The 141,680-nt window shown below is 52.0% G+C and overlaps 2 protein-coding genes across 11 annotated transcripts; both read right to left on the reverse strand.

Moving 5' to 3' along the window:
• Window positions 1-213: 213 nt before the first annotated feature.
• On the reverse strand, window positions 214-89,860 carry ABAT (4-aminobutyrate aminotransferase). 3 transcript variants are annotated; one of them, XM_045460608.1, is made up of 17 exons: window positions 89,714-89,811; window positions 47,563-47,663; window positions 44,486-44,599; window positions 33,289-33,386; window positions 30,647-30,676; window positions 28,998-29,115; window positions 25,771-25,820; window positions 14,907-14,987; window positions 14,151-14,243; window positions 13,628-13,690; window positions 10,720-10,783; window positions 10,148-10,296; window positions 7,950-8,087; window positions 7,000-7,167; window positions 5,571-5,717; window positions 1,455-1,566; window positions 214-437 (listed from the first exon to the last, which is right to left on the reverse strand). In XM_045460608.1, the coding sequence occupies exons 3-17, from the start codon at window positions 44,553-44,555 to the stop codon at window positions 316-318; spliced, it is 1,503 nt and encodes a 500-aa protein (XP_045316564.1). In that variant the 5' UTR covers window positions 44,556-44,599; window positions 47,563-47,663; window positions 89,714-89,811; the 3' UTR covers window positions 214-315. The 3 variants fall into 3 exon arrangements, with proteins under 3 accessions (XP_045316564.1, XP_045316563.1, XP_045316565.1); XM_045460607.1 differs by lacking the exon at window positions 47,563-47,663 and having other exon boundaries at window positions 89,714-89,860; XM_045460609.1 differs by lacking the exons at window positions 47,563-47,663; window positions 89,714-89,811 and adding an exon at window positions 60,504-60,880.
• Window positions 89,861-106,616: 16,756 nt separating this feature from the next.
• Window positions 106,617-127,002, reverse strand: METTL22 (methyltransferase 22, Kin17 lysine). Of its 8 annotated transcripts, XM_045460009.1 has the most exons (13): window positions 126,891-127,001; window positions 123,869-124,034; window positions 120,642-120,995; window positions 115,455-115,529; window positions 115,221-115,365; window positions 114,377-114,450; window positions 112,502-112,573; window positions 111,113-111,166; window positions 110,324-110,404; window positions 110,010-110,112; window positions 107,985-108,153; window positions 107,477-107,588; window positions 106,617-106,729 (listed from the first exon to the last, which is right to left on the reverse strand). In XM_045460009.1, the coding sequence occupies exons 2-13, from the start codon at window positions 123,972-123,974 to the stop codon at window positions 106,641-106,643; spliced, it is 1,434 nt and encodes a 477-aa protein (XP_045315965.1). In that variant the 5' UTR covers window positions 123,975-124,034; window positions 126,891-127,001; the 3' UTR covers window positions 106,617-106,640. The 8 variants fall into 8 exon arrangements, with proteins under 8 accessions (XP_045315965.1, XP_045315967.1, XP_045315968.1 ...); XM_045460011.1 differs by lacking the exon at window positions 107,477-107,588 and having other exon boundaries at window positions 126,891-127,000; XM_045460006.1 differs by lacking the exon at window positions 106,617-106,729 and having other exon boundaries at window positions 107,471-107,860; window positions 107,901-108,153; window positions 126,891-127,002.
• Between the last annotated feature and the right edge of the window lie 14,678 nt (window positions 127,003-141,680).

Genomic DNA, 141,680 nt, shown 5'->3' on the forward strand with positions numbered 1-141,680 from the left:
GGTTGGGGTCGAGGTGGGCAGACATACGGCCAGAACCCTCATGGCCCTGCCTGAGACTACGTCCAGGGCTCAAGCAGAATTTCTGGGCTTACACCAATGTACATCATTGGCTCTGCAGGGAGGAGAATCAAAGCCAGCCCCTCCCACCCGTCCCCCCACCCCCCAAGCCACCACAGACGTCCCCTCCCTGCAAAGAACCCTATAGGTCACGCATTCGCCTCTGATCCTTTAAGTGAAAACATGAATTAGGCAAACTAATCAATTTGACAACTGTTGAGATCGGGGCTTTCTCAGAGCGCAGGGGAGATGGCTCCTTTACTTGAAGCCTGCTAAGATGTCACTGAAGATGTTGAGGAACAGGTGTGCGTGGTGATCCCTGAAGACCAGAGTGGGGCGGAACCGGATGGATTTGTCCCCGCAGCCTCCCAGCACCACGCCTGAAAGCGGACGAAGGAGGGAGGTCAGCCGCCTGGGCTCAGAGCCGCACGCAGGGCACCTCCCGTCCGTCCATCTGTCCTTGCCTCCCTCCCTCCCTCCCACCTCCAACACCTGCTCTGCTAACCCCTGGGTGGGGCCCACTGAGACCTAAGTCCCGAGGCAAAGCCCCTGCCTTCCAGGAGCTCGTGGAGGAGCCGGGACGGAAAGCGGCAAACAGGTAAACGCAGAAGTGCAGGCAGGCAGCTCGTGCGAGGGGCAGACTGTCACCCGAGAGGGACGGACCCGCTGATCTCAAAGGCGCCCTGGTCAAAGTCTCGGGGCGCCTCTGAAACTCCGTTTCTCACGGGGAACAGGAGGCAAGTTACCCCTGCTCCTCTGGGATCCTGACACGGAGCAGAGTGTCTGCCACACATCCGCCCTCTGACCTTCCTGCCTGGAAGCCCCTCCTCACGCCCCTCCTCACTCTCCTTTCCAGAGGCTTCCGCACCTCTGTGGGCTCCACCCTGCCTCCTGTAATTGCACCCATCCCTTCCTCTGCCCGCATGCCCCTCCCCACCTTCAGCTGGTCAACCCTGCTCATGCGGCTACACTTAAGGTAAAACGCCTCCTCCTCAAGGAAGCCTCCCCTGATTTCCTCCTCCCGACACCTCCCCAGCTATTCCATCCTTAGCCCCTTTTCGTGCTTCCTAGGGTGCACAACTGCAACCGATGGTTTATGAAAACTGTCTTCCATGCCCCCTTCCTGCTAGACCGGGAGCTCCATGAAGGCAAGGCCCCAACGGTCTAGTTCACGACCACGATTCTCTCCCGTGTCACTGCAACTCACCTTCTCAGTGCGTATCTACCGAGTAAGTGCATAAGGAAATCCCGCTGCCCACATTCTCTTTTGAGAAAGAACACTCAGACGCTGTCCAGTCCCCCTGCCGCCCCCTGCCCCACAGCGCCCGCACCAGGTGACGGGGGACGGGGTGGGGAGGACCCTGCTGGAGCTCAGCCTCCGCTCCTGGTGGACTTACCTTTGTTTCTGGCCATTGAAACGAGTTTATTCCGTATGGACTCATCGGGAGTGTCGAAGGAGCAAAACGTACCTCGTCCTCTCACCCTGCTGATGAACTGGGGGTACCGGGCCTGCAGCGGGGAGACAGGCCGGCGTCAGAGCCCGGCACCCATGCAGCAGCTGGGAGCTTCCTCGAATGCCCCCCTGGGTCTGGCCTTCCGGCCTTTGCAGGACCAGCCAGGATGGCTGCGGTGTCACGGGCTCGGGCCCTGGAGACCTCCAGTCCTGGGTTCAAAACGCACTCTGCCTCTTTCTCCTTGGACACCCGTGGGCCAGTCATGTAAGTGGCCCGAGCCTCAGTTTCCTCTTCTGCAAACTGAAGGATGTAAATGCTACTGCCCCCAGTGGGCCACAGTGGGAATTTAGTGAGACAAGATTCCTGCATCAGGCGCTGGGCCTGGTACTCGGCAGGTGCTTGGGAGACACCGGCCATCTTTACTTTCCTTTTCTAGAAAAGTGGTGGTTCTTCTAGAAGCAGCAGCTCAGCCTCACTGCAGGGTCTGAGGCTGGGAGCTGTCCTGGGCTGAACGGTGCCCCCTCCCCAAATTCATGTCGACCTGGACACTGCGAAGGTGACCTTACTTTGAAATCGAGTCTTTGCTGATGCAATTAGGTTAAGAGGACATCATGCTGGACGAGGGTGGGCCCTAACTCCAAGGACAGGTGTCCCTGTAAGAGGGAAATCTGGACAGAGACACAGGCACACAGGGGAACATTGGGGGCAGAGGCCGGAAAGGGGCACCCACAATCCTTTGGATGCCACCAAGGCCTGCGGACCACCAGAAGCTGGGACAGAAGCGTGGCATGGGCCCTCCCCCACCCCTGCCCGGAGCCTCCAGCAAGAGTCAACATGAATGCTGCTCTCTTGATCTCAGACCTGTGGTCTCTAGAACAGTAAGAGAATGGTTTAAACCACCCAGTTTGTGCTCATGTGCTCCAGAGCCTGATGAAGCTAACATAGTCACTTGGTGTGGAAGCTCGTGGTCCTTCTCCGCTCCATCGTTCGCACAAAGGATAACGAACAGGGCTGGATGAGCCCAAATGATCACAGGGCAGTGGGGGCAGAGCCCGGGGGGCCAAGGTCATCTCCCTGCAGACCCGTGGTAGAAAGCGGAGACAAAGCCACATTCTGGTGGCAATAGAGGCCCATATACGTGCCACGCATGGTCTTGAATTCTCATTCCACCAGCGGAGAAGGGAGTATTTGGTGTCTGCGGGGTGGGGTGGATCTGAGGCTCGGAAGTCACGTCAGCACTTCCTCTGCTTGGTCTGGCCTCTGCTGATTGCTGGGAGCCTGCACTTTGAACATACTCCTCCCTTCTTCTTTTTTTTTTTTTTTCAACGTTTTATTTATTTTTGGGACAGAGAGAGACAGAGCATGAACGGGGGAGGGGCAGAGAGAGAGGGAGACACAGAATCGGAAACAGGCTCCAGGCTCTGAGCCATCAGCCCAGAGCCCGACGCGGGGCTCGAACTCGTGGACCGCGAGATCGTGACCTGGCTGAGGTCGGACAGTTAACCGACTGCGCCACCCAGGCGCCCCAATACTCCTCCCTTCTAACCAGAGTGTTGTCTCTGGGGACAAGGTCTCATCTGTTCAGACACCCGGACGCACACGCCCATGCGCGTATCTAGTGACCACTGACGTGATTAAACGGTGCAGGACGTGGAGCTCCCTCCCCACCCCTCCTCGTGGTGGGGCCTTGACTGTTGCCCCCCCCCCACAGGCATCCTTTTCTTTCACCCACTTTCAGGGGATCCTGTAATCTGAACTCCTCCTTGCCTGTAGCTTTGTAAGGCCCTGCTAGGGACCCCTGACCGTTTGCATCCCTCGAGATGAACCAGTCGGGCCTCCCAAGGCACCATGCCAGGCTTGGCAATGGGGTGTTCTCCCAGAACCCTTAGCTGTGGCACCGTCTCGCATCTGGAAGCCGCTCAGGGTAATACTATCCACACCCCTTTTCAAAGCCAGGGGCCTTAGTCCAGGGCCTTTCGAGTTGCCTGGTGCTTCAGGACCTGCTCTCATGACTAAGGATGGCTGGCATTAATTGGGACATTTAAGAGACCTACAAAGAAAACATTTCTGGCGCTCTGTCCGCCCTGGGCCTCGCTTTGCTGGGGTGGCAAGACGTCACTCCCAGGGGCAGACGACCACATCTGCCGTTTATCCCTGGCCTCTGCCCAACCCCCAGTTTAAATGTAAATCCAGACCGAGAGAAGAGAAAGAAAAACTTCCACGCACAGCACACGCACCCACAGCCACTGGGAGGTCTCAGCTGTTCTAACAGCCACACTTGACCCCTGCAGCGTCTTTGCAATCAGGCGGAACTGGGGTTAAAGCCTGGCCTCCTTGCTGCTGCTCACCTCCCCGGGCTTCCCTTTTCTCATCCGGAAAATGAGGATAAACATCATTTCTCAGCCTTTGGGCTAAGATCAAGTACAGAAAATGAGGATAATTATGTTTTCCTAATTTCAAACTGTTCTGAGCTAGGGGTGCCAGAACAAATACAGGACACCCGGTTAAATCTGAATTTCAGATCAACAACTTATAATGTAGTATAAGTATGTCCCAAATGGCACACAGGATATACTTATACTAAAAAAATAAAATCCGTTGCCGTTTTTCAAATTTAACTGAGAGTCCTGTATTGTAATTCATTAAATCTGGCATCCCTATCTTGGGGTGTGCGGGTTGTCCCCAGAGCTCCTGCCACTGCTCTGTGTCTGGAACCATGTCCTGTGCCTGCCCCTCCCCAACCCCTACCTGGCCTCAGACTTAGCAAGTTCTCAATTAATGGAAATAATAATTACTAGGTCATTGATCATATCAGGGAGGTAAATGCTGGCAAAGAACATGGACTCTGAAGTCCACCAGAATCAGGTTCCAACCCGAAGGCCACCACATGGAAGCCGTGTAACTCTGGACAAGCTAGTAACCGCTCCATGCCTCAGACGCCTCATCTGCAAAATTGGGACAACAAGGGTTACACTCGCGGTATCACTACCGGACATAACCCGAGTGTATGACAGCCCCTGGTACAGGCAAGGGCATACAGCAGGCACTCAATAATTAGAAGCTGTTACTATTGCCAACCGCTGTCACCACCCCTTGGCGGTTCTGCTCAGGTCATGGGATCCTCCAGAGCCCCGGCAGAAGGACTCTTTGTAACCATCTGAAGAAGGTCATCTGTCCTCCAACTCCTGGGCTGGATTGGCCAGTCCCGGAAGCACCATGGCTCCCGACAGCTCGCACCCCGTCTAGGAGAGTCAGGCGTGCGTGTGGGTTGGGGTGATTTGTGGGGCGGGGGGAGGTCAGGCAGACAGAATAAAACTACGAAGACACCTGATTATAACTGAGAGCTATGCTGTCCCATGCGGGATCCACACGTGGCCTGAAACGAGGGAATATGGGGGCGCGCGGGTGGCTCCGTGGGTTGAGCGTCTGACCTGACTTCGGCTCAGGTCACGATCTCGCGGTTTGTGAGTCCGAGCCCCGCGTCGGGCTCTGTGCGGACAGCTTAGAGCCTGGAGCCTGCTTCAGATTCTGTGTCTCCCTCTCTCTCTCTGTCCCTCCCCTGCTCATGCTGTGTCTCTGTCTCTGTCTCAAAAGTAAATAAACATTTAAGAAAATTTTTAAAAAGCAGGGAACGTGAAAAACCACATTAATTATTTCCTCTATTGGCGGCAGGCTGAAATCGTAGTACGGGTAGAAGGGGTTAAAGTAAACTACATTATCACTAGCTTGGCCTCCTTTTGTGCTGTCAGTCTGGTTGCTAGAACATTTAAAGTCACTTCGGAGGCCTGCAGAGTCTCCCACTGCACAGCGCTGCTTGCGGGGGGGGGGGGGGAGTACATGGAGGACGGGACCCACAAGGGAAGAGGGACGCATCGGGGACGCTGTGAGTGGGGCGTGTTTGCGAGGGTTCTCAAAGGACAGATGTCGCAACCTGGTGTCAGAGGAGAGCCAGGTGTTCAGGAGCCAGGGATGGGGGTGGTGCGGGGTCCACGGAAACGAGGCTCAGATGTTGCCCTGAGGGTGTGTGGGGAACCATGGGTGGGGGTCCGGGAGGGGTACCTGGAGGTCCAGCAGCCCCGTCAGCAGGACCTTCCCGGCGCGGGCCGCGTTGTTCAGCAGGTCCTCCCGCTTGATGATGTTGATGACCTCGGCCAGCAGCAGGTTCTTGGAAGGGTCCCCCAGCCAGGTGTTAAAGATCCGGTACGGCTGGAAGGAGGCACGTGGCGTCGGCAGGGTCGCACGCAGGCGCACCCTGGAGGGGCCCCGCTTCGCCCAGACACACCCTGTCCGCTGCTTAGGAGGAGAGAAACTAACCCAGGGAGCATCTCCCGAGGCCAGGGAGGATACCACACGGCAGCTCAGTGCATTCCTTCCACAACAGCTACCCCACAGCCCGGCACTGCCATTAGGGAGACCAAGCTGGTCCATGCCCGGGACAGTCCCTCAGTCCTGGGGACACCGAGACAGCTGGCTCTGAACTACTACAATCCTCGTTTTATAGGGAAAGAGCCGAGGGTGCTCGCTTCGGCAGCACATATACTAAAATTGGAGAGAGAGCCGAGGTTCTCAGAGGTTAAGTGATTTGTCCTGGAAAAATACAGCCCGTAGGTAGTGGAGTCAGGAGTGGACTGAGGGCAGGCTGACCCACAATGACCACCCGATATATCCCTCCTTCAATTATTCGGGGTGTCCGTGCAGCCAACTAAAACATACTTCCCAGCTCCCCCTTGCAGATAGGAGTGGCCATCTGACCAGATCTCAGTCAACGTGTTAGAAACAGAAATGTGAAATTTCTGGGAAGGCTGCTTTATAAAGACAAGAAGGGAGCTACTTTGTCCTTCCTTCCTGTTTCCTTCCTACTGCCTAGAATTGATATGTGATGGCCAGAGCTCCAGCAGTGATTGTGGATCATGAGGCAATCTTGACGGGGGAAACTACATGCAGGATTGGTAGAAGAAAGGATCCCAGGGCCCTGGCAACTGTGTGTGTGTGTGTGAGAGAGAGAGAGAGAGAGAGACTCCCTATGTATATCTGGCAGTGCAGTGTAGTGGTTTAGAGCATGGGCTCCAGGTTTGAGCTTTGTCACTGAACAGGCTGTGTGACCTGGGACAACTTACTTAACCTCTCTGTGCCTGAGTCTTCATTACTAAACTAGGAGAGAAAAAATAGCATCTACTTGGTTAGACTGTTGTGAGGGTTACAAGTACACGAGGACTACTTAGAACTGGGCCAGGACATAGCAAATGCTCGGTCCACAGCAGCATCAATGAGCTCTATCATTGTAGGTGCACAGGGAAATCAGGAGACCGACAGTGGGCTGCTAGGAAGCAGCCCTGCAGAGAGCTGGGCGACCACTACCTCTGGCTAGTTACACTGGTAAACAGCGGGCGTCAGGAGACCTCTGGGACCTGTCCGGTGTCCACTCAGCTCCTGGTTTGGAGAAGGGAGCGGTCCTGAGCGAGGAGACGAGGGCAGGGCTGCTACTCACGGCGTTGGGCCTGAACTCCTCCTTGTGGAAGTAGCCTCCTGTCATCATTTTCTTGCTGAATGTCATCACGTCCGCCGGGTCAGCCAAGCCCCAGTGCTCGTGGGCCCAGAATTTGCCAGTGCAGCCCCCTCCTGTCTGGACCTCATCCACCAAGAAGGCGCAGCCGTGCTGACAAAGATGGGAGAGAAGAAGGAAGTCAACACCCACCACCGCCAACCAGCCCGGAACCCCGCACCCAGCCCGCCTCTGTGACCAAGCCCCCGTTCCGGGGCCGTGCAAAGCGAAACCGGGCAGCTCTGAGGTCTGAGCTTCAACTTGTCCTCAGACTGCTGAGCTTGAACAGAACCGTGACGTCAGGTACGAACTGAACCGCAGAGCACAGCGACACTGCATTCGGCTCAGGCTGGAGTCGGCCAGCTGACTTCCTCTGCCGGCCTGCTGTCCTAGCAGAGAGGCTGAGACGTGCCTCCTGGGCCCCGGCTGTCCTGTCTGCCAGTTCTGTCACCCCCCTGAATGCTAGTTCCTGAGCACTTGTGCTGAGAGCAGCTCCCATCTTACTGGCTGCACGTGCCCATTCCGTGTGCACGACAAACTGAAATACACACACGGAAACAACAACGTGTGCTCACTAGGCGTCTGTTGGGTGTGGCTGAGAGATGAGGTGGGCTCTCTAGAGAGAACAGGGAGGAGGCTGAGGTCTTCCCAGGCATCTCTTGAGTGGGAAAGTGCCCAGCTAACACTGCAGGGTGGAGGCTGATTCTGCAGTGAGATTTTAGGGAGAAATTCCCTCCCTTCCTCCTTCCCTACTTTCCGATGCCTCTACCTGTGAGGCCACCAGGCAGCCTCTGACCACCTGCACGTGTACGAGGACCCCGCGGCTAACACTCTGCTCTGGGAAAACCGTTGGAAACAGCCCATGGCCCCATCCAGCCCCGGCCCTGTGCACTGACCTTCCTGGAGATGTCTCTCAGCTTCCGGAAGAAGTCATCGGATGCGTGGTTGTCTCCGCCCTCGGACTGGATGGGCTCCACGATGATCCCGGCCACCGTCTTCTTCTTTTTCCGATATTTTACGATCAGATCCTCTACCTGCATTCCCAAGGGGGAAGTAACCATAGCTGGCGGGAGCCCTAAAGCAGCATCCGCGGATGGGGATGTGGGTTCCACGACCCCCTGACACGATGCTGAGTATGTGTTCGTATGCACTCCGGTGAGGACTGTGGTGTCCACTCGGGGCCGCCCCTGTGGGTGGCAGTGTGCCCTACCTGGGCCTGCTGGTGCACCTGTGGGACAGAAACTAAGGGCTCGGGTCACAGAGCGAATGAATGAAACCATGCAGCATGGGGTCTGGTGTGCAGGACGGCGTAGCTGTGGCCGTTGCTGGTAATGCCATCACTGTATCCTTAGTGTGATATTACTGTTGGCGGGAGAGTCCTTTCCGTGCAGAATCTGAGGCATGTATTTGTTCCAAAGAACTGTTGCAAAAGTCACCTCTGGTGATAGGAATCTAATCGGTCGTGTCACGGAGCGGGGTAGGGGGTGGGGGTCATGGGTTGAACCTTGGATTGACCTGAGGGTATTTTGTGGGGTGATAAGAGGCCTTTGATCAGGGTGGTAGTTCTATGGGTATATTTGCTTGGTAAAGCTTTTTGAACTAGACACTGAAATGAGTGCACTTGGTGGTAGATAAGTGATGTGTTAGTGAATTAAAAATAATTAACTAAACAGTGACAGGGTACTCAGAAAAGCACCTTTAAAAAAAAATGTTTGCTTATTTTAGAGAGAGAGAGAGAGAGAGACAGTGTGAGTGGGGAAGGGGCACAGACAGGGAGAGACACAGGATCGGAAGCTGAATCTGATCAGAATCTGAGCTGTCAGCACAGAGTCTGACACGGGGCTCAAACCCACGAACCCGAGATCATGACCTGAGCCGAGGTCGGATGCTTAACGGACGGAGCCACCCAGGTGCCCCAAGCGTCCGACTCCTGATCACAGCTCAGGTCATGATCTCGCAGTTCATGAGATCAAGGCTCACGTCGGGCTCTGTACTGACAGCACAGAGCCTGCTTGGCATTCTCTCTCTCTGCTCCTCCCCCACTCATACTCTCTCTCTCTCTCTCTCTCTCTCTCTCTCTCTCAAAATAAATAAATAAATGTTAAAAAAATAAAACGTTATTAAAATTAATTTTACCCATTTCCTTCCACCTTTTTTTAAAATTTTTTTAACGTTTATTTATTTTTGAGACAGAGAGAGAAAGAGCATGAACAGGGAGAAGCAGAGAGAGAGGGAGACACAGAATCTGAAACAGGCTCCAGGCTCTGAGCTGTCAGCACAGAGCCCGACGCGGGGCTTGAACCCACGGACCACAAGATCATGACCTGGGCCGAAGTTGGATGCTTAACTAACTGAGCCACCCAGATGCCTCTCCTTTCACTTTTCAAAAATGTGATTACTAGACACACTGCAGTCACACATGGGGTTTACATCTCTGTTCAACAGGTCTGTACTAGACCCCCTGTATGTGTTAACCATGAATTGATTGAAAAGGATGATGATGTGTCTAAGAGGCAAACCAGCCTCAAGCCAGCCTCACTTGAACTCAAATTCCAGACCTGAAGAGTTTCCAATTTCTTTTCCCCACCAACGGAATCCTCCAGTGTCTAACACGGAACCCCAATATTTGGAACAGATCAAAGGAGGGGTGCTAGCTCTGTCTGAGGCATGGCAAGAGGGGGCTCCCTGTCCCCAGTCCCTCCCCTGGCCCCACTTCAGCCCCCAGGGAGCCCCAGGACTTGGGAGAAGGCTGAGAAGCAGTGGACAACAGGGTCCTGTGGATGCACTTTTCCTACGGGCTGCCTCATATTCTCATAAATTCCTTCCTATTCTGGAGTCAGTGAAGCTTGCCCTCAAAGAAACCTAAATACAGACATCAGTACCACAGGTGGGGTGACGGACACCAGGTGGAAAAATCAAGGGGCCCCCTTACTTTTCCTGATGTGCCTCTCTGTCCCTACGACCCTCCCAGGGAGCACCACGCGGGTCCCACATAAACCCTGTGTTCTTCTTCCCCTGAGCTGAGCCTTGTGGCGGTGGTGGGGGGCCGGGGGTAAGGAGACAGGGAGGGGAAATCTGCAGGGTCCGCTGTTACCTCTTCCAGACAGCGGGCCTCTTCTTGCTGGTTCTCTTTCACAAAGTCTTCCAGAGGATATTTTAGCCGTGGGAACGGTGCGATGGGCCAGTCGAAGGAAGGGATGTCAATCTTGTGAATAGCTTTGGAGTGCGTGGTCGCTAAGCACCCTAGGGAAGCAGGAGGAACAGTCTTGGAAAAGGGGATCATGGGCAATTCAGGCCACGTCTCGCAACACCCAGGGAAGCCGCTGCCTGCAGTTCCTGTAACGTCCCGAAGCTGACCCCGTGAACCTGTGTGTGAGCGCGTGCGCCCTTGACTTTCTGATTCATCACACATTAAGCTCGGGCTGTGAAGGCACAGGGTCAGGGTTCGAATCTGGCTCTGCCCCTGGACGGCCTTAGAATGTTCCTTCCTTGCTGGGCCTCCCTTTCCGTGTCTGCAGAGCAGGACTAACAATCCTCCCCCCGCAGAGAATAGTGTGGAGTCCGTGAGAGACGCTAGGTGAAAACTGCCAAGGTGAAGATCGAAGCCGCCTACTGTGGTTGCTCTTATCTAACAGCCACCTCGGGGTCACGCTGCTCCCTCCTTACCCAGGGTCCTCCCGTGGAACGCGCCCATGAAGGAGAGGATGCTGTACTCGGGGCAGCCGGGGGCCTAGGACCAAGAGACAGTGGTCACATCAGTCACCGCTGTGAGGACTGGAGGACCGTGTTGCGGTCCCCACACACCCACAGAAGTCCATCAGAAGAACCTCAGTCCCTTCGCACGGACAAGTTACACACCAGGTCCCGAGACGTCCAGCCCACAGACGTTTTGTTTTGTTAATAAAGTAAAAGTTTTTTTGACTTTTTCTTTTGTTAATTTTAAGTAGCCTCCACACCCAACATGGGGCTTATTGAACTCATGACCCCAAGATCAAAAGGTATATGTTCTACTGACTGAGCCAGCCAGGTGCTCCAGTAAAAATTTTTTTTTAATTTTAATTTAATTTTTTATATGTATATGTTTTTCTTATTTGCAAGAGAGAGAGAGAGAGAGAGAGAGAGAGAGAGACGGAATGTGAGTAGGAGACGGGCAGAGAGAGAGAATCCCAAGCAGGCTGCACTGTCAGCAGAGTTTGACTCAGGGCTTGTTCTCAGGAACAGTGAGATCATGACCTGAGCTGAAATCAAGAGTCAGAGGCTCAACTGACTGAGCCACCTAGGTGCCCCCCAATTTTTTTTTTTTTAATTTTTTTTTTTTCAGCGTTTATTTATTTTTGGGACAGAGAGAGACAGAGCATGAACGGGGGAGGGGCAGAGAGAGAGGGAGACACAGAATCGGAAACAGGCTCCAGGCTCTGAGCCATCAGCCCAGAGCCTGACGCGGGGCTCGAACTCACGGACCGCGAGATCGTGACCTGGCTGAAGTCGGACGCTTAACCGACTGCGCCACCCAGGCGCCCCTTCCCCCCAATTTTTTTAATCAAGAGATTTCACTGAACTCTCCAAACTTCTGCCTTCTCACAAATTCCACATAATTTGGGCCCGTTGTAGTCAAACACAAAGGCTGGGCGAGCTGGGCTGCCCCAGGGCCTGATACCTGCCTTCTGCCCTGATGTCACCTGCCTGGGCTGCTGGGCTGTTGAGTTTTCGGCCCCCATCTCTCGGCCCTGCTGGGGCTGTTGAGTTTTCAGCCTGTCTATGGGCTCTGCAAACTCCTCCTCCTGCAGATTGCCCTGACTTCCCTGCTCCAGGTGGGCCTTGTGCCTCCTGGGACAGGAGGCCGGACCAGCCGTCTCACTGGAAATGCCCCAGGGCTTTGGAAGGGGTCTGTGGGGCTGGGGCCGGAGCGGCTGCCCCTGGGCTCAGGAGGGACGCAGGGACTCCCCAGCGAATGGCACAGCTGCATTATTTCCTGACCCTCCACCTGGCCAGGGAATCAGAAGGGTTTTCAGCTGCTTCAGGCACACTACCAGGGACACCACTGCAGAGACAACCACGGGGCCCAGAGTCGCTGGGAGGCTCACGTAGTGTTTTCTCAGGCTGGCTGATCTCCTCTAGGACCCTGAGATGCCCCCGGGAGAAGCACCAGGACCCCCAGCCCCAGCAAACTCTGGAATACCCCCCCTGTCATTTTCCTTGTTAGTCCCCTGATGCAGCCACTAAACGTGAGGAATGGGGTCTAAAAGTGCTGATGGACTAGGATGTCCGTGGGTATCAGATGAGAAGGAGGGAGGACACCATCCACTGTTTCAAAAGATGGCCAGAAGAAAAAAAAGAAAATACTTAAGTTTACGGAGGTTTGTATGAACAGAGAGAAAGGGCTGGGTAGATCTGCCCACAAGAGATGGATTAGGAACAAAAACATTTAAGGAAGCATGAAAAAAACCAATCTTACCGCCCAGAGGCAAGGCCTGTAAACATGTGAGCGGGATTTCTTCCAGTAATCTGTGCATTTATTTACATGGTTGACAGCACAGCGTCCGTGTAATTTACATTCTCCCGTTTTCACTAAATTACGGCATGCGTGTCTCCAGGCCAAGAAAAACCCTCTGTGACTATTTCTGCACAATACTGTGGATGTATGCAGGGGGGTACTTGAGTTCAGTGGCTCTTGATTCTTTTTTTTTTTTTTTTAAGCAGCAGACGTTTCTGTCTAAAACATAAGCGGGGAGGGGCCCTCGCTGAAAGGGGGAGGACAGGCCTGCTGGCTGGTGAGCTTGGGATGTACCCACCTCGACCCCTCGCCTCTGGCATTGGCCGCCTTGCTGCCTCTCTGAACTGCTAGGGTTCCATTTGGAACCCCTACACTTAAGTCCTCTTTCCCTTTACTGGCTGTAAAGACGGGTTTCCAATCTTTTCTGGTTATCACGACTATAAACAGCAGTGGGGTGAACACCCTGGTACATACCTTTGTGTTGACATTTTGAATTATTCTAGAGAATACACTAAAGGCTCCTTAAACAGTCCAAGTCAGGCCGTTGTCCTGGGAAACTGAGGACTGCTGGTCACGAAGGGCTCCCCTCAGCCTTGACATGAGGGGAATGGACCCCTCTGTATGACAGACTGTGTCCTTTCCAGTTTGAAGCCCTCTCCCTCAGTGTGATGGTGTTTGGAAGAGGGGCCTCTGGGAGGTGACGAGGGTTGGATGAGGTCATAGGGTGGGGCCCCTGTGATGAGATCATTGTCCTTAAAGGAAGAGACCCCAGAGTTCCTGCTCTCTCGCTCTCTCTCCCGCACACGTGAGGACACAGCAAGAAGGCAACGTTTACAAGCCAGGCAGAGAGCGTGCCCCAGGGAACCAAATTGACCTTGACCTTGGACTCCAGCCTCCCGAACCGCGAGGAAATACATGTCTGTCGTGTAAGCCGCCCGGTCTGGGTGCGGAATTTGGTTACTGGCACCGAGCTGCGTAAGACCCCTCCTATTTGAGAAGGCCAGGGTCAGCCAGGGCCAGCTGGAGGGACTGGGGTGACTGACCCCCCGCAGCTGAGACCAAAGGGCCCGCTGCCCTTACCTGGTTGATCATGCACGTCTCTAGCTCCTCTTTGGAGAAACCCGTCTGGCCCCTTTCCTTGTTCTGACAAAACAGGAGAGACAAAATCTGAGTTGCTCCAGGGGACGCGGGGCTTCCACTTTGCACTCAGAACCCCCACAAGTGCTTTCTCAAGGCTGATTGGAGATGCCGCCCGTTCCGCTTAGGTACTAACACATGAGATTGTTCAGCACGCTTGCAGCAAAGTAAGTACACGAATACACAGGTGTGCTATTACTCTGTCCGCAACAACCCAGGGCTGCTAGGATGGGGTCTGTGATGCCGAGGAAAACCCGTGTCGTCGCATCGGGTGACGGCTCCCTGCACCACACCCCAGGGGCCGTCTGGAGAGCCCTGTCCAGGCGGTGGCCCTCTCTGGATTTTGACCGTGGCCAGGCGGGGTGAACAGCTGGACAAGGGGTGAGCGTGTGGCTGGGGGCTGGGCGCGTGTGCGTGTGTGTGTGCGTGCATGTGTGTGTGCACATGCTCATGCCCCAAACCTCACCCGGTACCACATGAAGATGGTCTTAAAGGCATTTTCGTTGGAGCAGGAGCCGCAGGACATGGTGATGAGCTGGGACATTCCTTTGGGAGCCACCTGCAGGGAGGGAAACGGCTGTAGGCTCGCTCCATCTGGACTCCCGCTTGGCCCAAGCCAGAGCTGAGCCTTTGCAGGGGTACAGTCTGGGCTGGGGGAGGCTGGGCAGGGGTGGGGGGGAACCAGGACCGTTCCCCAGAGCAGCGGGACTGGGGAGAGTGGACGGAGGCTCTTCCAGGGGGTGGAGGACAAGCCCAGGAAGGCCCCGGGGCTGGAGGGGACGGAGGAGAACAGCATGAAGAAAAGCCCAGACTGTCCTGCCCGGTGCAACCGCCATCCCCCGAGGTGCCCATGTTTTACAGGTAGGAAGTTGAGATTCAGAAGGATTTGAATCGTCATAACAACTAAAACCGAACCGTCGGGGAGGGCTGAATCACACGCAATGCTCCTATTGTGGAGCAAATATTCATTTCCCCTGGATCCTTTGTTCCTGCGCACAAGGAGTCCCTTCCTTTCCTTTGAAAGGAAAAGTGAAAATCCTCTTCAGGAAAGAAACAGCACAAGAACAAGACCCAAGCAGACACATGGCATCCTCGACCCTTATGGATCTCGGTCCTTTCCTTTCCCCCTGCTGGCATTGCCTCCCCGAGATCGGCTGGCCTTCCCGCAGGGCTGGAGGGCAGGGGGTGAGGGGTGAGGATGGGGTTGCTCCCGGGGACTCACCGAGAGCAAGGACTCCCGGAGCTTCTCCACAAAGTTCTCTGGGGGAAGGATTCCGAGGGCAGGTCTGTTGATGAAAGTGCTCTGCAAAAAGGTAGGACACCGAGGGTGACTTCTCCGGCTACTACAGGTGACTACTCCCTGTTGACCAAAGACCAACCAAGCTTTTCACAGCGGGTGTGTTCACACAGGCTCACGGTGTTTCCTAGGGGTGGGATTGGCCGACCTCCCCGCACTCTCCTGAGAAATCCCCTGGGCTTGCTCTGGGTGTAAAAGATGACTGAGACATTTCTTTCTTTCTTTCTTTCTTTCTTTCTTTCTTTCTTTCTTTCTTTCTTTCTTTCTTTCTTTCTTTCTTTCTTTCTTTAAAATTTTTTTGTTTTTAATGTTTATTTATTTTTGAGAGAGTTAGAGACAGAATGTGAGTGGGTTAGGGGCAGAGAGAGGGGGAGACACAGAATTGGAAGCAGGCTCCAGGCTCTGAACTGTCAGCACAGAGCCTGATGTGGGGCTCGAACTCACGGACCATGAGATCATGACCTGAGCTGAAGTCGACGCTCAACTGACCGAGCCACCCATGTGCCCCAGATGGAGACCTCTCTTGGTTGCGATATCGCATTGCAGTTACAGATACTACCACTAGGGGAAGGGGGGGGGTACACGTCGTACTATTTTTTGCAACTTCCTGTGAATTAGAATTCAGTTAGAATTTTATAATTACAATATTATTTTATCATTGAACTGTAATGATCATTTTAACAGCCCACCCATCATTATGGCTAAAAAACAAAAAGTGGACGACAGGAGGAATGGGTGAGGAAGCAGGGCCGCCAGAACCCTCGGTCACAGCCGGAGGGAACCAAGTTTGGCTCTGGGAGGCAGCTGGCAGGGCTGTTTCTTACAAGGATGAACATACATACACACCCATCACTGGGCAGTTCTCCTCCGAGGTATTTACCCACGCGAAACGGAAGCACACGTCCACACAAAGCCGTGAACGTATGTGCATGTTTACAGTGGATTTTATTTTTATTTGCACCAAATTGGAAACAAACCACATGTCCCTCTGCTGGGGAAAGATAAGTAAACTGGTCCCTGCACACTGCGGAACACCAAGCAGCGACGGAAGCGACCAATCCGCTGACACGCAGTAACGTGGAGGAACACGGGAGTCTCAAGGTCACGATTCTGCGTGAAAGCGCCCAGAATCAGAGTTGCACGCTGGGGACGCCTGGGTGAGTTAAGCGTCCAACTTCGGCTCAGGTCACGATCTCGGGGTTTGTGAGTTCCAGCCCCGTGTGGGGCTCTGGGCTGACAGCTCGGAGCCTGGAGCCTGCTTCGGATTCTGTGTCTCCCTCGCTCTCTGCCCCTCCCCCGCTCACGCTCTGTCTTTCAAAAATAAAAATAAAACATTAAAAAAAGGAAAAGAGTACACACTGTATGGTCCCCTTCATAGGACATTCTGAAAAAGCTAAAACTATAGGGACAGACAACAGCTCCTGGCTGCCAGGGGCTAGGGTGGGACTGAGTACAAATGGGCTTGGGGTAATGTCTGGGTGATGAATTGCTGTTTGGATATTTTTAAAAATTGTGGTTAAAAGAAAAAACAGGTAACATAAAATTTTAACCCACTTAGCCATTTCTTTTTTTTTTAAGTTTATTTATTTTTGAGAGAGAGTGAGAGAGAGAGAGAGTGTGAGCGAGAGAGGCAATGCGCACGTGAAAGCAAGGGAGGGGCAGAGAGAGAGGGAGAGAGAGAATCCCAAGCAGGTTCCGCATGGTCAGAGCAGAGTCTGCTGCGGGGCTCGAACTCCTGAACTGTGAAATCATGACCTGAGCTGTAATCAAGTCGGATGCTCAACTGACTGAGCCCCCAGGCGCCCCACCACCTTAACCATTTCTTTTTTATTTATTTATTTTTTATGTTTATCTTTGAGAGAGAGAGAGAGAGAGAGAGAGGGAGCACTAGCAGGGGAGGGGCAGAGAGAGAGGGAGACACAGAATCTGAAGTAGGCTCCAGGCTCTGAGCTGTCACCACAGAGCCCGACGTGGGGCTTGAAGTCTTGAACAGTGAGATCACGACCTGAGCGGAAGTGGGATGCCCAACTGACTGAGCCCCCCAGGCGCCCACCATCTGAACCATTTCTAAGCGTCCAGTTCAGTAGTGTTAAGGATATGGTTGTGCAACCATCCATCCACCTCCAGAACCTTGTCATCTTGCAAAACTGAGATTCTGTTCCCATTAACCACTAACTCCCCGTTCCCTCCTCCCCCGAGCCCTGGCAAGCACCCTCTACTTCTCTGGCTCTGTGAGTCTGACGACTCCGGATGCCTCATAAAAGTGGAATCACACAGCATTTATCCTTTGGAGGCTGGCTTCTTTCGCTGAGCATCATGTCCTCAGCGTTCATCCATGTTGTACCAGGTGTCAGAACGCCCTTCCTTTCTAGGAGCTCAGTAATATGCCACTGCATGGATAGATCACACTTTGTTAATCTATTTCTCCATCCACTGATGGACACTCTGGTTTCTTCCACCTTCCCAGCGATTGAACGGTGCTGCTGTGAATGCGGGTGTCTGGGTGTGCCTCGATTTTGGCAGCGACTACATGACTGTGTGTTTGGTGAAACCCACAGAGCTATACAGCACAAAGGATGTGTTTTATTGCATGTGAATTATATTTGAAAAAACTGGGGAAAAGGGCATTAAGAGGCAGTGGTGGCTCCGGAATTTCTTTTTTTTTTTAATTTTTTTTTTTTAACGTTTATTTTATTTTTGGGACAGAGAGAGACAAAGCATGAACGGGGGAGGGGCAGAGAGAGAGGGAGACACAGAATCGGAAACAGGCTCCAGGCTCTGAGCCATCAGCCCAGAGCCCGACGCGGGGCTCGAACTCACGGACCGCGAGATCGTGACCTGGCTGAAGTCGGACACTTAACCAACTGCGCCACCCAGGCGCCCCAGCTCCGGAATTTCTACCCAGAGCAGGGCTTAGGAGAGCAGTCTGATCAAGGAGCCGGCTGCAGCCCTTCAGAAGTGGAATGGGTTGAGTATGAGAAAAGCAATGTTAGAAAGATCACCTGACTCCTTACATGTTGATGTTTTATTCTAATTTTGATCGATGTGGGTCCAGAGATGTATCTACCTCGGCAAGGAAATCAACAGTGCACGCCTGATTCTAAATGGACACTTGCTTCTGATAACCCAAAAGGGAGGGGGGCATGGTGGCCACTGAGGTCAACCTGTCTAGCTGGCCAAGGGTCGGTCAGCCCTTACTGTCACTTCAGAGCAGGAACTTGGGCCAAGGGAGCCAGGGCTTCCAAATTTGAAAAGGGAAATGCAGCTTTTAGTGGGAAATCACCTCACTTTAAAATGCTGGCCAAAATTATCTTTTTTTTTCTTTAAAGTTTATTTATTTATTTTGAGAGAGAGAGAGAGAGAGAGAGAGAGCAGGGGAGGGGCACAGAGGGAGGGACAGAGAATCCTAAGCAGTCTCCGAGTGGACAGTGCAGAGTCTGACATGGGACTCGAACTCAAGAACTGTGAGATCATGACCTGAACAAAAATCAAGAGTTGGATGCTTAACTGACTGAGCCACCCAGGCGGCCCTGGCCGAAATTACCTTAAAATAGCCTCTGGCCAAGGGGCAGTCCCACACTCAGGTAGCTGCGTTCTTGGAGAGAACCGGGACCTGCCTGCTGGCTTCAAATCACAGGCTGCCCACACGACAGGGCCCACGCAGAGGCCCACGCAGGATCAAGGGCTCCAAATCTCCCCATGGCTGGTGCACAAATACTTGCTTTAAAGCGAGGCTGAAGGATAGCATTCAATTCTGGAGACGCTGACCTCAGTGGGGTGAGGCTCCCAGCATTTCATACTCTGACCCGGCTAAGCTCATTTCTCCACCTCCTCTAAAGAAACAATTTCCACCATGGACAAAGGTTATGCATCTAATTATTCAGGTAGCCTGAAAAAAGAGAAACACTCAAAATGCCAACATCAGGTTAAGTTAACTGAAGCACGCTAACTCAAGAGATGTTCTGCGGCTAGTCAAATAGTCTTTCTCTTTCTTTCTTTCTTTCTTTCTTTCTTTCTTTCTTTCTTTCTTTCTTTCTTTCAATTTAAATTCAAGTTAGTTAACATATAATGTAGTATTGGTTTCAGGAGTATAAAATGGTGGGTTTCTTTTTTATGTTTATTTTGAGAGAGAAAAAGAGTGCGGGTGCAAGTTGGGGAGAGGTAGAGATAGAGAGAGAGGGAGAGAGAGAATCCCAGGCAGGCTCTGTGCTGTCAGAGCACAGTCCAACATGGGGCTTGGTCCCACGCAACTGTGAGATCATGACCTTACCTGAAGTCAAGAGTCAGACACTTAACCAACTGAGCCACTCAGGTGGCCCTAAAATGGTGTTTTTTAAAAAGGTTACAGCTGTCCATAAGGGTTCACTCTTGGTGTAGTACATCCTATGGGTTTTCACAAATGGATAATGACATGTGTCCATCATTCCAGAAAAGACACAGATGGGAGTGCAGATGGAATAAGACTAGAGCCGTCTTCCCCCTCGAGGTCCAGAGTGCCCTGGGCACGGGTCAGGAAGAGTCTGGGAGGGGTCTGCACAATGGTAAACAAGGAGGATGGCACAAAAACAGACACTCAGATCAATGGAACAGAATAGGGAACCCAGAAATGGACCCACAAACGTATGGTCAACTCATCTTTGACAAAGCGGGAAAGAATATCCAATGGCATAAAGACAGTCTCTTCAGCAAATGGTGCTGGGAAAACTGGACAGCGACATACAGAAGAATGAACCAGGACCACATTCTTACACCAGACACAAAAATAAACTCAAAATGGATGAAAGACCTAAATGTAAGACAGGAAGCCATCAAACTCCTCAAGGAGAAAGCAGGCAAAAACCTCTTTGACCTTGGCCACAGCAACTTCTTACTCAACACATCTCCGGAGGCAAGGGAAACAAAAGCAAAAATGAACTGTTGGGACCTTATCAAAATAAAAAGCTTCTGCACAGAAAAGGAAGCCATTAGCAAAACCAAAAGGCAACCTACGGAATGGGAGAAAATATTTGCAAATGACATATCACATAAAGGGTTAGTATCCAAAATCTATAGGGAACTTATCAAACTCAACACACAAAAAACAAAAAATCCAGTGAAAAAATGGGCAAAAGACATGAATAGACACTTCTCCAAAGAAGACATCCAGATGGCTAACAGACACATGAAAAAATGCTCAACATCACTCATCATCAGGGAAATACAAATCAAAACCACAATGAGATACCACCCTACACCTGTCAGAATGGCTCACATTAAGAACTCAGGCAACAAGAGATGTTGGCAAGGATGTGGAGAAAGAGGATCTCTTTTGCACTGCTGGTGGGAATGTGGTACAGCCACTCTGGGAAACAGTATGGAGGTTCCTCAAAAAGCTAAAAGTAGAACTACCCTGCAACCCAGCAATGGCACTACTAGGCATTTATCCAAGGGATACAGGGATGCTGTTTAGAAGGGGCACATGCACTCCAACATTTATAGCAGCACTATCAACAATAGCCAAAATATGGGAAGAGCCCAAATGTCCACTGATGGATGAATGGCTAAAGAAGATGTGGTGTGTGTATACACACACACACACACACACACACACACACACACAATGGAGTATTACTCGGCAATCAAAAAGAATGAAATCTTGCCATTTGCAACCACGTGGATGGAACTGGAGGGTATTATGCTAAGCGAAATGAGTCAGTCAGAGAAAGCCAAATATCATATGACTTCACTCATATGAGGACTTTAAGACACAGAACAGACGAACATAAGGGAAGGGAAGCAAAAATAATACCAAAACAGGGAGGGGTACAAAACATAATAGACTCTTAAATGTGAATAAACAGAGGGTTGCTGGAGGGGCTGTGGGAGGGGGGATGGGCTGAATAGGTGGGGGGCGTTGGTGGGTCTACTCCTGAAATCATTATTGCACTGCATGCTGGCTAACTTGGATGTAAATTTGGGGGGGGGGAATAAAACAAAATTTAAAAAAATTAAAAAGAAATAAAAATATAATAAAAAGAAAAAATAAACTTTAAAAATTAAAATAAATAAAATACTTAAAAAAACAAAACAAAAAACAAGGAAGATCACCAGCAGGTGGGTTTGGTTATAAGAACGGATTGTGCCAAACGCAATGTGGGACCCTGGACTGGATCCCGGAGCCAGACAATGAGCATTACTGGGGAAAGTGGGGAAATCTGAATGCGGTCTGTACTACAGAACGTGCCCTCGTTAATGTCCTAGTTTTGACAAAGGTGCTGCGGAGAGGGAGGTATGGGCACTGGGTGAACTTGGGGAAAGACAGGTGGGAACTGTCTCTGCACCTGCTGTGTAAATCTGAAACTAGCCCACAGCCGAATCGCCCGTCAAAAGTGGGAGGCACTGACTGGGCCTAGAGACTGCTCGGGTACCTCTCTCCTGGACATAATCAGTGCAGTAAACCCAGTGCAAATCCGAATAGCGGCTTCACTGCGTCAGAAGGCCCCAGAATGCGATCTCCTTGGTGGCTTTGGAACTTGCCTTGGACTGCTAGAAGCTGGGGCAGATTCATGCTGCTTTTTCTGCTTTGTGACCACATGGGTGAGTCTAGGGTAAGTAGTGGGGGACGGTAACCCTCCTCGCTGTAGAACTGGGGAAAGTGAGGAGCAGAGAGGTCAAGCTACCTGCCCCAAGTCACACAGACAAGGAAGGGGCAGAAGCATGGCTCCAAGTGGGCTTGCTGACCTCAGATTCCATCCTCTGCCCGACCTGCAGGCAGCATCCGCCTGTAGATGTTGATGCTGCATCTGGATCCGAGTCTGCTTGGTGCAACCCAGAGACTTGGCTGGCCTGTGGGGGCCTTTGCAGGCACCTCCTTGCGACTCCTGAGAAATCTAACTCACTGTGAGACCAGGGTCGAGGCGAACTGCCAGCACCGGGTCCGGGGGAAGCAGCTCACGGAGGGGACGGCTGGGATGGCGGGCTGGCCGCCTGACTGCCTATCTGGGACCGCGGAAGATGTGGGGGTGGTGTTCCTGTTCAACAAAGTGTGACATTAAGAACAGAAGGTATCTGGGACTTTGGGTAGTGGGATCCAGTAAGGACAGGTCTCTAGAAGCTTTGCTGTCAGGCTCAGCAGTCCTGAAGTGCAGTGTGAAGGGGATGGGCTTTGGTTTAAGCGGCTGTGCAACCTGGAGCAAGTCACTTAGCCTCTCTGGTCTTCACAGTCCTTATCTGCCAAAATGGGGGCTCCTCCCTTGGTGCTTGTAGGCAGCCAGTGAGACGGCAGAGCAGAAGCTGAGGCAGCAACTTAGTCTAGCCGAATGGTCAGGAAGGCGGAAAGGCCTGGGGGTCACGGTGATGGCACGTGTCTTACCTGACCAGGTCCACACTCCCCCATGTCACGGACGTCAGACTGCACCCATCACTCAGTGCAATGACTGTGCACTGACCATCGTACAGATAAATGATCACCGTACAAATTGTGGGCACTGTCACGAGTGACCCTGGTGACGTAAGAAATTGTAACTGGAGCCCAGAAATTGGATCCAGGGGTCATGCCTTCATTTTTGCAGCCACGTGAAATAATTATGTTGGAGTATGAGGGTGGCATGGTTGGGGGACCAATGGGTTGATCGGCCCCTTCACGGGACCTCAACGGCCTGGCAGGACCCTGCCCTCCACTTGCAAATTACCATCATCACCGAGTGAGTGCACCCCTAGCCAAGAATTTGGAAGACGCAACATGTCGGCCAACGGTCCCCCAGCCTGATGCCCTGGGTGCACCCGGCTTCTCTAAGACCGTGCCGGGGGGCTCCTTTCACTTGCCCAAGCCCAGACTTCTGCAGCAGAATGACGTCAGCAGGGACTGTGGTCCCGATCGATCTAGACCGTGACCTCGCCGGCACCCAGAACGGTGCCCGGCACGCAGTAGGTATTCAATCAATAATCGATGACTGAACAAATGTCAAGAAACGAGGCTGAAGCAGCAGGAGCCAGACCGCGAAGGGCTTTGCATCTGAAGCGGGGGAGGTGGGGCGCACTCTGGGGGCCGCGGGTGCAGTTTGGAGGCAGTGAGCGTGGGCCTGATGGGGTGGGGGGGGCCGGTCCACAGGGGCCACTGGGAAGACGCAAGGTCAGGACAGGTCCCGACAGGGTGAGGGTTGAGAGGTGGGTGGGAGGAAGGGAGGATGAAGCGGCTCCCAGGTTCCTGGCACAGACAGGTGGGGGCAGGGCATCCCTGAAATCAGAATCCCCGAAGTCACGTGTTTTCAGGGATGATTCTGCCTCTGCAGGCAGCTGACACTGCAAATGTGTGTGACATGTTTGTTGACACATTTTTCCCAGCACCAACTGCCGAGGCATCTGGGATCCGCACAACGTTTCGAAACAAAGCCAGGCTCTGGATGTAAACACACCCGCGGAGCCTCCCCAGCGGCCTCGCCAGGCACCTTCAGAGGGGGACCTTCAGAGGGGGACGCCCTTTCTGCTCCCGCAGCTCCTGAATTTGTGCGTCCCCAACCCCCTCCCCAGCGGGGCACAGCCGTTTGTGAGAAGGGAAATGTAGCTCTTTCCTATTCTTTTCAACTCTGCCAGTTACAAGGGGCTTTAAGCTCGGGGAGTGGGCTCCCAATGCTCCCTGCCCCCCCTCCCCCCCAATCCCTGCTGTCTTAGATTCCTCTCTTTTTAGGACTCACACTCCCTGTGCCACCCTGGGTAGGACAACCGGTGTGGCTGAGGATGTGCAGCAGCAACGGAACTCACACGCTACTGGGGGCAGGAACGTCCACAAGCAGCTGGGGACGCTGGCAGGCGCCGCTGAAGCCGCTCTCGTGCGCGCACGGCCATGGGCAGCAGGGTGGCTTGGCCTTGAGTCCCGTGGCCGCGCATGCACGTGTTCCCCAGAGCGCACGTGTTCCCTGGAGCACACGTGCTCCGACGTTCTAGAAGGATGCAGCCCAAGGGCCCGTCGGCAGTAGGATGAGGTGGTCCCTGGCAGTGCGTGCACACAATGGAAGGCCGTGAAGCCCTGAGAGTGCACAGTCTGCGGCCACACACAAGGATGGACCCCGCAGATGGACTTCGAGGGAAACAAGCCACCGGGCACGATAAAGACCACGCATGCTGTGGTTCCATGTATGCGGGTAAAGAACGGAGGAAACGCACGTCTGCCGTTAGGGGAAGGGCATCCGGACAGGGGTGCATGGTGGGGAGACCAGGTGCAATTCATGCATTCCCAACTGGGGTGAGAAACCGCTTCCACCCTGTGGTGTGGGGAGCACAACCGTCTACACGGTATGCGTTTACCATATTGCAGAGGGGTGCTCTAGATGGCACAATTTCTGCCCATCCCGGGACCCGGAACTTGTAGATGCGATTAAGGTTCTTGATCAGCTCAGATGGGGACAGTGTTCTGGATTTTCAGGGTGGGCTGAGTGCAACCACATGAGCCCTTGGCTAAGAGCAGAAACAGGAGGAAGGCAGAGAGGACCGGCCACTGCTGGCTGGAGGACGGAGGGACCGCACGGAAACCATGAGAACGAGGTGCCAGAGACCTGCATGAGCACAGGAGCAGATTCTGCCCCAGAGCCTCGGCTAAGAGCTTCTGTGCGCCTTGTGAGACCCTACGCAGAGCCCGCCAGACCCCTGGCCCACAAAATCCGTGCCAAGATACCGGGTGTTGTTGCAAGCCTCTAAGCCGGCGGTAATTTGCGACGGTAGTAACAGGAAATGTGGCGGCATTAAAACTGCGTGACGGCGGGAACAATTAGGAAAATCGTGTCTAAAAGGGCTCCTTACGGAAGTGACAACAAAGCAGAACTGAGACAACTCACTGAGCAGTGCGCTCGGGGCTGGAAGGGATGCGCGCTTCTGCGCGGGTTATATCCAGTGTGACTGATCAGCGACTTCCTGCCCCTCTCCTGCAGGGGTGCTCGCCTCGGGGCCCCTCCACCCCCTCCGCTCCACTAGGGGCACCTGGCAATGTCTGCAGACAGGTTTGCTTCTCAGAGCTGAAGAGGGATGCTGCTGGCACCGAGCAGGTGAGGCCAGCAGGTGCACTGGAGGCCCCCCACCCTCGCAGAGAACCACCTCTGTAACCATCACCAGTGCCGAGGCTGACATCAGCCTGTGTGGTCCCTAAATCTGCACGCTGTCAGGTCCCTCTGGCTTGGCTCTGGCCACGCTGTCCTCTTTTACTCCTCCGCCTCGAAGCTGCTCTCCCACCCTCTCCCCTCTCCCTGCAGGGGCCCTGGAGGCACCTCCTCCTTCAATCTCAGCTGAAAGGTCACTTCCTCGGAATCCTTCCCTACCCCCCCGCCCCCCGCAATCCCCCAAACCCCCAGCTCCTGTGGGTTTAACTCCCAGCACCTCCTCCTGCTGTGTGACCTTGGATAAATACTTAACCTCTCTGTGCCTCAGTGTCCTCATCTGTAGGATGGGGATGACAGCAGAACCTGCCTCGCAGACTTGTCAACATCACAGCTGTGAAGTGGTGCACATATTATGCTCTCAAAAAATGTCCACCGTTGTCACCACCGTGAGTGTTTCGCGCCCACAGAGCACTGTTTGCCTCTCTCTGTAGCACTTAATAGGGATGCAAGTCGCTACTTACCTGTGTGGTTACCTACTGCCTCTGTGGGAGTGGGCACTGTGTGGCTTTGCTCACCAAGGCATTTCAAGTGCCTAGCATATAGTATGTGCTCAATAAACATTTGTGGAATGAATGAATGAATGAGTGAGTGAATGGGGTATTTCCCAAGGCTGCCCAATGACACTCTGGATCTCCATGAACACTGTGTAACCCGGGACTCACCGCGTTTTGAGGCTGTTGGACCAGCTTCAGGAGAGCGGGGTGGCTGTAGCCTGTGGAGAGGGGGCACGGTTAGGGTCTTGGTTAGAGGCCCACACGGCACACAGGGTCCCTGTGCCCCTCCCCCACAGCCTGCCCCTCCCTTCACAAGGGGCCCTGTTATCTCTTGCAGACAACAAGACCCACTCCTCGGGTCCACCCAGACCTCTGGACTTAGAATCACTCAGGCTGCCGCCAGAAACCTTCACCAAATTCTCTCGTCGATCCTGAAACCCGGGTGTGAGCCCTACTGGGCTAGAACCTTAGACAAGGCAGTGAACGCAAGGTTAGGGCACATTCAGGACTGGGGCTGGGAGTGCTTCCCCGGGCCAGTGTGATGAACCGTGGCCCTCACCTTCTTCCCAGGGCCGCTGCTAGAGTCAAATCGCAATACCCGTTTGCTCAGGAACCGAGCACGTCAATGATGCAGTCTGCAACCCCGTGACATGCACGCCTGACCCTTTGTGCGTTTGCTGCTTCCTGGAGCCCCGCTGCCTCGACTGCCCAGCACGAAAGGGCTTAGGATACCCTTTGACTCAGCAACTGCCCTGCTATGAATTTGCCCTCCGCACGTGAATGTACACCAACGCACAAATCTTAACCATGACGCTTCAATATCTCCAGGCCCAAAAGCAACCTAACACGCGCCAGAAGCCCTAAACCAAGAGAAAGCCCGAGATACTCTGTCAGTGGGAGCCTTTATCGGAAAGGAGGGAAACTCACTGGGGCCAGAGCGCCCCAGCCTCAAAGCCTGTGCTTCTAATTTCTGTTCCTCGTTCCCAACGCTGGCTGTGACTCCCGCGGGATGGCCAAGTCTGTGGGGGGCGTGCGGGGGCCACAGAGGTCAGCAGACCAGACTGGAAGACCCTCCAAGGCAGTGGCCAAACGTGCCGCTCAAAGGACACCAGGTGAACGATGAATGACGTGGGGATCTGTGACACGGCGAGAGTCTGGAACCTTCGCAACAGGAGAGACCTATTTTCTTTAAACGAACTCACTTTTTAGTTTAGATACACTTGATCTGAAAGGAGAGAGGCCCGCCCTGGGGCCTGCTCTGGCCTGTGAGAGGAGAGGAGGCTAGCAAGCTCAGAGGAGAGGGGAGGCCCCAGTGTCACCCCGGGCAGACTTTCTCCTCTGCGGCATCGCAGAGTGAAGGGGCTTGAAGAGCCTTGTGGTTTCACTCTGCCTGGTGGGAGGAGGGTGGGCCCTGGGGGGGGGTGGGGGGAGGGGACCTGGTGTCCCAGGGGACAGAGCTGTGAGCAGCCTCTCTGATCTCCCACCCAACTTCCTGGCCTGCTGGGCCCACAGCTGCAGGGTGTCTGTTAGTCAAGGAAGCAGGCTTCTGTGGGTTTTTTCCAACTATACTGTGGCCAGAGGCTTTCAGTTCTGGTTCTTTATTGTGCTGCCTGGGTGTTTACGACTTTCTTGCCTCAGTAGATAAGCCAGTTCAGGGAAATCTTACTAAGTCACAGATGCAGACTGTCTTAGTGGCTTCAGAAGGAGAGATGAGAGCAAAGCCAGTCCATATGGATCAGGAAAATCCACGCCTGAGCTTTCAAAGCCGTGGGACCCCCACACTGCAGGGCAGGGGTGGCCGTCTGCGAGGTGGCTATCACAGGAGTAAACTTAGAAGGCAGACACTGTTTGGTTCAAATCCTTGGGCTCCCCGGACATGCTGGGCAGACCCCATGGCCTCTTGAAACCTGGCCCCCGTGGGCAAGGTGGAGACAATGATGAAAGGCCCGATGTTATGGGGCTGTTGCAGGGGTCCAATGGGATAACGTGTAAGGTGCTTAGCAATGTGCCTGGCATCTGGCACATCCCCAGTAGTGACCAGTTAGAAAAAAATCCCATCAAAAACTAGAGATAGGGGAAGAAAATGGCCACAAGAAAACTTTCCCAGCTCCCAGTATTTTCCCAACTTGTGCCGGCCTGTTCCCCAGGACCCCACACGTTTGGCGGCCGGCTGGGGTTGAAAAGTGAGGGAGGCCCTCAGGGGCTTGGGGGGGGGGGTGCAGGGAGGAGCCAGCTGGGAAGAGAATGGCCTGCAGCCCGTGGCCGATACATGGCAGAACCGGGATCTGACCCTGAGAACCACAGCCTGGCCCTTCCACTCCGACACACAGCACGGACCGGGTTGTGCAAATCACAGAACCCCAAACACCTTCAGAGGCCAAAGCATCTCTGAATGACAGGCTTCCCAAAAAGAACAAGTCACCTTAGTGTCTAATTGCATCTTAACGGGAAATAAACAGGGGCTGGCATCATGCACCAAGGGATAGGCTTCACCAGACGAGACGCTTAGCCCACAGACCACTAAGCACAGCAGCAACCTGTGTGTCTGAGTCAGCCCTATGCGCCCCCGCGTCTGCTGCGCCCTCCTCCGGCAGCGAGCCCGGAGGCGAACCTGGTGAGGCAGACGCGGCCGTGGCCCCCCACCGCTCACCTTGACTAGGCGGCCACCCCTCTCCTGGCTGCCCATGCGGGGGGTGGGAATGGCTCCAGCCACCTCCTTCTCTGGAAATCTGCCCTTGGTGAAAGGAAGCTCCTTTGCCCAAAAGATGAGCCACGTGCTTCCTTCTGGCAGCTAATGGGCAATGACTGACTAGCACTGGGTACAAAAAGGCCAGCCTCTTTGGCACAGTCTGGGACCAACTCTAGGGTGCAATTCATGCTCCAGAGCCACCCCCCACGCCCCACTGTGGGATCAGGCTGTGGCTAGTCTCTGGCTGAAACCTCATCCTTCTTAGCCTTTCCCTGCCTCCCCAGTCTCCTGAGAGTGTGCCCTTAATAAGCGACTTGCACAGAACCCCTGCCTCAGGCTCTTCTTCCAAGAGACCTAAGACAGCTGACGTTGGAGGTTGTGGTCCCGCAGACCTGGGTTCACGTCCTGGCCATGCTTCCCCCGCAAGCTGCATCAATCCCCTCTCCGAGCTTTGCTTATCTATCAACAAAACGGGGGTATTAATACACACTCACCTTGCGGGTTTTCCAGGAAGAATAAATAAGAGAAGACATCTAAAGTCCCTATGATAGACCCTCTACCCATGACTTGTTCTTTTTCTCTGCCCTTGAGGAAAGAGTCTGGCAACACACAGGGATGTGCCTGCTGGAGGGAGCAACTAAAGTCAGGACGGCCACAACTAACGAAGAGAGGACATATATCCAAGGGTGGATTTCCCAGCTCTTACCTATGGGGACAGAGGAAATCTGGGAGTAAAGGTCCAACATCCGGTTGCCATCCACATCGACCAGGTAATTGCCTCGGCTCTCTTCGTAATTGCAGAAAAAATGCACAGCATCTGCATTCTTGGGGAAAGTAGAGACTGGTTCAGGATCGCTACAATCCCCTAGACTCCCCATCTTTTGGGATGAAGCTTGAACTGGTGAGGTAAGCCATGTTTTGTCCATTCTATGGTCACACAGAGGGTATATTTGGTTGCTTACATGAATGGTTTGCTTTATAATGGTTTATTAAGCTGTGAGTTAGTATTTTATGAATTTTTCTGTATGTGTTTTATATATCACAGCAACAGAAGGTTCAGAAATAAATCTGAAGAAGATTCTGATGTTAAGGTGTACATGGTAAGCATTAGAGCAACCACGAAGAAAACTGAAAAATATATAGTAACTATGAAAGAAATGAAAATGGTACATTAGAAGATATCCACTGAATGTAAAAAAAGAGGAACAAAAAATATGAGACACATAGAGAACAAAAGGTAAAATGGAAGATGTAAATACCACCATATAGGTAATACATTAACTGTGTGCACATGAAACAACCCAGTAAAAAATGAGAAACTGTCAGACTGGATAAAAAGATACAACTATATGCTGTCTACCTGAGACATACTTTTGATTCAAGGATACAAATATGTTGAAAATAAAAGGATGGAGAAGGGTACATGATTCTCACAGCAATCCTAAGAAAGCTGAAATGGTTTATACTAATCAGACAAAATCACCTGTAAAACAAAGAAACAAAAATGCTTCTGGAGGTGAAGTCCACTAAGAAGATATAACAATTATAAACATGTAAGCACCCAATAACAGAGCCCCAAAATACAGGAAGCAAAAATGGGCAGCATATAAGAAAAATATAGTTATAAGAGAATAGCTGACAAATTTAATATTTGGCTTTTGATAGTGTATAGAACAACCAGGCAGAAGATTAGCAAGGAAGGGGAGCCTGGGTGGCTCTGTCATTTAAGTGTCACACTTCGGCTCAGGTCATGATTTTGTGGTTCGTGGGTTCCAGCCCTGCGCTGGGTTCTGTGCTGACAGCTTGGAGCCTGGGGCCTGCTTAGGATTCTGTGTCTCCCTCTCTCTCTGCCCTTCCTAGTTCTCTGTCTCTCTCTCTCTCAAAAATAAATAAACATTAAAAAATTAAAAAAAAAAAAGAAGATTAACAAGGAACCAGGACTGGAACAACACTCTCAACCAACAGATCCCACAGACACTTTTACAGAACACTCCACCCAATAGTGGTAGAGTACACGTTGTCCTCAAGTGCCTGGGGAATATCTTCCAAGACAGACCATATAAAAGCCTCAGTGAGAGGACTGCATTCACACAAAATATATTTTCCAACCACAACAGAATGAAATTGGAAATGAGTAACAGAAAGGAGAAGCTCACCAAAAAGTGGAAATTAAACACCACATAAGTAACAAATGAGTCAAAGAAGAACTCACAAGGGAAATTAGAAGCAAAAAAACAAAAAAGGTTTAGAACAAAGTTGCATTTTTTTTGTTTTTAAAGAGCCAGCACAGAGGAAGTGTGTCTCTCAGCTAAGTCATAACCCAGAAGCTTGGAGGGTGAGCTCATCCTCACTTACCTGAATCATATTCAGCTGTTTCATTAACTCCTGCAGGCAAGAATAACAAAGCATTAGAGCAAGGACACACTCTTGCCCAACTAGCTTCAAGTCTTTCATATCTTCCCAGGTCTTGGGGCATCTCCCCCTCCCCCACCACTTATACCAATAACTTCACAGTCAATTAGCCAACAATATTATAAATATTTAAAAATTGCTTAATATAAATAATTGGCAGGAAACTATTCCTGCCAGTTACATTACCAGGATAGCAGGGATTTAGCAACTTGGAAAATAATAATAAAATAAACTAAAATATTTAACACAAAAAAAAACTTAAGCAAATGGGATTTATCTGTTGCTCATAAAAGCATAGGTTCCCCTTTTATTTTGGGGGAAAAAGGCTTTAACACCCTGTTAGAAAATATAAAATCAACTGAAAACAGAAACTTGCACATCAAAGAACGATTTGTAATGATAATCTAAACACTCCATAAACCACATGTACATACAGAAATTGGGAATTATGAATTGGGAATTGGGACCTAGTTGCTTTGCTATTACAAGTATTTAATCTCTAAAAATAATCCAGCCTCAAGTCAACCAATAGCAATGACAAGAATATAAAAAATTATTCCAGGTACTTCTCCACTATGAAATGAAAATCTGCCCCTCCTCCATAGAAATATGCATGAAAAAGTCTCTCCTTCTGTTAGCAAAACACTAACTAACAATCACTTGCATTAATACAAAGATTTCTGGATTTATAAAGTGGTTGCAATGACAAAAGGCCTATCTTTTTTTTTTTTTTAAACAGGAGAAAAGCATACAAATTTAAGTTTTACATGACATGGGAGTCTTCACAAGGAAATGAAGACTGGAAGAAACAAGTCAGAAACTTATTAGAACACTAGTTAGAAACTAACATTTTTACGTTAGTTTTGATAAGAATGGACAGTCACGTAGAAACACGGTAGGTTAAGGAGTATGTAGTAATTATAATTAGCACTGTCATCTTCTAAAAAATTCATTTCTGCTTGTTGCTGGAAGATATAGATGCCAAATGACTTTTGTGCCCACAAAACTGCTAAACTCTCACCTTCATCTCAGTAAGTTATATACATGTTCTTTTGAATTTCTTTCTTTTTTTTTTTTTTCTAATTTTTTTATTCTTAAGTTAGTTATCGTGCAGTGTAGTCTTGGCTTCAGGAGTAGAACCCAGTGATTGATCGCTTACACAGGACACCCGGTGCTCATCCCAAAAAGTGCCCTCCTCAATGTCCATCACCCATTTACCCCATCTCCCCACCCACCTCCCCTCCAGCAACCCTCAGCTTGTTCTCTGTATTAAGAGTCTCTTATGGTTTGCCTTCCTCTGTTTTGATCTTATTTTTCAAAAAGGTGGGGCGTCTGGGTGGCGCAGTCGGTTAAGCGTCCGACTTCAGCCAGGTCACGATCTCGCGGTCCGTGAGTTCGAGCCCCGCGTCGGGCTCTGGGCTGATGGCTCAGAGCCTGGAGCCTGTTTCCGATTCTGTGTCTCCCTCTCTCTCTGCCCCTCCCCCGTTCATGCTCTGTCTCTCTCTGTCCCAAAAATAAATAAACGTTGAAAAAAAAAAAAATGAAAGGGGCATCTTCTGACAGTGAAAAAAAAAGTGATAAAAAAAAGTGAAAAAAAAAGCGGATAAAAAAAAAAAGTGATAAAAAAAAAGTGAAAAAAAAAAGCGGATAAAATCTGCAAAATCTGCAGAGAAAAAAGCCAGCGTGTATTAAAAAGGTTTACACTGCTATTTTTTAGGTGCGAACATTAGAAACAGTATTGTACATCACAACATAGAGTCAAGGTTAATCAGCCTCCTGAAGTGTGTAATATGCAGGCTTTGTAGTATCTTTGAGAAGTCCCAGCCTCCCTCATCAGACTCGTCTTGTGCCTCTTCCATCTCACACAATAACATCTATTCCAGGGCTTCAGAGCTACCCAGTGTGTCTCATATGCCATGTCCTGTCACCCTGCACACCTCTCTCCACCAGGTCTACAACAGAATGCACTACTCTGGTGAATTCTTCCTTTTTATCCTTCAAGGTCAAGACCAAGGGCCTTTGCTATCCTCGCCCTCCACCATCTAGCATTGCCATCTGACTTGGTTTCAAGGTCAAGAGAATGAGGTAGGAGTGGTGGCAGACCGGAGTGGAGCCTAGACCTCATGAGACTCCTCGTGCGGTCACCTCTGCCATCACCATGAGGACGAGCCCGGCCCCGCTTGCTGGAGGATGCTAGAGACGTATGGAGCAGCGCCACGTCACTGCACTGGCCAAGACAAGCTTAGCCTAGATCATCCCACAGTGGCCAGTCATCCCACAGGCACATAGATGGACCCACCAGAGCTGCCTGGCTAACTCCCAGTGAACCCTAGATGCAGCAGCAAGCTGTATGCTACGGAGGTTTTGTGCTCGTTTGTTACACAGCAGTATTGTGACAACAAATAACGGATACATCTCCTCTGAGAAGCCTTCTTTGACTTGTTATGGCAGAATGTCTTGGAAATCTAGTGGTAAGCGCTCTGAAAGCAGCTAAGAATACAGGTCTCTAAGCTCGGCTGTGTTCTTGCCTCATGGACCCTTCTCACTCTGTTCTTAAGAACACCACTCAAGTGTGCTCAACTCACCCGAGATCTAGGCCCAGGGACTTCGGTCTTCATCAGGGGCCCGTCATAATCAAATTCGACGTCGATTTTGGCTGCGGCCTGACTGATGTGTCTGGAGCCTGGCAGTAAAGAAAGATGATGAGGATCCCTTGGGACAGTAGATATGAGAATTCTGCCCTAACAGATGCCCAACGTCCCCAACGGAAGCCATGCCAGGACCTCAACCCCATCTGAGCCAGACCACCCACAAACAGAGTCTGGCCAGACCTGGGCACCACCAAAACACTGAGGATTCTAAAAAACAGGAAAGCCCAGTGCTAGTGAAGTTGCAGGCAAACAGGCATTCTCATGTCCCGTTGGCGTGAGTACCAGCTGATGCTGCCTTCCTATTCCTTTCGACTGAGGCATCTCCTTTCAGGGTTCATCCTAAGAGAATGACGGGACCAGTACACAAAAATGTAGGTTAAAATATTCATCCTAGTACTGTCTTTTAACAAAAAGAGAAAACAGTAGAGGGCAGCTAAACAGACTATGACACGTTCCACCATTTCGTGGACAAGGAACATCAGGTATCTGTTCATGGTACTGAGGTGGGCAGTTTGAATATTTATGGACATGGAAAGATGCCCGCGGCATTAGCATGTGAAAGGTCAGATTATAAAAACTACCCAAATTTTGTCAAAATTTAATCCGTATGCAAATGTATATCCAAAAGTACATAGAGACCAGAGTTTCTCAGCAGCACCACTGCCATTTGGGTCCAGATAACTCTGTTGGGGGGTCGTCCTGTGCCCTGGAGGATGTTTGGCTGGATGCCAGCATCACCTCGCCGTGAGTTGTGCCCCGAGTTGTGACATTCAGAAATTACCTGGGAGTGAATAATCAAATGGCTCAATACAGGTGGTCCCCACTTACAGATGCTTTTTATTAAAAAAAAAAAATAAGTGTTGGGTACAAGTCATTTGGTTGAGATCCATTTCACACTTTTGCATGGTAATAAATGTAGAGAGGGGAGTTCCCAGGCTAGACCCGCAAGGCTTTTGAGCTCAGCATGTTGCTGAAGTAAAGGACAGTCTTAATCCCAAGTCTTTTTAAAAAGAATTAAAAATGACATTTATCATTTTTGGGAGAGCGTGACCAGGGGAGGGTCAGAGAGAGAGGGAGACACAGAATCCAAAGCAGGCTCCAGGCTCCGAGCGCTCAGCACAGAGCCCGACGCGGGGCTCGAACTCACGGACCGCGAGATCGTGACCTGAGCCGAAGTCGGACGCTTAAGGTCACCCAGGCGCCCCTAAAATGTTTTTATTTTAAGTTTATTTATTTATTTTGAGAGAGACAGAGAGTGTGAGTGGGAGAGGGGCAGAACGGGAGAGAGAGAGAGAGAGAGAGAGAGAGAAATAATTCGAGGCAGGCTCTGAGCTGCCAGCACAGAGCCCAATGCAGGGCTCTTTCCCATCAATGGTGAGATCATGACCTGAGCCAAAACCAAGAGTCGGATGCTTAACTGACTGAGCCCCCCAGGCGCCCCCCAGGCTTGATCCCTTACTAAAGACGACTGTGGAGAACCCACCATGGTTAAGTGTGGGGTGACTAACCGTCAGTAACCCCCAGAGATCCCTTCAACGTCCCTGCTCATCTTTGGCCTTCGCAGGACATATGTGGCAACTGGGAAATGTTCCCTCCTCTTTCTTGGCACCTTCCATTAGACTGGGGAGTAACTAGACACTGTATTATCGTTTCCTTTACATAAGAGAGAAAACCAAAACTCAGAGAAGCAAAGAACCATTCTAGGATAGGTCTCTCCCTCCATCCCTCTCTGTCACGCACGTGCGCACACATGCACACACACACACACACACACACACAGTGTGCCAAGCTACACAAAGCAATGATATGAAAAAACCTATTTAAATGCATTCTTAATTTTCCATAATTGCTTTGGATATCAAAGAGGGTTTTTGAATTAATTATGTAACACAATGGAACCCTGTGAATGTAAAGTCCAGTTAAAATCCAACGCTGCCCTTATTTCAAGGCATGAGGCAGCCGGCTTTTATTGTCTTCTGTTTGATCTTAACATGAAAAGGGAGTCCCTCCAGAGTCTGTTCCATTAGCAGAGAGCTAAAAGGTCGTGGAACATACTGATGACTTCTTTTTTACATTAAGCTGTTTATTTCTTCCTTGGCCAGAACTCAGGGCTACAGGTCAAGACCGATTCCAGCTAGACCTGCATAACACGGGGACGTGTGTCTGGATAAAAACAGTTCTTAACTGGTGCTGATCCTGCTTTGTTTCCAGTAAGGGGGAGAGTGCAAAGTTCAAAGTTTGCAAGTTATCCTCCAATGAGGACACGTAAGTCCTCTCTTCCTTCTCCAGAAAGTGTCCTGACGCCATGCTGCGGCAGTCAGATGTCCTGGAGTCTGCAAGATGGAAATGCTGGCCCCGGAAGCAGGTCCCAGTGGGAGCTGCAGCTGAAAGGGTCTCAGGGGAATGACGGGGTGAGTGGGGTCTTGTGGAGCTACAAGTATGGCGATGCCGAGGCTGCAGGCAGATGCAGGGCGGGGAGTGGAGAGAGGGCAAGAACCCGTCCCTGGGGATTGGGGACGGGTCAGGCACGAGATGGGGAAGCTGAGGGCCAGGTGCCAGGCAGGCAGGTCTGTACCGAGAGCTGCATTGGTTCCTTCCATGTGCCAAGTCTTCGCGGGTGTGGAAGGAAGAGGGCCCAGGGGCTCTGGGCAGAGATCCTGGAAACCACAGCCCAGTACGTTTGCTGGGTTCGTGCTATCAAACAAGGGGAGACGGGGTAGCAAACACAGATTCAGCATCCACTGCGTGCTAGGCAGGCAGACTCCCATCTCCCATCTGTGTTAATCCATCCACAGCCCTCTCGAGTGATGGTTCTCAGGTTATAGATGAGGAGCAGAGAGGTGAAGCAACTTTCCCAAGGCCACACAGCTAGTGAGTTGCAGAGCCCACATTTGAACCCAGGTCCAATGCTTTTGCCTTTCCTACACTATCTCAACTTTGACCTCCTGTAGACGAAAATAGCCAAATTCCAATACAAAGAATGTTCTCCTAATGATAATATATAGTGCCATAAGCCATGAGAAGAAAGAGCACAACTTAAATTCCCTGGGATCGCTTCCATCAAGTCACATGAGCAGAGAGGCATGTGACTCTGCGTGCCGGGCCTCGTCCTGAGCACTGTACACGGACTGCCTCACTTAAGCTTGAATCCCCTCTGGGAGGTAGATGTTGCGATTGCTCCCATGTTACGGAAGCAGACACTGAGGCCCAGAAAGGTCAACTAATCTGCCCACGGTCACGCAGCTAGTAGGCGGCTAGGCTGAACATTTGACCTCTCCTGTCCCAGACGCTCCGAGTCTAAGTGACGCTGTTCACGTCATCTTGCGCCGGTCTTTGAAATGAAACGTTTATACTGAACCATCCGGCATTTTCACTCACGAATGACACAGCACAGCCAGGAGAGCCGGCACGGTGGGGAAGTCCAGCCCAGCCCTCTGCCTCTGAAACGAGGCCGGCCACCCTCGCGGCCTTGACCAACTGGAGTCAATGTTTAACTCCAAGCTATAGAAACAGCCATCAGATGCGTTTAATGCTCTCTTGATCTTTATACTGAGTAATAAATGGATGCTGTTTTCCCAAACAGCAAGGGCTCCATATGTGAGCCAGGCCAAAGTCAAGGTCAAGTTCAATCGGAGTTGGGTGCTCTGCTCTTCTTTTAAAAAATCTCCCCCTCCCCAACTGTCCACCCCATTTATTTTTTTTTTTTAACCAATTAAGATCTGTATCTTTAATAAACATCTGGAGAATACCAGTAGCCTAAATTGCTATATTCCATGCTGTCCCGGGGAAGTGTCGTTCCGTAGAATCTGTTTACGTCTGATAGACCTCCAGGAAGAACATGCAGTGTAACCTATCATCCCATACAGGTGCCCAGACTCATACTGGAGGCACAGCTGGCTGGAACCCTCTTCCCAAGACGGGAGGCCAGAAGCTTCCTGAACCGGTTCTGTGTTATCCCCATATCCTCAGCATGTTGCTCAGCCTCTTTGGATCCTTTCCCAGCAGCAGGAAAGAGCATCACACGTCTTCCAGCAACGTATCAGGGTCTGAACACCTGGATCCGTGTGGCCAGCGAGCAAATGTGGTTTTGAATGATCTACACACGCTGAACATCGGCGCGTAACCGTGCCACGGACAGCGGAAATTTTGCGGCGGATTTAGCCTCACAGCCTGAATGCTGGCGTCGTATCAGCCAGTATAAATCATACTTCCAGGGAAGGTCGTGCACACAGTCTTGTCTTTGTGTCCTCCATGAACGTGCAATTGCCGGTGGCAACGTAACTCACAGACACGGACACATTTCTCCAGGTAAGTGGTCACCATCGCTGTTCCTAGGGTCCGACACACTCTCGGTGAGATCGTGAGTTTCACAGACCCACACACGGTCACCAGTACGGATGCTTTGGGCATGGGTGGACTGATCAGGGCTGCAGCCACTGAACACAAGGTCATGCACCCGCTTCGCGGAAAGCTCGGCTTGCTGGGGCCCTCCGGAGGACACAGGGCAGGAATCCATTCCGTGCATTTAATGCTACAGAATGTGAGGCCTGACCATGAGCACCTTTGGGGCACCTTCCTAAACTGTGGCAAGACAGCTGACAGCCCGAGGGCCACAGCGTTCAAAGATCTCAAGTCGTGGGGCGCCTGGGTGGCTCCGGAGGTTGAGTGTCTGATTCTTGATCGTGGCTCAGGTCATGGTCTCACGGTTCATGCGAATGAGCCCCGCGTTGGGCTCTGCATTGAGCGTGGAGTCCACTCAAGGTCCTCTCTCTCTCCCTCCCTCTCTGCATCTCCCCTGTTTGCGTGAGTGCACACTCTCTCTCAAAATAAACCTTAAAAAAAAGATCTCAAGTCATTTATTGTTCTTCACGTTGAAGGTGACCACAGTGCTACCTGCTTGTCCCACAGAGAGGATTCACCATCTAGAACGAAGGCAGAGAACTCCTCTTGTAGCTGAGGCTGCTGCACACACTCTCCCGTCTTAACACTGTAGCAGCGGATGGTGTGGCCACTGGAACCAGCGTAAAGGGCAACATTCTTTCAGCATCCAGGAGGCAGCTCACTTTGGAGACATGGCCAACGCTCTTCTGACTTGCCAGATACAAGCTCGGATGATTTTCTCTGCTGAACAGGAAAGTTCCCCAGTATGTGAATGGCATTCGATGTGGCTTGGGGCCCCTCAAGGCTCCTTCGGGGGGCTCGTCAGCATCTCCTGGCTCTGAGGATACTTATAAAGAGTTCTTTGATCCCTTCGTGAAGGAGGCCACGGTGTGAGTTTCTGCCACACGTACAGGGACACCATCTCACAGCGACTCCCAATCTCACTGGTGGAGTCAACTCCATCACAATCAGAATGAGGAGTTTCTTTTTTTTTTTTAATTTTTTTTTAACGTTTGTTTTTGAGACAGAGAGAGACAGAGCATGAACAGGGGAAGAGCAGAGAGAGAGGGAGACACAGAATCTGAAGCAGGCTCCGGGCTCTGAGCCATCAGCCCAGAGCCCGACGCGGGGCTCAAACTCACGGACCATGAGATCATGACCTGAGCCGAAGTCGGACGCTTAACCGACCGAGCCACCCAGGCGCCCCTCAGAATGAGAAGTTTCTAATGAGTTTTGCTCTGTAGGGTCTCAAATATCCTTTCCAGAAGGACTGTCTGGTTTCTCTTGTCCCAGATTCAGAAGAATCCATGGGCACTCCTTAAAACCGAGGACTGAAACTTCTAGGACTTCTCCCCTCTGACACTCTTGTTCTGGGCCACCTCCCACGTGAGGGATGTAACTCTTCCTGCTCCAGCTGGCTTTCCCGTTTTTACTTTCCTTGCAGGTTCAGTGGCAAACACATCCTATTTGGTGTCACTGTTCTTGGGAACATGAGTTTTCTTCTTCCTGTTTTTCCTCCTCGTTTTCCCTCATTCCAGCAGATGTCGGAGCGGGTTCTGGCTGCCGTGCAGTCTGGTCAGCTGGGGCGTGGGGGTCCTTCTCCAAGGGGGTGTCCCATGCAAACGACAATCGTGGCAGACCAGCTGTTGCCTGTGGGTGGTCTTCATCTTTTAAATTTATGCTCAGGGGAGGGGGGCTGTTGTGAAGGGGGAGCCGTCCCCCTGTTCCTGGTATTTCCTCGCTCCACGGAGAACTTCGCTCCTTAGGCTCCTGGAGACCTTGTGTTAGCTCTGAGAAGGACAGTGTTGCAGTAATGGCCGGATAAAAGGACAAGCGTCACTGTCCTATGAGCTTGCCGTAATTCCTCAGACACATCGCAGGCCACAGCCTCAAGACACTGAGTTCCATTCTGGTGTCGTTCAGGAGACGGCGGCATCTCGTTTCACCTGAGCTGAGGCATCTGGAGCAGGGACACGGCCACGGACTTGGAAAGGAGGAGACAGGCCCCTCACAGAGGGATGGCGGTGGATGATGGAGACACAGGGGACGGTCCATCTCCAGTGGTTCTTCGTTTCCTTCTAAAACTCTGGCGGTCCTGGGGCGCCTGGGTGGCGCAGTCGGTTAGGCGTCCGACTTCAGCCAGGTCACGATCTCGCGGTCCGTGAGTTCGAGCCCCGCGTCGGGCTCTGGGCTGATGGCTCAGAGCCTGGAGCCTGCTTCCGATTCTGTGTCTCCCTCTCTCTCTGCCCCTCCCCCGTTCATGCTCTGTCTCTCTCTGTCCCCAAAATAAATAAACGTTGAAAAAAAAAAATTTAAAACTCTGGCGGTCCTTTCGCTCAGCACAATCTATGTCTGCACCTGCCGGGAGGGAGACTGCGGGCTGAGGATGTGCCTGATGATACAGGGTTTCCTTCTCTGTTATTCTCCTGGGCACTCTGTTCTCCGAAGGGGGCAGGAATTCTCTCGGCTATTCGGGTCTTTTGCCAAATGCATCGCAGGTCCGGTACAGCCAGAGGGGAGTTGTGCACTATGTCATCACTGAGCAGCAAAGTTCCAGCCCTTTCTTTCACCTGCTCTCAGGGAGGCAGCACCCCACTGAAGTTTTTGAGAACATGTTCATTGAGGAAGGTATCGGTAATTTCACCACCCGGACATAACAGCTTTGCTGTCCAGTCTCCCAGTCTCTGCACTCTATTTGCCGACATCAGATTATCAGTGATTGTGGGGGAGGGGCAAGAAACAATGCCGCTGGGAGCACTGATACACGAGCCACCGTGTCTAAGGGCTCCACAGCGGTCAGTGGGTGGAGATGCCACACAGACACCTAAACACCGTGAGCGTGGTGGTGGGCTGAAGCACCCTCCCTCCCTCCGGGGAACACAGGTGCCAGGCTGTGAGCTGCTCTGTGGAGATGTCCACGTGGCACCAAATCCAGCCAGCGCCATGAGAACGAGCTTGGAAGCAGAACCCCCAGCTTCCATGGTGAGCCTTCTGACGAGACCACAGCCCTGGCTAACAGCTCAGCTGTATCCTCACGAAAGACCAAAGCACCCAGCTAAGCTTCCCCCAGACTCCTAGACCACAGGAACTGTGACATAATAAATGTGCATTATTTTAACCAGCTAAGTTAGGGCTATTTAAAAAAAAATATTTTTTAACGTTTATTTATTATTGAGAGACAGAGAGGCACAGAGCATGAGCAGGGGAGGGGTAGAGAGACGGGGAGACATAGAATCTGAAGTAGGCTCCAGGCTCTGAGCTGTCAGCACAGAGCCTGACGGGGGGCTCAAACTCACAAACTGTGAGATCATGACCTGAGCCGAAGTCAGTAGCTCAACTGACTGAGCCACCAAGGCGCCCCAAGGCTATTTGTTATATGGCAACAAATAACTAATATAGTGGTTAAGGTTGGAACTTTTGGGGCCAGCCAGGCTTAGCTCAAAGCCAGGTTCAGCCACTTGCTAGCACCAAGGTTCTGAGAAAGTTACGGAATTTCTCTGAGTCTCTGCTTTCCTCTCCCAGGGGACTAAATGGGTTAAACTTTAGCTACCATTTTAAAACTATTTCCCCTGGGCACCTGGGTGGTTCAGGCAGTTAAGTGTTGGACACTTGATCTCAGCTCAGGTCTTGACTCAGGGTCGTGAGCTCAAGCCCTGCCGCACTGGGTGTGGAGCCTCCTTAACACACACACACCCCAAAAAACTATTTCCTTATTGCTACTTACCTATGAGCAGTGTATGAACACACATGTTCCTCTATCTTTGCCAACACCGCGGTTTAGTATTAAAAAACTCTTATCTCTGGGGCGCCTGGGTGGCTCAGTCGGTTAAGCGTCCGACTTCAGCTCAGGTCACGATCTCGCGGTCCGTGAGTTCGAGCCCCGCGTCAGGCTCTGGGCTGATGATGGCTCAGAGCCTGGAGCCTGCTTCAGATTCTGTGTCTCCCTCTCTCTCTGCCCCTCCCCCGTTCATGCTGTCTCTCTGTCTCAAAAGAATAAATAAACACTAAAAAAAAAATTAAAAAAAAACCTCTTATCTCTAAATCTGGCACAAGTGTGCCAAAAAAAAAAAAAAAAGATTTAACTCTTGCCAAGAAAATGCAGACCTGATAACTCTGATTAGTCATTTGTCTCTTTTTTTCTATGCATGCTTGTGTAAATATAAACGAAGGGCGTTTGCATCGTTAAAAAATATTTACTTATTTTTTGAGAGCAAGTGTGCCTGCTGAGAGAATCAGAGTGCCCTGGCGCCCCTGAACTGTTCCTTCTGATACAGAGGTGTGCGAAGCAAGTAGGACCCCAGCACTGCCCTCAGTCTCCCGAGGAGACCCACTTTCCTGACGAGAAACAGAGGCTCAGAGTTCTGCCTGTCGGGGAGGCTGACTGGGTGGAATGTGGCCCAGGTGTAGGAGCCTTGACTCAAGGCTCTCCCCTGCTTGTCTCCCTGGGAAGGGATGTCCTTGAGAATGACCTACAAAGGCGGAGCCCCACAGGCCACGCTTTCTTGTCAGTGAAGCATCCCCAGCACCTAGTACGGCACCCCGCCCCCAGCGGGTGTGAGCAGTACTAGTTATGGCCGACTCTCCCTCCTGCTAGGGGCACACTACTTGGGCATCATGCGTCGGTTTGGGTTTATTTATTTATTTATTTTTAAATGTTTTTGTTTATTTTTGAGACAGAGAGAGATAGAGCATGAAGGGGGGAGGGGCAGAGAGAGAGGGAGACACAGAATTCAAAGCAGGCTCCAGGCTCTGGGCTGTCAGCACAGAGCCCGACGCAGGGCTCGAACCCACAGACTGTGAGATCATGACCTGAGCTGAAGTCGGACGCCTAACCGACTGAGCCACCCAGGCGCCTCGGTTTGGGTTTATTTTTAACATAATAATGGGTAAGCGTTAAGATGCTTCTCTTATAACTGAATAAAATAAAACAAAACCTCAAACCTACTCACTTCTCGAGGCGATCAGGGTCAAGAACAAGGGAAGATAGACACAGTCACAGACCAGATGGTACCAGGGAGCTGGGACCCCAGAGTGCAATGTGGGAACTCGCACTGGATCCTGGGAGGGAAAGAGGCACTAAGGGAAAACCTGGTGAAATCTCCAGAGAAGTCTGGAGTTCGGGTAGCAATAATGTACAAGGTCAGCTTCTTAGTTATTGACAAGAGCATCCTCGTGATGTAAGATGTTAACCAGGGGGACGCTGGGGCCTATGGGATCTGTCTGTACTGTCTTAGTACTTTCACTGTACTTGTAAAATCATCCCAAGTTAAGAGATTTATTTCAATATTTTTATGTTTTTTTTTTTTTTTTTTTTTAATATTTGACAGAGAGAGAGTGAGCATGAGCAGGGGAGGGGCAGAGAGTGAGGGAGACATAGAATCTGAAGCAGGCTCCAGGCTCTGAGCTGTCCACACAGAGCCTGATGTGGGGCTCGAACTCACAGACCGCGAGATCATGACCTGAGCCGAAGACAGACGCTCAACAGACTGAGCCACCCAGGCGCTCCTAAAAGGTTTATTTTAAAGTAAAACCTGCTAATACCCCTGTGTGTATGGGAGAGCATGCCTGCTTTTTTACCCCACCCAGGATATAAACCCCAGCATTGGGGAGCCTGGGTGGCTCAGTCGGTTGAGCGTCCGACTTCAGCTCAGGTCACGATCTCGCGGTCCGTGAGTTCGAGCCCCGCGTCGGGCTCTGGGCTGATGGCTCAGAGCCTGGAGCCTGCTTCCGATTCTGTGTCTCCCTCTCTCTGCCCCTCCCCCCTTCATGCTCTGTCTCTCTCTGTCTCAAAAATAAATAAACGTTAAAAAAAAAAATTTAAAAAAAAAAATAAATAAATAAACCCCAGCATTAAAGATGCAGACCAAGGTTGTGGGCAGCACTCTGCCTTCAAAAGGCAGATGAGACTAACAAAGGGACATCGTGATGGCAAAGCACGAAGCTCTGACAGAGCTGGGACAGACGCGAGTGGGGGGGGGTGCAAGGTGCCCACAGGAGGCCACGGCCAGCCCCTGTGTCTCCCAGAACCCCAGGGAGGCACATGGAGGAGGGATAACAGCCCGGCATCTGCAGCCAGATTGACCTGCATTCAAGTGGCCGTGTGACTTTGCCTCTCTGAGCCTCAGCTTTCTCTCCTGTAAAATGGGCTTCATGCGTGCCTTCCTCGTGGAAAGGAGGGAGGGAGGTCTATCGTGAGACCTCACCGGCAGGGCGCTTGCTGATGGGGCGGGCCTGGCTAAGCCGCCTGAACTCAGTGAGGCACAGAGAAACAGAAGCCCTGGAGAGATGCGGCCAGTGGTGCCGCGGGCTGGCTGGGTGCGGGTGAGCGGAGGTGAGGGACAGGGCAGCAGGGGGCTGCTGCTTCCTGTCCAGGGCCCTGGAAGCACACTTTGCCTTGAGGTCAGTCACAAGCACGCTTGTAGCCTTCCCATTTCCTGGCAGCAAGCTCAGCTCTGTTTCCCCCAACAGTCCCTGTGAGGGCAGCCTGGAGCCTCCCGGCTGCTGGGGCCGCCACCTCCAGGCCGCATCAGCTTCCTGCCCGACCCAGAGCTGTCCACGCAGGGACAGGAGCATGTGGCGGAGATGGGAGACGGGAGTGGTGGTGATGGGGACAGTTTTACTGCGTGTGTGGCCGGGGAGAGGGAATAGCCCCAGAACGTTGACTGGCTGGTCTCTTCACCCGCCAGGGCTCTCCCAGCCTGGATTGTGTTTCCCATCAGGGCCAGTTCTTGCCAAGACCCCCAGGGCTTACTGGGCACGAGCAGGCGGTAGTTGTGCTGGAAGGTGCAGGCCAGCCGCCGGGTGAGCAACATGAAAGCCATGATTCCCTCCTTCAGGAACAGAGGCTCCCTGCACACGCTTCACCCTGAAAGAAAACAGAAATGCACAGTCAGACCAGCCAAGGGCTCGTCCCTGCAGCCAAGAATCCCACGTCCTGCGATTTCCCACGTCATGGAGAAGGTGCTTCTGACATCACATCCTTTGCTTTCATGCTGAATATACACTTGAGAAAGGCAGGGGGGCACCTGGCTGGCACGTGACTCTCCACCTCTGGGGCGCGAGTCTGAGACCCACCATTGGGTGCAGAGATTTACTGAAATACAAACCCGTTCGCAAGTGTTTTCATGGGACCCTGGCCACACTGCAGGCAGGGTCATTATGCCTATTTCCTAGATGGAAAACTGGAGAAAGGGGACAGAGCTGGCTTGAGAGCCCTCTGTAGGCAAGCCGATAAGTTCAGTGCGTCATCCACGGGGGGACAAGCGACTGCACTCGGTGAGATGAGGGGGGGGCTCAGATGGAGGAGGATTCAGAGCAGCTGGGAGCCCCCCTGCCCTGCCCCCCAACAGAACACTGGTCTCCCCGGGGCTGTCTGGGAATCTGGGACCCAGCGCAGTATCTGGTGGTCCGTTTTGGGGAGTGCATGTCTCCAGCGTGACCAACTGTCTAGAGTTTGCTGGGGATGGAGGGGGCTCTCGGGATGCGGGGCTTTGTTCTGAAACCCACGGAGGGAGGGTTCTCGGCCCCCACGCTACCAGTCTGTTGGCTGCCTCCAGACGGCTCCCCAGTCCCGCGCTCCCTGGCTAGATCTGCTAGTCGCCCTTTGCACTGTGGGCCTGGAGCAAGGCCCCCACTTTGTTTTCTTTTATCATCTCCCCCCGCCCCAGGCTACCCCAGGCAGAACAGTGATGGAGCCCTTCACGACTCGCGGACCCCTTTTCCTTTCTGCAGCTGCACACCGCGCCAGGCTCTGCGTGCGGCACAATTAGTATTCGTCATTGTTAGGAGTGCCCACAACAGTGCTCTGTGGTCCCCTTTTTGCAGATGAGGAGACTGAGGCACAGAGAGGTTAAGAGTGGATCTGTAAACAGATCTGTGTGACCCCAGAGTCACTGAGTCACAGGTGTCCCTCATTCACTCTGCAACGAAGCACCAACTCGATGACAGTGTGGAGGAAGTGCCAGCTGGAAGTGGCAGGCGGGCTTCGCAGCACGGGGGAGGAAATGTGTGGGCATCTGGCACCAGGCTCAGGAGGACGGGCTGGCAGGACTCCCAACCCAGTGCCCCCAGAGCTAATGGGACGTCGGGCTGTATTAGTAGAAGCAAAGACGGAACAAAGGAGCGTAGGCGGATGGCGCTGGCTTGAGGACGCACCAATTCTGTGGACATGCACGGAGCACCTACTATGTGCAAGCCGCCCAGTGGGCACTGGGCACAGGGCGCTGGGATCAGTCAGGAGCAGCGCTTGCCCTGCGAGCGTTATGATGCCCTGAGAACCTAGGTGTGCTGCAGATAGCACCCCGTTTCACCCCAGGGCCCCGGGAGATACGCCATTATCTTCACAGATGAGGCAATGGAGGTGCTCTCTGGGAAGCAGGCACAGGAGGTACTTTTTGGGGTGTCTGTTCCGCACACCATGCCTCCCCACCGTCAGAAGCCTCCCCCTCTGTCCACAGGGGAGCAGACCTGGCGGCCGCGTCCGTGCCGTGGGACCCACTGGCTGCGGCTGACCGGACCAGGATAGGCCAGCGTCCTGGGCGTGGTGGGGTCGGCCACCTTCCACCCTGTGAGGGCAGCGGGCACGCAGACCGAACGTGCCACAGAGTGCAGCTGCCAGACAGGATGCAGACCCTGGACGCTGAGGCTCCCTGGTTCCATCTCAAGCCTGGAGCCCAGCGTGGCCACATGTACAGCACTCACTGCTGAACAGTGCTGGGGCAGACCCGAGCCCTGCTCTCCCTGGGGGTGAGCCGGTGTGGAGGGGGAGGGCCGGGAACATCAGGCTCATCCACGTCTCGCCAAACGGATTCGGAAGGAAACATCAGGACCGAGGGAGAAGGGCTCGCTTCTACCCGTCCTTGGTAACGAAGCCCAGAAGAAAGATGCCACCCCACCTCCCCCGCCTCCTTCTTCTCCTTAGCTTGCTTGAGCTTCCAGGTTTCTATTGCTTGCAAACAGAGTCCGGCTGACAGTGCAGTTAGAGTATCGGACTGACGAGCCCCAGATCTTGGGAGGCATGGGACGGCTGATGGTCTCTCCTCTGGGCACCGCAGCGGGAATTAAGCCACAGGGTGGCTAGGATAAAGTCTTCTCTCCTGGTGAGGGATCTGGGATGCCTCCAGAGTGGCAGTGACAGTAGTCTGAGGGCCTGGGGAGGCTCTGAAGGGCACTTCATGCCCTCCAACCACAACCATCCAGCAGGGAGTGTGTCTCCCCATTTCAGAGGTGAGGGCCTGGAAACTCGCATGGGTTATGTCCTTGGCCTTGGTTACAGGAATGCCTGAGACTGTCTGACCCTGAAGCCCTCGCTTTTTCACTCATTCCAGCATCGAATAATTCAGCGGGTAACACAACACCTGACCACAGTATATACTGGGGCTTGATGATTACAAAGGGTCTAGCTCGGAGAGGCAATTTTTGCTGCTTTTCGCCAGAGGAAAGCACGGGCGTGGACCGTGTGACCATAAATTAACTGAGAACCCATTCTTTCCTTGATCACTCAGTGGACGTTTTTTCTTCCTTTTATCTATTCCGGCACGTCCAACTCAAAGCGGGCCTGTTGATTTAGCGGCAAGGTAACTGTGTAGAAAGAGCGGTTGCTGACTCTTGTTCAAAACCATTTGTCTCCAAGGGGACTACTTAAGGCTGCACACAATCCAATTTCCATTAAACATGTGTTTGCAACGGCGAGAATCTCCGAGAACTCGTGTATCAACATTTGAATGCTCTGCCAGAGTAGGAGTGACACCTGCAGCACTTTCAATTACAAAATGTCACCGCGGGAGATATATGGTGGTGACATTTCGGTGGCCTGCACTAGAGACTGACCTTATAACAGAAACGCGATCTCCATCAGAAGGGAGTTCTTAGCACGATATGCCTCCAACAATCAGAAGAGTCCACGTCACGCGCTCACTCTCTCCAGCCCACTAATTCAATCAACGACAATTAATTAGGCTCCTGTTACGGGCAAGGCACTGCATTAGGTAAGTTCTGAGATGGAAAAAAGGCCCCCCTCTTTCTGAAACTCATGATTCAGTGGCGGGGCTGGGGTTGGGAGGAGTACCGGGGAGGGGGGAGAACGGGAGAATTTAATGTACGAGGCTGCTTTCCCTTTCATGTCGATAAATCCTTAAAATAACCCGGGGAGAGATGTGTATAAAAATTTTCCAGTTCGCTGTCAGCGAGTAATTCTGTATAAGACGGGGTGAAATCACGACGTTTGCCTGTATGAGCAAGGCGCTGTGGGAACGTGGACAGATGCGTTCTGGCAGGTGCATTGTGATGCCAGTGAGATGTCACCAGAGCTGCCCCTTCAAAGGGGAGCAGATTTTTGGCAGCCACCGAGGAAAGGGGAGGTGAGGCCTGGGCAAATGCTCTGGTGTGACGAGATGTGGGATGGTGCATGGGGAGGGTCAGGTGCAGGGGGAGGGTGACCAGCACACGAGACCACGGAGCGCTGGAAGAAAAGATGAGGCGCAGGGCCTTCTGGAGACCCTCTCTATGGGGGAGCAGGCCCAGCTCTCCTGTCTTATTCACAAGGGTCCTGCTCAGCCAGGTCCGGGAGTTGGGTGGGGGTGGGGGGGGGGGCAGGGAACAAGCACTCAACATGTCAGTGCGATGCAGGGGGGTCACCGTGAGCTGAGGAGGGAGGCTCCCCAGGCATGTGGGAGGGCACCTTCTGGGTGAGGGATGATAGGGAGGGGGCCAGAGACTAGCTCCCACACCTCCAGTCTTTAACACTTAGGTGTTCTGGGGCGCCTGGGTGGCTCAGTTGGTTGAGTGTCTGACTCTTGATTTCAGCTCAGGTCATGGTCTCACAGTTTGTGAGTTTGAGTCCCTCATCGGGTCTGTGCTGACAGCACAGAACCTCCTTGGGATTCTGTCTCTCTGCCCCTCCCCTGCTCTCTCTGTCTCTCAAAATAAAAAAACATTAAAAACAAAAAAGAGGGGCACCTGGGTGGCTTAGTCGGTTAAGCCTCCGACTTTGGCTCAGGTCATGATCTCCGCGTTCGTGACTTCGAGCCCCACGTCGGGCTCTGTGCTGACAGCCCAGAGTCTGGAGCCTGCTTCAGATTCTGTGTCTCCCCTTCTCTCTGCCCTCCCCTGCTTGCACTCTGTCTGTCTCTCGCAAAAAACAAACATTAAAAAAAGTTAAAAAAAAAAAGAGTTACGGGTTCCTCGGAAAGTTAAGCTTTCCCACATGGTACAGCAATTCTACTCCTAAGCGAACAGCCCAGAGAGTGGAAGATAGGAGCTCGAACAAATATGGGACGTGCACATCGAGAGCAGCACTATTCGCAGCCCACGTGAGCACCGACGGCCGAAAGGGTAACCCAGAAGGGGTGCAGCCTCACCACAGAGCCTTCCTCCACCATAATAAGGGATGACATACTGACAGAGACCACAGATGAGCCTCAAAAACATGATGTTCAGCGCGAGAATCCAGACATGAAAGGCCACACACTGATGGCACGTGCAGGGCACTTCTAGATCAGGTGCATCCAAAGGGAGAGAAAGCGGATCAGTGGTCGCCAGAACTGGGAAGAGGGGATGGTGGGGTTTCTGCTCGGGCTGATGAGAAGTTTCTGGAGCTGGTGGAGACGTCTGCCTAACACGGTGAATGCGCCAAGGGGAACCAGATTGTTCACTTATACTGGTTAATGGATAATCTTGTTATGTGAATTACACCTCTGTAAAAAAAAAAAAGAAAGAAAGAAAGAAAGCAAACGAGGGAATTAGGGAGCTGGCTGTCCCCTTTTACAGGTGGGAGGGGACAAGACAAGGTCTTGTACACTGAGGTCACGCAGGCCTGCGTCTGAATTCCTGCCTGCTACAGTTTGTCATTTACCCGCTCGCTTCAGTTATCCACTTAGCAGGTAATGACTTAGCTAAGTCACTCACTTAGTGCCCTGTGACATGCCAGGCACCGTGTGTAGGTGCTGGAGGTGAGCTGGTGACCCGCACCCAGCTGTGATGCATTAGCGATGTCTGTCATGTGCCCTGTAACAGATGCTACAGACATGTGTGCTCTGCCTGGAGCTTGGGCTTCAGCTGTGAAATTCGCTGTCTTTTTTTTTTTTTTTTTTTGAAGGAGACGTGAGCAGGAGAGGGGCAGAGAGAAAGAATCCCAAGCAGGCTCTGTGCTGTCAGCACAGAGCTCAACACGGGGCTCGATCTCACAAACAGTGAGATTATGACCTGAGCCGAAATCAAGAGTTGGCCGCTTAACCAACTGAGCCCCCCAGGTGCCCCAAAGCTTGCTGTCTTAATGTAGCTAACAGAGTAAAGCTCATGAAAACGCTCTGGGCCTCAGTGTGCTTATCGACAGGATTCGAGGGCGATGCCTCTCTTCCTGGTTGTGCTGGGAATTAGGCGCAACTGATGTGAACAGCCCGGCGGATCACAGGCTCTTGAGACAACTGAGTTTCCTCTGTCTCTGACTGGCCCCTGTCTTTTGTATTCTCTGCTGATGATGCAGTCCTCGGGTCTAGAGCTCGATGCCTGACGTCCATGGAAGTTTTAGGGGTCACTGAGGAAAGGGGCCTGACAGATGGGCACAGTCTCCCTGGGGACTTGCTCAGGAGCCTCTCAGATGCACGGTAGTCACAAGGGAAGGTTCCCTTTCCCTGATGGTGATGGCAGGGAGCTGGGTGCCCGGGGGTTTCGCTCTGCACGAGCAATATGGTCCCTCCTGGACTGGAGCACTGAGCTCGGTGTTCTCTCGGTTTCCTCTCCTGCTTTCCTTCCATCATTTTCTACTTGGTCCCTGACCTTTCTAGGGATAATTCATCTCACATCACTCTCCTTCCTGGAGCACTCCAGTCCCACTTAGAAACATGCAAGCCCCAAGAGAGAGGGAATCAGGCCTTTCTTTCATCCCATGGTACCCAGAGCTTAGCAGTTCTCCAGTCAATCTATGCAGCGAGTGAACTCAGCACATCCGAGCCATGGAACACGGACGGCAACATCTGCCTTTTAAGGTGCACCTGAGGACTCACATAGTGAGCACAGGGGTGCCTGGGTGGCTCAGGAGGTTGAGCGTCCGACTTCGGCTCAGGGTGTGATCTCACGGTCCGTGAGTTCGAGCCCCGTGTCGGGCTCTGTGCTGACAGCTCGGAGCTTGGAGCCTGCTTTGGATTCTGTGTCCCCCTTTCTCTCTCTGCCCCTTCCCTGCTCACGCTGTTTCTCTCTCTCAAAAATAAATAAAAACAATAAAAAAATTAAAAATACAAAATTAGTGAGCGGGTCTGAAATTTGTGTTAAAACAGTTTAACAATAATATTCCCCACCCCCACCAAGTCTGAAGTCATCACATACATGATTGTCCACCACTGTTCGAGTTTGGCTCCAAAGACACATCCCTCCCCTGGCCTCAGTTTCCCCACGTGTTGGGTCACATGGCTTTCACAGCCCCTTCGGACCCTGAGAACCATCTGACAGGCACTGGCCAAGAACCCCAGGGCTAAGATTCCTCGCTGCAATGCTCCGGACCCCCTAGTCCTGCCCAGAGGCGGTGTGAGCAACTGTCTCCCTGCTCTCTCCACCACGCCCTGGGCAACCTGCACCAGTGGAGACAGACGGCAGTCGGTGTTAAGGCAGGCTAGCTTCCCCCAGGGCCGTCCCTCCTTGACGTGATCAGAAGTGCAAGCGAAATTTAAATCAACCCATCAACTAAACAGAATAGGAACTATCCGAATGCAAGGCGAGGGAGGGGGATTTTTGTTTCGGGCAGGCAAGGCATCTGCAAGAAATGCTGTTTCTTACTGTGTGCCTCTGTGGAAACAATTCGCAAACCCTGGTGCAACCAGACAGTGAGCCCTCCAGGCCCACCCACCTCTCCCCGTCCCCTTTCCTTTAATTAAAATGCTAATTAGTTCTCTCAGCTCCCTCTTATCTGCCATTTGCATTTGGAGGGTGGGATGGGACGGGGCGAGGCCAGGGCAGTGTTTAAATCAATGGGGAAACCAGAATGCAGGGAAAGGGCAAAAAAAAAAAAAAAAAAAGCTCTGGAGGGAGAGTAAAAGTCATCAAAGCACTGGCTGCTGTTTAACGCTCACCTACTACACACGACATAGCTTCCAAATGCAATCCAGCCATCTGCAGGATGGCAGGCTCAGAACGTTGATGGGCTCCTCCTGGGTCTCAGAGCTCAAGGCCGGTGGTGCTTATCCCCGGCTGCTCCCGAGAAGCTCCAGGACCACAGCGCCTATGACGGGCTCCACCCACCACACCTAAACCAGGGTCTCCTGGGCGTGACAGTGTCGTCTGGGCGCTGGTGAAGCTCCCTAAGTGAGGCTGGGAACCACCGTCATAAGAGGTGGATGGTGGACCCTACGCTTGACCCAGGCCTGCATCATCCCCAGGTCTCCGGAAACGGAGGGTTTCTGACTTTGAGAGGCAAACGCCTCAGAAATGGAGGGAGAAAGAATCTGGTGAGGGCCGTTTGGAGAGGTGGCCCTCAGGGCGCTGACTATGAAACTAGACTCTTTGACCTGCTGTGTGTCCTTGGGCATGTTAAGCAACCTCTCTGTGCCTCATTTTCCCTTTGCAAAATGGGGATCATACCATTTGAACCTAACCTCTGGGCTAGCAGAGTGTGAATTGAGACCCGAAACTTGGGTTCCTGCTGTATCCCGAGTCCCAGAGCAGTAGCTGGCTGCAAGAATCATTGCATCAATAGTACGTGCTCCATAAACGTCCTGAACACGGTGTCTGACTCACCTTCCCACTAGATTGCCTCACAGGCCCCGTGAACACGAAAGCTTTGCATGCGTCATTGGCTAGAAATGGACCCCCAGACCTCTCTGGGGCCCCCAAAGATGCTCTCTCTCATTCTGTCTGCTCTCGGGGCCAAGACAAAAGTGCAAGCAGAAGTGTGGGACACTCGTTTCCTGTCTGCAGCCCCAGCTGTCCGCTTTTCTGCAGACTCAGTGGGACAAGACAACACACTTAGCCAAGGGCGCCTCCGTTGTCAAGGCCAGGGGTCGCCATGGCAACCAATAGAGCCGCAGCCCTGGGCCAGTGCAGATGGCTAGCAGGGCCTCATTCATGGGGCCGTGATGGATGACGCTGGGACAGAAGATCCAGCTCCTCGAGCCCCCCCGGCTGCCTCTGTAGCAGTGTGGGCCCCAGCCCTTGCTCTCTGCACGCCGCATGCGTGATTTCCTGTAACCTGCCTCTTGGGGCATCACACAGTCGTCTGCGACCTGTACGAGGGGAGGGCAATACTGTTCTTGGGAACAGGCAAGTGTTGACTCTTGCAAAAGACAGAGGGGGCAGCTGAGAGAGTCCTGTGAGCCATAAATTGGGTCCGGGTGTGCCATATACTAGCTTGGTGACTCTGGACAAGCCGCGTGACTCATTGGGGCCTCAGTTTCCTAGCTGCGAAATGGGAAGAATGAAATCTACCCACGAGGTCACGAGGCGCTTGGTTTGATGAGGGCCGACCGAAGGATACACACAGGACCCACACCACCTTCTCGGCTTCCAAAGAACCCTCTACCCGGCAGGGAAGGTTAGTTGCACAGCCTGAAGTGTGAGGAAGAGCTATTGGCACAGGCAGTGGCCCTGCTATGAGCCTGAACTTCCAGGCTCCACCAGAGGGAAGCTGGTCTGTGCCCCAACCTCCTCTGTCCTCCTCATGCCTGTGTCTCGCAGCTCGCCCACCTGCCCCGCCCGCCAGCCTCCACCAGGAAGGATGAGGTGGACTTAAGTCACAAGTGCAGGAGGCATGAACACTCTGATGCTGGGAGACGGGCAGCCCTCAGCCTGTGAGCAGGGTGAAGGGGAAAAAGAAGAGGCAAGGCTTCAAATCGGAGCCCTCCGGAAGGGGAGGACGCAGACCCTTGGTTCCGGAGGCAGTAAGGATTTGGTAAGAAGCGTCTGCAAGCGTTTGAGTTGCTGTGTGTCTCCGAGCCTACGAAGGGGAAGGACGGAAGGAACTGAATCTGGTCGGAAGGGATGCTTGTGCTAACACGGAAGACGCCACTGCGGGTCAAAGCCGGGAAAGGTCCGGCCCTTAAAGTCTGTTCACTTCCACAAGTGCTAAGGCCCCAGATGCCATGCGGAACAAGGACCTGTGTCCCGCTTTGTTCTCGGGACTCTCGCTTCCCGTGGGAGGACCAGCGACAAACAGATAAGGTCAGCACGACTGGAGGAGATACGTTTCCTGTGCAGAGAAAACGAAGCATTTTAAGGACTCCAGGAACTGCTAAGGCACAGGACCTAACAATGGAGCCATTTCGTTCCCTCGCGGGTCTGCAGGGCGGGCGACCTGGAGACGCTGTTGGTCATTCGAGTTACAAAGTGCACCTGACACTGTTCCCACCATCCCTTGGGACTGTCTTCACTTTTCAGTAATTCAAAGGATCGTTCATTTCCACGTCCATGGAGGGATCTGCTACAATTCAGGAGAGCAAAGCCTCCTGGGTCAAGGTTCAACACACTGTCTAGCCTGATCCCGGAAGGCAAGTAGTACTCTTCTCGTTTTTCAGGTAAGGGGGAGGCTCAGAGAGGTTTTGCCACTTGCGCAAGGACACACAGCTCAAGACTACAGAGCTGGGTTAGAACCAGGGCTGGCTCAGCCTGCAGGCCAAGACCTGGCCACGTTAGCAGGTTGGTAGCTTCCCTCCTCGCCCAGAAATCTCATCAGACAACTCAGGCTGATAAAGATATTTTTTACAGGAACCAAGAACTTCAAACCAACAGTTACCACTGGCCATAGCCTTCCCGAAGACTCTCATCCTTTGGCTACCATTGCCCTAATTGACAGTTCCAACCTCAGGCCACATTTGGCCCTTCCCCTATGCCCAGACACTTGTCCCTGCCGTCCCTTCCAGGGTGCAGAGGCCCCAGTTCTACGAGGAGCCCAATGCAATGGAAGGTCCTTTCAGTGGAAGAACTGGAATTTTTAGAGCTCCTTAGTATCTAGGACCACAGCTCTGGGTAATGGAGAAGGCTTGCTGAGCGACTGATTGACTGATTGATTGATTAGGCTTTCTGCCCAGGGTGAAGCCCAATGTGGGGCTTGAACTCCCAACCCTGAGATCAAAACCTGAGCGGAGATCAAGAGTCAGATGCTTAACCGACTGAGCCACCCAGGTGCCCCGGCTTGCTGAGCTTTTAGAATATTAATCTGTGAAAAAGAGTTTGTCTACCTTTTCTTGTTTCCTCATTTTTCTGGCAAACTCTTCAAACATATTTGGTCAGGTGAGGCAGGGGAGGGCAGGTCCAAGGATACAGTAATGAAAAAGCATCCCGATTCATCACCTTCTGTAAGAACTATTCCAACCACACAGGCAGGCTCACCCCTTGCTTTTGATGTGGCCACAGTGGCCGTCAAGCACGTGACCTCGGCCGAACAAGGACTCCGAAAGTCCACATGCCCAGCCCTACCTCCCCAGCTGGTCCTCATTTTTCCGAGACAGAAAAGGTCATCTGTTCACCTGGGGATGCCTGGCATCTCCTCAAGGGGTGCCAGAGGGCAGCCGGCGGCAGCCATTAACCACACAGCTGCCAGTGCCTCCTTTAGCTTATGAGCTAAAGGAGTGGGGCCCCCAGAGGACAACATGGCACCAAAGAAAAAGCTGGGCTTTTGAGGCCAGAAAAGTGTCCCTTTTGTCCCAAACCAAACGGACACACAAAAGACAACTGTTTTCCCTATGTTTTGTCCACACAGAGCCAAATACTCGAGTGAATAAAATTATGATGTAATTTATCCTGGCTTGGCACTTTTGATGGCGGGGAAACCCATTCAGGTGTCCAAACCTCCCTGGTTGTCTGACTCTCATCAGGAGGCGTCTCCACCTTCCTTCCCTTTGAGAAAATGCCCCCGCTTATGACTTTTTGATACCTTTAGGGGGAAACAATCTTGCTAAGTTAAAAAAAGCAGATCTCTGCAAGGATACTCCTTGAAGCAAACAAAAACCCTGGACATCCTCCAGGGGAAAAGAGAAGGGTTGGGGCAACAGGTAGAAGGCTTGAATGAAACCATTTTACTGTTTCACATAGCAAAGCTACCCAGATGCTCTCTGACTTGAATATTCCCTGGCTCTCCACTATTCCCAGAATAAAGGCCCGCTGCTTGGCTGGGCACACGGTCCTCCCTGCCCCAAACCTGTCTTTCCTGCCCCTCCCTGCCCTCTTGACACTGACTTGCTCACACTCTGCTCTTTCCTGTGCCCAGGTCGTCACCCACACGCCACTGTTTGTTGAAATGTCCTTCCTGCCCCCCACCTCCTGTTTACATTCCCCTAACTCTGGCATACTTTTTCCTAGTGCCCCTCTGGCCACTTCCACCAGGAAGCTTTCCTGATTCATCAATTCAGGGTTAGATGCCACTCGTCTGTAATTTCTCCAGCACCTAACTTTTTTTTTTTAAGAAAAAATTTCAAACACTCAGGATGAACCTGTCCGTACCCACTGCCTCCTTTCAACAACTGCCAACCCCTATCATGTGTACGTTATCCATAAACTTATATGCATGTTCTTTCCCGGTTCACTTGTAATGTGACAATCTGTCTCTCCCTTTAGCCTGTGAAATTCATTCATTCATTCATTCATTCATTCATTGCCTGATTGCCTACTGCCTGAAGACAGAGTACTCAACCCTAAGGACCAGTGGGGGAGGTAGAACCAGACAGCACTCTCTACTTTCTGTTTCCAGGAAAGGAACCGACAAGAGATAAGACAGTTTCACATTGTGATGAGGACCATCAGCGTAACTTGACAGCAAGTGACCGATGTGGCTCAGCACCCCCAGCGCCTAGTGCCATGTCGCACAGAGAAAGCTCCATGAACGTGTCCTACACCCATGGAGCTGAATGCCCGGCCACGGGGTCCCACTGAGGCAGCCTGCATTCTGTGGCCGCTATGGCCAGGGGGACAGCGGGGGGCACCAAGATGGCTGAGGATCCATCCACCTGCTCAGGACTGAGACCACCCCCCTTCCACACAGCTGGCTTGCTTTTCAAGCGTGCAAGCATCCCACTCATGACACCAAAGGGCCACGAGAGAATTTATACGCACTGCCTGTTAAGGTTGTTTTGATCACTCTGAGGAGCTATAACCTCAGGGCAGGGCAAGTCCCAGGTCATGATTTCATGGTTCGTGAGTTTGAGCCCTGCATCGGGCTCTGTGCACACAGCTCAGAGCCTGGACCATGCTTTGGATTCTGCGTCTCCCCCTCTCTCTCTGCCCCTCTCCTGCTCAAGCTCTGTCTCCCTTTCTGCCTCTCAAAAATAAATTTAAAAAAATGTTTTAAGGTGGGGAAAGAAACACAAAACAAACAAAAAAACCCACAAGAGGCTGGCTCCTCTGGTGTGCCCGTAGAGACTCAGGGCACTGGGGCCTGTCCTGTGTCACACGACTCGTGAGATGCAGAGCCAGGCTGCAAACCCAGGTCTGTGAGACTCTGCAGCGAGGGCTGCTCTGTGTCCCTGCACAGAGAAGATAAGCAAAGGGCCCAGGCTCACCCCACAAAGGAGAGCTGATCTCTTAAAATCCTCGGGATTTTAATTCCTGAGTCAATTTTTCCAATCCCAAGTTCAGTGCTCCTGGGGCCACTGTGCTGCCTTGCAAATCTATTTAGGCCACTTGACCAACTCTTTGGGTATGAAAGTATCTTGGGGGCATTTTAAGAAGGAAAGGAAAAGAAAAAAAGGCTGGCCATCAGCAGTGACCCCCCCAGAGAGAGGTGCCTGATGGATTCTGGTGGGGGAGATATGGGTTAAAGCCAGAGCATCAGGCCTGGAGTCTGGTTAAAAGCCTGGAAATTAGGATGCCGGGGTGGCTCAGCCAGTTAAGCGTCTGACTCTTGATTTGAGCCCAGGTCATGATCTCACAGTTCCTGAGCTCGGGCTCCGGGTCAGGCTCTGCACTGAGAGTATGGAGCCTGCTTCAGAATCCCTGTCTCCCTCTCTCTGCCCCTCCCCAACTCGTTCCCTCTCTCTCTCTCAAAAATGAATAAACATTAAAAAAAAAAAAAGCCTGGAAATTGATTCACTGGGCTGTCATCTCTTGGTTTGGTTGACAGTCATGACAGGTAATCTGGCGGGAGGCAGTGCTGTCCAACAGAAATATAATGCAAGCCTCAAGTGCAACCCACAGAAGTTGCTTTACACTTTCTAGCAGCCACATCAAAAAAGTAAAAACAGGGGCGCCTGGCTGGCTCAGTCAGCGGAGCCTGCGACTCTTGATCTCAGGGTTGTGAGTTCGAGCCCCAGCTTGGGTGTAGACATTACTTAAAATTGAAATCTAAAAAAAGAAAAAGGAAAAGCAGGTGTAATATAATAACGTATCTTACTTAAACCTACAATCTAGAAAGACAATCATCTCAATGTGTAATCAGTATGATTATTAATAAGATATTTTACACTGTTTTTCTTTTCTGCAACATCTTCAAGAGCCGGTATAAATTTCTTACACGCACAGCACGTCTCTACTGGGACTAGATCCCCATTGCAAGTGCTTGACTGTCACATGTGGGGAGCGGCTGCCGTATTGGGTGGTGCAGGCTGACGACACGCGGTGTCACGGCTGGAATGTGCCTAATGTACTGTATGTGCCTGGGCCCGCCCGAGCTATGATGCGGTAACAGGGAGTTTAGTCTAAGAGCTCTTCCCAGCGGGGTCTGATAAAAAGCCTGTGCAGACAGAACTGGCTGGGTGATTTGTGGGACCCAGAGCGAAGATGAATATTCAAAGCCCCTTGTCAAGAAAGGATTAAGAATTTCAAGATGATGGAGCGCCTGGGTGGCTTAGTCTGTTAAGTGTCAGCTTCGGGTCAGGTCATGCTCTCACAGTTCGTGAGTTTGAGCCCTGAATCTGGCTCTGTGCTGACAGTGCAGAACCTGCTTGGGATTCCCTCTCTCCCTCTCTCTCTGCTCCTCCCCTGTTCCTTCCCTCTCTACTCCTCACCTTTCTGTCTCTCTCTCAAAATTAATTAATAAACTTAAAAAAAATAATTTCAAGATGGAAACAGGAGGGCATTAAACCAAGCGTGGGGTGAGGCTCTTCTGAGCATGGGTCCTGTGTGATCACCTGGGTCGCAAACCCATGAAGGCAGTTCTGGGTGCAGAAGAGAAAGACCCTTCTGGCACATTCATCGCAGGGTGCCAGGATGACACTAGGTAACCAGCAACGGCAACAGCAAACATCTACCGATCACCTACCTTGGGCCAGATCCTGTGCTCTGCTCTTTACATAGGATACGGCACCTATAATTTTCAGAACAATCCTCTAACATAATTACTATTAGCATCCTCTCTTAACAACAACAACAACAACAACAGAAGGACAAGGACGTTGCATGTGCCCCCAGTACAAATGATCTGACATACAAGTATTTCATGTTCAGGTAATTTATCACTAACGTAATGCTATTGTCTAAGAGACAGCCTACATTCAGATTTGCTCACTTGCCCCCACGATGTCCTTCGTGGCTGTCCTTTGTGTTCCAGGAGCTACCCCAGGACCCCTCGCTGCATCTGCTCACACGGCTTCTCTGTCTCTTAACCTGCAACCGTATCTCAGCCGCTAGGCCTTTTATGACCTGGACGCTGTAAGAGTCCGGGCCAGTTGCTCGGTGTGTATTTTGTCTTAGTCGATATTTTTCTTGAAGTCCTTGTAAAATAAAGTGCAGCTCATGGGCAAATGGGGAAAGGTGTGTGGGGTGCGTAAGCCAGAGGTACGAGGTATTCAGGGGCAGGGAGAGGAGGGCGTTCAGCGTCACCTCTACTTGACTAACTAATGGTTTCCTGGACGCAGTGACAGTGGATGTTGGAAGGCGATGAGGGCTTTGGCAGGTGGACCAAGGTGGTGTAGACAGAGGTCACGGTGTAGCAGGGGACAGAGTGCCATCCTTGGCATGCAGCCTTCCTGAGGCCGTGCCAGTGTCTAGACCCGTCCTCTCCCCCAAGACGCCCCGGGCGTGCCCAGCCTGCAGTTAGCATCCACCCAAAGCGACCGGCCACCAGGTCCCCCAGTGTTCGGGGTCAGGCGAAGCACGAAGGACCCCCGTGGCTGCCAGGCAAGTTGTCAGGTTCCCACATCTTGCCCTGCAAGTGAAATTATGCTTTCTAAACCTGCTTCCTTCTCGCCACCTCTTGGGGCGTGAACAAACCCAAGATGAAGTTCTAATTGACTGCAGAAGTGAAAGACACGAGGTGGGGGAGTCGCCGTCCAGAGTTTCCTTGGGCCAGCTCTTGGCACGAGCCGTCCGGGCTGGCGAGCGAGAGATTCTCCCTGCAAAGTCCAGTCTTGACGAGGGCAAAGCCAGGTGCTCCCGATGGCGACCCCCCTGAGCCTTCCATTCCCGAGCGTGTGTGTGTGCACGTGTGTGTGTGCAGAAGGACTTTTTCAAGGTGACCCTAACCTCATTTCCCGGGGACGGAGGCAAATGCATGTGGTGGTCCTGCGAGCCCACCGGCAGAAGCAAATCCCTTATCATTTTCATGCCGTTTTTGTTCATTTTGTTCCCACTTTAAAGGGGCTCATCCCACTGTGTTCCCTCAGCTAAGCATCCTTGAAAAATCTGTCATGGACATCTGCATGTCCTTCAGACCAAAAGCCACACACAGGCGTACTTGCACACATATGCATGGGCACACACGTGTGCACGCACTTGCACACCCAGCACCACAGATCACAGCCACCGATACAAGTTGAGACACACCTCCACATACCAGTAGATGTGTGCAAATACATATCGCGTGCACACACGTGTGTGCACGGGCACGTGCACACACACAGACACACGTCTGCACTCACAGTGCCTGGCAGTCGGGGTCCTGCGGCAAGCCCAGCTCCCGCCTGCTTAAAACGCCTCCTCTATGCCATTCTGCAGAGTCCCAGGGATGAGATGCGCTGGGTTCATCCTAAGAGATGCCTCCGGGTACCAGCTCTCCCTCCGGAGGTCGCTCCGGACTTCCAGCCAGTCCCCGGAACATGGGCTCAGATATGGGAGGAAGGAAAGGAGCCTGAGAAGCAAAGCAGATTTGGGCAAAGGATGCTCTCAGCTGGTTCCCAGCAAGTGCTGGAGGCAGGGGGATGCAGAGGGGGTGAAGAGGGGGGAGGGAATGAGTGAGAGGCTGAGAGGTAGCCTCACAAAGAGGTTTTCGGATAGGAACAGACAGAAACAGAAAGGAAAAGATCCTCAAAGAAACAAAGAGACAGGAAAAAAAAAGAGATAAACACACAGAGAAAAATAGAACAGGGCTTTTTTAAAAAGACATTTTAAGCCCAGCTCAGTTTAGACCGGAAGAATGAGCCACCTGACCTGGGACCTTCTGAAATGGGGTCTCTGTCCCCGCCCCTTCTTCCAGGATGCTCTTCCTAGATTTTTCTCTCATTCGCTTTCAGGACCCCTGGAGTACAAAGCAAAGATCCAAGGCTTTGGATTCCTAAACGACAACCCCCCCCCCCAACTGGCACTCCGGTGGGGACACCCCAGCAGATCCCGCCTATGGCATGGCCACAGCCAGGAAGGGGCTCTGAGGGCTACCAAGTCATCTCCGAGACCCCCAGGGGCCAGGGGGGCGGCTCTGGCTCTGACAATCCACCTGACCCTCTCTCGGGGTGGGGGGTCTGGGGCATTGATTACTCTAGCCGCCCCCCCCCCCCGCCCCAGTATAGCCCAAGCTGGGGTCAATGCCTATCCACAGGGGCTGAGAAGTGGGGAAGGGTGCAAGATGGGGAGGGGCGGGGGAGGAGGGACACAGAGCTTTTGGTCACGTGCTGCTCCTCAGTTGCCATGACGACAGCAAGGGGGTGGGGGCACCCGGACCGGAGGCTGCAAGAGACATGTTGGTTCTAAATCACCGTGACAGCACTTCAGTTGAGCTATTACCGCTGTTGCTGTGGCAACCAATGGGATCAAATCGCAGAGGAAATCTATAATTATTACAAGCCAGATACCAACGAACTTGGTGCAGCAATCTCCTCATTAGGGCAACTCAGCATTAACTTTGGGAGGGAGAAACGCTGACCCCCAGCCCCCAACTCTGGGAAGAATAAGGCCAATCCACAGATGGGAACCCAGAAGGTTCTCCTGGCCAAATGAGGGAGAAATATTAAGTGAAGTCACGTGGAACTGCTAACATTTGGCCCCTGAAAAACATTGTCCCTGAATTTACTGTGCAAATTTCCAACAAACAGAAAAGTTGAATTTGCCACTGAATACCTGTCCACAGCCTCCACCTCCCAGCTCCTGACGATGACATTTTACCAGTCTCGGCCCTGCGACCCGTCCATTAATCCTCTCCGTTTTTTGATGCATTTCAAAGTAAATTGCGGACATCATGTTGTACCTTCCCCCTTGAGTACTTAAGCCTGCGTAAACTTAAGTATTTTGTTATTTTTGAAAGACAAAGGGAGCAATTTCATATGGTTCAGTCGAAACAGAATAAAGTCTAGATGTCTGTCATCCATGTGCCCATCTGTCCACCTGTCCAGCCACCCACCCACCCATCCATCTTTTCTTCCATCCGCCCATCCACCTGTCCGTCCGTCTGTCCATCTATCCATCCACCCACTCACTCGTCCATCCACGCAGTCCAGGGAGATCTCACGCGCACTCATGATTTCCACCAATGATTCACCATCCCTGAATCTTCCTCCTTAGGCCAGTATAAACACCCCCCAACAGGATGTCCTGAATATTAAAAAAAAATTTTTATGTTTATTTTTCAGAGAGAGAGAGAGAGAGAGAGAGAGAGAGAAAGTGCTAATGGGGAAGGGGCAGAGAGAGAGACACACACACAGAATCCGAAGCAGGCTGCAGGCTCTGAGCTGTCAGCACAGAGCCCAATGCGGGGCTTGAACCCACAAACCATGAGATCATGACCTGAGCCCAAGTCTGAAGCTTAACAGACTGAGCGACCCAGGCGTCCCCAGGATGTCCTGCATATTGAACTCAGTAGGTTCACACTTACTCCCTGTCCTGTGTCAGCACCTCAGTAAACAGACCCAATTTGCCGAAGCTGGAAACCCGAGACCCGCGCTCGCTTCCTCCCTCCCATCATCCTCGCTCAGCACCACGCCCTGGGTATTACTTCCACACTAGCTCTGGCCTCCACCCTCGCCTCTCTCGCTCTTGTCTGTTTCCTAGCTGGACGGCTGCCCCAGCCTCTTGACCGGCCTCCCAGCCGCCACCAAACCCTCCCTCTGGTTTTTCCACGCTGACCTCCTACCATGAACTCTCTGGCCATGTTGATGGTGTGGGGGAACCAACACCCCATACTTTAAAAAATTTTTTTAATGTTTATTTATTTTTGAGAGAGAGAGACAGAGTACAAGCAGGGGAGGGCAGGCAGGGGCAGAGAGAGAGGGAGACACAGATCCGAGGGATGCTCCAGGCTCTGAGATGTCAGCACAGAGCCCAACACGGGGCTCGAACCCACGAACTGTGAGATCATGACCAGAGCCGAAGTCAGACACTTAACAGACTGAGTCACCCAGGCGCCCCCAAATCTACAAACTTCTAAATGCACTAACCACTCTTTCCCAGCATCGGTGTACCTGAAGGAATTTGTCTCACTGATATGAACAGAAAGCGACCTAGATGTCCACCCGTGCGAACTGGCTGAATACATTTCAGTGGGTCATGACACAGAATCACATTCGGCCGAGACAAAGAATGAGGTAGCTCTCTCTGTACTGACGAGAAAGAGTGTTGCACATCTTAAGTTACAGCAAGTTGCAAAGCAGCATGTGTGGTGAACTGTCCCCTGAGCCCCCAGCAGCGCATACATCTGGGCATCAGGCTGGTCTGAGACGTCAGCGGGTGCCCAGGTGTCCAGGGAGCGTGGCTTTGTGAGCCCCCTCTTATCTGCCTCAAGCCACAACACTGCTCCCCACCAGGCTGGAGAACAAGAGGCCCACGGGTGCGCTTCCCGCCTTTCAAGTCGGCTCCGATGACGCACTGCCCCCCGCCGGTGCTGGCAGGCAAGGGGGCCCTGAAGGCTGCTGGGGCACATGAGCTATTAGTTTTCTCTCTGGATCAGGGGACAGCGGTGGACGCCCTCTGAAAGTGAAACCCGCTTCTGGGAAGCTCTGCAAGTTTCGGGAAAGCGCGGGGTTGGCAGGAAAGCATCTGGTTTCCAGTTCCTGCTCAGGCCTTGAAAGGCTCCCGTGCCTCCGTCTCTCCAGCTCCGTAAGGGGCTGACGGTACCTCCCAGGGTCGTTCTGAAGGTCAAATGTGGCGACGGAGGTGAAAACAGCATGCCAACGTAATCTCGCTGGACAAGGCAGACCAGGGTCAACTCAGCCCCCCCTGAATACTAAACACCCCCAGCACCTGTTACAAAAGCTATGACCTTTGTTTCCATCTGAGCACATTTCTTGTGTGCCGAGGGCAGAGCTAAGCACTTCACGTATATGATTTCATTGAAGCCTCAAAACAATTCTTTGTGGTAGGGATGTCTGCTCCCACTTTGCGGATGAGAAAACTGAGGCGCACTGAGGGTAAGGGACTTCCCTAGTAGTATACAGAGCATGGTGCTACCCAGATAAGCCCCTAAATCTTTCTGGCTGGAAAGTCTACGCTTTTCCCACTTCTTAATCATCCCTCTTTCTTTTTCAACGTTTATTTATTTTTTGGGGACAGAGAGAGACAGAGCATGAACGGGGGAGGGGCAGAGAGAGAGGGAGACACAGAATCGGAAACAGGCTCCAGGCTCTGAGCCATCAGCCCAGAGCCCGACGCGGGGCTCGAACTCACGGACCGCGAGATCGTGACCTGGCTGATGTCGGACGCTTAACCGACTGCGCCACCCAGGCGCCCCAATCATTCCTCTTTCTTAAATCATGCCTCTAGACCAGTGCTGTCGAAAAGAAAGATAAATGAGAGTCTTAGAAGCAATTTGAAATTTTCTAGTGGCCACATTACAAAAAAATGGGCAACAGATGAAACTAATATGAGTTGTATGTTCTATTTAACCTGGTATATCCAAAATATCATCATTCCAGCTTATAATATGAAAACTAACTAATGAAATTTTAGTATTTCCTTTTTGGTCATCTTACCTCTTTGAAATCCCATGTGTACTTTATTAGTTGTTATTTATGATATGAGGGTTTTTTTTCATTTTCTTTTCTTTTTTAAAATTTAAATCCAAGTCAGTTAACATTTAGTGTAATAATGATTTCAGGAATAGAATTTCCTGATTCACCACTTACACAGAACACCCAGTGCTCATCCCAACAAGTGCGCTCCTTAATGCGCCTTGCCCATTGAACTCCTCCTTCCCCCTAACACCCCGCCAGCAACCCTGTTTGTTCTCTGTATTTAAGAGTCTCTTATGGTTGGCTCCAAAGTTTTTTTTTTTTTAAGTTTATTTATTTTGAGAGAGACAGAAAGAGAGCGGAGGAGGGGCAGAGAGGAACAGAGAGAATCTGCACTAACAGCACAGAGCCTGACACGAGGCTCGATCCCATGAACTGTGAGATCATGACCTGAGCTGAAATCAAGAGTCAGATGCTCAACCAAATGAGCCAGCCAGGCACCCCTGAAGCCCCACGTGTATTTTTTTTTTTAATTTTTTTTTTTCAACGTTTATTTATTTTTGGGACAGAGAGAGACAGAGCATGAACGGGGGAGGGGCAGAGAGAGAGGGAGACACAGAATCGGAAACAGGCTCCAGGCTCTGAGCCATCAGCCCAGAGCCCGACGCGGGGCTCGAACTCACGGACCGCGAGATCGTGACCTGGCTGAAGTCGGACGCTTAACCGACTGCGCCACCCAGGCGCCCCCCCCACGTGTATTTTATGCTTACAGCACATATCCGTGCAGACTAGCCACCTTGCAGGTGCTCAGAAGCCACGTGTGGCTTACTGGAGAACGCAGCTTGGCTTACAGATACCTGGAATGAGTCCAAACCTTAGTGACACTGGCCGCCACTTAGTGAGGACCTGCTGTATGCTTCAGCCTGTTCTACCCACTTCCTTCACGTATGTTAAGTCCACTTATCCTCACGACTCTGAGAAGCACTACTCTTACGAGCTATCGGGGGGGAACATGAAGCTAAGGTAGTTTGGGGAACACACCCAAGATCGTAGAGCTGATTAGCTAGCCGAGGCGCTGCTGTTGGAACCAAAGTTCATCCAGAAACCTGGCCCCTCGCGTAGCCGCCGACAGATGCCGAATATCCTATTACACCACGTCAGTCACACGGGTCTGTGAAAATTAAACTCCAGAGAAGACGATTTGACTTGTGGCACTTAATTTTAAACAACCTGATTAATCAATACATGAGATCACGTAAGCATTAGCTAAAAAGTATACAGCTCACTCTGAACTTTGCACCAGCGTGGGACCTTAAGAATTGATAACAAACCAGACAACGAATGCCCCCACCACAGGGCCTTCTTTGGTCCCAATGGGATGTGAATTCGAGGCACCAGTCAAGTCCGGCCACTACCCACTTAGAGCGGCTCCCTGTCAGACACAGTGGTGGCTTTGCTCCTTCACGGGCTGACGTGTGGGATGGCCAGCCGGCCCTTGCTTGCCCCTCCCGTTCAGGCCAAATCTGACCTCGGCTGTCTCACTCGGGATGGAGACGGTGGTGGCGACTTTGCGGCTGGTCCCAGGATGATCCTGGCCAAACGCCAAGAGATACACGCCCTGGAGCTGCCAGCATCCCTGACTCCTGGCTCAGTCCAGCCTGCTTTTTGGTCCACAGTGTGGCTGCTGCTGCAGAAATGCAGGCTTCACTCTTGCCCCTTTGCCAACTGGCATAAAAGCCTACCACACTTTAGTGTTGACTTCTTGAACTTGACCAGAACAACCTCGTCATCAGCTGGAGGATGACACCAGACAAGGGAGAAGAAAGGGAACCCAGATCTGCCTCTGAAGTAGGTCTCTGATTCATCCGTTTCTCTCCCTCATTTCCACTGCCTCCTTCAGGCCACCAAGGTCATCTACTGCTGGGACAGTCCCCTTCCTGCTCCCACGTTCTTGGCTTGGCACTTCAAAGCTCAGCGTGGGTTACCAGGCTTTCAAAAGGTCTCTGAGACATTGCCCAAGCAACCCCTGCCTCTGATTCCTAGAAAGCACAAAGCTCTGTGGCCTCAGGGCCTTTGCATGGGCTATTCTTGCTGCCTAGACTGCTTCCTTCACTCCTGCTTGGCCAACTTCCGTGCATGCCTCAGACCTCAAACATCCTATGCTATTTCCTCAGAGAAGCTGCTTTATTAACCTCATGGAAATAAAAGCATCCACTGTAATTTCTCAGAGTGGTCTGTGTTATGGTTTCTTCCCACTTGACCACAGTTTCCACGTGTATATTTGTGTCTCATCTGAATGCACACCTTCCATGCCACTCCCCACTCCCCAGGGATGTGGTGCATTCCCAGCAGACATTACAGGGCCTGGCACGTAAGATGGCCACAGTCAGTGTCTGCTGAATGGATTCTTACTATCCCTGTCTTACAGATAAGAGACCTGAGGACTTGGAAGAAAAGAAACTTCCTCACAACTATTTTTTTTTTTAAGTTACTGATATCCTACTGTGTGCAAAGTCCTAACTCAAAGGGTCTAGAGGCTCTACCAAGAAATGTGGGCAAATGGCTGGTATACAGTTACACTCAAGAAACAGCACTGTTCCCCACAGGAACTATGAGGCCTCTCTTAACTGCTCTGTGAAATGAAGGGCGTGCCTTAGGTATGGAGTAAATGTCCTTTCTTGGAAATTATGCCCAGAAGGAAAAACCAACGGACCAACCTGGGGTTATGCTAATGCCTTTCTGATCTCCGGTTCTGAGCATCAGAATATCACCCCTGGCTCTCCAAACAGACCTTGCTCCAGGAGCATCTGGGTCTAGCTTTTTTGGAAAAGGATGCAGCCACAAAGAATCAAGAGATAAGAAATATTTTAACCCCAAATAATTCCACCTCCAGAAATTTAGCTAATGCAAATAATCCTGAATAAAGGACCTCAGAGAGGGCCACAGGAGTGTAATTTACAAGAGCAAACAACTGGAAACAATGCCAATAAACCTACAGTAGAAGATCCCTCAAGTAAGTTGTGATAGGATAGCTTAATTATTTTCCGAAAACTGTGTGAAAAGGCAGGGAAATGATTTTTGAAGCAACGCAACGAGAGAGAAAAGACCATGAAGGTTCACGGGCAGTCTGGCTATAATCTCGTTAAGGCGCGAAAACAAAACCAAAAACCAATACATGGAGAAGCGAGGCTGAAAGAAAGACATCTATTTTCTGTTCAGTACTTTTATCTCTGGGGTGGCAGTCGACTTTTTTGTATTTTCTGGATCATCGCAATGACCTGTTACTATTGGTTCATTCAAATGTTTGGAGGAGAGATACCTCTCTGGCTTTCTCCAATAATATGCACAGAGAAAGTATATCAGGGGTGGGTACAGCCTCAGTCAGCAGCCGAATGCGTCTAGACATTTAATTATAGAAAACAACTGCTGAATAATTTGACATGGCATTAATACAGAGAACCAGAGGCACTTGAAAATTGATCCGTGTTCAGTTTGGTTTCTGCAGGTGTGGAAAGAGGAGATGAGCTTCCACATGGGCTATAAAAAAGTACATTAGTGTTCTGGCACTGAACCAGGTCAAACTGGGTTCCAATCCCCAGGTGGAAATGCTCAGCAGGAGAAAGTGGGTCAACACGGGGGCAGGGAGTTTAGTCCACGCAGAGCGGGACTCATCCGTTCACCCCCAGACAGTCAGCTCCAGCTTGGATCTGGGGTCTGGGGTCCACTGAAGGCCTCAGGAGAGGATGCTCTCCGCCCTGTGATTCAGACTCAAGGATGGGGGTCTACAGGCTCTGGCCGGCTGCCTGATTTTGCGAAATAAACGTCTTCTGGAACACGCGCTCATTTGTGGCTGCTGTGGCTGCCTTTAAGGGCTACGTGGGCAGCAGAGCAGAGACCGCAGGGCCACAGGCCGATGGCATTTACCATCTGGCCCTTTGCAGACAGGCCGCTGACCTGCGATCCAGGCACCTGCCGCCTCAAAGCCACAGATCCATCCCATTTTCCTGGTAAACCGGCGGTCCGCCTCGCTCCCTTCTGTGAAGAGTTCGGTTTTTCGAGGAGGCACGTGCACCCTGCCGCTTTCCCGCAGCAGACACTGTCTCCTTTTTCTGCCAACACGTCGGCAACGCCGAGGAGCGCGTTTCTCCAGACGTGGCACCTGCAGTCTGCCCAACTTTGCTGTATTTGCCAATACTTGTAAGACCCTTTCCCTTGAAATGATCTTGCATTTGAACAGAAAAAAATTTAAGTGATTTTGCATCACCATTCTGTCCGGAAAGCAGGATATCACTTGCCATGGACATCAGGGCCCCGTAGAAATTATGCGACAGCAACAGAGCTGTGCCGGTCCACGGCACCGGGACTCAGGCATCCGCATGAGGCTCCAGGCTGCCCCATCCTTCCGGATGCCCCCCCTCCTGAATCCCCTCTAACCCATCAGAAATCCTGCTGGCTTCACCTGGAAACGGATCCAGAATCTGCCCAGTTCTCCCAACTCCCACCTGCCACTCATGCCCAAGCGCCCAGGGCGCCCCCTGTGGCCTCCCAACTGGAAGCCAGACACAGAAGGACAGGGTATGGTCTACTTATCTGAAATATCTTCACCAGGCAAAGTCCCAGAGACGGCAAGCAGATTTAAGGTTACTAGACCTTACTAGAGCCGGAGCTCTAGCTTTTACTGGTGGCAGAATTTCTGTTTGGGGAGGTCAAAAGATTTGGGAACCAGGTGGTGGTGAGGGTTGCCCAGCACTGTGTGTATAATTCATGACGCTGAGTCGTACACTGAAAGATGACAGATTTTGTTAAGTATATCTGATCACGATTTAAAAACACTGATAATGTCACAGAGCCAAACCCAAGCTAAATGTCATATAGCTTTTGAAGGGGTGAACTGTAGGGTATGTGAATTGTTTCGCCATCAAGCTGTATCGTGGTGGGAGGGATGTGGTGCCAGTCCAGGCACGGCCTCTGCCTGCCTCCACGGGATGACAGATGTCCTGTGAGACATTCGAGCCGTGAGAAGCCCAAGCCATGAGGAGAGAGAGGTCAGGCACACCGTGGTGCCAGGCCTGGGGGTGAATAAGCCACCTTGGATGTCCAGCCCAGTTGAGCCTTCAGATGATGCCAGCCCCAGGTGCACGAGAGACTCCCCACCCACAGGCCAAAAGGGCCAGGTGAGGCCAGCCAGCCCTCACAAGTGCGGGAGATGATGGTCACTTGTTGTCTGAAGCTGCCAGATTTTAGAGGCTCGCACTGTGGGAGCCATCCGGTGGAGGGAGAGCTCTCGGGGCACCGCCTGCCACAGCAAGGAGAGTAAGCAAGCTTTGCATCAAACATTGTCTCTTCTGGTCACGGCCCCTTCGCTCTGGCAGGTCACTGAAAGTCGGCTTCCTTAAACCAAAGGTCATACCTGCTTTACCAGGCGGTTCTCAGGACAGACGCTACAGCTGGGGATGTCGTCCCACTTTGTCCCCCTCTCTGGCTGACCCCGCTGGCCGGCCCAGTCCCCCTCCCCCTGCTCTCCCCTCTCAGCAAACTATGATGCGGCGTGTTTTAGGGGCCATGGGCTGAGAGGGGGCAAAGCTACTGCTGGAGACCTGTGAGCTCAGCAGCAATCTGTCCTCCCTCTGGCAGCAGGAGCACACCCCCTTGGAGGGAGCACAGCCCTGCTGACTTGACTTTGGAGTTCTGGCTTCCAGCACCTGGAGAGAGTAAACTCCTGCTGTTTAAAGCCACCTCGTCGGTGGTACTTTGCTTACCAGCGCAGAGAAACGAGGGTGTTATCTCAAAGAATGTTTCCAACAGTCAGGGAGGCCCCCTTCTCATCACCTCCGATCTACAAACTGTCGTGTCCTCCACCTTAACACGCACACACAAGGGGAGCAGGGCCCGAGCTCATACATGTACCACACGGGCTGGGGTCTGAACTCAGGCACTGACTCCCGCCCTCGTGGCCTGACTCCACTCCAGACAATTCCAGGACGTCCTCCCTTCTGCCTCTACCTGAATCCTAGCCACCTCTGCCCCAAGCAGCCTCCTAAACGGTCTCGCTGCTTCCAATGTGGCCCCCGTGTGTAATCCACTTTCCTGGGGGCCTGCTGGAGAGACTAAGCTCAAAGTCTCCCCAAACCTGCACCACGCACCTGCTGTGCCCCCTAGTTCCCCATCTCTGAATGGCTGGCACCTCCTTTGGCTCAGATATCACCTCCCTCAGAGAGGCCTTCCTTGATCCCCACTACCACACATCACCGAATGTTATTTTCATCGTGGCCACTCACTCTTCTCTCATTTGTTCATGGATGCGGCTGTCTTCCTGCCCGGAACTCAAGCGCCTCATCTCTCTTGTTCACCTCAATTTCATAGTGAGTGTGCAATATAAATTATGTGTTGAATGTTGCCGAGTTCTTGGGATGTGCACCCGTCTGGGGATGGTAACAGCAGGCTGACTTCGTACGAGGGAAACCTAATGTCAACAAATGATCATTCAATCAGGCAGCTTCCCTCTGGGAAAGCAGGCGGTCTTGTTAACACAGAGAGGCCTGTCCAATATCAGTACTCTTGTGTCTACCTCCCAGGGCAGCTGGCTGCTGGGAGCACTACTCCCCCACCTCTCCTGCCACAGTCCCACCAGCTGGTCAGCGTCTGCACACAAGACGGGCTGGCCCGGACCCCAGGGACACAGTCAGATTTCCGACTCCCCAAATTCTGGAGAGCTCATGGGCAGAGGGCAGCCTTCTTCCCTAGGATTCCCCCTGCAAGGTCATACTGGCCCTCTGCTGAGTCTTGGGCAGGGTGGAACGAGCGAGAGGACCCTGAATGACAGAGGTAACAAGGTCCGGAGGTTGTGGGTGTGAGCTGTGCAGTGAGACTCAGATTCGAGTCCCAGTACTGTCTGTGCTAGGGTGGCCGTCTTGGATCACTTATAAAACAAGAGAGAAATAACCGGAATGGGCAGATGTCGGGTCCATAACTAACAAAGCTTCTTATATTGGAACGGGTTCCGCTACAGAAGCTGGACATCCTTTCTAGGCTGCAGGAGAGGGGCTTCGAGCATCAGGGAAGGGGCTTGGTGAGACTGGATGGGCTCAGAGGTCTCCCCCCACCCCCGCCTCCACCAGGTTGCAGGTTCTGAGATTCTGTGCCTGTTTGATTGCCCGCTCTTCTGGGGCCACGGCTCTGCTCTGAGGAACAGCAGGTAACTGGACGTCCCCGGGGCAAACTCCCGCACGAATAGCTGCTGTGCCTAAGCTCACAGCAAGTGCTATTCGTTTGAGACACAGCATCCCTCCCTCTCAAGCCAGACTCATTCCCATTGCATAGATGGGGAAACTGAGGCTCAGAGAAGTTTAGGCGAAACTCACCCCTACCCTTATAGCAAATAAGTGGCAGCCAGGATTTGAACCCGCGTCTGTCTGGCTGCCTGGCTTTTCTGCAGAATCACGAGCACAGTGCTGTGGGGTGATTCTACAGAGGTGGAGAAGTGCCATCTCTACAATCACTTGGCTCCTGCAGAAAATGGAAATGACGGCAAGGCGCCGGCCTCTTACCGCATCCAGTAGGAACCAACCGAATGCTTCTCATTCGGTCTTTTAACAGAAATCTCTGAGGAGTGCCCCCCCCGCCCCTGCCACGGTGCCAGCTTAAGTGGGGAGATGTACACTCAGCAACTTTCTCTTGAAACCTGTGGCACCGACATGCCACTCTTATTGGTGAAGGCTGTCCCCCAGCAAAGCTTGAGGACACTCAGAACAAAGAGCTCTCGTCACAGGATGGATGCCAGTGGCCCCAGTCCCAGCGGCTCGGGCTCAGCTCAGGCACAGACAGAACGCAGCCTGCGGGGCCCTGTGCTCCTGTGAAATGCGTCAGGAATGGGGAGGTGGTTGGGGAAGAGCAGCACGTGGGTGAAGAAGGGAGCACAGAGCTGTGTCCCCAAACTGGAACTCAGGATGTGGTGGCCTGACTCGTTTTTCTCTTCCTTCCCTGCCTGGGAGCTCCTGCCTGGACATGATGCAAGGTCAGATCCCTAAGTCACTCCGGGGGTGCCTCAGCCTCCGGAGTGCACCTGTCACAGCCACTTCCAACTGCCCACTCCGCCAGAACACAAGCCCCTCTTTTATCAAAGTGGAGGCAGCGACTGGGAATCTCAAATTTAAAACCTTTAAGAGCTAGATAATTAGCTCTTAAAAAATGGGTCCCATCTCTTGAGGGTCCTTGACAACCAAAATCTCATGTGGGTTCTAATATCATGCCCATTCTCCAGAGGAGGAAACTGAGGCTCAGAGTCACATGACTTCCCAACACACATGGGTAGAAGGCACCTGCTGAGTCACTCCAGATCCTAGGGTCTAAAACTGCATCAGTGTGTGGATACGGGTGCCTGGGAGCGAAACTCTGTGAATAAAGCAAATCAATTCGGGGCGCCTGGGTGGCTCAGTCGGTTAAGCGGCCGACTTCGGCTCAGGTCATGATCTCGCGGTCCGTGAGTTCGAGCCCCGCGTCGGGCTCTGTGCGGGCTCTGTGCTGACAGCTCAGAGCCTGGAGCCTGTTTCGGATTCTGTGTCTCCCTCCCTCTGACCCTCCCCCGCTCATGCTCTGTCTCTCTCTGTCTCAAAAATAAATAAACGTTAAAAAAAATTTTTTTAAAGCACATCAATTCAATTTAAAGAAATAACGGCAATGATAATGCAGGGGTTCACCGAGCAATTACTCTGTGTCAGGCACTCTTCCAAGGGTCTCCATGTACTACCTCATTTAATCCCCACAGCGACCATTGAGGAAGATATGATGTTATTACCCCATCTTATAGTGGAGGCACAGACAGGTTAATCAGGGTTTCACTGCTGGGAAGCAGCCGGCCTAGGATTCGAACCTGTGGACAGGTTACTGATCTCAGGTAACCAGGCACCTACAGGGTTGCCCAACCTCACCATCCACAGCCTCTAGCTCTGAAGATCCCAGACCCAAGCCCTGAGTCACCCTGAGATGCTGTCACCTTTCGGTTTTAACTATCCCCCTCGTGGGGGCGGAAATCATTGTTGTTTAAAGACATACAAGGTGGGGGCATGTAAAACAGAAGAAATCTGAGTATGCTCAGTGGATGGCGTCAATATCGATTTTCTGGCAAGACGTGACCACTGGGAAACTGGGTGAAGGGGACACGGCATCTCTCTATTATTTCTTACAACTACGTGTGAATGTACAATGATCTCAAAACAAAAAGCTTATTGGGGGAAATAAGAACGAACAGGAAAGATGAAACAAAAGAAATCCCTCTGAGCAAATTTGGGTCCTAAATATACACGGAACCCTGTCAAGAACTTCTGCGAAAACGTTAATCCAGATAATGTATTCATGTATTCATTCAACCAACACTGGCCTCATGTTCACTTTATGCCAGGTCCTGGGACGATGCTGGGGACACAGAAGGGACATGGAAGGCCTGTATCCTCATGGGATTCATGGTCTAGTGCTGGAGACAGAGGAATGGAGAATTACAGCAGAGAGGGGTAAACCCCTGTGAGAAGGGGAGCCCGGGGATGACGAATGAATGACGGGGACCTGTCCCAAACCAGAGGCGGCTGCCCCTCTGGGCCAGACTGTCCTTGAACCTTTGATCGCTTCAGATGGAAATTTCAAAACTTCAACCGTGTAGGATCTTGGGCAAGTCACTTAGGCGCTCCGTGCCTCAGTTTCCTCGTTTGCAAGATGCGGATGAGACCAGGACCTACCCTGGGGGTTAGATAACAATACGTGTAAAGCACTAGGAACGGAGGTTAGCCAAGGCGTTACGTGCGTTACTTTAGTTGCCTGTGAAAAGCAGAGCCCTGAGCTGCCTCCGGACCAGTGACGGGCTGTGCGCCTCCTGCACGGACGCCCTGAGTCCCGCACATGGCTCTGCTCACTCACGTTGGGGGCAGGATGCAGAGAGGGGTCCCCGCGGCCCTGAGCTGAGCCTCGGCAGGCCTTTGTGGCACTGGAAGGGGAACAGGCCTCATTTTATAACCTTCTCCAGGTTAAAGATTACCAGCCCCTGGGGAAAATTCAGTTACAGCCCAGGATCTCCTACGACAGAACTTTCGCTCCTTCCAAGGCCTGCACCAGGCGAATCTCTCTCTAACCGTAGCGGGAAAGTGTTTTTCCCGTTGGGCAGAGCAGCACGACCCCTACACACAGGGCACGGAGAGGCTTGCGGGCTTGCTCATTCCCTCCAGAGAGGCGTTCACACAACACCCCTGCACGAACACCGTGAGGACCTCCGGCCCGCCGTGCTGAGCAGCCCGGCCTGAGTTGATGAGCATTCCTTGTCCCCAGAAGGAGGGTAGGAATGTGATGTGGCAGGAACTCAGGGTTTCAGGTCCCTGTGGGGGATTTTTCATTTTTCTCAACTCATCCACAACACAGGGGCGAGTCTGTACCGTTGGAAGTGCTCTGGAATGCAGGATCTGGAAAGGTGAGTTAAAATCTATGCTGAGCTAAACATCACGGGCTCCACTGCCCTCTCCTTACTGTCGTCATCTAAAGCATTTTACCGACTCCCAAGGCAGAGTTCCCCCAACCCAGTGGGAGAAAGACCCAGAAACCCCGTGAGAAGCAATCGCCAGGGACAAGGTGCTAGGGAGAGATGAGCTCCCCAACAGAAACGCCCTCAGATAACTCTAGAAAAGGTATGGAAAAGGCGTGCCCCTTAAGCAGGGTCTCTCAACCTCAGCAGCCTCGATTTTGTGGGCCAGATCATTCTTTGCTGCGTGCGGTGGGGGCTGTCCTGTCCACTGCGGGATGGTTAGCAACATCCCGGCTTCTACTCTCTGGGTGCCAATGTTTCCGTCCCCCGCCCCAGCTGTGACAAGCCAACGTGTCTCCAGACCTTGCCAAATGTCCTCTGGCGTGGGGAGAGGGACGGGGTACAGTTGCCCCGGTGGAGATCCCCTCTTATTTATTTATTTATTTAGAGAGCAAGTGAGCACGCAAGCAGGAGAAGGGCAAAGACAGAATCCCAAGCAGGCTCCTCGCTGACGTGGGGCTCCAATTCACGAGCCTTGAGATCAAGACCTGAGCTGAGATCAGGAGCGGGACGCTCAGCTGGCTGAGCCCCACAGGCACCCTGAAGTCCCCTCCCCCTAAGGGAAAAAGGCAGGTCACCCCCGCCAAGGCGATGCAATACCACGTGGGCGTGAGCCAACCAACAAAGCGCTTCTGCTGAAGCCGTTCCAGCCCCAGTTTCCACACTTGGTTTCTGGGGAGCTGGTGCAAGTTTTGTAATGGCTCTTTCTCCGCGAAATAGTCTGAAATCACGTCACAGGGTCGTCCGGGGGCTCCCGAGAGGGTGCTTGCAGCACGCTGCCTGCCCAGCACAGAGCAGGTGCTCCGTAAGCGGAGTGTGCCGAATGCAGGCAGCACGGTCGGCCAGAGGCAGGGACTCAGGGCAGTCTGTATTGCCCCTGACACATCCCACCGCACAGGGGAAAGCCAATCCGTATCCGCAATCTACACCATCTTCTCTGGGCTCTGAAACCTTCCCAAAGCTCCCGGCTTCCTTATTCTCTTGCCAACAAATTCCTGCCTCGGAAACACACAAGGAACACAACAGATGCCTGGATTCATGAAAACAACATCAATCTTGTCGGCTCTGTCTGGATCTGCCGTCCCAAAACAGGGACGGGCCCGTTCAATGAGATTTTGAGTGCCGGTGTATTCAGATCTCCTCCACACCTCCCGATTCTGCAAAAACCCAGCAGACGTATCTCGTGATGAAAAGCCTCTCAATTACTCGACTTAGTGCAGAAAGAACCAGAACCTCACACTGGCGACCAAATTAAAACATCGGTCTCAAGAGCAGGACCAGGGGCCTTAGGCCTAGGAACCCATCAGTGCAGCCCAGGCAAGGAGCCTGACCTAGAACAGCGTGGCACTTACTCAGGTGAGTTTCCTCATCAGTCTGACCCACTCCTTATTCTGAAAAGAAACATAAAGTACCACTCGGGTTTAAGAAGCTAAATTTGGGGGCATCTGGGTTGCTCAGTTGGTTGAGCGTCTGACTTCGACTCAGGTCATGATCTTGAAGTTCACGAGTTTGAGCCCCATATGGGGCTCGCTGCTGTCAGCACAGAGCCTGCTTCAGATTCTCTGTCCCATTCTCTCTGTCCCTCCCTGCTTGTGCTCTCTCTCTCTCTCTCTCAAAAATAAACAAACATTCAAAAAAAGAGAAATTAAATTGACAGAGAGCTGGACACAGTCATGTTTGTCCCTTGGATGCTGTGTGGTCTGAGGTAAGTGACTTAAGCTCTCTGGTTTCCGTTTTCTCATCTGTGGAGTGAGGACAACAGCGCCCACCAGGGTGATGAGCAGAGATGATGATGAAGAGCAAGAGGAAGGAAGAATTCCGGCCCACGGCACCAGGCGCACCCAGAAGGGCCCAGCAGGCAGGACGCGGCTGCCAGGCTGGGGGCAGAAGGGCTCCAGACCTGACACCGTGCTGGCGGAACCCAGGCAGACCCGCGTGGGAGGGCTGGGCTTGCACGGCTGGCAAAACCGAGACGCTCGGTGCCAGGGGCTAGAGGGAACCGAGCTGTCGCTCTGGAGGTTGCTGCACTATTTCCTCCTGCAAAGAAGCCACCCCAGGGGTGCTGAAAGGGCTCCTGGAACTGCTCTTAATCTGGAAGATTCAAGGAGACTCTTGTTATTTGCTCAGGGTAATTGTTCTTGGTGCACAAAACCCAGCCCTTGAACACAGTTCAAAGGCCTGGAGGCCTGGCCCTGCTCACTGTTCTAATCTCCATGCATATCACCTTCCCCTCCCTCTGAGTCCTGCCAACTGGATCCCGTGTCTGTCCTATGCAGACTTCTGCCTCAGAGCCTTTGCAGATGCTGTTCCCACTACCCCCAAATGCTTTTCCTTTGCTTCTGATTCCTTAATTCCTATTCCACTCATGATGCACCTCCTCCAGGAAGCCTTCCCTGACCCTGTCTCACCAGATCAAATCCCCCTCTTCACACACTCTTGGACCCACAGGCCTCCCTCTCCCTTTTGTGGCACCCCCACATTTACATGGCACCTCTGTTTGTACAATTATTTGGCTCATGTCTGACTGATTACAAGACCACAACACTCTTTAAGCTGTACTTAAAACCATATCCCTTGGGGCACCTGGGTGGTTCAGTCGGTTGAGCATCCAACTTCGGCTCAAGTTATGATCTCACGGTTTGTGAGTTCGAGCCCCACATCAGGCTCACCGCTGTGATCACAGAATCTGCTTCAGATCCTCTGTCTCCACTTCTCTCTGCTCCTCTCCGGCTTGTTCTCTCTCTCTCTCCCTCTCTCCCTCTCAAAATTAAACATTAAAAAAAAAGCAACAACAGTAACCCTAACATCACACTGTCTGGCACCACACTGGGCTCTCCATACATTTTTGATAAATTGTTGGAAGTGTTGACTGGTAAGTCTCTTCGGAGGGCGATCTGGCACATTCTATCATATTCTAAAGCTACTGTAGTTAAGACAACGTGGGGTAAAGACAAACATACCAATGCAACAGAACAGAGAATACAAGAACAGACCTATGCTAATATGGAACGCTTGGTTTCTGACAAAGTGGCAGTGATATTGGGCTGGTTACATTATCCCCATGGGAAGAAAAATGTGTTGTGATCCTCCCTAACGCAATATATAGAAATCAACCCTGGGTGGTAGGAGACATAAATCTGAAAGCTTTTCGAAGAGGGGAGTAACTATGGATGACCTCGAGTTTCTCAGATAGGACACAAAAAGCATTAACCATAAAGGAATGTGAGCTACATAAAAATTAAAAATTCCGGGGCGCCTGGGTGGCGCAGTCGGTTAAGCGTCCGACTTCAGCCAGGTCACGATCTCACGGTCCATGAGTTCAAGCCCCGCGTCGGGCTCTGGGCTGATGGCTCAGAGCCTGGAGCCTGTTTCCGATTCTGTGTCTCCCTCTCTCTCTGCCCCTCCCCCGTTCATGCTCTGTCTCTCTCTGTCCCAAAAAAAATAAATAAACGTTGAAAAAAAATTTTTTTTAAAAATTAAAAATTCCTATTGCCAAAAGTCACCACTGAAAATGAAAATCACACCACAGGGTAGGAGATATCTGCAAAACCTATAACTGCCAAAGGGACAATTTTACCAAGCATGACAAAAACTCCTACAAAGCAATCAAAAAAATTGACAATTCAAAAGAAAAATGGAGAAGAGATATGAACAGGCTAACTTTAGAAAACAGCAAGTCCAAATGACCAAGAAACACATAAAAGAGATGATAAAATTCAGTTAGTAAGCAGGGAAATTAAAAAAAAAAATTAACATTCATTTATTTTTGGGAGAGAGAGAGAGAGAGAGAGAGAGAAAGTGCAAGTGACAGAGAGGCAGAAAGAGGGAGACACAGAATCTGAAGCAGGCTCCAAGCTCTGAGATGTCAGCACAGAGCCTGATGTGGGGCCTGGACTCATGAACCGCGAGATCATGACCGGAGCCCAAGTCGGATGCTTAACCGACTGAGCCACCCAGGTGCCCCAGTAAGTAGGGAAAATTTAAAAACCACTATGTACACCCTGGACTACTGGCCAAGAAAGGAAACAAATGGACGATGCCACAAGGTGCAGCATGGATAGATTGCGGATGTCATGGTCTGCAAAAGAAGCTAGACACAACGGAGCACGATGGAAAAAACCAGACCAAACTAATCTGCCACAAAGGATGCATCCTCAGGTGGGACAAGTGCAACTACGGAAGAGCAAGGAAGGGTGGGAGGGACCGGAAGGGGCACCGCGGGGGTAGGATCACGATTGAGAAGGGCACGAAGAACCTGCTATTTCTTGCTGACCTGGTGCTTGGTCATATGACTGCCCATTTCGTGAAAAAAGACTGAGCTGTTCTGTTTTGTTCGGGGTTGGCTTCTGTACACAAAATACTTTCCAAAGTATTGGGGAAAACAACAACAACAAAAACAACAACAACAACAACACACACACACACACACACACACACACACACACACACACACCCCTTTTGATGTAGCAATTCCACTCCTAGGAATTTATCCCATGGAAATATTCGCACATGTGTGAAATGACTATGATGTATTAAGGATAAAGAACAAAGCACAAAACGGTGACCCTGTGTAAAGTATGGAGCTGCCTCTAGGGAGAGGAAGGGGCCCAAGAGATGTGGATGAGGGAAATTTACTTTTCTCTGTAAACCGAGGTGTATCGCTTGAGTATTTTACCACATGCTACTTTGCCGATTCGGAAAATAAATTAATTATCACTTAAACACAGAATAAGCACATACAGGGGTGTCTGGGTGGCTTAGCCAGTTAAGCATCTGACTTCGGCTCAGGTCATGATGTCACGGTTTGTGGGTTCAAGCCCCGTGTCAGGCCCTGCACTAACAGTGAGAAGCCTGCTTGGGATTCTCTCTCCCTCTCTCTCTGCCCACTTAAATGTGCATGCGTGTGCACGCTCTCTCTCTCTCTCTCAAAATAAATAAATAAATGAAGTTAAAAAGAAAAACAGAACAAGCACATACAGACTGGGCAGAGGAAGGCATGGGAACAGAGGGATGCGGGATTTGGGTTCTCTGAACCTTGGAGGTCTCCAGTGAAACATGTTTGAAGATGGGTTTTGGAGCCAGGCAGGTCTCGGGATCAAGTCCAGTGTCTGGCTCTTCCTACCTCTGACTTGGTAAAGAGATTTTAAAACTCTCTGATTCTGCCTTCATGCACACAAGACAACCTTACCACCTGGGTTACTGAGAGCGTTAAGGGAGATTATCCAAATGGAGCCTGGTGTCTGGCAGGTAGAGAGCACTCAACTACGTTCGCCCTTATCATCCTCCCAATAACCAGCAACATGCTGCCCCAAGACGTATTGTTGCTGCCATTTTACAGATGAGGAAACTGAGGTCCAGACGTCACAATCTCCAGACCCTGAGCAAGCCGGCACGACACAGCTGCTTTCTGAGTGTGTGACTTTTCCCTGGACCCCATAGGAGCAACCAAGAAACTGACCTCAACCCACGCTCTTACAGCAGGCCAGCGAGGGGGTGCACGTGGCCGAAAGAGATCAGTCACCACACACAGTCCGAGTTGTCTGTGGGCGGTGGCTGCTGAAGGAAGTGCTTTGGACTTTCTCTGCCCACCATGGGTCTTATTCAGCGTTTCTGACTTTTCAATTCTGCTTTCTCATTTGCCACACAGCAGCTGGTTCCCCCCAAACTGCCGGTCAAGGGATAAGACATTGTTTTTTAAAAAAAATTTAAGGTTTGTTTATTTTTGAGAGAGAGAGAGAGAGAGCGCACACAAGTCGGGGAGGGGCAGAGGGAGAGGGAGACACAGAATCTGAAGCAGGCTCCAGGCTCTGCGCCGTCAGCACAGAGCCTGATGCAGGGCTTGAACTCACAAACCGCAAGATCATGACCTGGACTGAAGTCAGACACGTAACTGACTGAGCCACCCAGGCGCCCCAAGTGATAAGACATTATGATTACCCTCGACTGATAAGTAGCAGAGGTCAGAGAGTGTGGGGAGGGGAGGGGAGGGGAGGGTGAGGATGGGGCGGGGCTTGGGATCGGGAGGGCACATCCAGTGGCATCCACGTGGCTCAGAGTCAGGGCTCGGGGCCTCGGAGTCTGTAAGCCTGGGTTTCTCCGCACACACGCTGCTGTTACTCTGATTGCCCACCTCAGCAATCTGACCGGCCTTTCCTCCAGGGTTGTTGCACGCAATGACATGAGCAACTACACAGAAACCCCTCAGAATAACCCTAGCAGCCACCGCATTCTCGGCAAATACGAGCTGCCTGCTATTTATGGGTGACGGGCTGTCATTAGGTGGGCAGAGACTAAGCTGAAACTCTGTTCCAGGGTCCTCCGGATGTTTCCTCTTGTCCCTCTGGCTTCTCATGACTCTGACAGCCCAGCTCTGAATCCCTCCTGGACCCTGTGCCCGGGTCAGGAGGCCCATGTCCTTGTGTGTGTGGCTCTTCTGTGAGCCCTGCCCTCGGCCCCGGGGAGGACTGTGCACGTAGGCCTGGGGAAGGATGCCAGGCGCGCAAACCTGCATGCAGGCAGTAATTTGCACAAGTGCTCCTTCGTGTGCTCATTTCCAGCCTGTCCCCAGAAGGGCGCTCAGCCTGCAAAGCCAGCAGAGAGCTATTTACAGCTCTGGCCAAGGAGACAGGAGGCAGGCTCTGTTCCCACCCAGGAACGGCCCTGCCACGGTGGCTTGCTCTTTTGGCTGCTTGTAAGAGGCTGTTGGGTCAACCTTGCCCCAGAGGAGCTTTGAGGTCCTAAAAGCTTTTGCTTGAAGGCCAGCGATCTGCCCCAGGGGTTGTCTGGTTCCCTCAGGGAGCTCGTGCTTAAAGGCAAATGGGAGAAGGTGTCCCTGGGTTCCCCCAGGAGAGCTGCCAATGGGTTCTAAACATCTAGGTGCAGGAGGCCTGTCAAAACCATGGACAGCTCTAGCCACTCAACTACCACTCTTAGACAACTGGCCCAGGCCCACCGGCCCACTTTTGTTTTATTAGAACATAGACTCTCCATTCGCTACATTGTCTATGGCTGCTGGACTGTAACTATATGGGTGCAAAGGCTCAAGTATTGACTATCTGCCCCTTTACAAAAGAAATATGCCAAGCCTTATTCTAGGCGATGTCCTCATCATCTCATCTTTTAACAGGTTTCTCTGTTAAAAGCCACCTAGAGTTGGGGACTGCTCTCCACCCAGCTTCCGGAAGGATCTTTCTCCAGTGCTAATCAAATCAGGTCACATCCTTGCTTAACATCCTTCCGTGGTTCCCTACTGGTCTCTGGTCAAGTCCACTTATTATCATGGGTCACCTGGATGTCCATGATCTCTCTGGCCCTCCAACAGCTTTGCCTCTCTTCACTCACCCATGCTGTGCTCTACCAAAGACCTCCCCCCATCCTCTGAACACAGGTTTTACAGGGGAAAAAACTGTGCCTCAATGGAGTATTAGGCATTATCTGTGTACAGGACAAACTTTCAGGTTATCTGATTTCTAGCCCTGTTCACTCTCTTTGAGCTATTTTTCCCAAAGCTTTGTAAGTTGCAGGAAATGGATACACAAGCAAATTCTGTCTTGTCCAATCATTTCCCCCCTCCATTTGCAGTTCATTTCAATATTCCTTTCCTCCACGTACATAGTTGTGCTTTAGTCGACTTTGCCTTTGGGCCAGTTCTAACATCTGCCAGTTCCCTCACTGAACCAGCTTAAAACAATCTTGAACAAGTGTTCCTTTTTGCATCTGCACGGGACTCATGGTTTTACACCCCCCCCTTTTTTTTCCCCAGATTTCAACAGTTTCCCACAAAGTCTCTGAGCTTCTGTTCATGTTATCTCTGTCAAGAACATCTTGCCTGCCCTTTCTTCCTGAAATTTCTTCCCCAGCATCCCCAGGGTTTCTCTGAGCTCCAGCCTCTATGTGCCCCCAGCCTTCCCCAGGGACATATCTCGCTGAATGGCAATCGTTCTGGGTCTGTCTCCCCACAGCCAGCCTAGAGGATCCTCCAGTGTGAGCAGCTGGGTCTCCATCTCTCCCTCGTCACACGCACACACACGCCTAGTAATGCACAGGACACGTGAAAGTTGTACAATAAATGGACACGTTAATGAATGAATGAACGTCAGACTGCCCACCTAGACAGAAGCCACTGAGGGTGACACCTTGTTCTCTTTGCTCAATACCATATACACGATGCCGGGGTCTGGCATCTGCTAAGCACCCAATTAATACTTGTTGGATAAATGAAAGAATACACTTACATTCTGGTTCTTGGCCTACTTTTTCAGCAATCTCCCATTTCTCCACTTTGGAACAGCAAAGCCAGCAGCTTCAGGCCAGTGTCCTCCCACCCCGTGATTCCGTGTCTCACCACCGTTGACACTAAGCTTCTCCGGGTGCTCCTCCCCAGTTTCCATTCTGCTTCATGGTAGTCGCGACCCTGAGCAAGGTACCGCCCCTCTGGGCCTCTGTCTTCCCCTGCCCGAAGCCATCAGTTCAGACATTCCAGGCGATAAAGTGGGTAAGGCAAAGATAGGACCGACCAATAATGCCTGAATGATGTTCCGGCCCAGATACCATTTACCTTGGAACAGATGCTGCCGGTGTAACTCATCAGCAAAGCTACGCTGGGCTTAGCTTCTGAGTTGTGAGGGCGATAGAGATGTCCTAGCACAAGCTTCCCAAACTCGAATGTGACCATGAGTCCCGCCTCCCCCAACCCCCACCGACTGCCAACCTGGGATAATGTTAAAATGTAGATTTGCATTCTGTAGGCCTGTGAGGGGCCCAAGAGTCTGCATTTTCTTTCTTTCTTTCTTTCTTTCTTTCTTTCTTTCTTTCTTTCTTTCTTTCTTTCTTTTTCTTTCATGTTTATTTATTTTTGAGAGAGACAGAGCATGAGCAGGGAAGGGGCAGAGAGAGAGGGAGACAGAGAATCTGAAGCAGGCTCCAGGCTCTGAGCTGTCAGCACAGAGCCCAACACGGGGCTCAAACTCAGGAACCGTGAGATCATGACCTGAGTGGAAGCTGGGTGCTTAACTGACTGAACCACCCAGGAGCCCCAAGGGTCTGCATCCTACTGAGCACCCAGATGTCGTGATGCTGCTGGGCTCTGTACCTTGCTTTCAGCATCAAGGTGCTAGGACACAATGGGTCGCAGCTTTGAAGAAATTCTCAGTGTGGCCAAGGGACAGACTTCCAGCATGCTGATAATAGTCCAAGGCAGTAAATGTGAGCACCTAAATGGGAGACGTTGGGAGTTAAGCCTATAGACCTCTGAGGACAGACAGATTGGCAAGGTTGGGGAGTCTGGTGCAGGGATGTCAAAGAACATGGAAACTAGGCTCAGAGCATTCTGCCAGGCCCGCGATTCTACTGAATCATCAAGTCTGGTGGTGGGGCCCACCAATCTGTGTGTTAACAAACCCTCCAGGGGCTTCTTATGCTCAAGTGCGAGAACTACCATGCTATGCAGAGAGAAAGGGGTAGAATATTCCAGTTTGAAGAACAGTGTTTTGTTTGCCCACAGGAGAATTTCAGGCACGTGTCTGGGCTTTGTAAATTGCATTCATTTATTCATCCACCCATTCGTACACTCCTCCATCAATTTATCCAACCAAAAAGTGGTCGGGTCCATGCATCCATGCACCCATCAACCCATCCGCTCACCCACCCAACATCCAGCAAGTATGTCCTGAAACGCCCACCATGAACCCTCTTAGGCACAAGAGATATGACTGAAATTGCAGATACGCAGATCTCTCTTAGCCTCTAAACCAGTGATTCTCAACCAGGGAGAACAAGTTTGCCCCCATAGGACATTTGGCAAAATCTGGACACATTTTTGGTTGTCACACAGGGTTGGAGGCACTACTGGCATCTGGTGGGGTAGGGGCCAGGATCCTGCCATGCACAGAACAGCCCCCCACAGCACAGTTAATAGTGTTGAGGTTGAGAAGCTTTTCTCTAGACCGTGAGCCCCTTGTGGGCAGTAACTGTATTGTAGTCCCCTGGGTCTCCCAAGGTCACAAGACAGTGCCCGACCCACAGGAGCTGAGCAGATGTTTCCATGCAAGAGGAAAACGCGCAACACAAAAATACACTCATATCTATAGAGAGCTCTGAAAACTCAACAACAAAAAGACAACCCAATTCAAAAATGAGCAAGGGGCTTGAATAGACATTTCTCCATAGAAAATCTACAAACAGCCAACAAGCAGCTCATGAGTCACTAGAGAAATGCAAATCAAAACCACCATGAGGTATTGCTTCACATATGCTAGAATGGCGGTAACAGTGATAATAACAACAATAACGATAATAATAATAATGAATATAATTGGAACACAACCAGCGTTGGTAAGGATGTGGAAGTACGGGACCCCTTGCACACCTACTGGTGTGAACGGAAAATGGCGTCTCTTGGAAGTTCCTCAAAAGGTCAAAAGAGGAATTACCACGTGGCTGATCACATGACCGAGGAGTTCACTTGCAGGCTGATGAGCCCAAAGAACTGAAACCAAAACTTGTACATACGTATTCTTAGAAGCAGAAAAGGCCAAAGATGGGGAAATGAAATGCTGAGGGGGTCTAGTGGTCACGGAGTGAGGCCATCGTGCTGGTAGAAGCCCAGTCCAGCTGCACTCGTCCAACCCCCCGGGCCCACTGGGAGTTTTAGAAGGAGCTCCCTCAAGGCCCAGGCAGAGATTCAGCCTGGGGCCTGGGGCCTGGGGCCTGGGGCCTGGGGTGGGGAGGCCTCAGCTTCCTGTTTCCAGAACTCTGAGGCTCCAGAACTCTGAGTTTCAGCAGCTGGAACTGCTGGTGTGAGTGCTTTCCCCAGAGAAAGGGACGGGTCCAGGCAGAAATGTGCCTGACGCTGGGGCCAGGGGCTAGGCTTCTCCAGCGGCGGGGTGGAGGCAAAGGGCCCCAGCCTGGGCTTCAGGACTAGGCCTGAGTCCCAAGCCCGTATTTCCTGGCTGAGTGACCTAGAGCAAGTCTGTCAACCTCTGTGTGCTGTGTGTTGCTCATTTTTACTCTTGTGTTCATCTACCTGTGTGCACTAGTGAACATTTCTAGAAGAAGGAGAGCTGGGGCAAAGGGCATGCAGTTTGAGTTCTGGAAAAGATGGCCAGATGACCTTCCAAAGAAGGCTCCAGAACCAGGTTATTTCTGAAACTCTTGCTGGAATCAACATTTCTTTGACCTCTAGCAGGGAAGGGAGTAATGCCCTTAGACAAGCCATGTAACCTCGGTGAGGCTTGGTTTTGCTCATCTGTAAGATGGGAGGCCCAGAGCAATGCACAGGAGGCGCTCTGGAGGTACAAAGGGCTTTTAAATTTTTTTTTTAAATGTTTATTTATTTTTGAGAGAGAGAGACAGAGTGTGAGTGGGAAAGAGGCAGAGGGAGAGGGAGACACAGAATCTAAAGCAGGCTCTAGGGCTCGAACTCGTGAACCATGAGATCATGACCTGAGCTCAAGTTGGACACTCAACCTACTGAGCCACCCAGGAGCCCCAGCAAAGTATTATTTAATACGAAGGACTGAGATTCTCATTAACACTGGGAGGCTCAGTGGCTGGACACCACCCCCCTCCATCGTGCAGAAAGCAGAGAAGGGAGCCCGACCGAGCAAGGAGAAGGAATGTGTTTTAAGTCAAGCATCAAGGGTATGCAAGACACATGCGGTAGTGGGAGGGGTGGGCGTGATTCTGCCCCCCAGGGGACAGCTGGCAATGGCTGGAGACAGTTTAGGTGGCCTAACTAGAGAGGTTTCTACTGGCACCTAGTAGCTAGAGGGGCAAGAATGATGCTAAACATCCTCAGTGCACAGGACAGCCCCTGACACTGACAATTATTCCGCCCCCAGTGTCAGCACTGCTGAGGATGAGAAGGCCTGGTCTACAGCTCTCTCTCCTCTGAGGCCTACCCGCCAACAACCTCATTCAGAAGTAAGGAAACTGAGGCTCAGAGAGGGAGTGACTTTGCCCAAGATTCCCCCGCCAGCAGGAGGCAGGAGTCAACTCTTGGCTACCCCTGACTTTATGGTCCGCGGTCCTAAAACACAAAGGTTTTATGACTTTGCACTTGAAATCACAATCATTGCTCCCACCCATTTGCGGTAGCAGCTACGCACATGACGAGGATTAGCTCATTTTATGTGGATATAAGATTAATAATCTCCTCAAGATCACACGCCAAGGAGCAGATTTGGGTTCCAGACCCAGATAAGAGGGGTCCAGAGACAGATCTCTTGCCCCCTGTGCAGGCCAGTTCCCCTGATGCTCTGAACTTTCGCCTTGGCACCTTGGACCTGGCTCCCTGCTCTAAACTGGAGCATGACAGCCAACCCTTTAGCTGGAGGTGGTGGGGGTCGGGGGAGGGGAGGGAGAAGCCCCCACCTCAAGACCCTCCCATGTGCAGGGACCCAGTCGCTGTTGCCCCGCTGGGTGGTTCTGGAGAGGCTGCTGCTGCCCGTTCCAGCTTCTGCCCCATCTGGTGGCTCAAGAAACGCAGCCATGCTCTGAGCAGGGACAGGAGACTGCTGTAGGGTGGGCTCAGTGCCATGATCACATGGGGTGAGCGGTGAAGTGCAGACCCCCAGGAAGAGATTCTACAAGGTGGCCTGTGGGGTGGGGGGGCAGTGCTGAGTTCCAGCTCTGCTCCTTCCCACCTCCGTGACATTCTCAGAGCCCCCTGTGCCTCCTCTGACAAGCCGAGGGGCCAGTGCCAGCAGGCCCAGTTGTAAACGTGAGGCCTGGAGCCTGTGTCCTGGACCCCAGCACCCCACGATCCCTGGAAAGACTGTGACCAGATTTGCCACCCACTGGCCAGATGACCTTGAGCAAGTGTCTTCCCCTCTTTGTGCCTCTGTTTGCTCAACTGTCAAATGAGGGAGCAGATCTTTAACCAAGAAGCCCTTTGGGGCTTTGGCACTCCAGACTTGCCTCCCCCCGGGGCTGACCTCTTTGGGCCTCCCGGACACACATTTCTCCATACCCCATATCCTGCGTGCAGGTGTAAAGAGTAAGGCAAAGCTCCTCGCCTTTCTCCTTCCTGTCCTCCACCCCGGCCTGCCAGATAAGAGCTGGTTCCGGCCCCCCTCAAGTCACCAACACCCTGACCCTTGGCCCAACAATGGCAACATTGTCTCCGGATGGTTCCTGCAGCATCTGCCTCCTTTGGCCGAGTGCCCAGGGAGTTCCACTGAGCAGTGCCCACTGGAGCTGGAGGGAAGGGGAGCCCCAGGGAGCAAGCTGGGCCCCCTCTTTGCATCTGACACTCCCTTCTCCAGGGAGCCTGGACTGCCTCAGGGGAGAGTATCCTGAACACTAGTGGTGGTCCTATTGCCTTTAGGGGCCATCTCTGCTGTCAGAGTTCAGAGGGTACTAGAAGGGCCCCTAGGCTCAGGATCCTGACTTTAAGGGCTTCATTCTTACTCAACATCCTCTGGTCCTATCTCTGGCCCAGGGGGTGGGGGGGTGGGTGGGAGAGGGGAGGTGGGATGGAAACAGGTGGAGCAGTGAGGTGTGGGGGTACAGTCGGGGAAGGACTGGGTTCCGGAGGGGCAGGGAGAGTGGGTGGAGGGTGTTCATGAGCGGGGAGTGGCTTGGAAGGGTTAGAGGGAGGTGGAGTCAGGTGGGCAACTTGGTCCAGATGGGTGGCCAGCTCCTTGTCCTGTTTCTGAGTATGAAAGGCCCTCACCTTGCATCTGTTGGAGGAAGAGGGTACCTCCCCCAAATGCTTTTACTGTGGTGGTGTCTGAGGCAACCATGTCTCCATCATGGGTGGGAAGGGGGTCATGGGCGGGGTGGGGGAGGGGGAGGGAATCCTCCACATCCGAAGGCAAATCTCAGAGTCCAGTTTGGGAAGTGGGGTACACAGGGCGGTCCCTGTTGGGTGTGAGGGGCTTCATGTGAGACATACTGAGTCTCTGCCCTCATATTTCCTGGTCTTAAGGAGGGGCTTATTTCCCAGGACATCTGAGGGGGGCTTTCGTTTTCCACAGAGGGAGGGTCCTGTTATCTACGTGCTGAGAAGACCCCCACCATTCCGAAGCGAGGGTGGAACAAGAGATCCAAACTTAGTTTCCGAGGGAGGCGGAAGATGTATCCATCTCCGAAGAGATGAGAGGGGCCCTAATACGCGTGGAGGCTGGACCCCACTTTGGGGGGGGGTGCACATTCCATTGCAAGGGGTAAACCGAGCAGCGGAATCCTACCTCTGGAGCCTGGGGCCCGGAGGAAGAGCCCTTTTCTTTTGGGAATTGGAAGCTATTTTCCTCTCTGGGAGGTGAAAGACCCTCTCCTTTTACGGGGAGGGGACCCGCGTCTCGAGAGGATGAGGGCCCCGTTTCTGGGAGAAGACGCCCCGTTTTTGCTCCCTGGGGGCAAGGCCATCTCGGTGGACGGGCCCGCCTCACGCGACCCGGCGCCTGGCCCTTACCTCCAGGCCCGGGCTCCGGTCTGCGGACTCCGGTGTGCCGGGCGCCGACTTGAGGCTCCTGCGCTCTGAGCTCCGGGTGCGTCCGGTCTCTGCCCCACTTCCCCCAGCGACTCGCGGGGTTTCCTGGCTCCGCCGAGCCGCGCTGGCCAATCAGCGCTGCCGGCCCCGGCCCTCGTTCGCGCCGCAGCCAATGAGCGCGCCCGCCACGGGCCACCGCCCCCGGGGGGAGGGGGAAGGCAGGGCGGGGGCAGAGTCCGGCCTCCGGGGGCGGGGGAGCCGGGGGCCTGGAGGAGGGACCTCGAGGGCCGGGGAGCGAGGGTTGGGGCTGTGGAGGAGGAGGCGGAGGAACCCCACCAGGCCGGAGGGGAGCCTAGCGAATGCGGGGTGGAGGACGGCTCCATAGGTTGATTTAACCTAGACCTTAATTACCTCCTGTCCCCTTTCCTGGGTCCTGGGGTCTGCGGGTGAGTGTAGCTGCCCCACCTGCTCCCCGCGTTCTGGCTCTGGAACCCTAGATCCAGAGTCAGAATCCGTAAGATGCCCCGCTCCTCTCCGCCTCCTAGTGCGGGCGCTCAGGGCCCTCTCCATCAGCCCTCGGAGCTGCCCCTTAACACCCTTAACAACTCCTGGCCCACCAGCTCCGCAAGACAGATGGCTTGTGCATGCTGGAGGCAACGCTAAGAGCACTGGACTAGAAGTCCATGGTTCTGTCTGCATGATCTAGGTCGGGCCACTCCACCGATCCGATCCTCAATTTCCTCAACAGTAAATGAAGACAAGAGTGGTATGGTAGTACCTCCTTCATGGCTGCAAATGAGACTGTAGAGGTGGTGAAGGTGCTCTTATAAAAATTAAAATGCCCTATCAAAGCTAGGTAATACTAATGTGTGAATGAGTAATAGCCCAGGAGCTTTCTAAAGGTATTTGGAGAGAGAATGCATTCATTCTTTCAGTGGTAGAGTCAAAGACACAGAAACTGCCCATCAGAACAACATGAGATCACCAAGTGCTCACAGTGATTGAATGAATGGAAATCCCAGACCCTAAAAGGCCAAGAAAGAATATGGCTTGGTTTTCCCTACTCATCCTGATCACTAATTATTTCCCTAGTCTGCAGTTATCTTGCGGAAACCTGAGGTCCCACCTTTCTGCTTTCCCGCAATCCAAGCTGCCCTGTCTCTGGTTAGGCAAGGAAGACTGTGTTCCTAGAAATTAAGGAACTAAGATAAATATAAAACAAATAACTAAATAAATAAAAAACAACCAAAAAACCCTACCTGCCCTCTAGTATGGTCTATGACCATAGGGACCAAAAAGAAACAATAAATAAGAATCATTCAAAGGAACAGACAGAAAATTGATCCAAGGTTTTGCTGAAATTGAGAGAACTTTGCCAATCTCTTTGGTATGTTAATCCTGCCACCTTGCTTGCAGAACTTTGTGAGGGTTATAAATCTAGCAATTTTTCCTTAAAACTTAAGCCATGCAGATAATCCTCTTTATTGCCCGTAACTCACCCAAAGAAATAAAATGGTTAATAAACATGGGAGGAAATAAAATTTGTCAAAGAAAGGCAAGATAAAGAGACAGAAAAATTCCATCTACCAAAATGGCCTAACTTTCATCATTATAACTACTATTATTTGTGGGGGTTTCAAAGAAGTAGACAATTGCATGAATTGCTGATGGGACTATAAATGATCAAAGCCTTCCTGGGGAGAAACTGGGTATTCCTATCAATAACATTTTTCAAATGGGCTTACTCTTTGACCAAGAAATTAAGCTTCCATGAATTTATCTTAAACAGTGAATGGTACAAAGGCTTAGTGATAAAGTGGTTTACTATCATTTTGTTTATTGTGGCAAAAACTGGAAACAAATGTACAACCATAGAGACTCTAAAGGGACACTCTGTTTCATGAACAGAATACCTCCAATAAAACATAAGTATTGAGTATTTGAATGGCACGAAAATGTCCTCTCAAAATATTAAGTGAACAAAGATATTCACCAAAGAAGTATTGTCCTGTATTTGTTAAGACTATATAAATAGATGTGGAGAGATCAGTGCTATCTAACAGACCTTTCTGCTTTGGGTGGAAATGTTCTGTATCTGTGCTGTCCAATATGGTAGCCACTAGCCAGACATAGGTATTGAAGAATTCACATGTGCTGGTTGACAGAGAAACTGAAATTGAAATTTTATCTAATTTTTGTTTCAGGTCAAATAGTCATATGTGGCTACTGGCTATCACATTGGAGAGCATCAATATAGATAGATAGAGAGGTAGAAAAATAAATGCCCATTAGTATAAATAGTTATAGCTGTATGTTGAAATTATGGATGATTCTAATTTTACTTTATTTGCATGTTGCTAACTTCTAATTGTTTTATAACAAATATCTATTACTCCTACACTAAGAAAAAATATTTAAAATGAAAAACAAAAAAGCAAAGGTTTAAGCCCAATGTAGCCTAGCCCACCATCTGTTTTGTATGACCTGCAGGGTATGATATAAAATTGGTTTTATGTTTTATTTTATTTATATATTTTTTAAATGTTTATTTATTTTGAAAGAGAGTGAGAGACAGTACATGCGTGAGCCAGGGAGGGTAGAGACAGCGAGAATGGATCTCAAGCAGGCTCCACACTCAATGCAGAGCCCAACGTGGGGCTCGATCCCATGACTGTGAGATCATGACCTGAGCTGAAAACAAGAGTCAGATGCTTAACCGACTGAGCCACCCAGGCACCCCGGGTTTTATATTTTAAACAGTGGAAGCAATCAAAAGAAAAATGATATTTTCTTTCACATGCAAATGACATGAAATTGAAATCTCACTGTGCATAAATAAAGTTTTATTGGAACACAGTGATACCCCCCTCACCTATGCATCATCTATGGCTGCCTTTGTACTATGGCAGAGCTGAGTAGTTCTGACAGAGACCGCACAGCTTGCAAAGCCAAAAATATTTACCGCCTGGCCCTTTTTTAGAAAAAGTTTGCCAAACCCGGGTCTAAGATGATTGCAGGAAACAAACATTCACAGCATCCACTGTGGGTTAGGCCTTGGTACTGAGTGTTCAGGAGGAGCTGAACTGCTTCTGGTTGAGGAGGGCTGTGAGAGGGATATTTATGGCCAGGTGCTTTGCAAGCTGATTCTCAAGTAGCTTCATTGTGATACTTGTGAAGGAAACTGTCAGCACGTGAAGGCCCTTCTCACATTAGCTTCCCTTGCATTTTCCACAGCCCCATGCTGCGGGCGTCTTTCAGGGGTTGCTGAGAATGTTTTCCAGAGGCTGGCTGAGGCCCAGGATGAGCTCCTCCCAGAAAAGCATCTCTGAGGAGGGAAATGAGGGCAATGGGGCACGAAGCTCTCAAGGCACCAGCAGTCTGAGCAGGAAAGGCCCTTAGAGATCAGCCACCCATTGTACAGAGGGGGAAAATGAGGTCCAGAGACAAGGATGAACCTTCCTGGAGCCAGATTAGAATATCTGCCTTACTTCTCAGGTCTGTGCTTTCCACGGTCCCTGCTCACAAAATAGTATAGGGATATCACAGAGGGCATTTGGGTGTGAGGAAAAGGGGACCAGCCCGGGACTTAGTGGGAAATTCCATTTCTACCTCCCAATGGTCGTGTGATGTTGGGACAAGTCAATTACCCCTTCTCAGACACTGTGTTCCCATTTGTGAACTGAACAATTATTTTTTTTTTTTCAACGTTTTTATTTATTTTTGGGACAGAGAGAGACAGAGCATGAACGGGGGAGGGGCAGAGAGAGAGGGAGACACAGAATCGGAAACAGGCTCCAGGCTCTGAGCCATCAGCCCAGAGCCCGACGCGGGGCTCGAACTCGCGGACCGCGAGATCGTGACCTGGCTGAAGTCGGACGCTTAACTGACTGCGCCACCCAGGCGCCCCATGAACTGAACAATTAAAACAACTACCACAACATCCACATGTGAAAGAATACAGTTGGACCCTTATGGCACACCGTACACAAAGATTAACTCACGATGGATCAAAGAACTAAATATAAGCCCCAAAACCACAAAACTCTTAGAAGAAAACACAGAGGTAAATCTTCATGACTTAGGGTTTGGCAATGGCTTCTTAAATATGACACCAAAGACATAAGGAAAAAAGAAAAGAAAAAAATAGATAAATTGGGATTCATCAAACACAAAGGCTTTTGTGCGCCAAAGGACATGACCGAGAGAGTGAGAAGACAGTCCACAGAGAGAGAGAGAAAACACGTGCAAATAATATATCAGAAAAGAGTCTAGGATCCAGAATACATAAAGAGTTCCTACAACCCAACAACCAAAAGGCAAACAACCTGATTCAAAAAATGGGCAAAGGACTTGAATGGACATTTCTGCAAAGGAGACATACAGATGGCTGATAAGCACATGAAAAGATGCTTATCATCATCAGTCATTAGGGAAAAGCTGATCAAAACCACACTGAGGCACCAAGACGCGGTCCCTAAGATGGTCGTAATAATAAAACGGAAAATGACAAGTGTTGGCAAGGGTGTGGAGACACTGGAACTCTCACACGCTGCCGGTAGGCATGTAAAATGGTGCAGCCACTGTGAAAAACAGTCCGTCAGCTCCCAGTAAGTCAAACATAGCCACCATATGACCCAGCAATTGCAATGCCAGGTCGATATCAAAAAAAAATTGAAGACAGGTTTTCAAACAAAAGTTTGTATACGAATGTTCATAGCAACACTGCTTACAGTGGCCAAAATGTGGAAGCAAGCCAAATGTCCATCAACTGATGAATGGATGGCCAAATTGTGGTATGTCCATACAGTGGAGTATTACTGAGTCATACAAAGGAATGAAATACTGGCATATGACACAATGTGGGTGAATCCTGCAAACAAAAGACCACACACTGTATGGGTCCATTCATAAGAAGTATCCAGAATAGGGAAAGCCACAGAGACAGAAAGCAGATGAGTGGTTGCCAGGTGCTGGGGGTGGAAAAAGTGGGGAGTGACCGCTTAATAGGTATGGGGTTTCTATTTGGGATACTGACAATGTTCTGGAACTAGATGGGGGTGATGGTTGCACAGCATTGTGAATGTGTTTCGTGCCACTGAACTATTCACTCTAAAATGGTAAATGTGTTATGTGTATTTTGCCGCAAGAAGAAAAAGGTACGTAGCACAGTAGGTCACCCTTTGGGGTAAATGATAGGTGTTCATTCCTGGTCCCTGGTGGATACCCACACACTGGAAGCTGTTGTTATTACTGGCTTCACCAAGCAACTCGCCCAATTGTGCGAGGCTGGCCCAGAGCTCACTCATTCCCTCCTTTAGTAATTTATCTGTTCTTTCATTTAGTCAGTCAACAAACACGCATTTAGCATCTACTCTGTGCCAGGCCCTGAGCTGTTCTAGGCATTGGGGGTTTGAGGTCCCATCTCCACAGAGCTTCCATTCTGGTGCTGGGAGACAGAGCCTAAAAGAGGCAAACATGAACTAAGGAAACAAATTTTTAACAATAAGTGGTTTGAGAGACACCAAGTCCCTCAGAGTGAGGACATCAGCCATGATGGCCAGGGTGGGGAGGTGGGGTCACCTGGAAGGACGTGACATGTGTGCAGAGGCCTGAATGCTAAGAGGGGGTCTGGGTGGGATTTCCCTGCACTCATTCCCATGCACCTGTCTCCTCAAAGACCCAGGGGCTGCCTCTGGCTTTCCTTTACTGGCCAGACCCCAACCCTGACCCCGTAAGGTGGGTGTGACACGCCCAGCTGCTGCATCTGACACATCACAGATGTGTCACAGCTTTATTCTACTGTCATTACCATGACTGGGCCCTTCAGAGCTGCCAGTTCCCAAGAAACACAGTGGTGAGATTCTCCTTCTAGCTCAGGACACACTGAAGTGACAGGGCAATGGTGTTGTCCCCCAGTGCCACTCCCATTCCCTGGAGGGCTTCCCGGAGGCAGCCCCTAACCACAAACAGTTCTCCTGCTCAAAACATCACTGGCGCTAAGGTTGAGAAACCCCGTGTTGGAAAACATGTATGTAGTTTCAACACTATGCAAGGTGCTCAGTACATTCTAGGTCCCCTCCTCCTGTGGCTCACAGGAGTGCACTCACACTCACCCCAATTCTTCTTGCCTGTACATGGGAGGGCATTGCAGGGCACCAGACAGAGGAATGAGGCTCCCCTACTCATCTCCACTGCTGGTGAAAACAACTAAGCATTTATGTCTCATCTGAGATCTTTGAGGACTTGGTTAGCATGTCTGACATCTATGGCGTTTCTGAGATCTCTGAGGACACTACTTGGCACACAGCAGGTGCTCTATTAATACTGATCCGTTCCACTGCATGCAAAGGACAGTGTCAAGCAGGATGCTGAGGGAAGGTGCTGACTCCTCTCACCCCTCCCTGGGGGAGCTCTTGGCCCCCAGGAGCTGTCCATCAACTCCCTGCTGAAACCTCACCAAACTGAGATCAAACTCTTTCTCCAGGGCCAGCAGATCCAAAGTCCTTACACCTCCCCATCCTTCCCTCTCCTCCCTACAGATAAGCGAAGACGAAAATCAGGAGACAGAGCCGTAGGGCCTTTATTTCCTCAAACTCTGGAGATCGCGGCTGTGACAATGAAGAATCCCATAAGATGAGGCTGTATTGCTGGCCGGCCCGGGCTCTCGTGCGTGTGAAACAGGAGAAAGGTCCCTGCAGCATGCAGCAGAGCGGGAGGCTCGCAGTGAGTCCTCCACAAAGATTAGCTATTGTCATGAACGTTATCAGAATCATCACTCCCATAGTTTGGGTCCCTCCAGAAACAGACCCTGACACAAGGACAGAAGTGACCCAGGCGATGCCAGTAGGGGTGGGCTAGTCAGACAGGAAAGGAAGAGTAGGTAATGATGCGATCGCAGGGGCAGCTGGGGTGGCATTCCGCTGGGGAGTGCTGGGGGCTGGCTGGGTAGGACATTCACTTCAGAGTTACCCCACTAAAGGGCTAGGGCCCGGGGCATTCACGCACGAACGACTACCAGTCACTGGTTGAAGACTGCCCGCCCAGGGTGTCAACTCCCCAGCGCTTCTGGCTCTCCCCTTTTGGGTTGGGCAGGCTGAGGTGGCTGTGGAGAACCCTTGGGGTGAGTCTCAGGCAGTGACGGTTAGGAGGCAGGCGAGCATGCAAAGAAGTAGAGAATGCTGGGCCAGGTCATCGGCAGGGGGATGCTCCCACCGCCCCCATCACCAACGTTGCCGGTTAACCACGGCTAGGGTCTGTTTCTTACTTTTTTTCCCCTTTAAAATGACTTCAGAACAGGTTCACAGCAAAATTGAGGAAAAGATAGAAAGATTTCCCATGCACCCATCCCCTGCCCCCACACATGCACAGCCTCCCCATCAACATCCCCACCAGAGGGGATGTTTGTTACAACTGACGAACCTGCACGGACACATCAACACCCAACGTCCGTAGTGTCCACGGGAGTTCGCTTCTGGTGCTGCACACTCGCAGGTTTGGACAGATGCATAGTGACACGTGTCCATCATTACAGTGTCACACGGACTTGTTTCGCTGCCCCCACAATCCCCTGTGCTCTGCCGGCTCGCCCTCTCTCCCCTTAACACCCTGAAACCACTGATCTTTTTACTGTCTCTGTAGCTCTGCCTTTTCTGGAATCATCCAGTACGTAGCTTTTTCAGATTGGCTTCTTCCACTTAGCAATATGCATTTAAAGTCTCTTGCATGGCTTGTTACGGCTGGGTCGCTCATTCTTTTTTAAGCACCGAATAATATTCCAGGGTGTGGATATGCCACAGCTTGTCTCTCCATCCACCCAGTGAGGGACATGTTGATTGCTTCCAACTTTTGGCAATTACGAATAGAGGTGCTGTGGGGTGCCTGCCTGGAGGCACCCCAATGCTCAGTTGCATGTGACTCTTGAAATCGGGGTTGTGAGTTAGAGCTCCATGTTGGGGGTAGAGATTACTTAAAAATAAACTCTTTAAAAAATGACAGAGAGACAACAGAAGGGTGCCCGGGTGGCTCAGTTAGTCAGTTAAGCGTCTGACTCCTGATTTCAGTTCAGGTCATGATTTCACGGTTCCTGAGATCGACGTCCATGTTGAGCTCTATGCTGAAGGTGAGAAGCTTGCTGGGAGTTCTCTCTCTCCGTCTCTCTGCCACCCCTCTCTAAAAACAAGAGAGAGAGAGAGAGAGAGACTGGAGCTGCTATAAACATCTGTATGCAGATCATGTGTGGACGTCAGTTTCCAACTCATTCGGGTGAATACCAAGGGGTGCCGTTGCTGGGTCATCGTATGGCCCAAGTATGTCAGTGCTGTAAGAAACTGCGGACTGTTCCACAGGGGCCGAGCCATTCTGCGTTTCCACCAGCAGTGAACAAGAGTTCCCGCTGCGGCACATTCAGAATTTGGTGCTGTCAGTGTTCCAGATTTGGGGGGAGTTTTCTCCTCTTGCTCCCTTCCCTCCTCCTCTACCACCATCATCTTTGGCCGCTGCTAAGGTTTTAAAACACCATTCTCCTGTGCTCTCGCAGCCTGTGCTCACCTTTTTCATGGCATTCACAAGCCCATTCATTCAGTCGCTGGGTCGCAACTTGATGAGCGGATTCAAGTTCTCATTCACTCCTCTGTTCCCTCGCAGTCTATTCTCCCACACCTACCAAAACTGTTGGCCGAAAGCTTACTCTGTGTCAGGGACTGGGCTGTTAAATGATCTATACCAGGGGGTGTCTCCTCTGGCCAGTGAGCTCCTCGGGGACGGGTCCTTGGCCTGACTCATCATCTATGGGGCAGGGGGGCGTCAGGGGGGGCAGGCACAGCACCCAGCGCAGAGCAGGACTCAGTATGTGCTTAGCTGACACAAATTAGAGAACACAGTCTCCTTTTATTTTTCTGTCTTTCCAAACTGAACACCCCGCAAAGATACCAGGCTTTGTGGGAACTAAACAGTTGCTTAACTGATATTTCAAAGGCCCTTCCCACCAGAAAAGGCTTCCTGAGAACCAATCCTGGGCCCCCTGGGAGTTTGCAGGCCTGGAGTCCATGCAAATGCTCAGTCTCCTGCTGAACTTGGAGGCGGTAGATGGAGTTGCTTTGCCAGAAGGTACCAGGCCCTGGAGCCGGCTCCCGGGAGCAGCTCCGGAGGTGAACTCCAGTCCGAGACCCACCGCTGCCCCTCAGCCCTGTGACTTTGGGCCTGTCTCCGACCCTCTCTGACCTTGGCTTTCTAAAGGCAGATGGTAGCGTCCCCTTGCTGGTTGCTGAGGGGACTGAAAGTGGTGGCCTGTGCTCAGAGCTTGGGACATCAATGCTCACTCCTCGTCCTCCTTATGAGGACCACTGCATCGAAGCCGCGTTCTTTGAAATCCCCTCCACTGGCCTCTGGACCCCAGGGAGATGACAGCCCTCCCCCCCCACACCACTTCCCTGTGTGTCACCAAGGCCTGACATCTGTGGTGCTGGTTCCTGAGCCGGAGTGCGCGCGCTCTCGGCTGCCTTGGCCAGTCCTCACGTCTGGGACACAGCACAGTGAGCTGAGCTGGCCGTGCCGTGTGCACAGAGACCGCTGGTGTCTGGACTGGTTAGAGGCTATACTGGAAGCCGCCCGGCCGGCCTCGGGTCAAACCCACGTGAGCTCCCAGCCAGCCTGTTGCTCACAGGCTGTGGGACCCCTGGGGGCCCCTACTCCTCTCTGACTCTTGTTTCCTTGCCCTGTAGAACAGGGTGATCCCACAAGGGGCATTGGCCCAACGGAGGAGCGTTGACAGTTGGGTGTCTCCCTGACTTCCTGAGCACCTCCCCTGACTCAGGGAGTTCGGCTGTCACAACTGGGAGGAGGAGGGAGCCAGTCCAGCATCTAGCAGGTGGAGCCAGGGACGCTGGGGAGACACCTGGAGTGCACAGGACAGCCCCACCATCGAGGGTAGTGGGCCCCAGATGTCGGGAGTGCTGAGGTCGAGAGGCGCCCTCCAGCTCCTCCAGTGCGACAAGTGAAACCCACAAAGGCCCAAATCACGCAGTGGCTGTTGGCACATTTCAACCTCTCAATTGAGTTGAGCCTCAGTTTCTTTATCTGCACAGTGGGGGTGAGAACCACAGTGGGGCCGTGGAGAGCTTTAAGAGAGAGAGAGCCTATAAAGCGTCCGTCCTGCCCAGGGCTGTACAAACAGCTGGGAAAACAGCAGTGGGAGGACCCCCACCCCACCTCTGGAGTCTCGTTCTGATTCTTCCCCTGGGAGGCCGCCCTCCCCTCCCCGCCGGAACAGCCAGGTGTGGGTTGTCGTGGAAACCTTTCAGAGATGGTGCACTCAAGAGTTTGATTTTTTTTTTTTCCTCCTCAAAATAACCCATGCTGTCAGTCAAGTAACACTGAGGCGCAGTGGTGTGGCAAGTGAGATCATTTTTGCCGTTAGCAGCTGAGCATGGGGCCTGGCTGGGGAGGTTCTGCCCCTTGCAACAGGCTGTTAATAGCAATGCAGCAGCGAGTAATTAAGAATAGTACCTCCCCCCACCCCCAAGCCAGCTCACGTACCAGGTTCTTCACAGGCACATCAAGTACGACCTTGACAGTAAGTACCACTAGCGTGCCCATTTCACAGACACGGATGCAGAGGCACCAAGCTTTAGTGCCTCTCAGAGGCCCTCACTGAGAGGGGGTGTAGGGGGAAGGCTCAGTTCCTTTAGTCCATGGCCCCAGCATCCAAACTATTGGCCCCAGGCTCTCTTCTTAGTGAGCTTTGAAGCTGGAAACACCACTACCTGCCCCTGGAGCCCATTTCTGAGCTCGGTCCTTCCTCATCCAGACACTCCCGCCCCAAAGACGTGTTCCTTCCTGGCTCCGAAACGGTCACTTCGTAAAGCCTAAGGCAGAATTGGGTCTCAGCTCCAGTACATCAAACCCTTCCATCTACCCCAGGACAATGGCACAGCATAGCCTCCAATCCACTCCACTCTTCCTTATCTTCAAGCAATCCCTACTCTGGGCAGGAGGCAATAGAAAGAATGCTGATTACAGCGTCGTGCAGACCTGGGTATAGACCCCTCCCTTGTTACTTCCTAGTCCTGTGGCCTTGGACAGGCCACGTATGCTTTTGAGCCTCAGCTGACCCACCTCTAAAATGGGTTCAGGGTTGGTATACTGATAAATGAGATCAATGTAAATGCCTAATAAAAACGTGGGTTTGATCTGAATTAGGTGTGGGGTTAGCTGGGTACTGGGCGGTAATCAGAGCCAACATGTATGATATGCAGCAGGTTACTTAGTGTCCCCCAAGAGTCGCTGGGGACCCGTGCTTTGGAGCAGCTGCCAGTGGCTTAAGGGGACTGTTGACTGTCCTGAATTCCTTGGCCGGGGGGGGGGGGGGGGGGGGGGGGGGGTGTTGGTGGGTGGGTAATAGGTTCCTGCTGTCAATTCATGAGGCTGGGGCGCCACCTCGTGGCGAGGGTCCTCCATGGAGCCGGCCCTGAGGTGAAGCGCCCCATGGGGCCAACGTCCTCAAACCTTGCAACCCCCAGGAGAAAATGACCCCTAGGCCCCTTCGGCGGACGGGAAGCCAAGAGCACGCTCGCCTCCTATCTTCACCATTGGCTGCCCCGAGCAAGGACCCTGCAAACTGTGTTTCTGCTCAGTTCGTTCATTCACTCATCCGCTCATTCACTTGGCAGGGCGGGCTCATTCCTCAGGATTTACCTCCCATCTTGGGCCCCCTCCCCTGCCCCTGGTGGATGCTCCCCTTGCCCCAGGATGGCTTTACTTTTTTTCACAGCCCTTATCAGCCCTGTCCAGGTTATAATGCCGAAACCACTAAAACATAATTTTTTTTTGACCGATAGCACGTGTCAGTCTTACGTGATTCACCAATGAGGGACAATGCAGGATGACAAAGCTGGTTCAAAAGGGAATACGAGACACAGGGCTGTGTACCCTCCCGGGGAAAAGCGACAAGCTGAACTCGCCATAGTAGACACAAACTTAGTTTGTGTCCTGCGGGGCAAGACCACTGTCCCCCTGGGGGTTATCTTCCTGCTGGACAGAAAAGTCATCATGTGGCTTCAGGTTTACAGAACTGCAAAATGCTTGCACTCAGACCAGTCGGGTACATGAACGCGCTTTTGCAAATGCTGCAGCGTGCAGCCACCTTCTGGCCTTACTTCTGGTTTTTGGATTACTGTTCTTCCCAAGATGTGATGCACGCTATGTATTTATTTGTACTTTTTGCCTGTTGTCTCGTCTAGCATTGGACTATGGGAGGGCACGGATGCGAGATGTCTTGCTCCCTGCTGCTTCCCAGGCAGCCTGGTCAACATCCAGCATGGGGAAAGTGGTGGACAAATATCTGCAGAATGACCAGGTGTGCTAGGCTGGGGGATGACTCCAGTCCTGTCCCCATGGAGCTCACCATCTATGAGGGAGGCATGCAGGGAAACAGACAGTTATCACACCAAGTTTTAAAAGGGTCATATTGTAGAAGGCTCAGGGGCCGTGTACACCTGGGGAAGGCTTTCTGGAAGAAGAAACTAAGGAAAGGGATTGGGTGAGAGGAGTTTCAGAGGGTGGGGGCTGCTAAGAGCATGGTGCATTCTGGGAGGAGGAGGGAATTCAATATGGCGGACAGGATGGGGCTGGAAAGGTAGGCGGAGACTAGACCTTGAAGGTCTGGTGGGCTTTGCAAAGGGGTTTGGGTTTTATGCAATGATCTCTCATGGCAGTTCCAGCACAGCCTTAGCACCCACGACTGGTATCCGGCCTGAGAAGCAAGTCTCCAAATTCACAAGGACATAGATGTTCACAGCAGGAAGATTTTCCATCACATTTAAATGCTGAAGAATAAATATTTTTCAGAAGTCTCATCATCTGCTCACTATGCCCTTCTGGTCAATCTGCCCTTGGTGGAGGGGGCAGGGGTGGGTCTTCAGAAGCCGCAGTCATCAAGTCAGAATGTTGGGTGTCACCCCCAGCCCTTCTTCTTCCCGTACCCACACCTTCCTTTCATCCCATCGCTTTTTTTCCCATCAATGAGGAAATCACATGACTGAAGGCCAGACCGGGCTGATGAGAAGGAGGGTCTGTGTAGCGACCAAGAGCAGGGCTGTGCGCTTTTCATCACTGAGGCCAGAGTCTGTGGTGGCAGCCCTGTCCCCTGACTTCCTGTGTGACACGGCCCTTGGTGGCTTCAACAGAGGGCTGAAAGGCACAAAACCACCAGACCGATATCAGTCTGTCGGGAGAGAGCTGTGACATCCCTTAAGAGGTCACGGATTTAAAGGCCACCAGCTGGCTGCCCCACGCTGCTGGGCAGCCTCACTAGCCCACGTCGTGAGAGCAGATCCCCGCTGATACCTGCTTTGGGACGCTGCACTGAGCTGCCACATGAGAAACAGCACAATCTGGAAGGTCTCTCTGGTTCGAGCCGGGATCCAGGGCTGCAAGCCCCGCTGCTTCCGGTGTCTGTGCCGCAGCTGTTTGCTGGGCACGTGTACTGGCCACCTGGCGGAGGTGGGTTCCAACTGGCAGTTACCCCAAGCCGCCGTAGGTGACAACCTAACTGAGTTAGCTTTCTGGGAGGACGCAGGCAGGAAGCGCCGCGCGCCCGGAAGCGCCATCCCCCTGGAAGGACCACACACACAGCTGTTCTGCCCCTGCACTCGCGTGTGGGCACAGACGGCTGCGAGAGCTGAAAGCCAAGGTGTATGTAGGTAACCTTGACACACGGACGGCGAGACGGGTCTCCTACTGACGTTTCACATCAGCGCCACTGCCCGCCAACTTACGGCTCCCTGAGTCTAGGCCACCCCGCGGGCGGGGGGTCTCACTGCAAACAGGATTCTTTTTACTCTGTATGCAGAACTTGGTCTCTGAGGTCGCTTCCCCAGGAAGCACGTCTCCCCCTGCTGGCAATCCACGCATGTCTTGTTGGACGTGGGGTCAGCGGTGCGGAGGATGGCTTGCCTGTTCCTCTGAGGGCCTTCCAGGTCCCCAAGGTGACCCTCGTGTGTAACGCAGAGCCCGGATTTAAGGCAGGCCTGTTCCACGTGACTTTTCACATTTGCTCCTTGCCCAGCTACTGCCTCAGGATACAGGAACAAAGAGGGTCCTCTCTGTACCAGAGAGAGGTACGGATTGCTCACAAAGATTTCTCTAGCAGGCGGTGATGCCAGGCCACAGTGTACAAGCTGAAAATGCTCCCAAACCGAACAATTGTATTGCATCTACTGAAGACTCCCCTGGTATATCTTACGTGGATTATCTAATACAATTTTCACAGTAACTCTGTGAAGACAGGAGTCTTACCATTTCACAGATGAGGAAACTGAGGTTCAGAGAGGCTAGGCCACTCATCCAAGGTTGTCTGGCTGGTCTGGGGGGCAGAGCCAGGATCAGAACCTGGGTCTGCCCAGCCCGAGTTTGTGCTCCTAACCAGGAATGGCGCGTCCCAGCCCTGCTCCCCACAGTGGTGGCTGGACCAGCGGTACCAGGGTCACCTGGTGGCTCGCTAAGGTCCAGGAGGACTGGAGTCAGAATCTGCATGTTGGCAAAATCCCGGGTGACTTGTGTACACAGTACTTTGAGAACCGAGGGGGCCACGTTTGTTGGTTTTAGCAAATCTTTTCCATGCAGGCTTGAACAACCAAGTCCCCACCCTGGGGCCGTATATTCTCTGGAAATGTTAGAATGTGCAAAATAAATAAGTAAACAAACAAACAGACAGACAACTCCAAAGGTCTAGCTAGATTACTTCCCTAGCAGAACATCTCGATGTTTTCATGATTCTGAAATATTGCTGCCAAACAAGCTCTTAGAGGTTCAAGCAAAGCTATAAAAACAGGGTGAGAAGGGTGAATTTTGACTCCGAGAAGTGAAAATCTGACGATGCTTTGAATTACAGCCGATCAAGATTAATTCCAGGCCCCACTTAGAGGAAGCTTTCAGGTGGAGTGCTTTCTCGCCCTAATGTGCCAGGTGAAAGGAGCGATGACTCTATTGCTTGGTGCCGCTTACATTTATGGGCTTGTCCCCACAAGGGCTGGGAAAACGTCAGTTAGGGCTGACACGGGGCCAGCTGGGGGCTCGGTCTCGTGGGGCTCTGTTTTGAGGACTCATTATTCACATATCCTGTTGTGACTCACGACTCTGTTTAATTACGGCAATTTTATCAGGGAGGGTTTTGTGTCGGAACCTCGGGAAATGGGAAGAGCTCAAAAGCTATGCCATCTTGAACCACTCACCGCACACAAATCACCGGGGTCTTGTCAAGGAGCAGAATCCGCGTCAGGCCTGGGGCTGGGGCTGCTGCCACCGGTGGCCGGGGAAACTTGCCGCGGGAAAGCGTGGAGAGTGTGGGCTCCGAGCCCGACGCTGCCATTGGCAGCTCTGTGATGTCGGGAAGGTGGCTTAACTGCTCTGAACTCCAGACTTCTCATGTCAAGTGGGGATCACTCCTGCCCTCTAGGGTCTTTGTAAGGCTTAGAGACGATGCGTGTGAATCTCCTTCCCACTCCCAGAGGGGAGGGTGAGACTCATTCATTGCACGTTCAGCTGAGATTCGTCTTTTTTTCCTAAACAAGCTAACATTCTCCCTGATCCAGATCTCTGACCCTCAGCACTGCCGCCCTGGGGGCCATCCTGTGCATTACAGGACGTTAGCAGCATCCCTGACTGGTAGCACCCACCTCCCGGAGTTGTGACCACCAAAACCTTTGCAAACACTGCCAAGGGCCCCTGGAGGTAACAATGTCTGCAACTGGGAAACCCTCTCCCCAGCCACAGTTCCTATTAATTGTTCATTCGACAGTTTGTGTTGAGTACCTACTTTGGGCCAGAAATAGGTGGATATTTAAGCCAGACAGAGCCCTGACCTGCGGACATTTTTTCTGTTTAGAGCCGACATCTTCTCAACTGTTCGGTGGATGTAACCAGACTACTAATGTCACGTCCCGGCTGGGAGGATGAGGTGAGTTAATCTGGTGTCCGAATGGAGCCAGAGAGATGCCAGGAGCAATCTGGGCTGTGGAGCAGGCAGGGAGGCGCACATGCAGGGCCCGGGGCCCAGGCCTGCAGAAGCAGCAATATGGGAACGGGATGTGCAGGGAGGGCCCAGGCAGCAGGAAGTGGGACCGGACCAGAAGGAGGAGGAGGGGGAGATGGTGGGAAAGGCCGTAAAGCAACAGGAAGGGGTGGAGACAGGAGGGCCAAAGAGCAAAACATAAGAAAATCAGACGGAGATGTGCTCCTGTGATACAAGCCGAGCAGGGAGCCCCAGCGTAGGAGGGGAAGGAGCCGGGCTGTGGGAGGGAAGGCTGTGGTGCAGATCATGGCACGGACCCCGGGGCAGCCACACACGGTGGGGAAGAGCGGCTCTTTCTGTTCTGGGCTCCCACGATTTTGGTTACAAAGAGTTAAAACAGAAAATAAAGGTCACTTGGCCAGCTCCTGCCGCCTCCTCTGAATGGGCGTCCCCAGAGGGACAGGAACGGATCACAGGCAGCCTTGGAAGGAAATGAGGCTGCTTTGCCTCACTCTGCGTGGTGTTATTGCCGCCAGTGTGGCGTGGACATTAAACACATCTGTGAGCAGGTGACAGAGGGGGGCACTAAATGCCCCGGGCCGGGTCCTGGGTCCCCTACCCCCAGGAGCCATCCAAGTAGTCCACTCAAGTGGAATCAAGTTGCGAATGTTGATTCCAAGCCAGCTTGCAGCTCTCGAGACGGCCCTGGAGTGTGCATGACGAGCTGGCCGCACGGAAAACACGGGCAACGACACGACTTCCAGCCCAGAGCAAGAATGCTCTCCGGCTGCTGCTGGGAGGCAGCAACGGCCCCAGAAAAGTCTTGAGGCCTGTAACGTACACGTGCCACATTTTTAAAACGATAAAATCTCAAGCACATCACTTTGTGAGCTTTTGATTTTATTAGAGATGTACTCTAAGAACAGTTGAGAAGCCGTGCTTGGGGATGCGGTGGGTCACATCACCGGTTCCACAAAGATCTTCCAGAGCTCCTGCAGCAAACAGAGAAAGCGGGGGTTCCTGAGGGGCGCAAAAGAGACCTCACGATGTCAGAGAGGCAAGTGATTCACCACGGAGGACAGCACACGAGCTGCCCCAAGGGTGGGGAGCGCCTCCTGATTCTGTCGCTCTGCCTCGCCACCGGAGAGCGAGGAGCTGGACGGACGAGAGGACGTCACACAATCAAGATGGGCCAGAAGAGGGTCAGCCAGCCACCGCTTTCCCGTTTGGGGAGCTCTTAAGTGCCATGCCCCGTGGCCGCTGACTTTCCGGGCCGCGTGCCTCTCCTCCTACCGCAGGCAGGCGGAGAAGGTGCAAACACACACCAGCTCCTGGTGGAAACCCGGCGTCCTTGCGGGCAGAGGATGGTTGGCCGTCTGTGGGGGGCGGCCCGGAGGCAGCGGAGCCAGAAACACAAGGTGGCTGGCTCCTCGCGTGCGGCAACCACACAGATTCAGCGCCGTGCTTGCTGGGCGGGCTTCCTGTTGGCCCTCCTCCCTCCTGTCCTCCTCAGAACTACACCTGGTCTCCATGCACCAGGAGAAGGGGCACCCACAGCCAACAGGCAAGGAGAACAAAAGACATTAATCCCGGACCTTTGGACTGCAGCTCCCAGTTACGTAAGTGATTATTATCAAGGGTAATTTTGACTTCTCAGATTTCCTCCATGAGGGGGGTTTAAAGCTGTAACAGGAAGCGGCTGGGCCCCAGCTCCGTGGCTGCCTGGCGGGGTGACTTACCTGGTCTCGGCATCAGCTGAGGCCGGGGAGGAAGGAGCTCGGCCCGGTACCCGACCCGTGTACCGCTACTGGGAGGCTTCCTCAGAGGCCTAGTCTGATGGACCCAGTGGGCCTGGTCGGAAGGGCCACTGGCCATTAGACAAGCCTGCCCAGTCTGGGAGGCCAGCCCATGTGCATGGCGAAGGTGTGGCCTCCAGCACTGGGGCTCCTGCATCGAGCACCCCACCACGTGCCCCCCGGCGGACTTCCTGCACCCCAGCTGCCTCCTGTGCTTGGCCCACTTCCTCCGCAGCAGGAACTGCCCGCAGGGAAAGAGCACCCTGTAAGTCCAGGGCGACAGACGGCCCGCAGACCCACGTGCAGACACGGTGGCCCCTCACGATGGGGAGACCCCACCGCCGTCTTTGGTGTAGCCGCCCCTCTGCCCCGGCAGCACCGGGGTGTGGTGCCTGCGTGTGGGGGCCCTGGGTCCGCGGCGTCGCGCACGGCAGTGACAGCCCGCACCTACCAGCTGCTGGATGCGCTCGTAAACCAGGAGCTGCGGGAAGGAGGCCTCCACCCGCTCCACCGCGAAGTGCAGCCGGCCGTCAGCGAGCCCCTCCAGCCGCCGCAGCCAGGAGCGGAAGTGGTCGTACGCCTCGCATGTGACGTCCAGGTGTCTGAGTGTGAAGTTCAGCCTGCAAACAGGCAGGCGACACACACTCACCTCGCCTTCCCGCCGCCTCCCCGACCGCACTCCCCACCGGTGGATCTTCACCGCGCGCCTCCTGGTGCTGAGCACTGGGCGCGCTTCCTTCCTGAATCTGCAGGGGAGCCCGGGAGGTGGTTCCACTTCACAGACGCGGGAACCGGGGCTCAGGGAAGTTGAGTCAGGTGCCTGAGATACCACCGCCCGACAGACGGGCCCCGCCCTGGACTTCAAAGTGGTGCAGGAGGCGGACGCAGAACACCGCGGGCTGGCTTCCCCACTTCCCCGGCACAGAATCTGCGCCTGGGGTGCCCCCGGCTGCATATGTGACCAAAGGACGACGGGCAGGGGCCTCAGAGCAGTGGGCACCGAAGGCTGCCGGGAGGGGGTGGGCCAGGGCGACTTCAAATGGGTCCTTCCAGAGCCCTCCCGGCCCAGCTGCTCGGCCATTTCTCCACCCCAACCTGCAACACGACTCAACCTGAAACTCAAATTCTTTGCCTCTTTCCCTTTGCTTCCCCACATCTTTCGCTAAGAAGAATTTCCAACAGTGTGATGGACGGCCCCACTTGCACCACCACCGGCTCACAGCCGCTGAGGCCCCCTGCGTACCCAGAATGGATTATTAAATAGCTAAGGCCAGCCACCACAGCATTTCTCCCACGAAGATGGACACAAGCATCTCAAAAACATAAAGCCTCTTCTGTTTCTTTGTGTCACCTAAAACAAATCTAATGATAATTCTTTATCATTCCAACATTCAGTTGGGGTTCAACTTTTCCTGACGGTCTCGCGTTCTCCCTTGGTGGTCTATAAAACCAGTTTCCAAATGAGATCCACATGCTGTCAGTGGTCACGTGTGCCTCAAAGGGGCTCCTTGACATTTTAGGTATGAACGATACGCCCAGATGGATGGTGTGGATACAGCCATGGTCATTTCTGTAGGGTGGATTTCTAGATGCCGGACTGCTGGCTCACTAAGCACGTTTGGTTTCACGGCTTTTTTTTTCTTTTTAAGATTCTATTTTTAGGCAATCTCTGCACCCAACATGGAGCTCGAACTCACAACCCTGAGATCAAGAGTGGCAGGCTCCACTGACTGAGCCAGCCAGGCACCCAGGTTTTATGGCTTTTGCTACATATCCTGAATTGCCTTCAGAAAAGTTGTGGGCTAGGGGCCCCTGGGTGGCTCAGCTGGTTGCGTGTCCAACTTCGGCTCAGGTCACGATCTCACGGTTCGTGAGTTCAAGCCCCACATCGGGCTGGTGGCTGTCAGCACAGAGCCTGCTTCCGACCCTCTGTCCCTCACTCTCTGCCCCTCGCCCGCTTGCACTCTCTCAAAAATAAATACACATTAAAAAAAAAAAAAAAAAAACAGGACAAGTTATGGTCTACCACATGATTGGAGGAAACTGTGAAAGGTGTCTGCTTCTACCATGAAATGCCATTCCCTCAGCGGGAGCCCCAGGGCTTCCGGGTGGAGGGGTCCGTCTGCACCGGGGGAGGACAGACGGACAGAGGCCCGGGGTGCTGAGGAGACAGACGGCATCCTGGAGGGGACGTTCAGAGAGAGAGGCCCTGGACAGCGTGGTGGCCACGCGTCCATGGTGCAGCTACGTTCAAGGGCTCGTCTGCTCGCAGACCAGCGTGACAGGCTCCCTGGCACCCCTCAGCCTTCCTCTCCACCGGCAGGGCGGGGGCGGCCGCAGGCACACACAGGGCCGGCGGGTGACGCGAGGTCACGCGTGGGAGGGGCGGCACGGGCTGGCACACGTCAGGGGCTCCGTGCGTGCGCGTCGGGACGGCGCAGACAGGAGCGCACTCCAAGGGGGGCGCGGAGCTCACCGCTTCTCCACAGACAGAATGGCCGTGCAGGCGTTCTGCAGCTTGTGAGCGAGGCGGGACAGGGTTTTAAACAGAGCGTCGGTTAGGTCATCGTCGTAAAACACTGCGGGGAAGGAAACGGGCATGAGGGGAAAACCCACCACCACAGGCAGATCTGCCCCGGGAGGACCCCCGGCACTGCACCGAGTCCCTAGAAACATGCCCCCGCGACGGTGCTCAGGCTGGAAACCGCAGGCGGGCACAGCGGGCGCCTGGGGGCTGGGAGGGCTCCGCGGAGGAGGGGTGGGGGCACCGCTGCGACCAGGACGCCTCACCTTCGGCCGCAAGCAGGATGGTGGTGTGGCTGTACAGGTCAGAGACATCTTCCTGCGACCAGCTGAAGGGGACCTCCGGATCTGTGAAAGAGGAGAGGCCACTCTGTGCACGGCCCTTCCCCCGTGGGCCAGCGGGGAGTGGCGGGCACCAGCAGGCAGGGCTGCACCCAGCAACGGCACGCGTGGCTGCCAGGGGTCTGCCTCCCCACTGAGGGGCGGGCACTGCTGCCCCGTGAACTGCTGTGCGGCCCTGAGGAGGGTGCTTCCCCTCCCAGGGCATCACACTGGAGTGGGCGTTACTAGACATGCCCTCAAGGGCGGCTGGGGAGCTCTGGGGCTATGGGCAGACCCTCGACACGCAATGACTCTCTCACCTGACACCTGACGGGAAAGGACACTTTACACACAGCAGGCAGTTCACACAAGCATGTAGGTCTGACACAGCCCGGGTGATCAATTCAGAAAACTCCCCCACCGGGGGGCCCTGCCCTTAGGACAGGACAGAGTGCCGTGTGCGAGACTGCTTCCCAGCCCTGGGCAGGTGCTCAGCCCTGAGCGCCAGGCCTCACCTGTAGCTCAGGGGCCACTGTGCCTACTGTACGGGGATGCTCCCAGTCTGAGTGACAGAGCAGGTGGAAGGTGCCAGGAGCTGACACTCATCAGCCGACGGAGAGAAGTGGCCGTGGGCCGAGGGGCTGTGGCACAGCCGGGAGCCTGCAGCTCAGCCCAGGCCACAGGGAGCTAGGACAAGCGGCCGTGAGTCCGCTGGGACGGGGGTGGGGGGCGCACCTGTGCACAGGTCGTCGCGGAGCCAGTCCAGTTCTTTGACCTTAACCACACCGCCTGCAAGAGCAAAACCAGACAGAACGTCCAGACTCTAGTAACAGTCGGGGAAGAAGATAAGCCTTCCCATTCTACGCCAAAATCCCTCCATCCAGCACGGATCCCTTGGCCAGCACGGAGCGCCAAGCATCAGGTCTGGCACCGGACACGGGGAATACAAAGGTGTTTGAGATGTGTCCCTGTCCTCGGGGACCGGCAGCCCAGGAGAGACTGGCGGGTGGGCACACACCAACAAGGCAGGGGTCAGGGCACTGTGATGAGGACAAGCCGAGCACAGGAGGGAGAGAGGAGCTCAGGTGTCAGGCGGGGGTGTCAGGGAAGGCTCCAAAGAAGGTGAGTCACACCTGCCCCTCCCCTTCCACCCTTGTTGACTAGGCATTCGACAAACAATGTGACGGGGATCAGGCAGGCCCCGTGGCCCAGCAGGGTGTCACCCAGTCACACACAGGTCAAAATGCAGTGGTTCAAGGCGAAGCCAGGCTCTGGTAGGGAGCTGGGACCTCATCTGGAGGTCTGAGCATGATTAGGGGCAGCAGCACGAAGGGCCGGGGTTGGGGGGGTGGGGGAGCCTCAGACAGGCCAGGGTGACCAGAACGGAGGGAGCCCTGTGAGGCAGGCGTCGCAGACGGAAGGGCCAGACCCCAGCGAGATCCGGGACAAGCAGAGGGGTCCGGTGTGCACTCAGACAGCAGTGGAAGACCTGGAGGGCCTGAGGCCCGTGGGCTGGAGCGGCCGGACAGTGGGAGAGCGCCCCCGGCTGCTCGGGAAGGGTCTGCACATACAGTCAGGGGAGGGTGGCCGCTGCTTCCGTCACATGAACTGGATTCTGCGGGTGGTGTGGCGGGGGGGGGGGTGGGGAGGATGACGGTCTGGGCAGAGGGAGGAACTTGTGACATGAGTGCCCTGCTTGCCAGTGAGGCAGTCAGTGGAAAAGGGAGGGGGAGCAGGCAAGGGCCAGACCACGAGGGCTGGGAGGCAGAGGGGCTCAGACTTCACCCTTGAAGCTTTTTCAGAGGGGACTTAAGGGGTCAGGCTTCCATCGTCACTCTAGATGCTTCCCGGAGGACACCTTGGGCGGGCCACACAAGGAGCTGGGAGACCAGGTGGGGGCCACTGTGATGTCCAGGAGGGAGCGAGCTGAAGCGGGACATGGCAGGGGATGCAGGGAGGAGGACAGGGCGCGAGGACGGAGTCATCAGACGTGAAGCTCTGGGAAGCCAGGGCGGTGCCCAGAAGGGCCGTGGCCAGACCCCATCTCCCAGTGTCACAGTACAAGGTGCTTGTCCCACCTGCCAGAGAACCCTCCCCCCAGCTGGAAGACCCACCGGGCCTCACCTCCAGCGGCAGTCAGGTGGCCGTTGAGGGCAATATTTCGCTGGCACATGGCCAGGAGATCTGTGCCGACATCTGGAACAAGAGAACGGCAGGCCATAAGACCCCAGCCGTCACCACACTGTCATCCCCCGGTCTCTGCCTGGAGAGAGCTGGGACGACAGCATGACTGCAGAGAGGCACCAGACGAAGAGGAGAGCGTCTCCCGCGTGCGCACTGCCACGGTTCAGTGTGCTCCCCTGGAGGCTCTTCTCGATGACCTTTCCCTTAGGGAAGAGTTGACGGTGCTGGTGGGGACGGACTCTGTGCGCGCTCCAGAGGGAAGGGGTGAGGGCTCGCAGTGCGGTTAGCGCGTGTGACACAGACGCGGGTGTTTGGATGTGACGAATCGAGACACACAGCGGGTTCCAACGAGCCACGGGTGCCCTCCCGTGCATGACTCGCCGTCACGGCCGTCGTGCGTCCCGGGCCTCCCACTGCTCTGACCGGGTGGTGTCTCTCACCATTTCGGCAGAACCCAGGCACGGTCAGTGCATCCATCCCTGATGGGCACGGGGTGTGGGCATCTTACCAAAACTTACCAAAACCCCTAACATGCGTCAGGAGAACGCACGTGTGGAAGGCACCGAAGGCCGTGTGGTGACGCCTGCCTGGCCTACGGCTGTGGACGCCCAGACCCTGTCCCACCACTCACTGCAGACTCAAGGAACGCGCAGAGCCTGGTTGTGGGGGAAGTGCCCTGCTCAGCACAGGGACACATCTGTCCCTTTCCCTGGGCCACTGGCTCAAGGGACTACTGCACACACCAGTCCAGCGGCTTGTCAGTGTTTAGGGCAGTTCTTGTCCAAATAGATCTCGTGTGGGATTCTGACACAGAAAATGGGACAGAAGAGAGCAGCTTTGGCCGAGGGGGCGTGGTGGTAGACCAGAGGCCTGGGGCTGGCCCCCAATTATCCCTCTGCCAGCTGCTGAGGGAGCTCTCACAACTCTGCTCCGTGGGAAACTCTGTTCCATGAACCACCGGCACCCTCCCCACGCCCCACATGACAGTAGCTGTGTGTATGACCTGGGGCCGGCCACCCGACCTTAGCCTTAGTCTGCCCACCTGGACAGACTGGTGCCTGGCTCCCTGGCGAATGCCCGGGCTCACTGTGAAGGTACAAGCAGGTGCAGAAGCACACGAGAGGCCGTGCAAACTGCAGCATGCTGTCTAGAGGCAAGGTCTCTTCTCTGTGCCAGGAAACCTCCCTCTCGGGGGTAAGACAGCTTGGTCACGTCCTGCAGTTGGGCACCAGGCACAGGGCAGAGCACCCGCGAGTGGCATTATGGCCTGACTCTGAGAAGCGCTCGCTGGCAGCCGACACGACCCAGTGATGGAGCAAAGGCGGGGGCTGCCCCGCGGACTCCCGGCAGTGGCTGATGCAGAGTATCTGCCAGGCGTGCCCCGTCCCAGGCGACCCCCAACCTCCCTTTCCTGTCTCAGAAGCAAAAGATGGGCACCATGAGCAGGTGGCCGGGTGTCAACGAGATGCAGACCACAGCAGCAGATGCCCCTTCCAGCCTAGCAGATGTGGAAGATGTCAGGCACAGCGACACTAGCTGATGAGCTACTGCCCTCTTACGAACTGGTTCCTACTCTCTGAAAGGGTGTGTGGGCCAGCAGGGAGCTGAGATCGCTGCTCCCGCGTCGAGCTGCCGGCGTCATCGCCGAACTATGGTTAAGTAAGACGTCATCACTGCGGGGAGGGGAGTGAGGGCTACACGGCATTTGCTGTAATATTTTTGCAGTTTCCACGCCGGTATAATATTATTGCAAGATAAAACACTGAAAGAGAAATCCCTTGGCAATGTGTAGCAAAAGCTTATAAAGGGTCACGCCTGCTTCTACGAGTCCAGCCTGAGGACTATGAGACAACGGGGCACAAACGTGCTCACCACGGTGCAACGGACAACTGTGAAAAACACAAACAAACAAAAAAGACCAAAACGCATGGCAACCACCAAAATGCCCAGAGATAAATATTACCTGGTCATTAAAAGTCATACTTATAAATAATTTCTAATGACTTTGGAAAATGCTCTTGGAAAAACGTTTTTCAACATTTTTGGCAACACACAGCACAGAATACACAGTCTGATCTCAGCTACTGTCTGGGAGTAGGTACGCTCCAAAAAAACCAGAAAAAAAACCCCAAAAAAACCACAAGGGAAAAAACTGTGTAATGATCGCAAAGCTCCCTGCAGACAGCAACTTCATCTGTTCTATTCGCTCCTGGATCTCCTGCATCTAAGACCCTGTCTGGCATATTGCCAGCCAGAGCTCCATAAATTGCACACTGTTGAATGGATCTGGGGTTGGTAACAAAATGAGTAAATTGTATCTGCTGCCCTAGAAAGCTTCCACAACACGTAGGCAAGATTTCTACAACCGAGAAAAAAACGATAAACCCGTTTTCAAGCCTTATAAAAGGCATGCTCCTCGCGGTTTTCTGAGACGTGTGCTCTTTCCCAGGGTGATGGGGTGTGAGAGGAGGTTTCAGGGGGGTAGCTGGTGCCTCCTGGAGTGAGGGGTCCTGCACTGTGGGTGTGGCCGGAGAAAGGAGCAGAATGGGATGGCAAAATCAACAGCGGCCAAGGCCCAATTCCCAGCCGCTCCTCCCTTTCTGATAGCACACTCCCTGCGAAGAGACGACGTCCCCACAGCCCGAGGTGGCGGGCTTACCTGTACAATATACCGTGCGTGCCACGGTGGCTGCGATGATGCTGGCCAGCCCCGTGCCCGCCCCGAGCTCCAGCACGGTGCGGCCCTGGAAGAGGTCCCGCTGAAAGAGGATGTAGTCTGCCAGGAGCAGGGCGCCCCGCCACACCTGGAGGAGACACGGACCAGGAACGACAGGTGACGTGAGGCTCCGGGGAGACCCCACAGGGCCACAGGAAGTGGATGGGACCTACCCACCTGCTTGCCAACATCCTCCAGGGGGGTGGCCATGGTGTGCTCTGGACAGGATGGAGACCAAAAGAGAAAGGGCCACTGTGAAAACGCAGACAGACAGAACAGAGACAGACGAGGCGCCTGGCATCTGCAAACATGGCCAGATGGGCACTGAAGTTGGGCGTTCTAGAGAGTGGCAGAAACACAGGCCACGCAGCAGTCGGGGCGGAAGCGGGTGGGTGAGCGTCACTCACAGTGCAGGCCCTGAGGCTGCTCAGAAAACCGGGTGTCTCGGACCCACAGCCTGAAGACTAGGGTCACCGTGGGTCATGGGCCCACCTCGTCAAACACGCACACGGCAGGCACTTCATGATGCTCGATAACTGCATGTTACATTACAACATACTTCTGTTGTCCTGATCAACTGTAAGCTGGTAGGAGTCACAACGCATTCTAAGTATTTTCTTTTTAAAATTTTTTTTAACATTTATTTATTTTTGAGACAGAGAGAGAGCATGAATAGGGGAGGGCCAGAGAAAAAGGGAGACACAGAATCCGAAGCAGGCTCCAGGCTCTGAGCTGTCAGCACAGAGCCCAACGCGGGGCTCGAACCCACGGACTACTAGATCATGCCCTGAGCCGAAGTCGGCTGCTTAACCGACTGAGCCACCCAGGCGCCCCATTAATTTTTAAATTTTTAAAAATTTATTTATTTTTCAGGGGGAGAGAGAGAGAGAGAGAGAGAGAGAGCGAGCACGAGCGGGGGAGGGGCAGAGAGAGAGGGAGACACAAAATCTGAAACAGGCTCCAGGCTCCGAGCTGTCAGCACAGAGCCCGACGCGGGGCTCGAACTCACGGACCGCGAGATCATGCCCTGAGCCGAAGTCGACCGCTTAACCGACTGAGCCACCCAGGCGCCCCTCCAAGTATTTTCTTACACTTACAACCACACCAGAAGTCAACAATGCAACTTGGAGCTTATATCCTTTCTTAGGTGAACTATGATAAGAAGTCTTCTCAAGCGCAAACTATATTCAGCTAAAGTCGGTGGAGGTATGGGGGCGAGGGGGAGAGAACAGAAATATGAGACCAAAGGGCAAAAGGAAAATGGCAAATATCCTTGCTGTTAATCAGAGCTGGCTGTCGTATTTCTTAAAAAATTTTTTTCAGGTTTATTCATTTTTCAGAGACAGAGAGATAGAGTGTGAGTGGGGAGGGGCAGAGAGAGAGGGAGACACAGAATCCGAAGCAGGCTCCAGGCTCCGAGCTGTCAGCACAGAGCCCGACTCCCGGATGGCAAGATCATGACTTGAGCTGAAGCTGGACGCTTAACCAACTGAGCCACCCAGGTGCCCCGCGGCTGCCATATTTCTAAGCAAGATGGTGACAGCCACCAGAGGAAAATGCACACGGCACGCGCACAGGGGGGCATGCACACAGTGGGGCAGCTCCGTGTGACCGCCAGCCTTGCACAGATCAGACCACACGCTCACAACAGGAGCAGGGACCGAGGCCCACGGGGATGTGTCCCCACGTGCCCTCCGTGAGGGTCTGCCCGAGGAGGCGAGGGGGTCCCCGCGCTCTCAGAGTGCCGGCATCTCAGGGAGTCCCGTGAAAGCTGAGAGCCGTGCATACGAGTGGGGTCCAGAACACAAGGCAACCTCTCTCGTGCTCAATCAAAGCGGCAGCCACCTGTCCCTGGGCCAGGGGAGAGACCGGTCGTGTGCGCTCCTCCTGAGAACCGGGGCCGCTGCTCTGTGGGCTTCTCCAGGGTAAATCTGACCCAAGAGTTTTGCCCGACGTGCAGACTTAAAATCTGATCCCTGAACACATGACTGACCCGCTGCCTGGTGGCACCTTGGCTGGACGGGACACTGGTGGTTCGGGAGAGGCCACGTCTAGCCCCGACACGCACCCTTCAGGACTTCAGGCCACCAGAGCCCAACACGTACCCACCCACCAACAACAGAGTCCCTTCACTGAACACTGACTGGACAGATGCCCCCTGAGCCAGGCCAGGGGCCACCGAGGTTGTACCTGATCCTGACAACAGCCCTGTGAAGTAGCCATCACCACCCCACCTACAGACGAACACACTGAGGCCAATGCGCAGCACTGTGGTTGTAAAAGTTATGGAAAAAGCACCTTTTCTCCAAACCGGGCACCATGCCAAACGCTCTGAGAGCAATCTCTCATTTCACCCTCAAAACCACCAGAGGAATGGACTTGGGTGCTATCTCACAGATGAGGAAAGGAGGCTGACAGAGGCAAAGCAGACAGCCTGAGGTCAGAGCTAGTAAGTGGCGGGCGTGCGGTTGGACCCAAAAGGGTGCCCAGGGACGCGGTGTAAAGAGCAATGGGCAGGGGGACCCCTCTGGCAGGCTGAAGAACCTGGAACTGAGAGTGGCAGGGAAGAGGCTTCCCCGGGGTCCTGTTTCTGCAGCCCTGCTCCAGACCCTCGGTGTCGGCTGCCCCCGGCCTGCCCCCTCCCCAGTCTTCGCACCCCCACCACACACCATCCCCTGGGTGCGGCCCGTCTTTCCTCCCGTGGGCCTCCTCCCATGCTGAGGACTATGCCCATGAGAAACTGGGCTTAGCAGATGGGCTGAGACAAAGTTTCAGAGTCTCGTCTATGTCTCTAGACCTGTGGGAACCTCCCTCTCTCTCAGCCAGCCTCCCTCCCTGCACTCAGAGCAGACCCCAGGGACTAAAGCTAACGATGTGGCCAGGCACTGTGCTAAGAGCTCTTTGCGAGCCATCTCCTCGTTCTTCACAACCAGAAGTGGTTACACCCATCTTACAGATGAGGAAATAGAGTCTGGAGAGATTAAGGGAACGTGGCCAAGGGAAGAGGCACGGGCGTCAGAAGCTGACAGCCTGAGTTCCAGCCCTGCCTCTTCCTCTTCTCTTTGGGTCTCAGTTTATCTATAAAGCAGAGAAAATGACCATAATTTACTTTGAACCTTGGGTCTGTGGATTCCTAGCAGGTCCATGGATAAAGTTTTTAAGTTTTTGACAATCCCTTGAAATGACCTGGAAACCATTCTCTTTCTGTATTTTTTAATCGGCTTCTGAGATGCGTCCACACCCCGAAAAAAATGACTTGGTTTGTGGCTCGGAGGAAAAGGGTGGTCAGGAGACGGACATCAGCTTAGCATCCGCTCTGTACCAGGCCCCGTACAGACACTTACTGGGCATTATTTATTACATTATTATCAAAAGGCAGTATCCTGGACTCTGTTTTATAGGTGCAAAAACAGGCTCTGGGTGTGCAAGACACTTGTCAAAGTCACCGGGCTTGTGAGGGTGGTGGGGGGTCAAAGCCCAGCTCTGCCGGTTGCCAGAGTCCAGGACCTGGTCCCTTACATCACAGGTGGAACAAGAGGTTACTGCTGGAAGCTAATTTAACTGCCTTGCACTCCCCTCCCTCGGGGCAGGTAGGACTGAATGACGCTTGCTGAAAGGAAGGGACCCCACCATGAGGTCCGTGAGATGGACTGGCCGGGAACCTGGCCATACACTGGCCCTTAGCTGTGGGACTTTGTTCTCAGGTGGCAAGATGGTAAATTCTCAGCATGTTAAACACACACGCATGCCAGAGGCCGAACCCTCAGTATGAACAACCAAGTTGGCCACTCTCTGCTCAGGGAAGCCAATTAAGTGACGAGTGAGAGCAAAATGAGCCATCATGGCATTCCCCCCAACCCCCCTGCCAACAGCTCCCCAGAACAGAACTTTCCAATGTTCGGATCATGTGACATTGAGTAAGAACATAGGCTGTGGTGTAGACAGACCTAAGTGGGAATCGTCATCCTGCCACTGACTGGCTGTGTGACCTAGGGCAAGTTCCTCAACCTCTCTGAGCCTCAAATCTCACATCTGTGAAATGAGCATGCTCACCCCTGGAAAGGCTGTGAAGAATAGAGGTAATCCATGGAAAACATGGAGTAGGGTTCTGGTGTGAATTACACATCAGCCCCAACGGAACGGTCTAGAACAGTCGGCCTCGTGCCAAGCAGACACTCAGCAACTATGAGTCGTATGGCTGCGCGGATGGAGAAGAGCTGCTCTGCTTCTGAGAGGGCCCTAACTGACCCTCCGGCCCCAACCTGCACCGTTGCCAGGGGTTGTGGGACCCTGGATCTCAACGAACGGACTCAATTCAGAGTTCTTTTCCCCCAAAACAAGCAGTGTCGGGGTGGCAAGAGGCCTGGCTGTGGAGATGGACGGCGTGGATTCAGAACCTCCTCACTGCCCCCCAGCTGCGTGGCCTCAGCTTGTCACCTCCTATCTGTACACTCCCCCTGACCCTCGGAGCAGGGCTGTCAAGACTCCTTTTTACGAAGCGACGCAGATAAAATGTCTAAACACAACAGGTGTTTAACATCAGTGGCTCGCTTCCGGCCCCAGCTCCCTACCGCTCCTGGCGTTTCTAATGTGCCCGCTTCCAAGATCTGAAATCCTGGTGTCATCAAGCCCCTGTGCCCAGCGGTGACCACGTGATGCTGCCCTGCACGCCTGCCAGAACTCATTCCGGCCCTTCTCCTGCCACGTCACCGCCTCCCCTTTCCCAGCTGGCCTCTAGCTCCCAGGCCGTCTGATTAGCCCACAAGCCTCCTCCAGATTAATTCTGGTCCACCTCCTTCTCCCCACCTGCCATGCTCCAGCTCCAGAATCTCCCATGGCTCCCTGTTGCTGGCCAAGTTTTCCACAAACTCTACCCTGACCCATGGCCCCAGCACACTGAGTTGGATCAGAACATCGACGCAAGAGGGGTAAAAGCAGGGCTCCCTGGAGGAGGCGAAGGCTAAGCTGATACATATAACAACTAGCAATGTGTTAAGAAAGCAAAGGCTGGGGGCAGGCTCTCCAAGAGGGAGGTGGAGCACAGCAGAGGCCCGCAGCGAGAAAGCGTATAGAGGGGTGTGCGGTGAGCACAGCCATGTCAGACAGGGCCTTGCGAGCTATGCCCAGTGGCCTGGACTGTACCCTGGGGGCAGTGGGGAGGGGACCTGTGTGTCCTGAACAGCTCCCCCTACAGGCAGCGGCACCACCTGCTCTCAGTTTCCGCGGAGCTGGCTCGGGTCCCTTGTCTGGTCCTACTGCACCCAGACTTGGGCCTGCACACAGAGCCCCCCCCACACAGCCCATGCCCTGGGCCGTGATCAGCACTGCGGTGCGACCCACAGCGCAAACCGGACCTGCATTTACCTATTCTGACGATATCCCGGGGGCTGCTCTCTCGTGCTCCATCTGCCAGTGGGTCCTCTTCCTCCTGCGTTAGAATCGTGGGATGTACCTTGTCTCTCGGAGGCCCTGCTGGCTCGGGGTCCGAAGCAGTCGGTGGTCTCCTCTCCACGTCCAAATCCCCGTCTTCGTCCAGCCGAGTTCCCAGCCCCACCTGGCTGGTGGCATCACTGTGGCCACTCCCCGGAGGGGGCCTGGCACTGCCCGGCCCGGATGGCGGCGTCTCCTCGGCAAGAAGAGCGCCACGACCATCACCCTCGGCCCCTGAGTCTGTCTGAGAGTCTCGGTTCCACAGAAGCTTGAACTGGGACAGGAAAACTGAAAGGCAAGACGAACACAAAAGGAGAGTGTCTCCGAGGTGTCTCCTCCTTCCAGAAAATCTTATTTCCACCCAGAGTTTTAAACGCCAGATGGAGGCATCCTAATGCCCGCAGCAAAGGCCCGCTGGACTCAGCCCAGATGCTGGGGCCACTGAGAGCAGCTACCATGTGATGAGCGTCTCCCGTGAAAACACTTAGCTCTCATTATCTTAGCCCTCCCTGTTGCTATGAAGATAGTGGCACCAGCTCCATTTTCAAATGGGGAAACTGAGGCTTAGAGAAATTAAATGGGTTGACAAGGCCCCACAGCTTTGGACATGGCTGAGGCAAGACTCAAACCCAGTCTGCTCATTCCTAAACTGATGCCCTTCATACTACACTGTTCCACCTCTTAAGATCTGGAGGATGGGGGGGCTTGGGTTACTCTGCTGGTTAAGTGTCCGACTTTGGCTCAGGTCATCATCTCACGGTTTATGCGTTTGAGCCCCACGTCAGGCTCTGTGCTGACAGCTTGGAGCCTGGAGCCTGCTTCGGATTCTGTGTCTCCCTCTCTCTCTGCCCCTCCCCTGATTGTGCTCTGTCTCTCTCTCAAAAATAAATACACATTAAAAAAAAAAAAAAGTCTGGAGGATGGGACAAGGACACCAAGTAGCCGCCCCCATCTGGTGGCTAGAGAGTTACTGAGACAAGTTTCAGTAAAAGCACAGGTTCCAGAGAGGGGGGCTGGAGGCAGGGGTGCAAACCCTCCACCCCCCCAGGCTGTCTGACCCCAGGCCAGTCACCGATCTGTTCTGAGTCCCAGGCTCCTGAGTTTAGGATCCACACGGGACACAAAGAAAGGGGAGCACTACAGAGGCACCTTGGTGGCTCAGTCAGATGAGCCTCCGACTTGGGCTCAGGTCATGATCTTACGGTTTGTGAGTTCAAGCCCCACGTTGGGCTCTGGGCTGACAGCTTGGAGCTGGAGTCTGCTTCTGCTTCTGTGTCTCCCTCTCTCTCTGCCCCAACGCACTTGCATTCTGTTTCTGTCTCTCTCAAAAATAAATAAACATAAAAAAAAAATTAAAAAAAAAAAAAAAGAAAGGGGAGCACTGCACCCAAGGACAGGCTAATACAGGGAAATCAAAGCCAGGGAGGGTGGTCAGGGAGGACCTGTGTGAGGTGACATGTGGAGTCAGGGCTGGGAGGGAAGAACCTTCTGGGTAGAAAACCGGTGAGAGCCAAGGCACTGAGGGAGGAAGTGCATGCAGCACATAAAAGACGGAAAGGAGCAGAGAATGATCAGTGTGGACACACAGGCAAGGGCTGGGTCAGGCTGGGCCACATGGGCCAGGCAAAAGAGTTGATTGTATTCTAAGAGCAAGAGGGAGTCACTGGAGGGGCTACATCAGGTCACTGATGTGATATGCATTTTCAAAAGATCCCCTCGCTTTGGGGGAGAGGAGCAGGGGGAAGGTGTGCAGAGCAAAGCCAGGGAGCCTGGGGGGAGGAGCTGGAGGCGAACAAGTGATGCAGGGGGCCGATGAAGGGGGCCAGAGTGCCTGTGGTGGGGGCGCCACTGGGAGCCCCAGCCTGTCTCCCTCCTGGACCACGGGCTCCCTGAGGGCAGGGCTTGGCTCATCCCCTACTGCACTCCCAGCATCAAGTCCTGGTGCCTCTCCCCCTCCACAAAGTAGGTGCTCAGGAAAGCACAGTTTACTCTATGAAAGAGGGCGCTTAAGTGGAGTGAGGTCGTGCACCCCAATGTTTATAGCAGTACTATCGACAACAGTCTAAGTATGGAAAAGAGCCCAAATGCCCATCAATGGATGAATGGATTAAGAAGATGTGGTGTGTACACACACACACACACACACACACACACACACACACACGTACAATGGAGTATTACTAGGCAATCAAAAAGAATGAAATCTTGCCATGTGCAACTACATGGATGGGATTGGAGGGTATTATGCTAAGTGAAATTAGTCAGTCCTCGAAAGACAAACATCTTAAGACTTCACTCATATGAGGACTTTAAGAGACAAAACAGGTGAACATAAGGGAAGGGAAACAAAAATAATATAAAAACAGGGAGGGGGACAAAACAGAAGAGACTCTTAAATATGGAGGATAAACAGAGGGTTACTGGAGGGGTTGTAGGAAGGGGGATGGGCTAAATGGGTAAGGGGCATTAAGGAATCTACTCCTGAAATCATTGTTGCACTATATGCTAACTAACTTGGAGATAAATTAAAAAAATAAAATTAAAAAAAAAAAAAGTGGAGTGAGGTTGGGGTACCTGGGTGGCTCAGTTGGTTGAGCGTCTTAACTCTTTTTTTTTTTTTTTTTTAATTTTTTTTTTTTCCAACGTTTATTTATTTTTGGGACAGAGAGAGACAGAGCATGAACGGGAGAGGGGCAGAAAAAGAGGGAGACACAGAATCGGAAACAGGCTCCAGGCTCTGAGCCATCAGCCCAGAGCCCGACGCGGGGCTCGAACTCACGGACCGCGAGATCGTGACCTGGCTGAAGTCGGACGCTTAACCGACTGCGCCACCCAGGCGCCCCAGGCGTCTTAACTCTTGATTTTGGCTCAGGTCATCTCAGTTTGTGGGATCTGGCCCTGTGTTGGGCTCTGTGCTTACAGTGTGGAGCCTGCTCGGGATTCTCTCTCTCTGTCCCTCCCCGGCTCACACTCTCTCTCTCTCTCTCTCTCACTCACTCAATAAATAAACGCTTGGAAAAAAAAAAAAAAAAAAGAAGTGGAGTGAAAACAGCTGAACGATCCAATCTTCCCAATCTTCTCCCCAAAGAGAGAAGTAGGAGAAAACAAACACAACGGGGTCCACAGGGTGCTGGGCCCCTCTGCACGCACCCGGGTCTTACCAGGCTGCCCCATGCCGTTCAGCCGCACCATGAGGTGTCTGTGGTTCGGGGTGTAGAGGTGGACGTCTGACAGCACAGTGTCACTTTTGAAGGTGACCTCGTCCATGGCCAGGGTGGGGGCCAGCTACCATGGCCGGGCTCCACGGGAATCATGGGACAGGAGCACCTGGAAGGCAAGATCAGGTCCTCAGGATGACAGGTCTCAAAGGGGAACAGTGTAAATACTTAAATAGCTTTGCATTACCCCAGGAGAAAATGCTTCCTTTTGTAATTCTCTTCATTTTTCCTAAAGGAGAAAGTCTCACGGCCTTTGCAAGGGCCTTCGCGAGGGAAAAGAATCCAGCTAGAACTGTTTTATTTTGTTTGTACTGTGTTTGCACAGTAATCTTTTATTTATGGCAAGGGATCCGAATTTCCATGTATACTGATACCCTTACCTTTTAATTTCCAGCTCTTCTACTGTGAAAATTTTCAAACAGACTAGAAAGCTGAGGGCATAGCATGATAAACAGGCATATACCCGCTGTTTAGATCCAATGATCATCACCACCTTGTCATAGGAGGTCAAATGATCTACTGGGGTTTTTGTCCTCCTGAACTGAGAGTAAATTCTAGATATTTTACCTCTAAATTCCTCTACAGCATCTGTCTCCTAACACATGTTCTTACTTTACCACAAGACCATTAGCAGATCTAAGATGATTAATTCCTTTGTATCATTTAAAACTCTATCCATAGTCAACTATCTCCGTTTCTCATGCAAATGTCTTTCATAGCTGGTTTTGCCTAAAACAGTATTGGATTTACAAAGTCAATTCAATTCGTGCTTTGCATTTATTTTCCCTTTACTTTTTTTTTTATTCTAGAAGTTGACCCTAGCTGTCCAAATGCCCTTCGTTGCTTTGAAACTTTCTTTTTAAATTTAAAAAAGAAAAAAAAAAAAAGAGTAGATGCAAAGGAAAAGCAACCAAGGGGCGCTCACTATACAGGTGATATGTAGATACAGGAAATTATGCAGGTTAACACAGCAACAACTGAAGTCTGGAAAACCACGCCTGAGGCAAAGTGGCCAGAAGAGAAAGGCTCCCCCTCCAAACCGAGCGGTCCGCCTCATCGAAAAGCATCAACCAGACCCATGTCTACACCCCAGTCTCCCACCTTGTGGTGATGAGACCTGGGGGAAATTACGTCACCTATCTGGACCTGCTTCTCCGGCTATATTCTCACTGTGCAGGGGTCCTGGGGCGTAAAGCACTGAGCATTGTCCGTGGTCCACAGCTGTTAGTTCCTTGTCCTGGGGGTGGTTTCAGGCCTTTGGCCCAAACCTGCCCATAACCCCTGACAGGACTGTTCCTTACCTGGCTTAGGTGTGTGCACTAGCTGTGTGTGTTAGGCATGTCATGAAACCTCTCAGGCCTCCATTTCCTCAACTGGAAAACGGGATGATTAACACAGGCTCTCCTTGCAATCTGAATGCACGTACTGTCACAATCTGAGCACGTGTAACAGAAGTTCCTCGGTTTAAGGACTTGACGTGGGGGAGCCGAAGTTTCACAAAAGTTTCCAAAAGTTGTTTCGTGAAAAAGCTGACACCTTGTTAAATTAGTCTCCATGCTGGCTCTTCCCACATGACAGTGTAAGCCAGGACAGAGCCAAGTGGGCTGTGAAGGGAGGCTGTGAAGCTAGTAAAATGATGCATGATTTCATGATGCCAGTGGAAGTTATGGAGGAGACATGCCCCATCCTCAGGCAGAAGCACTCAGCCAATGAGGACTGGAAAAGTTAGGCTGGATCCCAAAAAAGGACCGAAAGTCTTAAAGGTAGATGTGGCTCTCCCAGCACTGAAAGATGTCCTGGGGGAAACTGAGGACTTCCACTTATAGTTTTGGAAGAAAAAAAAAAAGATCCCCTGTAACGATGCTGTGAAAAGTCAAACTTGAACCAAAGGATGCTGTTTCCTGCCATAGTGACATTTTGTTGGAAAAATGACATCCCACAAAGGAGCGTAACATTACAATTACACATCAGCTTTTCTTAAAGACGGACCAAAATAATACTCATATTCTTAAATGCTAGTTGAATGTTCGGTTTTAAAAGCCGAATTACCCAGGATTCCTGGAAATGTGCCCTACAACTGAGAACCAGGAAGTGGAACCCCTTTAAAGGGCTTCTTCTAGAATCAGTTATGGGGGAATACATGTGTCTTGTACATACCTTGGGGCTTGTGTGAGGATTAAACGAGACGAGGATCAGTTTTAAGGGTTGGGTCAAATAAAGAACAAGACTAAGTATCAGTCATTATAGCAACAATCGTAATTCTTGACGAGCGTGCTTGGAGATGGAGAAAGGCAACAAGTTTTTCCATTTGGGAACAGCTGACTCGGAGTATCTGTCTGGGAATGCTACAAATGGATGTGCCTCGACCCGCTCTCCTCACTGGAGAGGAGGGAAAGGGCACCCGCACTGCAGATGGGATCCCCTCCGACTTCCTTGGGGCTGCAGGTTCATCCCGCAGCAGCTGCTGACAAGTGTGTCCTTGGCTCTTAAAAGCTGTAGGGGCTAGACTAAGACGCCGTCATGGTTTCTACGGCGGTTCCCGTCAGGGTTACCCCCCAAAGCAGTTTGCTTTCTCTGACAGTAGGTGGCCAGGCGTGGGATAATACAGACCAGGGGTGAAGACGGGGAAGCTGGAGGGGCCACCGCTGAGAGTTGGGGTCAGGGGCCCCAGAGACCTCCTCCTCCCCCGGGGCTCTTTCCGTCCTGCCTCCTCCCTGAACCCCTTTCAAAAGTCATAGTTCGGCCTCGCTCTCCCTTCTTAATCCGGAACCGAGGGGGCTGCTTGGGCCCGGGACAGAAACTCACATGACAAGAGGGCTCCTTCTCCCTACACCCTTGCTCGGAAGGGAACAGAGACCGAGCGGACTTGGGCTTTAGGTCCATGGGAGCCCGGTCTCGAGGCCAGGCTCGCTACCAGGAGGCTCCCTGCACTCCCCGCATCCGGCCGCCTCTCCTAGGAACTTACCCGCCGCGAGTACCAGGACGGAGTCCGGCTGAGCCTTCTCAACCCCGGGCTCAGGCGGCCGCCATAATAGGCGGCCTGCGCAGGCGCGGCCCCGCCTCCTCCGCGCGCGTCGGCCGGCGCCACGCCGTAACCACGCCCACCTGCTAGAGCTGCCCGGGCGAGGACTCTCGGGACCCTTCCTTAACAGGAAGCTGGTGGCCCTTGGTCCCTAGTACTTTGTCCCTTCTTCCATTCAGGAGGCCTGACACAGACCTGCCATGTTAGGCCATGAGGGTCCTACCTTAAGTTATGACCCAGTGGCAATCCTACGTTGGGGTCAACTCCTCCAGGAAGCCTTCCCTGAGTCCTCTTCCTCCAGCTTACATTGACCAGAGTCTGGGCTCTCCCAGTCCGCTATACTCCGCCTATCAGGGCATCTGTGACTCTGGTTGTCAAGACCTGTTTACCTGTTTCCCTCACTAGTTCTGAGTGCCTTGGGGGCAGAAGCAGCTGCTGGTTCACATCTGCAACTAAACTTCTCCCTATCTGGAAAGGATAATAGAATAATGCTTGTAAAGCAGTTAGCATCATCCTTGGCATGCTGTGAGTACCCAAGAAATGACAATTATAAGGTTTTTTTGAGAAGCTTTTATTTTTATTTTTAAAACTTTTATTTATTTATTTATTTATTTACTTACTTCAAGTTTATTTATTTTTAGAGAGAGACAGCATAAGCAGGGGAGGGGCAGAGAGAGGTGGAGAGAGAGAATCCTAAGCAGGGTTCACACTATCAGCACAGGGCCCTATGTGGGGCTCGATCCCACAAACCGTGTGATCATGATCTGAGCAGAAACCAAGAGTTGGACACTTAACTGATTGAGTCACCCAGGCACCCCTTTAAATTTTATTTTTATTTTTTTTCATAAGTGTACTCTTAAATCTCCACCTTGTATTTCCCCCATCCCCCTCCCTCCCCTTTGGTAACCATCAGTTTGTTCTGTATAGTTGAGAGTCTGTTTCTTGGTTTCTCCCTCTCTTTCCCTTTGCTCATTTGTTTCTTAAATTTCACATGAGTGAGATCATACGGTATTTGTCTTTCTCTGACCGACTTAATGCACTCTGCATTATACTCTCCAGCTCTAACTGCGTCATTGCAAATGACAAGATTTCAGTCTTTTTAAAAGGCTGAATAATATTCCATAGTGTGTGTGTGTGTCAGAATGTATGTTTATATAAATATATATATTTATCATATCACATCTTTATCCATTTGTCGATCAATGAACACTTGGGCTGCTTCCATTGTTTGGCTATTGTAGATAATACTGCAATAAATACAGGGGTACATGTATCCCTTTGAATTAGTATTTTTGTATCCTTTGGGTAAATGCCCAGTAGGGCAATTACTGGATCATGGGGTTGTTCTATTTTTAACTTTTTGAGGAACTTCATGCTGTTTTCCATACGGGCTGCACCAGTTTGCATTCCCACCAACAGTGCACTGAGGATTCCGTTTGCTCCACATCCTTGCCAACACCTGTTGTCGATTTTAGTCATTCTGACAGATATGAGGCGGTATCTCATTGTAGTGGGGTTTTTTTTTTTCTCATTGTGGTTTTGATTTGTATTTCCCTAATAATGAGTGATGTTGAGCATCTTTTCATGTGCCTATTGGCCATCTGGATGTCTTCTCTTGAGAAATGTCTGTTCATGTCTTCTGCCCAATTTTTAGTTGGATTTTGCGTTTTTGGGGTGTTGAGTTGTGTAAGTTCTTTATATATTTTGGATACTAGCCCTTTATTGGATATGTCATTTGCAAATATCTTCTCCCATTCCATAGGCTGTCTTTTAGTTTTGTTGATTATTTCCTTTGCTGTGCTGAAGTTTTTATTTCGATGTGGTCCCAATAGTTTATTTTTGCTTTTGTTCCCTTGCCTCAGGAGACATATCTAGAAAGAAGTTGCTATGGCCGACGTCAGACAAATTACTGCCTTTGTTCTTTTCTAGGATTTTTATGGTTTCATGTCTCACATTTAGGTCCTTAATCCATTTTGAGTTTATTTTTGTGTATGGTGTGTGAAAATGGTCCAGTTTTCCCAACACCGTTTGTTAAAGAGACTTTTTCCCACTGGATATTCTTTCCTGCTTTGTTGAAGATTAATTGAATTTACAAGCCATAATCATTGCTAATCCTAAATCATTCAGGTAGTAATCACCCCCGACATGCTGGGGAGTGTGGGGTGCCACACGTGTGCAGACTGTCTGGTCAGTGGGCCTAGGTGAATCTGATCTTCACCCCTCCTTCCAGGCCCTGCAAACGTAGGCAACAAAACTATTAATGTCCCGGCTGAGGTAACAAATTGCCATAAATGGGAAGGCTTAACTCAACGAGGATTTATTCGCTCATGCTCCTGGAGCCCAGAAGTCCAAAATCAAGAGTCACCAGGGCTGTACCCTCTCCCAAGGCTCTAGGGAAGGATCCTGTGTATTAGTCAGCTCAAGCTGCTGTAACAAAACACCGTAGACTTCGTGGCTCAAACAAAAGACCTTTACTTCCTCACAGTTTGGGAGGGAGATGCTGAGAAGTCCATGACTGAGGTGCCACCGTGGTTGGGGGTTGGTGAGAGCACGAAGTTCTTGGCTGGCAGACCTCTCTGTCGTCAGGCGGCCGCTTTTTGTGTAGGCAAGGAGAGAGGGAGCAAGCTGTCTGATGCTTCTTCCTATAATGATACTAATCCTCTGCCATCAGGCTCTACCCTTATGACCTCATTTAACCTTACTTACTTCCATAAACGCTTCATATTCAGAAACGGCCTCACTGGGCTTTGGGGCTTCAATCTATGAATTTAGGGGGACAGAAACATCCAGTCCACACTACCTCCCTGCCTGCCTCCTAGCTTCTGGTGGCTGTCAGCTGTCATTGGCTTCTAGATGCATTACTCCAATCTCTGCCTCTGTCTTCACATGGTCGTCTTTCTTGTGTGTATGTGTCTAAATTTCCTTTTAGGAAGGTACCGATTACTGGATTAGGGCCCACCTCATCCAGCATGACCTCATTTTCGCCTTATTACATCTGCAAAGACCCTATTTCCAAATAAGGTCATGTCCCAGGTTTGGGGTTAGGACTTGGACATATCTTTTGGGGAGACACAATTCAACGCACGATAGAAACCATCTTGGAAGGGTTCCCCCGGAGCGACCCAGCTCTTCAGCCCACTGCTGTAAGAGTAACCCCCTGCCCTCCACCTGCCCTCCACTCACCACCCCCCACCTGCCCCTACCCCAGACATCATGGAGCAGAAACAAACCTGGCCCCATGGTACCCTTCTTGAATTCCTGACCCGAAGAATCCATGAGCATAACAAAAGGGTTATTGTTTATGCCACTGAATTTTGGGGTAGTTTGCAACACAACAGGAATTTATGGGAATAAGGGGAACGAGAGTCAGCCCTTCTTTGCAGAGCTCTGCAGGCGTCGGGGAGAGGTCCCTTCCCATTCCATGTCTCAGTTATTTACAAGCCCCTCTGCTGGCCCCTTCGCCCTTCAGTTCCTCCTTCATCCACACAACAGCCCTGAGGCTTAGAGAGGTGACGTGCCTTACCAGGAGCCGCCCAGCTTCTGCATGGCAGAGCTGGTGTGCAGACTCGTCTCCCAGACCTCTGAGCGGGTGTGCTGGGTGAAGCCTGCACGAAAAGCCCTTTCCTGCACGCCTCTTCCCTCGAGCAGCTGTCCCAAGGCTCGGTGACACGAGGGTTACGGTGCTCGCTCACGCATGCGGGAGTGTACATTACCTCCACCATCAGGGCTAATGACAAATCATGTATGCAACAGAGGAAGGCAGCCGGAATGCCAGATGTGTGATAAGAAACCAGGTTGCAGGAAATTGCTGTCAGGTGATTCTTATTGGCTCATGTATTCCGAGCAGCCCCTTTCCAAAGGTCGTGTGTTTACCGAATAATTGATGTGTTTTCCCCATCAGCTCTAGAAGATTGTGTCCTCCTGAAGGAGAGCTTTCCCAACCTCCCCCCTCCCCTCGCCCCGGGACTGCTGAGAGCAGGTGATTAGAACTCTACCCCCTGCCTCCCACTAGCTTCTAAGAGCACCTGCTTCCCGTCTGGTTCCCGGGTCTGTGTGCAGAGGCACCAAGCTGACCTTCGGGTGCTCCAGCACTGGCTTCAGATCAGTTGCAGGGCCACCCACCAGTCCTTTCCACTCGTTCGACACCTAATTGTGGAGAACGTTCCACAAGTGAGGTGGTCGGGAGTTCCTTTACTTCCCTGAAACTTAATTTTCTGATTTCTTGAGTATTGTTAATCATACCTATCTTTAAAAAAATTTTTTTTAATGTTTATTTATTTTTGAGAGAGAGAGAGACAGACAGGGTGTGAGCAGGGAAGGGTCAGAGACAGAGGGAGACACAGAATCTGAAGCGGGATCTAGGCTCTGAACCATCAGGACAGTGCCTGATGCGGGGCTCAAACTCTGAACTGTGAGATCGTGACCTGAGCCAAAGTCAGACGCTTAACCGACTGAGCCACCCAGGCGCCCCTTCTGTTTGGTTTTTAATATTTATTTATTTGTTTATTTTGAGAGAGAGAGAGAGCACGAGAGCGTGCACTCACATGCCACAGGGACAGAGAGAGAGGGAAAGAGAGAATCCCAAGCAGTCTCCATGCTCAGTGCAGAGCCCGATGTGGGGCTTGATCCCATGACCCTGGGATCGTGACCTGAACTGAAATCAAGAGTCAGATACTCAACCAACTGAGCCACCCAGGCGCCCTAACATCCCTTGCATTTTTTTTTTCAACGTTTATTTATTTTTGGGACAGAGAGAGACAGAGCATGAACGGGGGAGGGGCAGAGAGAGAGGGAGACACAGAATCGGAAACAGGCTCCAGGCTCCGAGCCATCAGCTCAGAGCCCGACGCGGGGCTCGAACTCATGGACCGCGAGATCGTGACCTGGCTGAAGTCGGACGCTTAACCGACTGCGCCACCCAGGCGCCCCCGCCCCTGCATTTTAAAGAACACATTAATTTCACTAATTTGACCAAGTCACATTGTTAGATTAAAAAAAAAAGCAAGTTATAGGGTCATAGACCCTGTATAAATATCAGTTATATAAGAGCAAACATTCACAAAATATTACATGGTGTTTTTTTTTTTTTTTTTCAGGATGTATGCACAGAAAGAAGTCTGGAAAGATGTCCTCAGACAGAAGTAGCAGTCTCTTCTTGGGGGAAGGGAAGGGGGCAACAGGTCCAGGAGGACTTCTAGCCTCGGACGTCCAGCCTCCAGAGCTGTGAGAGGTAAATCTCTGTGGCTTATGAGCCCCTCTGTCTTCGGTGTGCTGTTATCGCAGCTGGAAGGTGAAATTTACGTACCGTAAAAGTCACCCGGGGAAGTATACAGATGGGTGGATTTAGCGTATTCAGGGAGACTGTACAACTGTCACCACCATCTCATTCCAAAACGCGTTCGTCACCCCAGAAATACGCTCCGCACCCACGAGCGTTCATTCCGACTGCCCTCTTCCCTGGCCGCTCCTATTCTATGGATTTGCCTCTTTTGGGTGTTTTGCATGCTTGGAATCATACGAATGTTCTCTTTTGTGTCTGGCTTCTTTAACGGAGCATCTTTTCAACGTTAATCCATCATGTCCTAGTACCTATCATTACTTCATTCCTGTTTCACGGCAAGATAACATTTCATTGTATGGATAGACTGCATTCGTTAGTTGATAGGCATTGGCTATTATGAATAAGGGGGCTATGAATATGCACGTAAAGTTTTTGCCTGGACATACGTTTTCCTTTCTCTAAGCTGCGTACCCAGGAGTGCAGTTGTTGGGTCTTCTGTAATTAATGCTGTATTTAACGTTTTGAGAAACAGCCAGCCCGTTTTCCAGAGTGTCTGCCCCATTTTACGTTCCCCCTTTTTGAGGGCGAAGGCTCCGGTTCCCTGGAGTTTCACCTTGTTGGGGAATTCTCGGAACCAGCGTAAAACATGTGCTTCTCTGAGTTGTCTCACCCAAGAGGCGAGGGCTCCGGGCTGTTTGTACACCAAATCCTGCAGTCGTTGGGTAGGGCTGCCGATTCCTTGGTGTGTCTGGTCAGCTGTGTGTGAGCAGTGAGTCCAGAGAAAACCTTCTGGGGCTGCCTGTTAGAAGCACAGAAATGGTGGGGATGAGGGGCCGTGGTGAGGGGTCCATAGTGTCTGCTACTGTCGTTCTTGCTAATCATTTTAGAATCACCCAGCCAGTCCCCCCCTCCTCCGTAGGCCTGCAGATGACCGGCTGCAGTGTTAAAATTGCACAATTTAGGGTCTGCAGTGGGCTGAATGGTATCTTCCAAAAATTTGTGTCCACCTGGAACCTCTGAATGTGATCTCATTTGGGAACAGTCTTTGCAGATGTCATTAATTAAGGACTTTGAGATGCAATCATGATCCTACAAGTGTCCTTATGGAAAGAGGAGGGGACGCAGAGGGAGGAGGTCCATGTGAAGATGGGCGCAGAGATTGGAGTGATGCGCCTACAAGCTGGGGAATGACAAAGATGGCCGCAGACCCCGGAAGCCAGGAGACGGGCGTGGGACAGACTTTCCCTTAGAGCCTCCTGTAGGAACCAGCCCCTGTGGACACCTTGACCCCGCAGACTCTTGGTGTGCAGGGCCACGGGAGAATGAATTCCTCTTGTTTCAATCTCCCTGTTTGTGAGCAGTTAGCAGACTGATGGAGCGTCCCAGCTGGCTCAGGCCTCTGGCTTTGCTGCCCCCCTTGGCCCATGATGCCAGTGCCCAGCCCAGTTTCCACGTGCACGAATGGCTTCTTCACCGTGTAGTTCATGGCTAAATCTCCCTGCTTGGAGAGCTCTCCCCGCCCCCCTGTCCTATGTTACCCGGACCGCCTGCCTGGGTGTCTGTCACAGCCCTGTTGTATTTTCTGCATCAGCTCGTTGCTCTCCAGACTGATGTTACTTATTTTTCCTTGTTTGTCGTCTGTGTCTTGCCCTGGGATGGAAGCTGTCTGAGAGCAGGATCTTGCCTGTGCTGGCGGTCGATGTAATGCTGAGCACCTGCATTCGCAGAACGACCGAGAGGCTGGAGGTGCTGTTGCCCTGGATGTCATTGGGAACACCCAGTTTCAGAGAAGCTGGCCATCGACACACACACACTCTGTGTGTGGGGCGGGGTGGGGGTGGGGCGGAGAAGAGGTTTTACGGTCCACTTAGACCTGAATCCAAATGTCTTCTTTTGAGATGAGCTTACACAGAAGCCCTGTTCTTTCCTGCCTCTGCCTCTGGGAGATTAATGAGCATTTCCAACTGTCACAAGCTTGCCCTGTTTCTCTTCCTCCTGCTAGGTTATCCAGGGCCCAGGATGCTGGTGGAGGACTTGGGGCAGCAAAGTGTCTTCCCAGCCAGGCTCCCTCCCTCCACCGACGGTGGCCCCGCCTGAGCAAGGCGTCCCATCGCTGTATCCTGGCATGTATTATGGGGTCCCAGGGCATTCGCTGGGGGTACATCACCTCTGAATACTGACAGCAGCAAGAACGCGCTAGGGGCAGGGAGGGGGCTGACGCACTGTCTCCCCAGGGAAGGACCACTCTTTTCTCAACAGCCTCTTTGGGCCTCTCATCTGATTTCGACTTCATTTTATTTAAAATACATTTGTGTGTGGGGGGTACCTGGGTGGCTCAGTTGGTTAGGTGACCGACTTCGGTTCAGGTGATGATCTCGCAGTTTGTTAGTTCAAGCCCCCTGTCAGGCTCTATGCTGACAGCTCGGAACTTGGAGCCTGCTTCCGATTCTGTGTCTCCCTCTCTCTCTGCCCCTGCTCTGCTTGTGCTGTGTCTCACTCTGTCTCTCAAGAATAAATAAATGTAAAAAAAAAAATGTTGAATACATTTGTGGGGGGTGCTTGGGTGGCTCAGTTGGTGAAGCATCCTACTTGGGCTCAGGTCATCATCTCCCAGTTGGTGGGTTCGAGCCCCACACAGTTCAGAGCCTGGAGCCTGCTTTGGATTCTGTGTCTCCCTCTCTCTCTCTCTCTCTGCCCCTTCCTACCTCACCCTCTGTGTGTGTGTGTGTGTGTGTCTCTCTCTCTCAAAAATAAATCTTAAAAAATTTAAAAAAATAAAATGAAATAGATTTGTTTCCTTTGAGTTGGGCATAGATTGATCTTTTTGAGTTGAATAAGGGGCAGTGATTCTGGAAATACAAACCATGTCCTGGTTATTAATCCCAGGGGAATGGAAGGCATGCCAGATGTCCTGCGTAGTTTATCACTACTAGTCATAATGGCTGTCCTGGGACAGAAGGCTTGTTCCCATTCTATAGATGAGGTCAGAGAAGTAAGGTCACAGGCCCAACACCCTTCCCTCTTCTCTCCTTCATTTCTTAAAACATTGTTAAAAAATTAATCAACTTTCAGGGTACCCGGGTGGCTCAGTCAGTTAAGCATCCGACTCTTGGTTTCAGTCCAGGTCATGATCTCATGATTCGTGAGTTTGATCCCCATGCTGGGCTCTGTGCTGACAGCCTAAAGCCTGCTTGGGATTCTCTCTCCTTCTCTGTCTTCCCCTACCCTGCTCATCGTCTTTCTCTCTCTCTCTCTCAAAAATAAATCAATAAACATTAAAAAAATTAATGAACTTTATTTTTTAGAGCATTTTTAGATTCACAGCAAAACTGAGGGGAATTCAGCGATTTCCCATGTACCCCCTGTTCCCGCACATGCACAGCCTCCCCCACTATCAACCCCCCCCCCCCCCACAACAGAGTGGTACGTTTATTACAATTGATGAGGGCACATCATCCCCCGGAGTGCATAGTTCACCTTGATGTTAGTCTTGGTGGTGTGTGTTCCACGGGTTTGGACAAATGCATAATGACGTGTCTCACCACTGTAGAATCACACAGAGTGTGTTCACTGCCCTGAAAGCCCCTGTGCTCTGCCTGTTCATTCCTCTCTCCCCTCCAACCCCCGGCAAGCCCTGGTTTCTTTTTTTTTTTAATTAAAAAAATTGTTTTAATATGAAACTTATTGTCAAATTGGATTCCATACGACACCCAGTGCTCATCCCAACAGGTGCCCTCCTCAATACCCATCACCCACCTTCCCCTCCCTCCCACCCCCCATCAACCCTCAGTTTGTTCTCAGTTTTTAAGAGTCTCTTATGCTTTGGCTCTCTTCCACTCTAACCTCTTTTTTTTCTTTTTTTTTTCCTTCCCCTCCCCCATGGGTTTCTGTTAAGCTTCTCAGGCTCCACATAAGAGTGAAAACATATGGTATCTGTCTTTCTCTGTGTGACTTATTTCACTTAGCATAACACTCTCCAGTTCCATCCACATTGCTACAAAAGGCCATATTTCATTCTTTCTCATTGCCACATAGTACTCCATTGTGTATATAAATCTCTTTATCCATTCGTCAGTTGATGGACATTTAGGCTCTTTCCATAATTTGGCTATTGTTGAAAGTGCTGCTATAAACATTGGGGTACAAGTGCCCCTATGCATCAGCACTCCTGTATCCCTTGGGTAAATTCCTAGCAGAAGCACTGATTTCTTTATTGTCTCCATAGTTTTTCCTTTTCCAGAATGTCATACGGCTGGAATCCTGCAATATATTACGTTTTCAGACTGGCTTCTTTCACTTAGTGATATGCATTTAAGGTTCTAACATGTCTTGTCATGGTTTGATAACTCTTTTTTGTAAACTTTATTTATTTGAGAGAGAGAGAGACAGACAGACAGAGGACGAGCGGGGGAGGGGCAGAGAGAGAGGGAGACAGAGAATCGGAAGCAGGCTTCAGGCTCTGAGCTGTCAGCATAGAGCCGGATGCGGAGCTCTAACTCACAAACCGTGAGATCATGACCTGAGCTGAAGTTGGACACTCAACTGACTGAGGCACCCAGGTGACCCCAGAATTCTATTTTTCACATGCGGTCTGGCCACTGTCTGTTTGCATATTCTGTTTCTCATAATGAATCTCATAATGAATTCTCATAATGAATACAAAGTCTTTTTTTTAAATTTTTTTTTAACGTTTATTTATTTTTGAGACAGAGAGAGACAGAGCATGAATGGGGGGGAGGGTCAGAGAGAGAGGGAGACACAGAATCAGAAGCAGGCTCCAGGCTCTGAGCTGTCAGAAGCGGGGCTCGAACTCACAGACCGCGAGATCATGACCTGAGCCGAAGTTGGACGCTTAACCGACTGAGCCACCCAGGCGCCCCTGAATACAAAGTCTTGGCTCTCACTTAAAAAATGTTTACATGTAATGACAGACGATAGGAAACATCTGTTTCCTGATGCGCACAATAACACATTGATTTCTCTTTAAGCCTGTGTATGTTGTCCCTGGAATTTTTAAAAATTATTTTTATATATTATTATATTATTATTATTATTATTATTATTAGTCACTGGGATTTCTTTCTAATCCAATTCACAGAGAGGCATCTCGGGCTTTCAGGCTGAGGGTGTAGCTACTGACCATCAATGGCCAGAACCTCTCAGAGTGCCTGTTTACAACAGGTGTTTGATAGTTTTGGTCAGTACACAAGTAATTGCAGGTGACGTTCGCCAGGATTGTTGGTTTTAATTTTTTTTTAATGTTTATTTTTGAGAGAGAGAGAGAGAGAGACAGAGAGAGTGGGAGAGGGACGGGAAGAGGGGAGACACAGAATCCAAAGCAGGCTCCGGGCCCCAAGCTGTCAGCACAGAGCCCGACATGGGGCTCGAACTCATGAGCCCTGAGATCATGACCTGAGCCAAAGTCGGACACTTAACCAGCTGAGGCACCCAGGCGCCCCATAAACCGTCTACTTCTTTTTGTTTTGAATACCGTTGCTCAGCACTCCAAGATTAGTCTGTGCTGTGTGTGATGTAGCTCATTCATTTTTTTCTGCAATACGTTATTTTGGGGAACGAACGCACACAACCGATTGATTCGCACCACCATGATGGACATTGGGGTGAGTCTGTCTCAGTGACTTTATTTCTGCTTTTCCCGCTGTCTTCGGCTGTGTCGACCCCACGTGGAGCAAAACTGATGCTGTTAGTTTGTTCAGAGAAGCGTGACTTCACTTTGAGAGCAGGTGAAATCCTCAACTCTCTCTGGCTCTGACCAGGTGAAAGTGCATTTTTCCACCGTGCCACCAGAGTACCTTTCTTTACGCCGTCCATGTGCCACAACTAACTGCAGAGAGGTCCTCAGGCTGAGCCGTAGTTAACCTGTTCTCAGCGGCACTTTGAAATTTGTGCAGGTGTGCAATTGTGGTCTTGGCATTCGGGAAGATGGTGGTGGGAGGGATGACCGTCGTTCCTCTGGGCGTCGTGCCTGAATTGAGTAGGAACCTTCAAGAACGTGTTGTGATTTGAAATGCTGAACTTGGTGGTTGGGGAATGGGCTGGAGGGTGGCGAAAAACAAGGTTGGAGGGAACCTTAAGCAGTGTAATGGAGGCCGGGGCTGGAGGTCTGGGCTCTGGACTTGAGCTGACCTGGGATTGAGCACTCCTCCCCGCCGGGGGAACTATGGACAAGCACTCTGAGCTCCGGTCTTCTTCTGGGTGACATAGGGCAGGGTTATGCAATGCCTTCTCCTTGAAAATGCCACCCCCACACGTCAGCACCCCCCCCTCCACCGAGAACAGAAAATGGGGACTATTATTTGGGGGTCAGAATGCAGGTGGCCCCTTTCATTTTGTTCCAGGCTTTGTGGTCTATCGTCCTTCCCTGTCTCCAGTTCGCATTTTCCTCTGTTTAAGCCCACGACACTTTGGGAGCCTTCAGATCTCACAAATACACTTTGATGATATGGCTCTGCATCAGCTCCTTTTATCTTGGGAACACTTCACGAACCAAAGCTAATCAACACAGAGCAGCCAGGGTCCACGTCTTCCAGGGTGTGCTTCGAAGCCCCCGCCCGGGGGTGCAGTTATGCTGCCCGGGAGCTCATACCCGGCTGGACCTGCCCACCCGGCTCCCACCCTGTGGTGCAGAACACCGCGCCCAAGCCTAGGCACCTGCTGCGTGCATACAGACACCAGCTCTGACTCACCAGGGCACCCGAGGCATGCCAAAGACTGTTTTGGCTCTCTACTGCTCAGTAAAAAACAATGGTAAAACTCAGGGTTTAGGGCAACCATTTTCTTCTGCTCCTAAATGCGTGGGGCAGGGATTTAGGAAGGATTCCTCTGAGCTGTTTGTCCCTGACCCGTGTGGTCGGAGCTGGAGGAGCTGAGGCTGAGGACCCACTTCTGGGCGGGTTCTTCTCTCTGGCGTCTGGACCATCCCTGCTCCCTGGTCTGCTGTCTCTCTCTCTCTCTCTCGGTTCACGTGGCTGGACATCCTCCAGGCCCTCTCCTGCACTGGGGTGGGGGGAGGGGCGTCTCAGGGTAGCCCATCCACCTGCTTTTCCTAGAGGGAGTGTTCCTGGTGACCCAGGTGGCAGTTGCACGACCTCTTCCGTCAGCTTTAGGAAGAGTCACGACAGCACTTCTGCATTCTGCCCGGTCAACAAGTCCCAAGGCCAGTGCAGGTTCAAGGGGAGTGAGAGCCCACCTTCTGGCGGGGTGGGGGGGGGGCAGTCCATGGTGGTGGATCTGGGTGGGGAGCTGCCTGCTCCGTGCATCCTACCTGCATACGGTGCTGGGAAATCTCTCTGAGCCTCACCTGTGAAATGAGGATGATTTCTCAAGATCCACGAATGAGTGAAAACAGATGATCTCTGTCTTTCTCTGACTGACTTATTTCACTCAGCATAATACCTTCCAGTTCCATCCATGTTGTTGCAAATGGCAAGATTTCATCCTTTCTCATTGCCAAGTAGTATATCATTGTATATAAAAACCACATCTTCTTTATCCGTTCCTCAGTTGAGGGACGTTTAAGCTCTTTCCATAATTTGGCTAGAGAGGGAGAGAGGCAAACCATAAGAGACTCTTAAATACAGAGAACAAACTGAGGGTTGATGGGGGTGGGAGGGGAGAGGGGAAAAGGGGGATGGGCATTGAGGAGGCACTTGTTGGGATGAGCACTGAGTGTTGATGTAAGCGATGAATCATGGGGATCTACTCCCAAAGCCAAGGGCATGCTATACACGCTGTATGTTAGCCAAGTTGACAGTAAATTATATTAAAAAAAATAAAAAATAAAGTTACATTAAAGAAATGAAGATAATTATATGTTACTCCACAGGGATTCTTGTAAATGTGCTAAACGTGCAAGAACTCAATCCAACACAGCCATTAACCACCATCGTTATTTTTGACACTTTTGCCCAAATGATGCTGGGGATCCCTTATTACGTGTCTTAGACACAGATTGTAACTGTCCTGTGGGTCGTGACCTCATGGGTCTGTCATCTCTGATAATCCTCCATGGGAGGGAGACTCTAAACTCTGGAGGAAGAAGGACAGGCCAGTCCTCAGAGACCAGCCCACCCCAATCCCCTCGGACCAGACAGAGCCACAGGGCAGGGTGATCTGTCTGTGCATTTCCTGGTGGGGACAGAGCTGAGAATGTTTCATAACATTTATCAGGAGACACACACACACACACACACACACACACACACACACTGCTGTGTTTCACTACGAAATTAAGCCAAATGGTGATGTGGAGAGACAAGTGCCCAGGGCCCAGACAAGGCCATGCTCAGTGCCCGTCTCTGTCACTTTCCAAGTGTTGACTCCCACTTGCCCATTCCAGCTTTCTGACCCTCAGTTTCCACATCTGTAAAATGGGCCTAGTCCTAGTGCCCGCATCACAGGGTTTCTGGGAGAAAAATGTTAAATATGTAAGGAATTAGGACAGCACCTGTCATGGTTTTCTTTGTGTCCTCCCCCAAAAAGATATGCTGCATTTCTAACCCCAGTGCCTCAAAGTGTGACCTTGTTTGGAGATAGGATCTTCACAGAGGCCAGCAAATTAAGATGAAGTCACGAGGGCTGGCCCTAATTGAATATGACTAGCATCCTTATAAAGAGGGGAAATTTGGACACAGACATAGACAGGCATACAGGGAGGACACCAGATGAGAATGGCAGAGATTGGGATGATGCAGCAGAAACCGAGGGACTCCACAGGTTGCCAGCAGACTGCCGGAAGCCAGGAGAGAGGCATGAACAGGTCCCTCACTGTGTCAGAAGGATCCAGCCCGGCCGACACCTTCACTTTGGACTTCCGGGCTCCAGATCTGTGGGAGGATACATTTCTGTGGTTTAAGTCACTCAGTCTGTGGTGCTTTGTTGCAGCAACCCTAGTCCATGAACACAGTGCCTGACGCATAGTAGGTACTCAACAGATGGGGTCTTTTGTTATTATTTGCTTGCGGATCCCATAGAGATGGTAGGTGGGGCCGCCTGGGTGGTTCAGTCAGCTAAGCGACTGACTCTTGGTTTCAGCTCAGGTCCTAATCCCGCAGTTCATGAGTTTGAGCCCTGCGTCGGGCTCTGTGCTGTGTCATCGCAGAAGCTGCTTGGAATTCTCTCTCCCTCTGTCTCTGCCGCTACCCTGCTCATGCTCTCTCTCTGTCTCTCTCTCAATAAATAAATAAATAAATAAACTAAAAAAATTTTTAAATATTAATACAGTAATAATATTATTTATATATTTATTACATATTATATTATTTTTATTCATATATTTATTATTATCATATTTTGTATGTTTATTATTTATTAAAAGAAATTAAATAAATACAATAAAATTAAAAAGAAAGAAACTCCTGAAACCAGCAATGGCTGATCTTATGCTAAGAGTTGTGATAGTGCATGAAGGGAATCTCACACCAAACGGAAGG

The sequence above is a fragment of the Leopardus geoffroyi genome, chromosome E3 (genome assembly GCF_018350155.1).
Source record: "Leopardus geoffroyi isolate Oge1 chromosome E3, O.geoffroyi_Oge1_pat1.0, whole genome shotgun sequence".
Classification (NCBI taxonomy): Eukaryota; Metazoa; Chordata; class Mammalia; order Carnivora; family Felidae; genus Leopardus; species Leopardus geoffroyi.

Bases quoted from the DNA above. Each gene is read 5' to 3' on its own strand.
- ABAT (XM_045460607.1), bottom strand. From the start codon at position 44,555: ATGGCTTTCATGTTGCTCACCCGGCGGCTGGCCTGCACCTTCCAGCAC. The intron at 14,244-14,906 runs GTGAGTCCCCGG...CCCTCCCTGCAG, and splicing joins TCCGGGAGTCCTTGCTCTCG to GTGGCTCCCAAAGGAATGTC. The intron at 8,088-10,147 runs GTAACAGCGGAC...TTGGGAATGCAG, and splicing joins AGGCCCGCTGTCTGGAAGAG to GTAGAGGATCTGATCGTAAA.
- METTL22 (XM_045460006.1), bottom strand. From the start codon at position 123,974: ATGGACGAGGTCACCTTCAAAAGTGACACTGTGCTGTCAGACGTCCAC. The intron at 110,113-110,323 runs GTGAGGCGTCCT...CCTTCCCCGCAG, and splicing joins CATCCTGCTTGCGGCCGAAG to TGTTTTACGACGATGACCTA. The intron at 107,861-107,900 runs CAGAGGGGCGGC...GTGGGGTCTCCC, and splicing joins ACACCCCGGTGCTGCCGGGG to CATCGTGAGGGGCCACCGTG.